Raw genomic sequence first — 118,528 nt, forward strand, 5'->3', positions numbered from 1 at the left:
GAGTGTTGTTGTTGTTAAAGCTCCAAAGATCAGCTGGTTCGGTGCTCGACACCTTCAGCCCACAAGGGGGCAGGGCTGTGTGCAATGGCTGCTGTCCAGACCCCCCCCCCAAGGCCTCCCTCCACTCCTTGCCTTTTATGGCTTGCTAGGTATGAGGCTTCCAAGACTCCCTTGCAGGGACAGAGCAGAAACACAAGAGTCTTGGCAGGGGGTCTGGCTGCTGCTGTTTGGGGAAGCCAGGCTGGTTCTCTGGCCCCCAGGTCTGCATCTGGGCTGGGCCCAGCAAGCAGAAGACCCCCCTTCCCCTCTTCATGGGATGTGATGGCGATGACAAGCAGGGTCTTGCAGCAATACGCCTCAGTGCCTCCCCAGCTCCTGCTCAGCACTTTAGTCAGCTTGGAATGAAAAATGCCTCACCGCAATATTTGGAGGTGCTTGGGGGGGGGTTAAGGAGGGGCGAGTCTCTTCTTTCGCACCTTCCTAAAGCCTTCACTTGCTTAGCTAAAGCAGTTTGGAGATGACTCCAAACCCTAAACCAGAGTATTGCTATGGCGTTGGCGGTGGAGTCAGTCTGGATGACACCCATGGTTCTCTTCCAAACCTATGGTCCTGTGAATATGAGACTAGAACCAATAAACAAGGAATCTTGCTAACCCAGCTCAACCAGTTCCTTGGTCAAGGTCCTCAGCATCTTCTTTTTTTAATAAAATATTTTTATTGTTTTACATGACAAATTTCAATTTAAACATCATTCACCTTCACATTTAGGATTCTCAGAATCCCTTGACTCCCCCCCCCCCACACACTTCTCTGGTTTCATTGTCAATACCTTTTCTCTCAGCTTATCCCCCCCCCCCCAATTTGTTATACTGTATTGGCCCAAATATAAGCCACACTCAAATATAAGCCGCACCTTTAAAATTCAGGGGGGGGGGGGAGAAAAGACAGTACCTGAATATAAGCCCTTAAAATACCCTTAAAATTCTGCAGGCACTCACACCCGTTCTGTTTTACCATAGGTCTGTTTTAGCAGCGCTATTGTAAAAGCCAATCTTTGTAAGGTTGTGAATTTAAGATGCACTTTAACTTTTCACAGTCGGAATTTTTGGGGAAAGTGAGGATTATATTCAGGCCAGTACAGTATCTATTATTAACTTTTTCCATTATATTTTGTCTTTTACAAGTATTACAAGGATCTTCCGGAGGCGGCGCGAAACGAGTAATGGCGGTCCTCTTTGCGCAACGAAGAGGGGCTCCGCAGAAAAGGGTCGTTCGCTACGGCAAAGCGACGACCCATTAAGTTAAACCACGAGCAGAGTGAGCTCGTGGCCGTGGGATCCGGCGGGCACCCAGAGCGACCCCCAAAACGAAGAAGGGACCCCGTAAGGGGCTCCGGAAGCGCGGAGGGGAAGCGGTGCTGTGGATTCATCGCTCTTTCTGCGGGAGTGAAGCCGCGCGGCTGTTACGGATGAGCGCCGACCTTTCTTCCTTTACATTGGATTACAAATTAACTACTCGTGAGTAAGATTTATCTGAGATTGGATTACAAATTTGTGAATTCGGCTGAAAGCGGGAGACGAGAAAAGGGAAGTCCGTCTCCCGGTGGTGCTTAGTGATCAAAGGCAAAGGAACTGACAAGCTGGAAGCAGTACAAAAGGGTTTTTAAATGAGAGACAGCATACGTCTGGAAAAGTTGGAAACTGAAGGGAAAGGCAAGTTATCTTTATTTTCCTGCTATTGTGTTTACTCTGTTTGGGGTTTTTCTCCTCCGCTAGACTTTTAAAAACTTTAAAGACTTGAAAACCCCTAGTCCCGGACTTGCAGTGGGCAAAAGGTTGTTTTGCGGATACACTTACAAAGCTGAAACAGATACTTAGAGGCATTACCGGTGGATACAATTAAGCAACTGTATTTTGCACCTTTTAAGAAACTATTGTGGCAAAATCGAGAGGGCTCTGCCAGAGGGAAAAGGTCTTCTCTAAAGACATTGGTTAATTTATTTAACTGTAGGAACTTTAATGGCGACTGAAACTTTGTTTCTTCTTTCATGAACTGAACAATACTCCCTCTAGTGGAGTTTGGGATCTACAATTTCCTGAGAACTGACTTTGTTTTGTCTCTCTGTGGTCTGGTTACTCACTCTGAGGCCTGTCTTTCCCATGGAACTTTTGACAGCTTGACCTTGAATCCAAAGACAGGTGTGGAATGAGTGTGGAATGAGTGGTAAACCAAAAACAAGAGCTGCGTCGAAAGCAGGGAAAGGCAAATTGGTACAAACAACTTTGGTTTCCCAGGCTCGCAGATCTTCAGTCCCTGCGGTTCTACAGGCTGTACCATCACCAACAACCCCAGCTGAAGAACCTGAACAATTAACAAGTGAAGATATGGCAGCTGGGGGATCTAACATTCTCCTAGAGGAAATGTTACAACAATTTGCAATTCTGAACAAAAAAGTGGATGACCAAACTGCAAAAATTGACTTAGCCACATCCTCAATTAACAAACTCTCTGAACAGGTGGCTAAGCATTCACAAGATATTGGAAATCTAAAGGACGTTGTATCTGAAAATCGGAAATTGGCCGAGGCTGCGAATGAAAAAGCAGAAGCAGCAACTAAAGAAGTGGAGGAATTGAAAGGAGAGGTAAGGCCGCTCCATAAACATATTACTGACCAGCAGGCCTATCTGTCTTTGGTGGAACTGCGAAACAGGGAAAATAATTTGAGATTACGCTCTATCCCAGAGATTGAGAAAGAGGACTTGATTGGCTTCTTAACAGCAGAATTTTCTAAATTCTGGGGTATAAACGAAGATACAGACTTTAAAATAACAACTGCATTCAGATTGGGAAGGGCTGCTGGGAAGGACAGACCTAGAGACTGTTTGATTATCTTAAGGACTAAGCAGGAGAGAGACAAGCTACTCGACCTACATTTTAATAAAGCACTTGAGATCCAGGACAGAAGAGCACAAATCTACAAGGATATTCCTAAACAATTACTGGATCTCAGATCTAACTACACTGACCTAGCTGGACTTTTGAGAGGTAACGGAATACCTTACAGGTGGGAGTTCCCACAAGGCCTCTCATTCAAATACAAAGGAAAGAAGACAAAAATCAAAACGAAAGAGGACAGCCAGAAGTTCCTACACGACCACGGAGAAGACTTGCAGAAAGGAGTGGCAGCTATTTGGCCACCACCAGAGTCTGGAAAAGAGTTACCACCCTCGGATTTGGACAAAAAAGAAGACGCCCAACAAGAGTAACAACAGATTGATACAGGATGTCTCTGCAGCTGTATAGTTGGAACATTAATGGCGCGAATTCCCCAGAAAAACGCAAAAGGATCTTCCATATTCTAAAGAAAGAGAATTTGGACATAATTTGCTTGCAAGAAACTCATGTGACCAGGTCACACAGGAAGGTGTTAATAAATAAAAGATTAGGCCAAGAATTTATCTCATCAGATAGAGTCAAGAAGAGAGGCGTGGTGATCTACGCCAAGGAGAATCTATCACCAAAATTTTTGTTTAAAGATGAACAAGGAAGAATCCTGGCTATTGAAATTTCGACTCAAGGAGAGAAAGTTTTGATATTAGGAATCTATGCACCAAATGAGGGGAAATCAGAATTTTATAAGAAGCTGCATGAGACACTACTGGACTATCTGGACTATTCCAACATCATTATGATGGGAGATATGAATGGGGTCGTCTCTACTTTTATGGATAAGTCACAGAATCAGAATCTGACTAAAGATGGAAGACTACCAAAAACTTTCTTTGAACTAACTGACAATATGGACCTAATTGATTTATGGAGGACGAGAAACCCCCTAGGTAAAGAAGGAACTTTCTTTTCTGAGGCCCACCTGTCATGGACAAGAATCGACCAAATCTGGGCAACTAGAGGGCTGGCACCTAAGACTACAAAAATAGAAATCTGCCCAAAGACTTGCTCCGACCATAACGCTTTGAAAATGGAAATGAGATTTACTACTGCCGACTCCTTCAGATGGAAAATGAATGACAACCTGTTAAGAGATCAAGAGATTGTAAAGAAGGCCCAGAAAACTTTAAAGGATTATTTTGAAATTAACTTGAATACCTCGGTGGAAAAAAGAATAATCTGGGACGCAAGCAAAGCTGTTATGAGAGGGTTTCTGATACAACAGAATACAATCAAGAAAAACTTTGGAATAGTAAAAAAGATAAGATATTGGAGAAGATAAGAGATGGAGAGAAAAAATTAAGAGTGAATCCAAAATCAAAAGAGACTTTAAGAGAAATCAAATTTCACCAGTCACAATATGCGAAATTGATTAACCAAGAAGTGGAATGGAAAATCAAACAAATGAAACAAAGATCTTTTGAATCTGCGAACAAATGTGGGAAACTGCTTGCTTGGCAGTTGAAAAAGAGACAAAAATTAAATTATGTCACCAACTTAGAAGTTGAAGGGAAAAACATTCAGAAACCGGGAGAAATTAGAAAGTGTTTCCAGAAATATTTTAAAAAACTGTACACACAAGAATCCGAGGAAGCAACTGAGATAGAACAATTCTTGAAAGACAACGGCCTACCAAAATTATCTCAAGAGAAGAGATCAATCTTGAATTGTAAAATAACACAACAGGAAATCGAGGATGCCATTCAGAATATGCAACTAGGCAAATCTCCAGGCCCTGATGGACTCACCTCCAAGTACTACAGGATGCTAAAAGACTACTTGATACAACCATTAATGGAGGTTTGCAACCAGATTATGGGGGGAGGGAGGGCACCAGATACGTGGAAAGAAGCATTCATCACACTGATACCTAAAGTGGAAACTGAAAAGACTCAACTTAAGAACTACCGCCCCATCTCACTCCTAAACGTGGATTACAAAATATTTGCGGATGTTTTGGCTAACAGATTTAAAAAAGTACTAAATGAAGTAATCCATAAGGACCAAGCAGGCTTTCTCCCAGGTAGACATTTGTTTGATAATACCAGGAATATTATCGACATTCTGGAACTTTTACAAACAAATATTAACACCAAAGCAGTGTTAATTTTTATTGATGCGGAGAAGGCCTTTGACAACATTTCTTGGAAATTTATGAAGAAAAACCTGGAAGGGATGGGAGTGGGAAGGGGGTTTGAGAATGGAATAGAGGCAATCTATTCAGAACAAAAAGCTAAGTTGATAGTGAACAATGTGGTGACAGAAGAACTTCATATTGAAAAAGGAACACGCCAGGGGTGCCCCCTATCCCCTCTGTTGTTTATTTCAGTCCTGGAGGTTTTGCTGAATATGATAAGGGAGGATCGGCAGGTACAAGGAATACGGGTCGGAGCGAAACAATATAAACTGAAAGCATTTGCAGATGACTTGGTTTTAACATTACAGGAGCCAGAACCTAGTACAAAAAGAGTTTTGGAATTGATTCAGAAATTTGGTCGGGTGGCGGGTTTTAAGCTGAACAAACAAAAAACTAAGGTGTTAGGGAAAAACTTGACGGTTACTGAAACAGAGGGGTTTCAGAAGGAAACAGAACTAAACATTGTTAAAAAAGTGAAATACCTGGGGGTCAATCTGTCTTCTAAGAATTTGAATCTATTTAAAGATAACTATGAAAAATGTTGGTCAGAAGTTAAAAAAGATCTAGAAATTTGGTCAAGATTGAAATTATCCTTGTTAGGCCGAATTGCAGCTATAAAAATGAACGTTTTGCCAAAAATGTTGTTTTTGTTTCAAGCCTTGCAGGTCGTGGACAGAGTGGAATGTTTTGGAAAGTGGCAGAGGGATATTTCTAGGTTTGTCTGGCAGGGCAAAAAGCCCCGAATAAAGTTCAAAATACTAACTGATGCAAAGGAGAGAGGGGGGTTTGCCCTGCCGGACTTAAGGTTATATTATGAAGCTGCGGCCTTCTGCTGGATGAAAGATTGGATCTTATTGGAAAACACTGATGTCCTAGATCTGGAAGGCTTTAACAATTCGTTAGGTTGGCATGCGTATTTGTGGTATGACAAGGGGAAAGCACATGGAATGTTCAAAAACCATATTGTCAGAAAAGCAATATATATGGTCTGGAAAAAATACAAAGACTTATTGGAAAGTAAAACTCCGAGGTGGATTTCACCAATAGAGGCCAAAGCTCGGAAAACATCCAATATGGAGGCACACTGGCCGAAATATTGGGAAATAATAGAAAACATTGGAGGTAATTGGAGGTTGCAGAGCTTTGAAAAATTAAAGGACAAGGTGCAAAATTGGCTACATTATGCCCAAATTAATGAGGTTTTTAAGCTAGACAAAAAAATAGGATTCCAGGTGGAAAAATCGAAACTTGAGACAGAGTTGTTAGAACCAAAGACCAAGGTATTATCGAGAATGTATAACTTGCTGCTTAAATGGAATACTCAAGATGAGACAGTTAAATCAGCCATGATAAAATGGGCTCAAGACATTGGTTACAACATTATGTCTGAGGACTGGGAAAGGTTATGGACCACCGGTATGAAATTTACGGCATGTAATGCCTTGAAAGAAAATATTATGAAAATGGTATACAGGTGGTACATGACCCCAGTCAAGCTCGCTAAGATATACCATTTGTCTGACAATAAATGTTGGAAATGCAAGGAGGCTGAAGGGACATTCTTTCACCTCTGGTGGACTTGTCCAAGATTGAAGGCCTTTTGGGAAATGATCTATAACGAGTTAAAAAAGGTGTTCAAGTACACCTTCCCCAAGAAACCAGAGGCCTTCCTTCTGGGCATTGTCGGCCAGAAGGTGTTAAAGAAGGATAGAACTTTTTTTATGTATGCTACAACAGCAGCAAGAATTCTTATCGCCAAGCATTGGAAGACCCAAGATTTGCCCACACTGGAGGATTGGCAGACGCAATTGATGAACTACATGGAACTGGCCGAGATGACTGCAAGGATCCGAGACTTGGGAGAAGAGGCAATGGAGGAGGACTGGAAAAAATTTAAAGACTATTTGCAAAAGTATTATAAGTTGTATGAAACATAAGACGTCGTATGATTTGGAACGTTAGCCCCAGCAACGAAATTTAATTATTTATGAAATTGATAACATTTGTGAAAGAATCAAAGTTTAAATGGGTAAAAATGACATCATGTTATATCTTTAGAGTAAATGGAGAATAAGAGATTTAAACTTAAATTGCAACTGAAAATATAAAGAAACACACGAAATAAGGGTATAATTTGCTGATGACTTTATTATCAAGAATGCATTATGCGGGAGATGTGGGGAAGTCCAATGGAAATTTGAAACAAGCTGTTGAAATGGATGTGATTTTCTGTTCTTTTTTCTTTTTTTCTTCTATTCTGCTTTTCCTTTTGTTCTTTCTGTAATTTGGAAAAAATGCAATAAAAATTATTATAAAAAAAAATATAATGTTCTCTTAAATAGACTATAAATTTTTCCCATTCCTTCCTAAACTACTTCTTATCCTGGTCTCTGATTTTCCCGGTCAATTTCGCCGTTTCAGCGTAGTCCATCACCTTCATCTACCATTCCTCTGGTTGGAACTTTATCTTCTTTCCATCTCTGGGCCAGTAGTATTCTCGCTGCTGTCATCGCATACATAAAAAGTCTTTTCTGCTCTCTCGGAATCTCTGTACCGAAAATACCTGTGTTTATATGAAAGTTGTTGTCTTGCCAAATGGAAGGTGGTTCTTTTAAAATGAGATTCAGAGGCAATACAAACACGAATGAGTGAGAAGATTTTAAAAATTTTATTCTAAACAGCAAGCATTATATCCATTACCAAGCAAGCACTTCTATCTGCCACTGGGAAGCCCTCAAGAAGTGGCAAAGTGACACCCCCAGGCAGTCTTCAGTTTTTGCACGACTCTCTGGCCATCAGTTTGTGCATGTAAAGGTAAAGGGACCCCTGACCATTAGGTCCAGTCATGACCGACTCTGGGGTTGCGGCGCTCATCTCGCTTTACTGGCCGAGGGAGCCAGCGCTTCTCCCAAAACTATGCCCAACATCATCCGATTTATAGATAGCTAACCTGTGTGGCTTGCCTGACTGCCTACAGATTATTCATGAGCCCCCTTTCCCAGTGCCTCACTTTCTCACCAATAGTCAGCATGGATTTCTGAAAAATAAGTCATGTCAGACTAACCTGATCTCGTTTTTTGACAGAATTACAAGCCTGGTAGATGAAGGGAACGCAGTGGATGTAGCCTACCTTGATTTCAGCAAGGCATTTGACAAGGTGCCCCATGATATTCTTGTAAAGAAGCTGGTAAAATGTGGTCTTGACTATGCTACCACTCAGTGGATTTGTAACTGGCTGACTGACCGAACCCAAAGGGTGCTCATCAATGGTTCCTCTTCATCCTGGAGAAGAGTGACTAGTGGGGTGCCACAGGGTTCTGTCTTGGGCCCGGTCTTATTCAACATCTTTATCAACGACTTGGATGATGGACTCAAGGGCATCCTGATCAAATTTGCAGATGACACCAAACTGGGAGGGGTGGCTAACACCCCAGAGGACAGGATCACACTTCAAAACGACCTTGACAGATTAGAGAACTGGGCAAAAACAAACAAGATGAATTTTAACAGGGAGAAATGTAAAGTATTGCACTTGGGCAAAAAAAAATGAGAGGCACAAATACAAGATGGGTGACACCTGGCTTGAGAGCAGTACATGTGAAAAGGATCTAGGAGTCTTGGTTGACCACAAACTTGACATGAGCCAACAGTGTGACGCGGCAGCTAAAAAAGCCAATGCAATTCTGGGCTGTATCAATAGGAGTATAGCATCTAGATCAAGGGAAGTAATAGTGCCACTGTATTCTGCTCTGGTCAGACCACACCTGGAGTACTGTGCCCAGTTCTGGGCACCACAATTCAAGAAGGACACTGACAAACTGGAACGTGTCCAGAAGAGGGCAACCAAAATGGTCAAAGGCCTGGAAACGATGCCTTATGAGGAACGGCTAAGGGAGCTGGGCATGTTTAGCCTGGAGAAGAGGAGGTTAAGTGGTGATATGATAGCCATGTTCAAATATATAAAAGGATGTCACATAGAGGAGGGAGAAAGGTTGTTTTCTGCTGCTCAGGAGAAGCGGACACGGAGCAATGGATCCAAACTACAAGAAAGAAGATTCCACCTAAACATTAGGAAGAACTTCCTGACAGTAAGAGCTGTTCGACAGTGGAATTTGCTGCCAAGGAGTGTGGTGGACTCTCCTACTTTGGAGGTCTTTAAGCAGAGGCTTGACAACCATATGTCAGGAGTGCTCTGATGGTGTTTCCTGCTTGGCAGGGGGTTGGACTCGATGGCCCTTGTGGTCTCTTCCAACTCTATGATTCTATGATTCTTCAAACAATGTCTAACACCAGATAAGGTGAGGGTACCCAGCGCTATCACTTCCTTCCAGCAGATTAGAACTCGGAAATTAAAGGCTGTTCTTCAGCCATCAAAGAGCTTAGAGAGGAGGAAAATGAAGGAACAGGGGGCAGGAAGAGGGCAAAACTCATCAAAATACAAATATCTTCTGGCTAGATTGCCCATATGTTCATATGTTGCAAGTTTGTATACGTCTTCAATCCAATCGTAAAAGGGAGCCGCCACATTTTTATTTTTCAAATTCATCAATACGTCTTTTTGCTTTAGTTAAGGGCACGGAGAGTCCATTCATATTGTCCTTTTGTAAGGTTCCATGTACTGGGTATATAATTCAAAAGGATATTCTGCTCTATAATTGTAAGCTTATTCCATACAGTTCTGTTGATAGTTTCAGTTACCTTCTGCCAAAAATCTTTCAGTATAGGACAAAGAAAAAACATATGTTTTAGAGAAGCATTATCCTTATTGCATCTCCAACAGTTAGATACCTTAGATAGCCCTTTTTAAAACAAATGTAATGGGGTCCAATATATTCTAAATATTATATTTTTGTTGCATGAGCCTCTCTTAGTTTGTAGCAGGCCCTGCAAGAGAACCACAGACCCTGTTTGGTAAAATACAAAATTTCCAATACTGTCTTGGTTTGACGCAGAGTGCAGAAAGCAAAATCAGCTAGATCTTTTAAGGACAGACAAATCTGGTGATCAAATTAGGAGTTTCTTAGCCCAGCAAAGTGCACATAAGAACGTCTTGAGAAGGAAAAAGGTGTGTTATGCTAATACATTTTGGAAAGATATTGGGCAAGCCATTATCAGGAAGAATGACAAATATTTATGGAGCCTTGTAGCACAGGGACTGAAGCAAACATGACGGATGGTAGAGGACCAAACCCCCACGGCCAAATGGGTTTCGCACTTCAGCAATATGTAGAACAGAAAGTCTGAAGAGGAAGAAGCAGCAGTCTATGGAACAATGAATAAGGCAGCCTATTTGGTTCTGTTGTAGAAGCAGAAATAAGAAGTCTTCCTGGACTTGTGGCCCCACATGAAATGTATATAATAAATGACACAACAGTCTTTTAAAAAAAGAAAGAAAATAAAACCATGACAATAAATCAAAATGTCTAAGGCAGCTTTCTGAGGGAAGGCGGGTAATGCCTTGTGGCATTCTGCCTGTTTCCTGTCCAGAGCCCTATAAGGACTGAGGGATGCTGATAATGTGTCAGGTTTTTTTCTTGCATGTTTCATTGCTTTCAAATTATTTTATTACTGTATTTCATTGTTAAAAAGCACTCTAAGATTATTGCTGAATTGCATTGCAATGTATATTATAGATCAATAAGTGAATTTTAAATGGTTCCAGGAGGCACCAGCTGGCCATCCCTGCAGGGGGGGTGTTAACAGGATGGCGTTGCTGCTGCTTGGGGAGGGCACTGGGACACCCCCAGAAGTGTCAGCAATACTTCTGCATCAGCTGGAGCCCAAGTAGTGCAAGACCCCAACAAGAGTTTGTGGGCTAATTCTCCCTTGATCAGTTCAAGAACAAGAAGAGGAGAGGGAAAAAGTCCCTCTCTGCCCAGTCAACTAAAACATATTTGGCTGCTGATTGTTGCCTGGCTTTGCCATGGAAACCTTCATAACAGGATATAAACTTTCAATCTGTTGCACACACACAGAATAAAACTTGCCAGCCGTTGGATACATGGAATATCCTAGGTTTTATGATGCTGTCTAACAATGGCTGGTGAGAACAGTGTTTTTGCTCCCCAGTGCAAAACAAAACAAAAGAAAAAATGCCTTCAATGATGCAAAAGTTCAACTAGCTTCTGCATCTACGATTTCTGGGGATTACAGAAGAACCCTTGAATCAAGGTTTATTTAGAAATCTGTTTTGGTTTTTTAAATGAAAAACTCATGAAGGTTTCCTTTCGTTTGGGACTTTTTAGTTTAGAGAAATGGTGAGTGGGAGGCGACATGATTTTTGCCTGGCATGGAGAAGGTGGACAGATAATTCCCCCCCCCCCCCGCATAACACTAGAACTCATGTATATCAAATGAAGCTGAAAATTGGAAGATTCAGGAGAGATAAATGAAGTTTTCTTCATGCCGTTAAGCTATGGGGCATGGCTCCCCCAGGAGGCAGTGATGGCCACCAACCTGGATGGCTTTTACAGTCTTCACAGAGGCCACCAATGGCTCCTTGCCACGATGGCTCTGCTCCGCCTCCAGTTGGGGGGCATTGATGCTTCTGAATGCGAGTTGCTGGAAACCACAGGAGGGAAGAGGGCTCTTGGGCTCTTGGGCTGCTTGCTGGTTTTCCACAATGGGGATCTGGTGGGAACAGGACGCTGGACTGGGTGGGCCACTGGCCTCATCCAGCAGGCTCTTCTCAGGTTCTTACGTTAACAGCAGATGTCAGCAGGGCTCAAACCTGGGATTTTGTGCTTGCAGAGCCTGCACTGACCTTCTGCTCTGCTTCTCTCCATCCCCAGGTCTTCCCCCCGCTAGGCGAAGGTCAACACACACCAAAGGGGGTTACTTGCTCTATGGAACAACAGCAAAGAGCGACCTGTACAGCTGGCCAAAGCCCAGAAACATGTCAACTCCAAACGGTAATTAAAAGCATTCCTCATTTCAGCTGATGACTTTTAAATGGTCAGTAAGAGACTGGCAAAGCACAGGGCAATCCTTGGCTAAGATAAACACGGAGAGTTTCTTTCCTTCCAGCATGAGGACAATTTCAGGCGTTCCAAAAAACCTCACCCAGGCCCTGGAGACAAAGGCTGGCTGGTCGCCTTTAAAGGCAAAATTTGGTAGGGCTCTTACAGGGCAGAATCCATGTGAGATGGAAACAAAGCTGACTCATCCCGAAATTGTTACAAGTAGGTTTTTTAATCCCATGATTTACAGCTAAAGAGTCAAGAATGCCTGTTGTTTATTCTGGCTAGACACACTTTCAAATGGGGTTCCACACACGTTAAAGTACGCTGGTGTTATGTGAAAGTAACACAACAGGTTCTATGCAAGCGCAATGCATTCCCTTTTAGCTCCATTGTTGTGGCTGGAGTGGCTTCAAAAGGGGGAGGAGGTTGCAGCAGAAGTGGACCCCTTTGGGCACCATAGAATCATAGAGTTGGAAGAGACCACAAGGGCCATCGAGTCCAACCCCCTGCCAAGCAGGAAACACCATCAGAGCACTCCTGACATATGGTTGTCAAGCCTCTGCTTAAAGACCTCCAAAGTAGGAGACTCCACCACACTCCTTGGCAGCAAATTCCACTGTCGAACAGCTCTTACTGTCAGGAAGTTCTTCCTAATGTTTAGGTGGAATCTTCTTTCTTGTCGTTTGGATCCATTGCTGTTTGTAGTTTGCATCAACCAGCTGTTGATGTGGCCGCCGCTCTCAGGTCATAAACAGTGCAAATGAAGCGGACACATGAAATCACTATTAAAATTGCCCTCTCTCTGAGATCAGGCAAAAATGAATGTAGAAGCCCAGTTGGTTAGTCTGGTGCTGATAACGCCAAGGTTGCAAGTTCAATCCCTGTCTGGACAGCTGCATATTCCTGCAATGTGGGGGGGTTGGACTGGATGATGCTCAGGGTCCCTTCCAACTTTGATTCTCCACTATAATTAGATTTTAACTAACTGCAGAGGAAGCAACCAAGATGACCAAGAGGCTGGACCCCAAGCCTTATGAGAAAGGGTTGAAAGAGCTGGCTATGTACAGCTTGGAAAAGAGGAGAGAGACTGACAGGTGATATGACACTTGATACTTTATCAGCTTGGTCATCCTCCTCTGCACACGTTCTAGCTTGTCAATATCCTCCTTAAATTGTGGCACCTAGAACTGGACACAGTGTTCCAGGTGTGATTTGGCCAAGGCAGAACGGAGTGGGAATATGACTTCCCTTGAGCTGGACACTAGACTTCTGCGGATGCAGCCTAGAATAACCTAACTTTTGTTGTTGTTGCTGTATCACACTGCAGACTCAAGTTAAGCTTGCAGCCTACTAAGATCCCTAGATTCTTTTCACATGTACTACTGACAAACCAGATGTACTGCATCTTATATTTATGCAGCTGGTTCTTCCTGCCTAAGTGTAGAACCCTACTGAAATTCATTTTGTTAATTTTGGCCCAGTTCTTTTCTGTAGTTTTCTTTTCATGTTGCCAGTATGGTTGCATGTGGGCTGGTACGGTAACCTTTCGCTGTAGGCTTCTTGGCTGGGCTGCTAATCTGCAGTGCCCATTTTCGCAAAACATGCTTTCAAAGCAGACAGTGCAGAGGGGAATTTTCATTCCAAGGACTGCAAACAGGCAGTTTGTAAAGAATTTTTTATTATTTGTTTCCTCATGAGAAGCACATAATACAGTACACTTTTACTAACAAGTAAAAAAAAAGTGCATATTGCATCCCCTACTGTGAATGTAGTCATACATACATACATACATACATACATACATACATACATACATTCTCACACACACAACACAGTGTACATAGGTGGGTTTGGTTTTTTTAAATAAAAAACAACAACCCTAGAATAAAAAAATGTACATTGTACCAGGAACATATTTGTCAGCTTGAATTATTTCACACATTGATAAGGCCAGTTCAGGTGGTGATGGGCTTTGCTCACAGTGGACAGTTGAGGTTTTGGGGGTGAGCTTAGCTCTTGGATGCAACTTAGGAAGTGTCATGGAGCAAGTGCCTTTCGATTAGTAATGGCCATTCTTTGCCCTTCAAAACATAAACCCCACTTTCATTTGCTCTGCTTTCCTTTACCACGTCTGGTGGTGGGTGTAGAGCACCAAGTGTGGGGTGCTAACTGGGCCTGTCAATATCTGGACCAGCCAAGATTTTACGAAGAAGCAGCTCCATCTATGGACTTCCAATTTATGCTTCAATGAGCCCATCAATGTACATTGGCAACACAAACGATAAGCTGACTTGGACTGCAAAACAGAAGAATAAACAAGAATCAAAATGGGGCCATCTCATTTAAAATGTTCAGGAAGAGCATAAGCTGGAGGAACTAAAAGGTCTCCATTTGTGCATTTCAGATTTTAGGCTGGGACATATGTTGGCAGGGAGCACAGGCTCAGGGAGATCCACCTGGTGGAGAGGACAAATTCCTTCCGTCTTTGAGATGCCTTGTGGAGTCCCTGCCTGCCTTCGGCGCTGCATAGATTAATCCAACAAGTGTGCAGTGTGTGTGGAAAGAGGGTCTTTGTATAAGAGCTTTTTCTTTTTAAAAACTCAAAACCACTGTTGACAATTTCTCAAGTAGCAAATGGGACGTCAACGAGCCATTCCAAATGACAAAAGTAACTTCAGGTATGTAAGCATGATGTCAAATAAAAGTATTATAGATGGAGCTCTATGGGCACCATGGACATCAGAGGCACCAAGACAAATAAGAGTAAGAACTTCACATAAATACACAGTATTTGTAAACTATCCACAAGGCACTCAATTTAAAAAGAAAGTATAAGAAGTACCACCAGCTACCATGCCATGCATCTAAATAAGCTAGCAACCTCTTGCGGATTTAAAAAATAATAATCTTTGAAATGGTATGCTATGGGCTAGATGCTTGCTATTGGCTTAAAGACCTTTGCAGGTGTTTCTTTTTTAAAAAGGACAATGTCAACCTGAGATATACTAAGCAAGGTTGTACCCCCAGTTGAACTTTTCCAGGGTAAAATCAAATATTGCAGTCTTCCATATGCAATAAAGAACTATTTCGGCCATGAACTAAATTCTTAACAATTAACTCCCTGGAAATAAGAGGATAAACAGGACAGGAGGAGGAGAACAGCAGCCCCTTTCATGAGTCAAAATAGAACTCTTCAGCAGGGCTGCTAAGGTTTGGTTCAAAAAGTGTATTGGTAAGCTGTGCTGTGCTCTTATTCTCCACTGGGCAGCCTTAAGGGCTTCCAAGAATGTATATTGCGGCAAGTTTTATGTTCTATATTGCAAATAAGCATTAGAATGACAGGGTGGTTCCCAGCACCTGCTGTTGCCAAAATGCATCATACATTAAAGGAGGGAGGAAGCTAAGAAACCAGAAAGGCAAACTACCACTGCTCCACCAGGAGCAACACCAGCTGCACAGGGAATGCACAGTTGCCCCAGCAACGACCGGCAAATCTGGTGGTTCTTGAGAACGGCTGTGGGCCCTGGTCTGTGGCTACATCACTGTGGAAAAATGGTTCAAAGGTGGCTCAGCAATTCATCCACATAAGTATGTGGCCGGTGAGCCAACCGGGGTCAGGGCACGGGTATGAGAGGTCAGTTGGTGTTCTGCTCTCCTTCTGCAGCTGCTGCCCTCTTGACTCACAGCTGATTTGGGCTGTAGAGAAATGGGGGTAGGCTGCTTTTGGGGGTTGGCGTTGGGACGTGAGTGAGGGGAGAAGAAAGAGGGTAGCAGTCGCCTTTTGATACCAGATGTCACACAGTACACTGGGTAGAAAAGCCAGGTGACAAAGCTGAATAATCCCATGGGTGGCGACTTCTGCAAGAAGCAAGTGTGGCAATGAAATGACTTTCAGCAGTGGACAAAAATGAAAAAGGAACACTAAACACAAAATGCATTTCATGCTACACACTACAAGAGTCTTGAACCCTGAAAAGGTCTTCTACAGTACTTTGACATGGTCGGCATAAAGTAGTGTTGCACAAATCAACACCCCAGCCCTAAAATTAATGAATCAACAGATTCACTCCGCATGGAACCTGCTGGCCACCCAGACGCAACCAGAAGCAAGGACCTCTGTATCGGGAGGAGACACACCCACGGGTTTTTGAGAATTGGGAGGACTGCTAATTAATATGTTGAGTACAGCTCATGAAAAGATTCTGAAATTCAAATTTGGCCTCCAAAGCAGTCCTGCGGCTTCCTCCCTGAAACACTGGTCAAAGGGCTCCAGAGGAACAGGTCCAACATGGTAAGGGTGAATGCTGGGCATCTGGCCTGTGCAAATCTGTTTTGTACCTGGATAGGAAAAGCCACATGGAACAATACTTATAATCAGAATACACACAAAACAGCTTTGTCTGTTCCAAGCTTATACTTCCAAGCAAAGAGCAAGGCTTCTGACTTACAGCATTTGCAGAGAAAGGGTTCTAACAGTTGGCACCTTGTCTGACTTGCCATTTGTGCCTGCTCAGTTTCCACCACAAAGCTTCACTCACACCAGAGGCTAGAGTACAGAAATTGGTGCTGACCATTTCGCTTGCAGGCTTGATTGACAAGGAGACCTGGAGAAGAATCTCTTTCTGAGGTGTCCCTAAGCCAGCAACAGAATCATAGAATTGTAGAGTTGGAAGGGACCCCAAGGGTCATCTAGTCCAACCCCCTGCAATGCAGAAATCTGTACCATGTCAACAGGCAAAGGAAGATGCCCCAATGACCTGAGTAGGAGATACCCACAATGCATGTGAAAGCTCTGCTGTGGACTTCAAAAGGTAAGAGCTGGCATGCTGGCTTCCACAACTGCCCCAAGGGCCGCAAGGAGTGACCCCACTGACTATCCTAAATATTTGCCAGCCCTAAAGAAATGTGGAGAGCAGCAAGCGGCAAGCCCTACTCTGGGTTCTCAGTAGCACTTGCTCATCAACTGGGACATGAGGCAATCCCCTCTTTGGCCCTGGACTGGCGATTGGGATGGACCATATTCTGTCTGGCCTGAGACCTGTGTTTAGGAAGAGTGAAATGCCAAGAGTCCTCCCCTCCCCTTGGCTTGAGAGCCTCTGTGTGAGGCCTCAGAAGTTCTCCAAGACCTGCACCAGACTCACCTCTGGCCTGTGACCACAACAGTGTGGGGAAGGCTCCAAGGGAGGGTTCCCAGGGGAAGGAAGGGTTCCTCTCCTCTGCTCTTGGCACTCCATCCCAGAAGGTTCCAACTAAGTCTGGAGAACCCTGGTGTGCGCACAGGGGAGGGTGCTCCAAGAACAATCCCTCCTGGACCTTTGAATTACAACGAATATTGCAGAGAGGACCCCCCCCCCACACACATCTGGTCTTATTGCACAAGTCCCCTCCCTTGTGGTGCTCAGAAATCAGCACAGCTCAGAAATCAAATCTTGAGCCCCAAGACACTCTGGACTCGGTCAGCAAGACCAGCAGCAACAGCAGACCAAGATTCAAGTAACCTTTGACCCCCTGTGTGACTGGTGAGACGCACCTCTGGGGAAAGTGTCAAGAAGAAGTCTATTTTCTTCAAACCCCCCGTGCCACCCAGGCAATAAAACAAAGGATGATGCTGCCCCAGTCCACAAACAGCTCTGGAGCTTGGCAGGGAGCACCATCTGTTCCTGAGGCAAAATGCAGCTTCCTTCTGACTGCTGCAAGTTGAGCAAAGCACACAGTTCATTTTTACAAAAATATTAAGACAAAAGCGAAAAAGACCCCGATTCCACAGAAACTCTCCCCAATTTCCAAACATAGGTCAACAGTAGAAAAACAAACAAACCACTGCCACCCAATCCTTTATTCCATGTGTGATCAGCAACCTTAGGACATCAGGGTTATGGGCCCTGTGGGCCCCAGATGTTGCTGGACTACAACCCTCTTCAGGGGTGGCAGCAGGAGCAGGGCAACATCTGGGGGGGGCAGGCTCCCCCTTCTTGTGCCACAATAGCTTTATGATAAGCTCCAAACTCAAAAGGTTGACAACTCAGAATTCAGCTACTGCTGTTTTTAACAGGGGCTCCAGGTTGCCGTCCCAAACAGCATTGATGGAATTGTCTTAGCAAAGCCACATGACAGCAGAAGGCAAGGAGCCACAGGATGATCATCCCACATCCCAGGAGAAACTCAACATTCCTTCAGCCTTCAGAGTAAAGTCAGACCAGAAAGACTGTCACTCGGGGCACATAAACTCAAAGTCGGCAGGAATGGGGATCTGTGCAGTGCTGTTAACAATGACTGAACTGTAACTCTTCAAAAGGAGAACCATCAATTTCGGAACAAGATTGATTTTTGTGTGTTTTTTAAAAGAAAAATCCCATGTATAAATACGTGAAGAATGGAGGTAGCATGTTTGGTGTTTCCCTCTTAGGCTCTTACCTCAAGTGCCTCTTTGAACTAGGAAATTGTGCTCAACTTGAGCCGCCAGGGAAACCTTGCAAGAAAGAGCTGTTGCTTCTTCAGCATGGGAGGGGAAGAGAATCTGCCCCTCTGCACCTCCCCCCCCCCTGAGGAAAGCAGAGGCCTAGGTCACACATGCCACCATCGCCTTCTGAGCCGGGAGGCTGCGAGCGCCTTTTCCACTGGGTTGCTAGCCCTGTCAAGTCTCCCCCTTTCCCCACACCACTTGTGGCCTCACACGGGTAGGGATGGGGGGAGGGCAGAGAACTTTATCATCTTTTTGCAAAATGATAAAACTGCATTTAGTAGAGACAACTATAAAAGGAACAAGTTCTTTTTAACAAAGGTCATAAATATGTGTCAACTCTCCCCCATCCACAGCCTGCCCTTCAGCTTTGCCAGAGCGGCTTCTGCCGGCGGCAAGGTGGCTTGCTCTCCAGTGGCCTTCAGGGCAGGCTGGCAGCGCACCACCGAAGACTCGCTCGACTTGGTCTCCCTGGAGTCCGTCAGGGCGGACAGGTCCGTCTCGCTCGCCAAGTCCTCTGAGGACAGGTTGAGGCTGCCCAGCTTGGCCAGGGAGTTGGAGCGCTTCAGCGGGGAGGAGACCGTCAGGCCGGCCAGCCGCAGCCTGGTCTCAATCTCCTGGGTCCGCTGCTTCACCAAGCCAGGCTTCCCTCGCACGCTGTGGATGCTGTCGCTGCTGGAGCTCCGCGTCAGGTTGGAGCTCCGGGACGACGACGGTGTGTAGCAGACGGTCTTGAGAAAGTCCTTTGTGAAGCTGCTTGTGTGGTCCACCGTCCGGCACAGGACAGGCGTGGAGGTCTTCTGAGACGCCCCGCCGACCAGGGGGCTTTTCTGCAGCTTCTCCGTGTCATTTTTCATACCTCTGGGTATGGGAAGAGGCTGCTGCTCCTGCTGGGCCACCTCCAGCTCCTGCGTTTCTTCCGGAATGCTGGCGTCCGCCGGGCCCCCAGGGCCCTCCCTCCCAGGAGCAGCTGCTTCAGGCGCTGGCAGGCTCTTGAGGCGCTCCAGCTCCTGCGTGTGCTTCCGGACCAAGCCCGCTTTCTGGAGCTGCAGGAGCGACTCCTGGTGCTGCATCAGGTAGCTATTGGTGGTCGGCTTCTCCAAATCCTTGCTGAAGAGCAAGTACTTCAGGTCCTTGGTTGGCCGGGCGTCCCTTTTTGGCGAGGAATCCTCTTTCATCCCATCGCTGAGGACGGGACTCCTCTCGCAGAGAGAGTTTCTCAGGCCAGCTGGAGCCCTAGGGCCATCTCTGGGCTTCTCGGAAGCACTGCAGGGCCAGCCGGCTGCAGGTTTGCTGGGATCAGCGCTCTGCAAGTCACTCCCCGCTAGTAGCGGAGGCAAGCGGATGCTTTTTGCAGTGTGGATTTCTTTTGGGGGAGACTCACAGAATGCCTGCTCCAAAAACGCGGGTGTCCTGTGCAGGAGGAACGGCGGCTGTGTGCAGACCGTGGAACTGCGGGAGGGGGAGGCCAGGTGCAGGGGCTCACATGGTTCCCCAAAAGTGTCGGCTGAGGCACCAGCACTGGCATACACGCAGTCGGCGCAAGACTTGTAGGAAGGCTTCACTTTGCTGAGGATCCCAAAGATGGCATCGTGCTGAAGGGGACAAAAGAGGCCAGGTTAAGAGGTGCCAGGCATGAAACAAAAATGGGAAAGCAGAACCTGCAATCCCTGCATTGCGGGGGGTTGAACTAGATGGCCCTTGGGGTTATTTCCACCTCTACCATTCCATAGACCTGGGCACATCATCATGGGAGGGGCACTTCCAGCTGCCCCACTCCTTGCCCTGGAAGCCTCCCAAGTTGATGCTGCAGGAGAGGGTCTGAGCCAGTGTAGTATAGCAATAGTAATAACAGTGGTTTGTGTGTCGGACTAGGACCTGGGAGAGTTCCAACCTCCGCTTGGCCATGAACTCACCAAGGGAGCCTGGGCTAGTCACAGCCTGTCACCTTGGCAAGGAGAGGGAAAACCATGAGCTCTGTGGAGAAAAAGGTGGGAGAGCAATGCAATAAATAAGGGTAATTGGAGGGGTGTTTCTGGGACCAAAGTAAAACTGTCAAGCTCCCTTGTTGTTTTTGCTCTTGCCAGGAGATGTAATGTGGTTAGTGCAACTGTGTTATATTTACAGTGCTTTTGTTATATTGTGCTTTTGTTATATTTCCTAATACATTGTTGTTCTATTATGCTATTATGAAATTGTTCTTGTGATGACTGGTTGTGAGATGTGTTCCTATTTTCTTGGTTGTAAGCCACTTTGAGCACAGAATAGTGGCACAGAAATAAAATTATGAATTGTGAATGAAGGTCTATCAGTGGCTGTTTAGCAGGTCTGCCAGCACATCAGGGCTAGAGCTTAGCCAATCAAGTATATGGGCTTTAATCAGTCCATCAAATCCACAGAAGTTCTAAGGGAAAAACACAAATGTTGGTTTTGGACTGCTTTAGAAGAAGCAGTCTTCCTCACCACTTTCCTGCACCAGACAAAAGTCTGTTATGATGCTACACATTGTCTGCACTTTTTATAAATACTTGTATTAAAGATAATTTTTAAAAGACTTTGCCCAACTGGTTAGGAAACGTGGGTAGCACTGTGGTCTAAACTACTGAGCCTCTTGGGCTTGCCAATCAGAAGGTCGATGGTTTAAATCCCTGCGATGGAGTGAGCTCCCATTGCTCTGTCCCAGCTCCTGCCAACCTAGCAGTTCAAAAGCACACCAGTGCAAGTAGATAAATAGGTACGGCTGCAGCGGAAAGGCATTTCAATGCGCTCTGGCTTCCGTCACAGTGTTCGTTGTGCCAGAAGCAGTTTAGTCATGCTGGCCACATGACCCAGAAAGCTGTCTGTGGACAAACGCCGGCTCCTTCAGCCTGAAAGCGAGATGAGCGCAGCACCCCATAGTCACCTTTGACTGGACTTAGGGGTCCTTTACCCTTTCCCTTTTACTTACTAGGTAACTGGAACCTTTTGTGTCCTAAGGCACTGGGTCTCTGAATTACCAGGTGCTTGGGAGGTGGGGGTGGAATCATAGAACTGTAGAGTTAGAAGGGACCACAAGGGTCTTCTAGTCCAACCCCCTACATTGCCAGAATCACACCTAAAGAATTCCTGACGGACTGCCATCCAACCTCTGCTTAAAAGCCTCCAACAAAGGAGGGTCCACCGCCTTCAGAGGGAGACCATTCCATTGTCCAATAGCTCTTACACTCAGAATGTTCTTCCTAATGTGTAGTCAGAATCAGAACAAGGGAGGGCTGTGGCTCACACTTCTTATGGCTACCTGGCTGGCTGCTCTCGGAAACAGACTAGGCTAGAGGCGGCCTGTGCCTCCTGCCACTTGGCTTGGCAGCCCAGTCTCCTGAAAGGGCACCGTGGAGCTGTCCTTGGGGACCCTGGCTGGATTCAGTGGGGCTGTTCTTCCGTTAAGGACAAAACTGGGTGGCAAGCCAGCCACTGAGAAAAGATCCCCCACTACATTTCCATCTAGGAGCCCAAAGTGCATGGACACACTTTGCCAGGAATGAGAGACCCTCGGCCTGTAAGCCACCAGGCTGCTTTCCTGAAGCCATGCCCACAACACATGATGTCAGGCATGGGGGCAGACCAAGTGAAGGGTATGGAAAGGGACTGAAGCCCCTGCCCATCAGTTGATATGCAGGGAGTTCAATTCTGCATGGGCCCCAAGGGCCAACTCTGGCAGGTGGGCAGGACAACCCACCTGTCAGTTATCCCCATATGTCACTATAACGGCTAATGATGGAATAATGCCAGCACACCTTCCTGGGAGGGCAAATGCAACTGAAGATGTAAACCACTTAGCAAAAATTAGAGGTGATATGGAAGTTAGGAGGGAATTATAAACACAATTTTCCCATGGTCTGAGGGCTTGGTTTAATGCATCCAACCCAGCTCAGAAGCAGGGGAAACCTTGGTGACACAGCACCACTACTGGGGGTCCTCTGGGGAGAGGATGACTCAGGAGAACCAGGTTCACAGCACAAGCTCCACCTCAGCAAGCAGCTATTTTTCAGTTCTGCCCTGATGGCAAAAATACAACAAATTCCCTACTGTCCCTCTCTGGTATTTAAGTGTGCTAGAAAGAGCTGCAGAAATTAAGAGAAACTTGCTCTTTTAAAAATAACAGATGACAATGGTCTAAGGGACCTCTTGACTGGCAGACGCCACTCACAGTGGTGGAGAAAACCAGTGTCAGAGCACCCAGCTTCCTCCCTGTGAGTCAGGATTTCCTCCTTCCCGCCAGACAAAGCCACAGAAGGCTTCCTCATTGAAGCAGCCATCACAGAAATAGCAGCCTTTGTCAGCATTGTGGGAGATTTCCTCAGCTGCTGGCCTCCTCCTGCACCTGGCTTGGGGAAGGAAAAAAGGGGTGAGCTTGAGGGGCCAGGCAGGATGCTTCTGACTGGGGAAGTCTTTAGCTGCTTGAGGGAAACAGTCACTCAAAGCGCATAGCTGAACTCCTCCCTCCAGAGGGAGAGATGGCCACCAACTTGGGTTGCTTTAAAAGAGGATTACAGTGGTACCTCAGGTTACAGACGCTTCAGGTTACAGACTCCGCTAACCCAGACATAGTACCTCGGGTTAAGAACTTTGCTTCAGGATGAGAACAGAAATCGCATGGCAGCAGCGGGAGGCCCCATTAGCTAAAGTGGTCTTTAGGTCAAGAACCGTTTCAGGTTAAGAACGGACCTCCAGAACGAATTAAGTTCTCAACCCGAGGTACCACTGCAAATACATTCATGGAGGAGAGGGATATCAATGGCTCCCAACCAGGACGGCTCTGCTCTGCTTCTGCATACCAGTCGCTGGAAGCCATGTCAGAGGAGACTGCTCTTGCGCTCAAATCCCGCTCTCTGGTTTCCCACAGGAATCTCGTTGGCCACTGTGAGGATGCTGGACTAGACAGGCCATTGGCCTGACCCATCGGGCTCTTTTTATGTTCTTCTATAGTTCTGTGTACCATTAATGTGCTGCTTTACCTGCTGCATTCTGAGTAAGGATGGATGCAAGTGACCTTCCTTCTCGTACCCTCCCACTCTGACAAGCTGTGATGTTTTCCATCCACAGGCTGCATCTTGGGAATATAGCATAACTGGTTTGTTTGAGGAAGAGGCTCAGTGCGTAAGCCAACCTGTGTCAGGTGAGCTGCAAAACTCTCAAGTGTCCCAGGGGTTGCTGGCTGCTGAGTTCATGAGACTTATTCGCCCGGATTGGTTCTGCTCAATTCCTAATATGTGGAGAACACAAAAGTAGGAAGGGGTGGTGAGCTCTGTTGCTCTAACCCTCACTTCAGAGGCGGCGTCAAAATAAGAAGGGAATAGGAATATGCAATCCTTTTCTCAACAGAGTGTCCAGATCAAGGGAAGTCTTAGTCTATTCTGCCTTATGTCAGACACCACCTGGAATATGGTGTCGTTTTGGAGGCCACAATTTAAATAAGCATATTGACAAGCTGAAATGTGGGCAGAGGAGGGTGACCAAGGTGATCAAGGGCCTGGAAACCAAGCCTGATGAGTAACGGTTGAAGGAGCTTGGGATGTTTAGCTTGGGAAATGGAGCAAGCTTGCTTTCTCCTGCTCTGGAAGGCAGGACCCAAACCAATAGATTCAAGTTACAAGAAAGGAGATTCCAACTAAACATAAGAAAGATCTTTCTGGTGGAAGGAGGCTTTTAGCAGTGGAACGGGCTCCCTCGGGAGGTGGTGGACTTTCCTTCACCAGAAGCATTTAAGCCGAAGTTGGATGGCTACCTGCCAGGAATTTCTTAGCTGTGACTCCTGCATTGCAGGGGGTGGACTAGATGACCCCTGGGTCCCTTCCAACTACACAACTCTATTATTCTCTTTTTAAGAAAAGAAAAGCATACTCCTACTGCTATTTCTCCGTGTGAACTTTCCCAGAGACAGCTTACATATTCTCTTCTGCTATATATTAATAGTTGGGCCTCATCCAACCCTCCCAGGCTGCCTGTGTCCCCTATGGAATGAAGGGCTACTTACACCCCAGAAAAGAAAGCACAGTTCAGGGAGGGATATTCCATCACATGATGCATTCCATCACATGATGCATCCCTGGGGGACAATATGAAGCATGGACTTGCATACTAAGGGAGAGGGTGAACAGCGACAAAGTATGACATGACCTCCTGAAGGACTCCAAACAAGAGCAACTACCATGATCTGCCTTTGGTCATACCAAGACATGCAACAATATCCGTGTGTGTGTGTGTGTCATACACACAACCAAACACTCTGATGTGCTCAGCTGAGCTCCACAGTTCAGTCCAACACACACCTCAAAATCCTCAGGGCAGCTCCTCTTGCTGTTGTTGTTGTTCAGGTTCTCACAGTTCCACCGGCTCTCCTCCTCCTGTGCAGATGAGTGACGCTTCCAGCGCTCAATGAGCTTCTCCTCTGCAGGGTCTCCTTCTTCCGGGACAGCAAGCCTGGGTACAGCTCCGGCCTTCAGGAGGCTGACCTCAGGATTCCCCTCCGCAGTTTTCTCCCCAGAGACCTCTGCTCTCTCCACGCTCTTCAGCTTTTCCACTGGAGGCTCATCAACAAGCCCCAAGAAGGGCAGCTCAGTTGCTGCCAAATCTGACTCCTCCTCCTCTTCCTCCTCCTCCTCCAGCAGAAAGTCCCTCTCCAGGTCCTCCAGCTGGAAAAGTGACTCTCTGTTCGCAGGCAAGGAGTCAGAAAGGCGCCTGAAGCAGTAGTGGAAGCCCACGGCCTCCTGGCTTGTGCGGGGGTCTGCACAGCTGGGCTGGCAAGGAGCATCCAGGTCAACATCCAGACTGTCAAGCAGATAGTCACTTGGCCCACCAGAGCTGCCCAAGTTCTGGGGGAGGCTGTCCTCAGGCTGTTGCTTCCATAGCTTGTTATGACGCTGTTTGCTATGGGGCAAGGCAGCCGGGTTGGGGGGGGGGAGAGAGAGAGAGAATAAATTAATCATGTGTTTCTCAAATTTCCTCACCAGGCCTCCTCTCTCTCAGCTGTCACCTGGGGGCAGCCATTCCATAGGACTGCCTCAGTGGAAGAGACAGCAAGCAGCAGGGCTCTGTCCATCAAACTTTGCTGAAATCTCCAACATCAGGCACCCCCTGCATTTGCAAGCTGGTCATTATAAGAACAACTGTTTAGGAATGGGTGCCTAAGTTTGATTTCCCTCCCTGTCCCTTTCCCCTTGTGTGTTATATGTTGTTCTTATTTCTTTCCTTTTTTGTTTTTGTTTGCAAGCCTGTGGGGCAGGGACTGTCTTTGTTTTAACAGATGGAAGCCTCTGGTAGCCGTTTTGGTGAGTACCAGTGCCCTAAATGAGAATGAATTAATGTATGAAGAAAACCTTGAGTCAGGCTCAGAGCAGACTGGCAGCCCATGAAGACTTCATCACCTGCCTTTTCTTTTCTCTTCTTTTAAAGTAATTTGTATGGCTGTTGTTGTTTTTTCCATTTTAGAGTTAAGTAAAGACAAAGGCAAGACAAGAAGAGGTGCACTGAGTCTGAGGCATATGAGCGCCGCCTCCTTCTGAATGTCTGGATCTGTCCTGAGCTCCACCATTTCAGACAGAAGAACAATGGGGTCGGTGGCAGCAGGGGGCCAATGCTTACCTTGCCCCCTCCACTTTCCCTCCCAAGCCCTAGCGCCCTACCTGGCATCCAGAATGCCCTCGTACTCCAGGAGCTGCCTCATGAAGCCAGCATTGGGTCTGGCGATGCTGCGCTTCTGCTTGACGTAGTTGTATGCTTTCTCCAGGGGCCAGCCAAATTCCTTCATGGCGTACGCGATGACGGTGGAGGCAGAGCGACTCACACCCATTTTGCAATGGACTAGACACTTGGAGCGGTTTTTCCTGTAGAGGGGAGGGAGGGAGGGAGATTGGCAGCTGGGGGAAACAACCATTCTTGGTTCTGCGGCACAAACTGGGACACTTGAAAGCTTTTGTGAATCAAGATTCCAAGCACCTCTTTGATTTGTCAACAAACAAGCATTTATTTAGGGCATGGGTAAAGTAGCTTTGGCTGCCTGGCAGCACAGCACAGGTGCTCATAATAGCAATGGCCACGAAGCCTCTGTGAGTGAGTAAGAGCTCTGAACTCATATCCCAGCCCACTTATGTACTGGTTGGGAGAGGGAGAGTGTTAAGGCAGATCCATCTCTCTCCAACTCAGCTCCACATCTGTATAGAAGGATAATGCAAACACACTCTGCAGGGCAAGTGTGAGAATGAATGAAGCAGAGGGTCGTAAGGCGCTATGCAGAACACAACAAATAGTCCCATCCACATCAGAGGCATGGCTGGTGGTGACGTGAGAGAGAGCCTTATCTGGGGCTGCTCCCATATTGAAGGATTCCCTCCCAAGAGGCTATATGGGCTCCCTCTTTCCATTGGCAGGCCGAGAGCTTCCTGCTCAAAAAGGCCTCTGAAAACTGAGGTGCAAACAATGCTGATCGCTGGGCAGCTGTCAAGGCAAACTGCAGTTCAACTGCTGGCTCTAAATGTGTTCTGATAACTTGGTTTTTAACTAGTTTGTTTTCCTTTGTATTTTATAATGATGTTTCTAAACGTTGTAAGCCACCTTGAATCCTAACTTAGGAGAAGGGCAGATTATAAATACAATAAATAAACAGTTAGCTTATACAATTTTTGCCAAGACAGCAACCCCAGTGATTTAGGGGACAGGCCAGCGGGTGGCGCTCTCTGGGCTGGTGCAGCCTGGTGGCTGAGGGACTCCCCAGGAAAACACTGGCTCTGCTGGGGGCAGCACAGGAGGAAGACTGCTGACCTGCCTCAGAAGGCTGTTGGAAGGATCACTGAGACCCTGTTTGCAAAGCTGCTTGAAGGCTCCTTTGTGCCATATGAACGCGAAGTATCATCAGTGAAAACAGTGAGCAAGGGAAGCTTTATTTTCACCAGCAGGACACCGGGGACATGGAGCTGCTGCCACCCTGCCTGTCTTGTAAACTTTGCTGGTGAAGCTGCCCTTCTGTTTGGAGGCAGAGCCCTGGGCTGCACGCACCACAGTGAGGCTCTCCCAGCATCCAGAAGAGGGCTTCCCTCATCGCTGCCAGAAGACGGCATGCGGGAAAAGTGTCCCTTCTGTGCATCAGCTTACTTGGCTTTGTTGATGAAATGGTAGGCCTCGTTCCAGTGGGCAAGGAGGTCGGTGGTCTCTTCATCATAGACCCTGATGTTGTGGTATGCAAACAAGCCAGGGAAAAAATTGTCAATCTCCCTTGTGACGTTTAAGATGTAGTCAACGCTGCAAACATAGGAACAGATCAAGACAATGTTTGTGCAAAACAGATGAAATGTCTCCTGCACTAGCACCACTTGGACTTACAATCCCACCTGCTCGAGATTACCCAAATGATGACCTCTTGGCCTTTCTATTGACTGCTGCCCATATGGAGATAGCCAGATGCTGGAAAACTGGAATTGGGCTGAACAGTGATTCTTGGTATGGTCATTAGCACTGGCTGAACAACTAACATGCCAAGTCAGAGCAGCAAAGGGCAAACACAAACTATTCCTTTTATATCATATGGCAGATGTTTATTGAATACTTAAATTGTTCAGACTGTGGCAGGAATCCACCCAACACTCACGCGAAAGTGTAGTGTGATCTTTCAGAGTAATCAAATGAAACTTTGTTACATAGCATGACAAAAGTCAATAATTTCATCAGGGCAAGTTATTTGTTGTTTACTGTTGTAACAACAGTTTTATAAGAGACTGTGGTTTTATCGTTATGGTGGGGGCAGGGAAAACAGCAGCATTTCTCCCTGTCACAAGGCCATTGCCTGGTTTGTAACAACAGAAATTCTGCACCAGGAAAACCTCAAGTTCTGCATCTCTCATGACATATGCAGACATCTGCCTGTTTTGCTTTACTTCACATAAGCTATTCTGCCATTTTACTTGTTTGCATAATGTACTCTATTATGGGCTAGGAAAAAGAGCTGTGCTGGGCACTGAAACTCTCCCTGGAGATCTAGAAGCCTCGCTTAGCCACCCTGTGAATCAGAGTTGGAATGGCTTCCAAGGGTCATCTAGGCCAACTGCCAAGAGAGGACAAGGCTCCTGGGACTGAAATCAGCAGCGCAGGATGAGGAATTTTAGCACGTGCAGTTTCTCCCGGCGCTGCCACACCACAACAGGAGAACCTGCACTTGATGAAATTCTCTCTCATAAACCACCTGTTAAAAATCAAACCGGCCAATATGCCACCTCTCCTTGACTTAGCCAAGGCCTCCTTTGTGCTGCCTTAAAATGCAGCAGAACTCAAAATGTTTTGATTAGAACCAATTGTGAAAGTTAGATGAAGACACAAAGATTAACCTGGTTGAGCCTCAGCGTTCATACCTTGGAGTATTAAGTTGCAATCCGAAGTTAGGGTGGAAACACCAGCATCAAATCTTGACAAGTCAGCATGAAATGCACAGCAGCTGGTTTTGGCACAGAGCCAACATGTCCTCCCTGCCCCCCCCCCCGGATGTTTCAAAAGAAGAGCCTCAGTGACCAGGGATTACCAGCTAACTGAGGAGCTGGAAAACATGGTACTCACCCAGAGCCCCGTAGCTCCTCCAGGTTGGAGGCATTCCACTCGGAACCCTGGAAGAACCACACTAGAGTCAAGACACACAACAAAAGCAGCACCACAGAGGCGTTCGTGGCAAAGGCTTTCAAATGACTGGGCTCACCTGCTTGTCAACCTACCAGGTACAGATGGTCAAAAATGAGAGAGGGCTTGTCCATCTGCCCCAGGATTAGCAGCATCTCATTGTCAATGAACTCTTTGAACTCCTTCAAGTTGCAGCTCATGTGCTTCTCCAGCTCATTCCGTATCTAGACGGGCGAGAGAGTAGCAGAGTGAGGAAGGTGGCTAATCCACCCGAACACGGACTGGCCATGAAGGGAGTCACTGCTCAGCGTGAAGGAAGCCCCGGGTCCAACCTCTGGCACCGCCTGTTAAGAGGATCAGGCACCATGAGTCAAGAAAGGCTCTTTCCCTTCCTGAGGCCTCAGGAGAGAATCTGGGCTAGATGGACAAGAGCAGCTTCTTATGTACCACATTTACTTATTTATTTAAAAACATTTATATACTGCTGTTCATAAAAAGCAGTTTACAACTATTGTACAAAAAACCATACCATAAAATTAAAATAAGAAATCAGCTGGCTATCATGGAAATAAGTATTCTTAATTGCCTGCATAGACCTGATGGAATAGAAAAGCGTCGGCTGAATCTCTAGTGTTCCCCACAGCTGGGCCAATGACACCAAAGACTCAGTTTCCTCTTGTTGTCAAAAGAGCCTCGCCAACTTGGGGAACGACCAGTGACGTTGCTCCTGCAGATGATCCCAGGGATCGTACTGGGGTGTCAGGGTTCAGGCACTCCCTGATGTACCCTGGACCTAAGCTGTTGTAGATGGGCAGTCAGTGCAGATGCTCAACTATGGTGTCATGGGTTGTCAGCCAGGACCCCCATCAGCAGTCTGGGGCCTGCACAGAGAGAGAAACTGTTCTCAGAGCTACTGGAGCAGAACACCCTTCAACTAGGGAGGTGGCACCTTACAGCTGATACCAAAGGGAGGGCCCCCCAAGGTCAAGATCCTGGGAAGCCCCTCAGCTGTGGGAACGGATCACCAACACAACTAGGTTAGAATGCCATGGGGGGGGGGAGTCACGGAGTCATCCTCAAGGTTCAAACTATCTAAACATAATTATCTGCAAGGGAGGGGGGAAGCACAAGGAGGTGTCTATGGCTCTCCACCTCCTCAGGTGGGTTGGACAGAGAGGCAGTGACTGGACCAAGGGCAGCCAGAGAACTCCATGGCTACATGGGGATTTGAACCCTGGTCTCTCCCAGGTCCTAGTCAGACATTCCTACCACTGCATCACACTGCAACAATAGTAGTAACAACAACAATATAGGGCCTCCGATTTTGTTTGCTAGGCAGCGAAGGAAGCAAGGCAGTCCCAGGACAGGCCACCGGAGGCTCTGCTTACTTCTTTAGAGGTTACGTTCTCCAGATCTTTGCTCATCATAATACTTCGGAGTTTGGCCTTGATGTGGCGTTCTGCCCGCTCCCTCTCAGTTGGTCTGGAAAGGCAAGAAAGGGAGATGGGAGTTTCCCAGCAAAGAAATCTGTGAGGCTGCGAACCACGGAGCCTGACTCCCAATGAAGAGCTGTTCCCTGGGAACCCAGGAACTTCTGCTTTCATTGCAAAAGCAATCAAGTTACTAGTGCTCATGTGAAAGAAAAGCTAAACTCAGGCTACAAAGTCAGTGTTTACTGAAGATTCAAGCAGACTGGATGCGAGGTGCTCTCAGTAGCTAAGCAGTGAAAATACCCTTTGGCCACCATCTTGTTCCTCCATAGAGAAGCATCCCAGTATTTCCCCAAATACACCCAAGTACCTATCAAAATCCTACATATACTATCCCCTTCTTGCTTTCCACGGTTCCATCCTGGGGGAAGGGAAAGAACACATAATTTCCCCCAGAATTGTAGAGCACCAAGCACAATTTATGCCCAGGATTGGTTTTCACATTTAACTCTGAGGAGGAGAGCCTACTGGATCAGGCGAATGGCCCACCTAGTCCCGCCTCCTCTTCTCACAGTGGCCAACTAGATGCCCATTATGGGAAACCTGCAAGCAGGACCTCAGCACAAGAGACCTCTCCCCTTCTGCGGTATTCTGACTGTGAAGGCAGAGCATAGCTCATGGGGCTAACGGTAACTGATACGCTCTCCCCGATGAATATAAGAACCCTTCTATTTGTGGGATTTCTCTAGTCAGAACACCTCAGACCAAAACCCAAAGGGGAGGACTCACGTGTCCACATATAGAGCTGGCGAGTCGGGGCGTGTGGACTCCAAGTCCTGCATGGCGTTCCACTCATTGATGCAGCTTTGCTCGGAGGCGATGCAGCTCTCGTAGTACGTGGCCCAGACGAGCGCCATCCCGCCAGGGAAGTAATTGTGCCTGCGGGCCACCTCACAAGCCTTGTGGAGGATCTGCAAGGCGGACCTGCAAGCATGGAAACCCAGAGAGAGAGAGAAATTGCCCAAGCGCCAAGGACACAGGAATGGGGGAAGGCAGAGGGACTGATAAAATAATCTGCAGAGGAACAAACATTAACAGCGACAAAGTTTCACTACGGTTGAGCTGTTGAATTTATAAATTATGAACATAAAAGAGCCTGCCAGATCAGACAAAAGGAGCCCAACTAGTCCAGCACGCTGTTCTCACAGTGGCCAGCCAGATTCCCATGGAAACCCACAAGCAGGAGCCAAGCACAGGAGGACTCTTTCTTCCTGCAGTTTCCAGCAACTAAGGTTCAGAAGCATCTACTGCCTCCAGCTGTGGAGGGCAGAGCATAGCAATCCTGGCTAACAGCCAATAATATCCTTAATATCCTCCATGAATTTGTCAAATCCTCTAATTACCTTCACATAAGTCTCAATGTAGTTTACAAGCATATGATAAACACAATTAGAATACCAAAAACGAAAAGAAACAAAAAAAAGATGGGTTTGAAATCAGAATCCATGCTAACTGGTTTTACCGAATTAAGATGCAAGATGAACAGTTTAAGGCATCTGAAGCAGAGTATTAGGTGATGCTTTCCCAGAAGTGGGATATTATTATGGAAGAAGTTTCACACTTTGAATTTTCTCCCATCCCATAAAGGTACAGGAGTTGTGCCATCCCTGTCACTGGCACAGGACGACAGAGGCCAAGTAGCAGGAACAGTGAGTTATTTGTTGATTACATTTCTCTCCTCTGTAGCACCATGGAACCCAAGGAGGCATTCGTGGGCATCATAGAATCATAGAGTTGGAAGAGACCACAAGGGCCATCGAGTCCAACCCCCTGCCAAGCAGGAAACACCATCAGAGCACTCCTGACATATGGTTGTCAAGCCTCTGCTTAAAGACCTCCAAAGTAGGAGACTCCACCACACTCCTTGGCAGCAAATTCCACTGTCAAACAGCTCTTACTGTCAGGAAGTTCTTCCTAATGTTTAGGTGGAATCTTCTTTCTTGTAGTTTGGATCCATTGCTCCGTGTCCGCTTCTCTGGAGCAGCAGAAAACAACCTTTCTCCCTCCTCTATATGACATCCTTTTATATATTTGAACATGGCTATCATATCACCCCTTAACCTCCTCTTCTCCAGGCTAAACATGCCCAGCTCCCTTAGCCATTCCTCATAAGGCATCGTTTCCAGGCCTTTGACCATTTTGGTTGCCCTCCTCTGGACACGTTCCAGTTTGTCAGTGGCCTTCTTGAACTGTGGTGCCCAGAACTGGACACAGTACTCCAGGTGAAGTCTGACCAGAGCAGAATACAGTGGCACTATTACTTCCCTTGATCTAGATGCTATACTCCTATTGATGCAGCCCAGAATTGCATTGGCTTTTTTAGCTGCCGCGTCACACTGTTGGCTCATGTCAAGTTTGTGGTCAACCAAGACTCCTAGATCCTTTTCACATGTACTGCTCTCAAGCCAGGTGTCACCCATCTTGTATTTGTGCCTATCATATTTTTTGCCCAAGTGCAATACTTTACATTTCTCCCCGTTAAAGTTCACCTTGTTTGTTTTGGCCCAGTTCTCTAATCTGTCAAGGTCGTTTTGAAGTGTGATCCTGTCCTCTGGGGTGTTAGCCACCCCTCCCAGTTTGGTGTCATCTGCAAATTTGATCAGGATGCCCTTGAGTCCATCATCCAAGTCGTTGATAAAGATGTTGAATAAGACCGGGCCCAAGACAGAACCCTGTGGCACCCCACTAGTCACTCTTCTCCAGGATGAAGAGGAACCATTGATGAGATCCCTGTGCAAGAACTACTGCTTCATGTGCCTTCGTCAGGTGGCAGGAAGGATGCTTCCCAGAAACACCATCCGCATGGCGGCAATGCCTGGCCCCACCCCCTGCTGTCTGCACTGGTGTGGTTGAAATTTCAGGAGGCCCTTCCCACCAGTCTTTCACCACAAAGAGCGGTTTCCACACCCCTGCATTTCAAGCAGGACCACCACATAGTTTGTGTCTATAAACTGGGCCTTGGTAACATGCAAAAGCGATTAAGTGCAGGGCAAGAAGGCAAGAACATAATCCCCTGGTGGCTGGGCCCATTCCTGCGCCAGCCCTTAATATTCTAAGGGGGAGGGTGCCCTCTCCAGGCCACCTCTGGGCACTCTTTTTCATGTTAGCAATACAGGCACAGGCCATGCTGAGCTGGACTGGAAGCACAAAAGAAAATAAGCCAATGTGCAAAAGTCGCCTGTGAGCACGTGGAAGCTTGTTAGGTGACAAAATAGCAGATGGCTAAAGATGGCTCTGTTCCACTTGGCCTCAGGCAAAACACTTGACTGGGTGTAGGATATTAGCATGTGGGGTCAAACAGCAAGTCGTTCACAGGACAGCTGCAGTTATCACTCAATAACCTGAAAGTGTGAAAACTGTTCTCAAGTCATCATAGATCACGGCCTCTGCTCTCCCATGGCAATTATACATTAGCAAGCAGCCAGGGACACATGCATGAGCAGAGGTGAAAAGAAGAGATCGGGGAGGCACAGAAGCTAGAAAGGTGCACCTTGCAGGCACCTTGCAAGGCAGAAGGTGCACCTTGCAGGCTGAAGGTGCTGGGTTCAATCTCTAGACTTTCCAGGAAGGGCTGTGGAAGACTCTTCTTTGCCTGAGACCCAGGAGAGCCACTGCCAGCCAGAAGAGGCAATGCTGGGCTATGCAGACCTGAGCAAGTGTGCTGCCTATGTTCTTCATCATTAGGGTTGGTATAACTTGAGATCCCTCCTCTGCCCTAGGCTGTATCCTACTAAGGCTTTGTAAAAGACTGAGTGAAGGAGAGGGTTAGAGGGAAAGGTGAAGCTGAGAAGTTCTATGAAAAGGCTTTAAGGATGGATTTCATTTCTTGGTGTTCTAAGAGAAGGGCGCAGAAGGTGGACCCAGACTGAGGGAAGATTTAGAATTAGGTGAAGAGGAAGAACAAAGCAGAGGAGAACTAGAAGAAGAAGTAGAGGAGGAAGAAGGAGAGGAAATAGAAAGGTTACAGAGCAACATCTAACTCAGAGTAGCACCTAAAACAATATGTCTTTAAAACTATGGAACTGGAATGTCAATGGAATGAATGATAAGAAAAAACGCAATGGAATTGAACGCATTCTAAAAAAGAAAAATTTAGATATTATATGTCTTCAAGAAACCCACGTGGCCAATAAACATAAGAAAGTCCTTATTAATAAAAGGTTAGGAAACGAGTTTATCTCTTCCGATAAAAAGAAAAAAAGAGGAGTAGTACTATACATTAAAAATAACATTGAAACACACCAACTATTTAAGGATGAGGAAGGGAGAATGATTGCAGTCCGTATTAAATGGCAAGGGGAAACGATGATAATAGTGGGAGTTTATGCACCAAATGGCAATAAAACAGAATTTTTCAGATCATTGGAAGAGAGATTATTTGATTATATAGACCAAAAAATCATAATAATGGGAGATATGAACGGGGTGGTCTCAACAGAAATAGATAGATTAAGGAAAACTAAGACAGAAGGAGGGAAACTACCTAAGACATTTTTTGAAATGGTGAAGAACTATAATTTGGTAGATATATGGAGATTGAGACACCCCCTGGAGAAACAATTTACTTTTTATTCAGGATCGAATCAATCACTGTCAAGATTAGATCAAATTTGGATATCAAACGAACTAACAGTAAGAACTACAAAAATTGAAATACAGGCCAAAATTATCTCAGACCATAACCCTATCATAATGGAGATGAAGGGGGTTGAAAGACGAACTTTCAGATGGAGACTTAATGATAACCTATGGGATGATCAAAAATTTGTGGAAAAGAGTCGGACGAAACTATTGGAGTACTTCTCAGATAACTTAGACAAAGGGGTTAAAATAAACGTGGTATGGGACGCGAGCAAGGCAGTTATGAGGGGCCTGTTCATTCAACAAAATGTATGGAAAAGAAATAATAAAGAAAAAAGAACTAAGGAGATTTTGAGACAGATTATGGATTGTGAACAAAAACTAATTAAAAAACCAAATAATGAAAGGATACTGCAGGAAATAAAATCTCTCCAAACCCAATTTGCAATGTTGATAAATAAGGAGGTTGAGTGGAACATCAAAAGATTAAGACAGAGAAATTTCGAATTTGCTAATAAGCCAGGAAAATGGCTTGCATGGCAAGTCAAAAAAAGAAAGGAACAAAACACAATAAATAAAATACAAATAAATGGAGAAGAGATAACTGAACCAAAAGGGATTAGAAAAGGATTTGTGGAGTTTTACGAGCAACTATACAGAAATAAGGATAGAAACAACAATAGGAAAATAGAGAGATATTTAAAAGAGAAAATGGTAAGGAAGATTTCGACAGAGCAAAGAGAAATGTTAAATGCCCCCATTTCCAGAGACGAAGTAGAGGAAGTGATAAAGGAACTGAAAAGAGGTAAAGCACCGGGCCCAGATGGGTTTACTGCGAGCTACTATAAAGAAATGAAAGATATATTGACGGTTCCGCTAGCTGAGGTGATGAATAAGACCCTAAAGGAAAAAGAGATCCCAAGTACCTGGAAGGAGGCATTTATTACAATAATCCCAAAACAAGATACTGACCTAACCCAAGTAAAAAACTATAGACCCATTTCCTTATTAAATACAGATTATAAGATCTTTGCGGGAATTCTAGCAAAAAGGTTCAAAAAGATACTAGTGAAGATAATGCATGAAGACCAAGCGGGGTTTCTACCGGGAAGGCAAATAAAAAACAACACAAGAGGCATAATCAATATAATAGAATATCTATCGGACAGAATTGATAAGCCAGCTAGTCTGATTTTTATTGACGCGGAGAAAGCCTTCGATAATGTCACCTGGGATTTCATGCTGAAGAATTTAGAAATTATGGAAGTGGGTCAAGAATTTTGGAATGGGATAAAAGCAATATATACCGAACAGAAAGCAAAGCTGATAATAAATAATGCTATAACAGAAGACATAAAAATATCTAAAGGGACAAGACAGGGTTGCCCGCTTTCTCCGCTGCTCTTTATAGTAGTGCTGGAGGTTCTGCTAAACGCAATAAGGCAAAACAAACAAATTAAGGGAATATCATTAGGTTTAAACGAATACAAAGTTAAAGCATACGCTGATGACGTGGTATTAATGGTAGAAGACCCTATAAATAGCATAAAGGGAATTCTGGAGGAGATGGAGGAATTCGGGAAATTAGCTGGATTCAAACTAAATAAGAATAAGACAAAGATGATCGTTAAAAACTTAGACCAAGATAAGATAGAATCATTACAGGAACAAACGGGAATTGAAGCAGTTAAAAAAGTTAAATATTTAGGACTCTGGCTTACTGAAAAAAATATTGACCTATACCAAAATAATTACATCCCGGTGTGGAATGAAATTAAGAAAAATCTGGAGATTTGGGCAAGAATGAAATTATCACTCTGGGGAAGAGTGTCCATGGTCAAGATGATGGTACTCCCCAAAATGCTTTTTCTATTCCAAACGATTCCGATAATAAAGGGCATAAAAAACTTTAAAGAATGGCAAAGGGTGATTTCTAAATTTGTCTGGGAAGGAAAGAAGCCCAGAATTAAGTTTAAGACATTAACAGATATTACTGAAAGAGGGGGCTTCGCCCTACCAGACATGAGACTGTACTACGAAGCGGCATGCCTATGCTGGATTAAAGAATGGATAAAGTTGGAGGATACAGAGCTATTGGATTTAGAAGGGTATAAGAACAAATTCGGATGGCATGCCTACTTGTGGAAAGATAAGATAAAAGTACATAAGGGATTTTGCAGCCATATCTTTAAGGGACCTCTGATAGAAGTTTGGAACAGATATAAGAACATACTAGAACCAAAAACCCCACACTGGTTATCACCAGTGGAGTTAATAAGTGTAAAGAAAGTCAATATGGGGAAAAAATGGGGTAGGTACGAAGAATTGGTATTGAAGGAAGGAGGGAAGTGGAAAATTAAACCATACGACCAGGTAAAAAGATATACATACGATTGGCTGAGTTACTATCAAATAAATGAAATATTTAAAAAAGAAGTGAAGGAGAGGGGCTATGATGAAAAGACATCGAAATTTCAGAAAGAGATAATAAATTGTGATCGGAAAAATCTGTCAAGTATGTATAAAATATTGTTAGAATGGAATATGAAAGATGAGAAAGTTAAAAAAGTGATGACTCAGTGGACAAAGGACCTCGGATATGATATTCAATTGGAAAAGTGGGAGAAATTGTGGAGAGTGAATATAAAATTTACAGCATGTGTACTGCTAAGGGAGAATATGTTAAAAATGTTATATAGGTGGTATATAACACCCGTTAAACTAGCCAAGATGTATAAAACAGATAACAAATGTTGGAAATGTAGACAAAAAGAAGGGACGTTCTATCACCAATGGTGGGAATGTGGGAAGATTAAAAGCTTTTGGGACGAAGTCTATAATGAAATCAAAAAGATTTTAAGCTATACATTTGTAAAGAAACCCGAAGCTTTTCTACTAGGTATGGTTGGAAAAGATATCAAAAGAAAGGATTGTAAAATCTTCCAATATGCGGTAACAGCAGCTAGAATGGTGATAGCGCAGAAGTGGAAGCAGGAAGAAAGCCCAACGTTAACAGAGTGGAGATTAAAATTGACGGAATATGCGGAGTTAGATAAATTAACAGGGAAAATTAGATATATGAAGGATCAAAAATTTATAGATGACTGGGGAAAATTTGCGGACTATCTGGAGAACAAATGTTTAGTAAACACAACACTAGCAGGATTTAAAGAGGCACTGTAAAACACTAAGAAGTATTGCTTATGGAAAACAATGTTTGAAAGATGGTACTAATGGCAGTACGAAAGACTGGAATGCGTTATTAAGAGATAAATACGAATGAATGTCAAGGACGTTGAAGGAAGTCCAAAAGAATGAGATGTATGAAACAAGGATTTAATGTATATACATGGAAAGATTAATAAAAAATTTTTAAAATGCAAAAAAAAAAAAAAAAAAAACTGTTCTCAAGTCATCATAGATCACGGCCTCTGCTCTCCCATGGCAATTATACATTAGCAAGCAGCCAGGGACACATGCATGAGCAGAGGTGAAAAGAAGAGATCGGGGAGGCACAGAAGCTAGAAAGGTGCACCTTGCAGGCACCTTGCAAGGCAGAAGGTGCACCTTGCAGGCTGAAGGTGCTGGGTTCAATCTCTAGACTTTCCAGGAAGGGCTGTGGAAGACTCTTCTTTGCCTGAGACCCAGGAGAGCCACTGCCAGCCAGAAGAGGCAATGCTGGGCTATGCAGACCTGAGCAAGTGTGCTGCCTATGTTCTTCATCATTAGGGTTGGTATAACTTGAGATCCCTCCTCTGCCCTAGGCTGTATCCTACTAAGGCTTTGTAAAAGACTGAGTGAAGGAGAGGGTTAGAGGGAAAGGTGAAGCTGAGAAGTTCTATGAAAAGGCTTTAAGGATGGATTTCATTTCTTGGTGTTCTACAACTGCAAAGCTTCTGCACAATTTATTTATTTTTTAAAAAAATGATATTTATTACTTTTTCAACATTTTCAACACAACACTACAAACAAAAAAGAAAAGAGAAAAAACAATACAAATACAATACAAAAACGCTACATGGACTAACAAAACAAAGCAAAAACCAACAAAAACAATTTTAAAACACCTCAAACATTTTCAATATCTTATATTTCATTCACTTATTTCCAGCGACCTCCTCACACCTCCCTTTTTGTATTCCACTTCTATTAATTGTTTCAGCAATTCCTTTCCATCTTACTCTGTTTTCTATCCTATAATTATCTTAACACATTCTTGCCTTATATTTCCTTTAATTTTCTATTAATCTATTTATACTTAATTCCTTATGACATTTCTACTAAAGCCATATAACTTCATTCCAACATTTTTCTAACATTCCTTAATTTTACAATATTTCTATAAATAGTCTTTAAACTTTTTCCAATCTTCTTCCACCGACTCTTCTCCCTGGTCTCGGATCTTGCCAGTCATTTCCGCCAATTCCATATAGTCCATCAACTTTGTCTGCCATTGTCCAACACTTCAGTGTTTTCAAGAAGTAGCCATTCTCTCAACCAGCAAAAAGCAGATGGTTCACAACGAAATTTAAAGGTCTGGCAGGGCAGGTCCACCTCCTTCTTTGGCATCCATCAATATCTTAAGTTTTACTCGAGGCTTCCTGCCCTGCCAAACAACTCTAAAAACATCCCTCTGCCACCTCCTGGAAAAAAAAAATCCATCCCATCCAAAGTTTGCAATGTTTGAAACAAAAGCGACATCCCCAGCAACACAGCAGCCCTCATCCCCACCACAGTAACTCGGCCCAACAGTAACAACTTCTGATTTGTCCATATTTCCAAATCCCCCTTCTCTTCAATCCAACATCCTTCACAATTATCCTTAAACAGATTCACATTTTTGGCGGTCATACTAACCCCCAAATACCTCTATTTCTCAATTGATGTTAGTCCTGTCGCCTCCTGAAACTCTGTCAAGCTTTCTTTTTCCAGTTCAGATAGGGCTCTGGTCCTCAAATTCATCTGTTCTTCTTTAAGTTCAATCATAACGAATGCCAGCTTATGTTCATCAGGTTGTCTTTGTATGGATGGGACTCTCCTCTCCAGTTGTATTGCTTTAGAATCAGCAGCAAGGGTTTTTTCCCTGACTTCATCTGCAGTTTGCCGTATCAGAGTAGATTCCTGTGTCAGTTTCTGGGTGGTTTCTGAATTGGTATTCACCTTTTGTCCCAAGTTATTTAAACTTTCTACGATTAAGTCAATTTCAATATTTGCAGCATCCATTTTCACATTTATCACGTCTGTTTTCTTGTGAAGTTGTTCCAGCGAATCGTTTATTTTCAATAATGCAGCCACTAAGGCCTCTTCTGTCGACATCCTGTCTGTTTTTTCCTTTCCGTTTGCCATAACACTTAAGAGATTCAAGGTCAATTCCAAAGTCTCACACTTTTCTATCTTGCAGCTAGAAATTCCCCTAGCCCAGCTCCTATAAAGTAACCAATTTCAAAAGCTTCCACTAGGGGAAAACAGTTTCTATTTGTATTGGTCAGTATGTCCTCTTTTAAACACAGTTTCAATAATCCAAAGTTAGTTTCAATTTTCAGTTACTTTCCTCCTTTTTTTGAAAACAACCGGAGACAGTAGAAACAATGTATTCTCTTGTTTAGCTACCTGTCAATGAACGTTCTAAACGCTGTCAATGGACGTTCCAAAAATCATCAATCCTGCTAGCAGCCCGTTTCCAGGGTCAGAGCGGCGGTATTTTAACTCTCTTAACTCTCTCCTACAGGCATATTCAGTCCACCACTCCCCCCCCCTCTTCTCCTGTCTCCAAAAAGGGGGGGGGTCTAGTTCTTTACCGATGGAAATTTAGTTTTTTACAAAAGGCTTTCCAATACTTTAGCTTGCAGCCTCCTTGCTTCAGTTTATCTACAAAAGGGGGAGGCGGACTTCCTGTATTGAACCTCCCCGTTTCGATGCCAGATTAAACGTTTAAAAATCCAATTCTTCCCAATTCAGCTCTACTCACGGGTAATTACTTTAGAGTCAAATTGTCCACAGGAAAAAGTCAGTGCTCTCCGACAACAGCTATGCGGCTTCGCTCCGTGGAAGAAGCAGACGATTTGAAGCACCGCACCACTCACCCCACATCGCTCCAGATCCCCAAAACCGGGTTTCCCCGCGAGTAGGGGAGGCGCAAAAGGTGCCCGCCGAATCCCACGTTCACAGGCTTCTCCCACCTGTGATTTTTACGGGTCTCCGCCTTCGCCGTGGTGGTACAGACCCAAATTCCCACGGGGCAAATTCCTCCCGATCAGAGGAATTCTGCCATTGCCAGAGGCACCAACACAGAAGTCCTGCACAATTTATATACCTTTTTCGTCATGCTGGGTACTCCCGTTCCTCACATTATTAGCCTTCCTAAATCATTTACCAGTCCAACTTCATGCCCTGGTTCAGCAAGACACCAAGAGCGTTGAGACTCTCCCATGGGACAGAAATTCAATTTCCCAGCCTGTCTTTAGAAACCTAAAATGTAAAGGTGGGTTTGCAGCTTAGCAGATTTGATGGACAAGGAAGAATGGCTCCAATTTATTCATCTCAACCATCTAGTTTCCCTCTGGTGCTTTTTCTAAAGAGAGAGGAGCTATGTTATATCATAATTTATGGTCAAGAGTTGGCCTAGCCTTCTAGGACCCCCCTCCCCCTCCACCAACTGCAGCAATTCAGTGATTGAGTTGTTCTGGGGGGTGGAAGGCAGGGATTGTTTGCCAGGCAGGGGCACTCTGGAGTGCAGGTGAAAGGCTACATTTTGTTGTCTAGAAAGGAATGAGAAGAGTCAACTGCTGAAGAAAAAGAAAAGTTACTCACCACATTGCTTGAACTGAAACAGGCTTGAATATATGCATCCTCCCTGCAGTGCTGACGCTGAACCCACTAGCAAGGAGACCAACAGAGAGAAGAAATCACTCTATGCTCCTGGGGCCATGCATAGCAAGCTATTGTCGCTGCGGTTATTACTATTATGAAGAAGAAATCATTCACACTCTTAGGGCTATGCATCACAAGTTGCTGTTAGTAACACTATTCATTCTTAAACTGCTTTAGAACCAAAGCTCTCATAGAGTTTATATCATGTTGTATTGCTAACTACAGAGCTGTATATTCAATAAGAAGTTGAGGGTTTGGTCGCGTACCAAAAAGACACACCCTTAACAGTAGCTAAAATATATCTATACAAAACACTCGGAGTTTAATGAAGTGGCCTTTCCCAGAAGACCTGCTCTGCCTAACATTGCCTTCGTTTTGCTAGCCGCCAAAATGCTCTTGTTTCTTACCCATCACCATCTAGATGGATCTTTGTGTCACTCCACAGACGCAGAACCATCCCGATGGTGCAGCTTTTGCTACCAAGAAAGAGAAATGACAATGTTTGACAGGCTTCAAACACATGTGGACCTCAACAAAACAATGGCCAGATTTCATGCATTTGTTAATTACATTTTTATTCTGTCGGGATGGCATATATGGTCCTCTCTCTTGACACAATGCCTCAATTTTATATTCCCTTGTGAAGCAGGTTAAGCGGAGAAAAGTGACTGGCTGTGGTGATCTTGATGGCAGACTAGGGGCTCTGGTTCAAGTCCAAAACTCCGGGCCTCTCACAATTCTTTAACATCTTCAAGATGCCTTTCAATTCCCACACAAACATCCCGGGCTGGTGTTCTAGAGAAGGACACCTTAGCAAACAGCCACAGATTTCTGGTGAGTGTTCTTGCTGTGGGTGGGAGTAGGTATCCAGAGTTTGCCCCTACACATGACACCTGAACATCTTTTATATTTTATTGTCAACTCAAGTGTCATTGACACCCTAAGCCTTTGCATTAAAATAAGACTATGTTTAAGTGTGTGGTTTCTACTGCAATTCTTTTGGATGATCGTGACCCCACAGAAAACAACAGGCTGGTGGCATTTTTCCCCCAAACCTGCACTCACCTCTCCTTGCTTGAAAAGTCTACTCCCAGCAGGATATTCTCCTCCGTGTCTTGGCGTCCGGTGCTATAGACAACCACCATGTACCTCACCCGGTCTGTCCAGACACTTTCCAGACGCACAGCCTAAAAACCAGCAAGACAGTTCTCAGTGACCACTTCCTTCACACCAGCCTCTGAGAGCCCATATTCTGTTCTATTAAAGTTACAGGTGTTCCTCTTCAAGTCAATGTCTCAGATTTTCACAAGCTCTGTATTGGCTTACCTAAGTATGTTTCTGAGGAGATAAAAGGGAGGGTGACTTAAATGGAATTGCACCCCACCAAGCGGTTGACACTTTTGCCCTGCTCTGTTAACGAAGTGAGGAAATGTTCTCTAAAGGAGCAGTGGAAGACCTGTGGTGGCCCCCCAACTGCTGCTGGACTACAACTCCCATCATTCCTAACCACTGGCCATACTGGCCTGGGGCTGATGGGAGCTCAGCAAGCTCTGGAGGGCTACACCTTCCCCACCCCTGCTCTGAAATAGGCTCCTTGGGGCCTTTTAGGAAGCAGCCCAAGAGACAGTAGGAAGCCAGTGCAGGTGCTCAAACCACAATTCAAGGCAGCACCCTTGGATTTCAATGGGAGAAACTGCACTCATCTTTGAGCTGGCTTGTGGCTCAAGCTGGATTACTGTGCCAGTAAAATGATTCCAAGGGCTGCTCTTCTTCAAATGCTGCCTTCACCATCCTGGATTTTAAGCACCATCTGTGGATGTGCCATACTCTCTCACAAGTCCTTTATCAAGCACCGCACAGAGATAGTGGTCCAGACACATGGGGGTTGCGGAATGAGCAAGGCCTCTTACCAATTTGATCCTGTCCTCACAGCGAAGGAGGTTGATCATCACCTGAAGATGTTGGGGCAAATCACCTGCAGATCCACAAGTAGATATGGATTAGCCTGATGCTTTGAACTGTGTGATATTCCACGTCAAGTCCACATGGTTCAAGAATGGTATGCATAAAACTACGTTGGTTTTGCTTCCCACTCCTTTAGACTTCCCCAGTCTGCCTCAGAGAGTTTAAGAGATGGCAGAACATAGCTTCGTTAGCTTCATATTAGATCCGCCCCTGCAAACCACTGCTCTGTTTAGCTTTGGTCAACTGTACACCACGTCAACTGCTCTGAGAAGCGGCTGCTCTCCAAGGGGCGTTGTTCCAGCCCAATGGCCTGAATCCTTTTCCATGGTGGATGCTTGCCCTGTTCCACCACTGAGTTGGTTTGTGTTGGACATCTGGGTACAACTCAACTTGTAGAAGAGTGGTTTGCATGGAGTAAAGACAGGAAAAGTGAGGGACCTCCACATTCCCAGACTATCCCTGTACCTTTAACCCAGAGGTTTCCAACCTTTTTGAGTCCACAGCTCCCTTTACCAACTACATTGTTTCGGTGGCACCCCTGTGGGGCTCAGGAGCCCAGTTATGTAACCCCTTCCTCCAGAGCTGGCAGCCTCTCACCCTTTTGGGAACACCCTCCTTTGTGGAGTATTCCCTCGGCCTCCTCTCCTCTCCTTGGGAGTCCCCTGGTCTCTGAGCTGCCCCCCCCCCCGCCCCAAAGAGAGGGGCCTCCTCCTCACACTGCCCCACAGGGGCCTGGGACCTGTCTGTCCACTCCCAACAGCAAGGGCTGGCGGACGGCCTGGCTAGACTCCCTGGCCCGCTTGCTGGCTTACTCAGAGGCCGCCTCAACTCCTGACCACCAGCACCCCCTGGCCAGCCCCAGAGGCACCATTTGCCCATGGAGCTTGTGGCTAGGGCTGGTGCAACCAACAGCTGTGCAGAGATGCAAGAGGGCATCAGAGGAGAGAGGGAAGGAAAGGGGGACGGAGACCCCTGACCATCATTCAAGGCACCCCAGGGTGCCATGGCAAACGGGTTGAAAACCACTGTTTTAACCTATTGGCTTACTTCTTTACCTCCTTGTTGTTTAACTTTAGACTGATAGGATGCATCCTGTTTTACACCTTCCTCCTGCTCCTGACACTTCTCTCTCAGACCTCAAGCTGAGGGGTCACCTTGGAACTATGAGAGCAAAGCAGCAAGCGTGATTGCCTTTGTCATTTCTAGAATAGCATGTTAGGTTAGAACTAGGAACTTTTCTATGCAAGTTATTTACTTCTTATAATAAACAACTTTTGTTATTTTCTTATTCTACAAGCGTATCTCAGTGTGTGATTACAACAGGTAAACTCTACTCTCTAACCACAATTCACTTGCTGCCACATGCTGCTCACTCTAGGTGGCTAAATGACCCAGCTGTTCCAATAGTTTGGCCTCAGGTCAATTGCTGGTTGGCCTAGTTTCCCTGCTTCCAAGTGAAACAAACAAGATATGTCACCCAGAATAGTCTCTGGACCCTTTGGCAGGCCCAAAGCATGATTACTCACACCATAATCTTCTAACTCAGACCTAAGATTTGCACCACGGTCCATTTTGCATTTTGCACTGAGAGTCAGAGAGGTCTTATAGTGTGTATGAGGAAGGCAAATGGATGCATGTAGCCAAGAATACAAGTCCCAGCTTAATGATTTGATGGTGCAAGCTCAGTAAGATACACTGTGGGATGGTAGCTGGGTCTGTGAAACTGCTGACAGCTGGAGAAATACAAGTCTCAGCTCCCAGCCACACAGGACCGACCATGTGGTGCCCTGTCCTACAGGCTGTTTGCCCCTAAACAGGACCCAGCTCTCCTTCCCTGGCTCCCAGAGAGAAACATTTTTAACATATCAGGCTACAGAAAACTACTGCCTTAAGTTAGTATCTCCCCCCCCCCTGTTTATTTTTCCTAGGTTATCATGCCCAAGTCATGAGGACTGCCCAAGAAAAAAACATTTTGCAGTGACAATGCTTACCAGCATGTTTGTGAAGGTGAGTAAGACTTCGTGGACCTTGAGGGCTGTTTCCTTGCTGGAGGAATAGTGCAGCACCTTTCACCATAAAAAAACTCTCACTCAAGCTGGAACACAAACAGATGCAGGAGATCAGGCTCGGGGAGGGGGGTGCAACAGGGAGGGCTATGAGGGTAAATAGCAAGTCTGGATTATCTCAGTAATGCTAGCAAGGGTGAAATCCATGCAACACACGTGTTCTCCACCTAAACTGGCCTGGGGGGGGGGGGAGTCCCAACACTCCAATCCCACCGGTTTGTAAAACACTGTCAGAATTGCAATGAAAATCATTTACAGACTTCACAATAAAGCCCCATTCCAATTCTTGTATTAGAAATATGGCATAATTATTTCATTTGTGCCCTGTTTGGGGATACTTGGGGAGAGAATAAACCAAGATGATTTCATTTTCCCAATTTCATTCTATAATATATGTAACAAGCTGAAGGTACATTTATTTCATATATTCATTTCTCAAGTCAAAGGCTACAAAGCAAGTAAATGACATACCAACAGTCAAGTAAACATTGGAAATATTTTAATCTGTTTTCCTCAAAAAAAGTTCCTCTCCCCTTGAGGAAAAAGTGAGTGTCATGCGCTTCCAGTGTTTCTGGAAATCTCAAGACAATTACCGTGACGAAAGGATTGTGCCTTGTGTTCTTCAAAACACTTGAGCCCTTGTTAGACCAGAGAGTCAGCAGCAAAGTCCCAGGCTTTAAATGGCTGGCTGTCATAATGGGCTGGTGATGCTTTGCTGCTGGCAGAGGAATTTAAAGGCAGCAGGGCTGCAGGTGCGGGCCTTCTATGTAACTTTCCAACTGGGTTTCATGTTTGGCTGCTGTTTTTGTAGAGGAGGATTGTTGTTGTTGTTTAGTCGTGTCCAACTCTTCGTGACCCCATGGACCAGAGCACGCCAGGCACTTCTGTCTTCCACTGCCTCCCGCAGTTTGGTCAGACTCATGTTTGTAGCTTCGAGAACACTGTCCAACCATCTCGTCCTCTGTCGTCCCCTTCTTCTTGTGCCCTCAATCTTTCCCAGCATCAGGATCTTTTCCAGGGAGTCTTCTCTTCTCATGAGGTGGCCAAAGTATTGGAGCCTCAGCATCACGATCGGTCCTTGCAGTAAGCACTCAGGGCTGATTTCCTTCAGAATGGATATGTTTGATCTTCTTGCAGTCCATGGGATTCTCAAGAGTCTCCTCCAGCACCATAATTCAAAAGCATCAATTCTTCGGCGATCAGCCTTCTTTATGGTCCAGTTCTCACTTCCATACATCACTACTGGGAAAACCATGGCTTTAACTACACAGACCTTTGTCAGCAAGGTGATGTCTCTGCTTTTTAAGATGCTGTCCAGGTTTGCCATCGCCTTTCTCCCAAGGAGCAGGCGTCTTTTAATTTCGTGTGACCCTCCAATTCAGTGACTCAACAAGACTTGGTTATAAAAATCCAGGTTGTGAGAACAGTTGTCTGTATGAACTTTTAATGTACAGTGGTACCTCAGGTTACATACGCTTCAGGTTACACACCACACTAACCCAGAAATAGTGCTTCAGGTTAAGCACTTTGCTTCAGGATAAGAACAGAAATCGTGCTCCGGCGGCGCGGAGGCAGCAGGAGGCCCCATTAGCTAAAGTGGTGCTTCAGGTTAAGAACAGTTTCAGATTAAGTACGGACCTCCAGAACGAATTAAGTACTTAACCTGAGGTACCACTGTATCTGTTTCTTAGCATGCAGTTTCAAGCTGCTCTTTAAAAACTTCAACTGCAGATGATTCTTTGGGATTTAGAGAGGAAGCTACCACCCCCTTTTCATGCCATCTTCCAATAGCACGTTTTGAAAAAAATTATGGGATGAAAGGGAAGAACAAAAATAAAGCTTGGACAACCCAAATTTTGTGACTGAGAGAAACTGGGACGCCGGCAAGGGCAGGCTGGTTCTGTTGTGCATTTCTCATTCATTTGGCTAGCCAAAACTGCACATGTGTGAGAGATTCTGCATTTTAAAAGGCTGGAAAAGAATGGTCCTATCTCAAGATCTCAAGACAAAAGGGAGGTCTGCCTAACCTAGACTGGCTTGCTGTGCTTAGTAGCAGCTCTCTAGTGCAGCCTTTCTCAAACACCTCCAGCTGCTTTGGGGAAGGTTCCTCTAATTCAGGATTTCCCAAACTTGGGCCTCCAACTGTTTTTGGACATCCCCAGCTAGCAAGACCAGAGATTATGGGAATTGTAGTTCAAAAACAGCTGGAGACCCAAGTTTAGGAAACCCTGTTCTAATGTGTTATTCTGACAAGGGTTTACCCAACTTTGAGATCTTTTAAGTTGGAAATGCCAGGAACTGAACCGGGGTCCTTCAAATATAGAGGGGACATTCAACTCCTTCCCACTTAAAAAAACAGATTTCTAATTGACTGGGAACTTCCCTAATGAAGCCTCAATGGAAACAGCTGGGATTTATGAGAAAAGAGGGCTTTTCAGCAAACACAACACTTGCAACACAATAAAAATAAAAATAAAATTAAGCACACAATCTTTTTTATTCCGGAAGAACTTAGGTTCCCCCCCCCAAAAAAAAAATTATAATTCATTCTTCAAGATCAGCCTCAGAAACTAGCAACCTCCCACCAATATGATCTCATTGACAGGCCAACAATGAAAAAAAAAATTGTGGAAAATAACTGGACAGCACATAAGGAGATATGTTGGTGCACAATGGCAGTTTTTTAAATAAAAAAAAGTCTGAAGTCAGAAAAGCCAAGCGATGAAGAGTGCTCTCTCCCATTAGCCACAAATCCCGACAGGCAATCTCTCCTAACATTTCCTGCCATTCTAAGCTCAGCAATACACAATTCCTGTTTATGATAAGGAGGAGAGAGAAATTGCCAACTGCCCGCAAACTCCAAGCAGCTTTATAAAGCATTGATGAGATCATTCTACAGCTAGGCCTAATGAAAGCGAAGTCCACAGACGATGCCTTGATTCTGCGGCCATGCGGTCACCACTGGACAGGACAAAGGCGCTCAAGATGTTTCAAAAAGCTTGTTGATAGCGAAAAATGTAAAATAAAATAGGCGTGCTTTCCGGATTTCAGCAGCTGCTTCACAAGCAAATGACATGGCATTTTCACTGCCACAGACATAAACATCATCAAAGTTGCCCTCAAATATGGCAATATCGGGCAATCCAGCAAATCTGTATTGCAATGACTGTTTTTAGGAGGAAATGAACATCTTTTCAAGGACCACACTAGCATCTGTGTTGAGCACCCATCCCAAACACACACACAAACCACATTCCGCTCACACTAGTTGCCTGCAAAGTATCTTCTCTGGCTGTTGCCCCAAGACAGCACAAGCAAAGATGAACCCCAAACCGACTTAAATCAGGCTTGCTTCTATACAGCTCCCTTAAAATGCAAGTGCTAGCAATTTTGCAAACAACACATACAAAGAAACCTTACATCTTTGCATTTTAGTTACCAAAACATCAGATCTGAAATAAACACAACAACACAGAAGATTTCACTTAAGGAGAAGAAACCTAAACAGAACCCAGAAACTTCAAGTAAGCAAAGCCATAGAGGGGAATGGGAGGGGCAACGCTCCATACGTACTATTTTGGACGGGGTTTCTTTGAGCAGCAGAAGCATTGCACTGGTCGAAAAGACAGGCAGAAGTCAGCGAAATCTGAAAGGTTCATAACCAGCATCCTCTCGCTACTCAATTTTATTATTTTTTTGGCAAGACAAAAGAGAAGAGGAGAAAACGGCCACTAACTGCTGAGTGAAGGAGAGAGGACTCTCCAAGTCTGTTGCTGCTACCCAGGAAGGGGTGGCTTCTACGGAGCCCTGTACTCCCCCCACCATATCCTGGCTCAGAAAGCACTTGCCCTAACATATCCTGATGAAAGAGGGCCTTTCAAAAGAAAGGGCAACGGAGGCGGGAGAAAACCAGCTGAAGCTCATCAAATCATTAAGCTCCTACAGGCTTTTCTTCTTTTCAGGCTCTGTAAAACAGCAGCAGCACCTCTTGTTTTCGGAAGAAATGTACAGTCCAACAGCTGGGCTCCAAAAGAACTCCAAATTCATTTGAACCTCAGTAGATTAAGAAGTGTCACTGACAGATGAGTAAGTAAAACTCTCCCCCCCCCCAACCCCAGTTCTGCACTGCATATAGAGTGAAACAGCCTCATTATGTTAAGATTTCACCTCGCATACTTCCTTGCTGGGCACCATTTCAGTAGCAAATAGGTGACCATAAGGCTGTTTTTAAACAAACAATTAGGCTTTTGTATGGAAAACAACAGCCTTGTTATTTCTTGTTGGGTCAATTTTATAGAATCATAGAATTGCAGAGTTGGAAGGGACCCCGAGGGTCATCTAGTCCGGTCCCCTGCAATGCAGGAATCTCAGCTAAAGCATCCATGACAGGTGGTCATTCAAGCCCTGCCTAAAAACCGCCAAGGAAGGAGAGTCAATTTAGAATTGTGCAGCTGGATAGGGTCTCAAAGGTCCAACCTCCTCCTGCTGATGCTGCAGGAGATCTGTTGCTATAGGATCCTGGAAAAGAGGTGACAATTCAGCCGCTGCTTAGAAATCTCTAACAAAGGAGGGCTCATCACCTTCCAACACAGTCTGCTCCACTGTCAAGCAGGATGTTGAACCTATAGTCTGACCCAGACCCTGTGATCATCACTGGAGGCCCTTCTCTGTGGGCCCCCTCCACAGGGGCTCTAGAGGGTGGCCACACAAGAGTGGGCCTTTTCACTGGTGCCTCCTTGCCTGTGGAAAAATGCTCTCCTCATCTTTAGGCGCAAGGCAGAAACAAAGTTTTTGGATTTTAATTATCTGTGGGCTCCTTTAGTGGGTGGGGTATTTTAACAATAAGAATGTACTTTTGATTTGTTCTATGTTTTGTTTTATGGTGGTTTTACTGATGGATGACTAGATTGCTATAACTTGCTTTGGGGTGCATTGGCAAAAAATAGGCGACTAATGTGTTTAAGAAATTAAATAAATAAGTTTAACCTAAATCAGGGATAGGCAAACTTGGCCCTCCAGATGTTTTGAGACTACAATTCCCATCACCCCTGACAACTGGTCCTGTTAGCTAGGGATGATGGGAGTTGTAGTCCCAAAAAAATCTGGAGGGCCGAGTTTGCCTATGCCTGACCTAAATCCTTTTTCTTGTTTTACCTTCTGGAGCAACAGAAAACCATTTTTATCCACCATCTTGGCAAGAGCCCTTCAACTCACAACTTGCACACATTTAACTCGTGTAATCACAGCTTTACACACTTGGCAGCCAGCCAGCTGAAAATTCACAAATTAAACACATGCAAGGCAAAGAGCTTAAATATGGTGGCAACTTACAGGACTGTGCCCATTAAGGCAGCCTAACTTGTAGAGAGGGGCTAAAGAACTGGACTTGTGCCTTGGTATTGTCAGAAATCCTGAAGCTGTCACTGGCTCTCTTTCTTAAAGTCTGTCCATTTTTCTAGAAACACCTTCCTTTCCACTTTCTTTGGAGAGAAGTTACCAGTCCAGGACACAATGAACTAGCTCCCAAATAGCTGGGAAGCAGGAAGCAAGGAAGGCCACATCTAATGGGAATTGCAAGAGGAAATTAAGATACCAGGATTGAATTACCAGAGCTCATATTTGGCTGTGACACCTTTAAGCTTGCCAAAGAAACTGCTGTGGGATCCCAAGCTTGCTGCTGATTTTGCATTGTCATTCAGAGAGATGCCATCCATTCAACAAAGATATGGTGAATCAACATATCCATTCTGCAGATTCCCAACACTTCTATTAAGAAAGGAAGGCATTTGCATTCCTGATGGTGTTTCTGCAGCATGCAGTCCAGTGCCAGAAGCAGTCTTCTGAGTCAAGAAACCCAAGAGGCGTTTCAGACAGGTGCTATAATCAACTACCTGAGAGAGAAAGTCAAGCTCATGCTTGTGCCATGGCTCAAGACCATATCACAACCTCAGCTCTGCTGGGCCTGCACTTTCCAAAGAGAAACCACAACCAGCTGCAATTTTGGAAGCAACAGGACTTACCGTATTTTTCGCCCTATAGGACGCACACTTTTCCCCCTCCAAAAATGATGTTCTATGCTGACGGGGTCTCACTCCTGTCAGCAGTCATGCTGCAGCATTATGCTCTAACTGCAGCTTTCAGATCAAGCCCAAGGGAGGCCCCTTTGGTCTGATCTAGCTGACCTAGTCTTATGCTGCTTAGCAAGCTCTAAAATTTGTTGCTTTTTGTGTAGTCTGACACAGTTCAAGAGTGTGAATTAAATGATCAACATTAAATGCTGGATTATACCAAAATGAGTATAGTTTTATTAAGAATTTGTCGTGTCAAAGGCAGGCTGCCCCACAGAGAATTCTCATCATAGCCTCTCTTAAAGGAAGCACAATTCCACCCATCAATTTGCCACTCGTTTACCCCTGACCAGCTGCTGTCAAATTTCTGTGGGAAGAACCAACAGCCTCTTGATGCCTCCTTGGGGATGTTTGAAACAAGGAGCAAAGACAGTTACAGGATGGAGCACACTGACACTTTGGCCAGGAGGGTGAGCGCCCTTTCTGGAGGTAACATATGATGAGGCCTCCGCTGCCTTTCAGATACAAGGGCAGGCGGCGAGCGAGAGCGGCTGGCAAGTTTCGCTCCAAATGCTTGCAGCACTCTGCCAACAAAAGTTATCTTCTGAGCAGGGTATTGTTTGAGCAAGAGGGCGTAGGCTGTGTTCACTACCCAAGAATTCCAAGCAGTGTTTTCAGAGACTGCAGGCCATTCACGGTGCCAGATGCAAAAGCTCTTTCAGGGCAAGGAAGGAGGAAATCAATCAGGGAGCCCACAAAGGCAGATTTCCCAGCAGGAACAAACTGCCAGCAATGCCAGTCAACTCTGCCATGGTGACACAGATTTGCTTCATCATGATTGCAATCTGCACATTTCTGTCAGCTGCAAGACACACACACCACAGGCGAGGGTTCCACACAAGGAGAAAAGCCACACTGTGCAGCGTCCCAGGCCCACCTTGGGGGGAGTCGAGCTTAATCTCTCATCTCCCATCATGCAGCAGGCTTAGATAGAAACACAAAGGACCCATTTTCAAGGATGGCCATTTGAATGCAAGCAAGCAGACAGGCTTAAGTAGCGTAGGCACAATCCACAAGGAATGTCTTCTGGTTATGCCTTGCTGAGGGCAAGTGGAACCGCCCCAGGAGAACAAGCACTCCAAAAACAGGGTGCACAACAGAACATGAATGTTAAGATCATGCTTAGCATTTGCAGTGCTTGATCAGTAGATATATCCTTTATAACACTGTCACTCAGTGAAGCAATAGGCTCTTCAGTTGAGAGTTTGGTGAATGAAGGATCAATTTCAAGTTCTGTAGCAGAATCTAGCATTTTGAATGTTAACTGTCCACTTGCTGATAGACAAGGTCTTCCCATTGACTGCTGTAATCAAGCTGTCGCAGGGGTAACTCATTGGTGTGGACAGCACAAACCAACCAGATCAGCTTATGACCAAGCTTGACCTCTACCCAACAGCTAGTGTTAACATTTGTAGTATCACCTCCAATGGCCTGCAATCAGTGCCCTTCTTCACAAAATCTACAAGATTATGAGTAATAACTTCAACTGGCTCCCCCCCCCCCCCGAATCTTTCTCTAGAGTAGTGGTAGAGTTATCTTCCACCTCGTTCACTGCACATGAAATAATACTGTTCTATGATGATGCTGGGGAACTGCTGATCTGAACTGTCTGTTTTTAGTGTAACTTTATTTGTATATTCATGGCTATCAAGAAGATGCAGTCCATCTCATCCTTCTGACATAGATAATCCAATTCCTAATCCAGGGCTTTCACAACTATTTCTTAGGCCCTCTTGACTTTATGTGATCCAACTACAAGCCTCTTGTCCTCTTCAGTAATCAAGCCAGCAGTGGCAGTTCTGGCATGCAGGCCAAGCCCTACCTGACGCTCTTTGATAATGTGTTACACTCTGACTTTTTATTAGAAGTGGAATGTGTACTTGGTTTCACTAATGTCCATTCATAACTTCCATAATTTACATCTTGGGCATCAGCTATTTGTTCTTCATTTTCATCAGCAGAGAAAATTTTTTCATTTGATGGTATTGAAGCATCCTGCTTACTTCTCTGCCCTACTTTGACAAACCTCTCTTCCAGTATCTAAGCCAGTGGCTATTACAACATCTTACAGTAACAAAACAGTATCAGTTAATGATGTTTTGTGCGAAAAAGTACTATATTTTACCTGTGCAGAGGAGATCACCAATTATTTATTTAGAATATAATTATTACTACTACTAAAGGTAAAGGGACCCCTGGCCATTAGGTCCAGTTGCAAACGACTCTGGGGTTGCAGGACTCATCTCGCTTTACTGGCCGAGGGAGCTGGCATACAGTTTCCGGGTCATGTGGCCAGCATGACTAAGCCGCTTCTGGCGAACCAGAGCAGCACATGGAAATGCCGTTTACCTTCCCGCCGGAGCGGTACCTATTTATCTACTTGTACTACTACTGCTTCTATTTATTAAATTTATATACCACCCTATACCTGCAGTTCTCAGAGCGGTTCACAGGATAAAATCATAATATGAAAACACAAAATACATAATCAAAATAAAAACAAGAACAACCCAGTAACGCCCCAACACATTTTAAAAGGGCACTGAATGCCAATCAACCAAAGGCTTGGTTAAAGAGGAACATCTGGTACCTAAAGGTGTATAATGAAAGTGTCAGGCGAACCTCCCTGGGGAGAGCAGAGCATTCCACACATGGGGAGCCACTGCAGAAAGGGCCCATTCTGGTACTGCCACCCTCCAGACCTCTTACGGAGGAGGCACACAAAGAAGGGCCTTATGCTGCACTTTACAGTCTCAAAGGGCTCTCAAAGCGGTTTACAAAACACGCTTGCAATTTTAAAAATCACATTCATTCAAGAGGAACTGAAATGACATGATGTGTCCCTATCGCAACAGGGTTATTCTGGTGGCATATCCTGCCCTCCTCCTTGGTGTTGCCCCTTTGGCCTTTGCCCACTAGGCAACAAAGGCCAACAATGGCCTCTGAGGCAAAGGGGTGAGTCGGAGCAGTTGGAACTCACTTGGTCCAAGACAGCGACATGTTTTCACTAGATGGAGGCAAGTCACTACTCCATCAAACATTCAGGAAGACGGATTTAGCTCTAATGAGTCTTATAAGAGAAAGTCTCTGGGAAGTTCAAGTAATCTGGGCACAACAGTGTATCCAGAGAAAGGCTAGGCGATCTTCCCATGCAGAGATTGGGGGAAAGTATGTGCAAACCCCGCCTCTCACTACCTGGTTTCCTATCCCTGAGGCTATCTGATGCCATCCACTGCCCCCCACACCATCAGGGCCAGCCACATTTAGGCAGCTCAGCGCTACAGCTGAGAAAAAGAGGAGGAGGAGCCACAATATAGCCTTCAAGACTACCACACAAGCACCAAACAAATACGTGCTAGCATTCCAGGCAAACAACTGCCTCCATTTCAAAGCTGAATCTAGGAAGCTGAACACATTATGGAAAATGTGGGTTGCATAGTGTGGAGTCCATGACTCGGGTCACAGTTATAGGTCAGTCACATTTACAGGGCTTTGAGTGAATGTGCTTAAAGTAGTGAATGGAGGCTTTAGCAGCCTGCCCGGGGGGGGGGGGCTACGCCTGAAGACAATAGCCATGCTGTGCCACCCCACGGACTGTGATCCCTTGTTGTCTTGCAGCTGAAGTCAGCAAGGAGAAGTGGAGGCAGAAGCTGCTGACTCTATCAGATACTTAAAAACAGGATGCTGAATCACATCCTGTCAAGGCTGCAGTATCCTGACTGTAGCGTGCTCTGAGCAAGGAGGAGGCAATCTGGTTAGCCTGACAGCGGTTGGGAACTGGCTGCCATGTGGGCGTGGCCTGGGAAACCAGCCCAAGGCCTGTGTTCTGTGCAATGCTGGGGGGCAGGGGAACCCGGAATGGAAGGGGTGGAATCTCCTGCTCTGCAAGGGTAAATTAGCAATGAGGCCTGGATCAGGCAACCCCACCCTGTAGCCTGGAACGCTCCAGTTCATGCTACAGCATATGGCCCAGTCTAATTTTCCATTTGTTTGCAATGCAATAATACACTTACAAATGTTTCTCCAGTGATTTTAAGTGTGTAGAATTCTGTTTATTCAAGCAAGCCTGTGCCACAAGTGTGCAGCTACCCAATGATTCAGTCTGAACCCCTTAGTCCCAGAACCTGTGTGCCATGTGAGCATCACCCAGCAAGCAAGGCGGAGAGCTTAAAAGCTCCTTGACCACCAGGAAACCCTAGCAGACCTAGCATGAAAAGAGCTTTTAAGCTCTCTGCCTTGCTTGGAGGGCAAGGCGCTGGCTCTGGAAGGCTTAGGATGTTTGCGCAAGATCTTGCGGAAACTCATATGGCCCTGTGAGATCTTGCAAGAGCATCCCAGAACAGGTGTGCTGAGTGGGCCTTGCCCAGCAAGCAAGGTGGGGAGCTTAAAAGCTTTTTCCATGCTGGGCAACCCCAAGTGGACTTAGTGCAAAAACAACTTCTAGGCTCTCCACCTTGCTTGGATTTTATTTGTGCAATTTCAACCAGCCTGCCTCCAACAGTGTGTTGTTGAAAGATGCGAACATATTGTATTTAGCTTGACACTGTTCAGCTGTTGTCATATTCTGTTCCTCATACCTTGAATCCCTAATGCCATCTACCAGTGGACAAAACAACCAACCAATGCTTTTCTCTGGTTCTTTGGCTAAAAAATGCAGATAAGATTTGCAACTAGCAAAAAGGTGGTTTTGCCCTTCACCATTCTTAGTTTCCTTATGTTTCAGTTCTAACGTGTATTTAGTGCAGTGGTCCTCAGGCCTGATCCTGCCAGGCCATTTTGGGGTAACCGCATTCACCTTTCTTGGGCTTATCAGCGTAGCAAAGTTCATGGAAGAATCTTCCTTTGCGTTAAATATAGAAATGCTAAGAAATAATAATATGTCAAGTGATTAACAGGTGGCCAGCACCACTCACCTGTCCAAGTGACCTGTGGAGGGTGGATCACTTCTGGATCTTGCCTTCCAGCAGGATCTTTTCCCACCTCTGGCTTACCAATTGCGAGTTTGGCAATAAGAGATGTATTGGGATGCTGGCTATGTGAATAGGTAATGTGGAAGGTGATGAAAAACCTGATGTATATGAAATATAGAAGTGACCACACTCCCCACGAAGGATTAAAGTTAGCCATTTGGGAGTACTTATAGATCCATTACTGTCACCACAGCAGGCACAACGGTAAGGGTGCCTTCTACCAAGTACAGCTGGTGTCTATATCTGGGTGGAGATATTCTGGCTTCAGTGATCTGTACTCTCATAAGCCCAGGTTGCATTGTAGCAATGTGTTATATGCTGGGCTGACTTTGGAGACAGTTCAAAAACCATGGCTAGTGTAGAATTCTGCAGACAGATTATCAACAGACACCAGATGATTCAAACATACAGTACCAATTCTGGGCCAGCTATGCTAGCTGTCAATTCATCTCCAGGCCCTAACATGGCTCAGGACAGCAGTCCCTCATGCACTGCTTTGTCAGGGACCTCAAAACCATCAGATGCCCTTACTTACTTATTGCATTTATACCCCACTTTTCCTCCAAGGAACTCAAGGTGACTTACATACTTCTCCCCATTTTATCCTCATAGCAGCTATGTGAGGTAGGTTAGGCTAAGAGTGAGTAACTGGCCAAGATCACCCAGCAAACTTCAAGGCTCTCCAGGGGGGTGGACTAGATGAGCCTTGGTGTCCCTTCCATCTCTACAATTCTTTGATTCTTCCAAGAGAAAGTGAATGGGCCTTTTTAGTGGCAGCCCCTTATTTGTGGAATGCTCTCCCCAGGGAAGCTTGCTGGGCACAAACACAGACATCTTTCAGCACAAAGTGAAGACATTCCTATTTTCCTATTCTCCCAGGAACTAGAGTGATAATACTGCCATGGTCTTCGCAGCTATTTTAACTAGGAGGTTTGGTGATCCCCTTGTGTTGTGAGAAGGAAAGGGTATCTTTGCTACAAACTAGTCCTTTTTAGTATTGCTATCATTGGTTCCAATTCTTGCTACACAAGCAGCATTTCTTCTTTAATGTATGAGTTGCTTTGAGACTTATCATAAAAAGAAAGTTATAAATAAATAAATAATAGACTCTAGAAAGAAAATTGTATGCACCATGAATTTCATCCATGTTTGACGAAAGACTATTTGGCTCCCATCAGCCCCAGCTAGCATGGCCAATGGCCAAGGATGATGGGAGTTGTAGTTCAGCAACATCTAGGTTCCCCCCATACCTGATTTAATCTTGGCAAAGATTGAAAACTGCATGGTTATATCTTGTGAGCATGGTTTACTTTAAATACAAACACACCAAATTAAGACTGAAACCCAAATTATTCTGCTCTCTCCTGGACAGAGCTTTCCTGTCTTAAAGATTATATTTGCAACTGCAGGTGTTGCTCTGTTCCAATTGCTCTCTTGACTTCTGCAGCGGAAAGGGCCTGCCTTTCAAGCCAACTAGAACGACCCTATCTTTCCTGCAGCAGCCTTCTGATGGGCGTAAAAGCTAGACAAAACTATATCACAGAGAAAACAAGGGCCTGAGAGTTATCTCAGAAGAAGCAGACTGAGAGTGCCCCCCAATGGACTCACAGCGCAACACAGCAACTCTAAGCTTTAAGAACATAACAAGAGCCTGTTGGCTCAGGTCAGTGTTCCATTCAGGTCAGCATCCTGTTCTCACAGTGGCCACCCAGGTGCCTCTTCCAGGAAGCGCACAAGCAGGGTTCTGGCACAAGAGCCCTCTCCCTCGGTGCAAGGCCATCATGGCTAGTAGCCATAGACAGTCCTCTCCTCCACCAACCTGCCCAATTCCCCTTTAAAGCCATCCAAGTTGGTGGCCATCGCTGTCTCATGTAGGAATGAGTGCCACAGTTTAGCTATGTGATACATAAAGAAGCACTTCATACAAGAAAGAGGATTCCACCTAAACATTAGGAAGAACTTCCTGGCAGTAAGAACTGTTTGACAGTGGAATTTGCTGCCAAGGAGTGTGGTGGAGTCTCCTACTTTGGAGGTCTTTAAGCAGAGGCTTGACAACCATATGTCAGGAGTGCTCTGATGGTGTTTCCTGCTTGGCAGGGGGTTGGACTCGATGGCCCTTGTGGTCTCTTCCAACTCTAGGATTCTATGATTTTATGTGTCCTGCAGCTTCCAACACTCAGCTTCATTTGGTGTCCATGAGTTATAATGTTATGAGAGAGGGAGAATAACTTTCCAGTCCACTTCCTCCATGCCATGCATCGTTTTATAAACTTCTATCGTGTCACTTACTTGTCTTTACCCTAAACTAATAAGTTTCAAGCAAATTGTCCTTTAAGTTCTCTCTGTTCAAGAGACACAGAGTCCTCCACCTATCTGACAGCGTCTCCAATAATGGTGGTGAACAACAAACCAGGATGCAAAATTTCGAGTCACCTGAATGCCAACAGGGACCAGTAATTATTGAATTCTGCCAGTGAAGGTTGGCTGCTCCTATGCTTAATTAGCAGCATTTGTTGCTGTTTGGCAGTACAGCACAAGGACTGCCAGCCATCTTCCCTGAATAAAGGTGCAGCTGGTTGGCTGTCTTGTCTCGGAAGTGGAGCCAGGAGGCAATTGCTGCCCAGCAGAGGAGGAGTCATTCAAGGCAGCAACCTAACTGGGATCCTGTAGTTTGAAATGGGGACCTCATGTGGCTGGAACCTGAGCCCAGGGAACTCACTTTGTAAGCTATGTGTACTCATTTATTAGCAGCCATTCTTCCACCTGACTGCCTCAGAAGGAGATGGAAGGCTCACTCTGTTGTCTCAGTTATGACCAAATGCCATTCAATACGGCATCTACAAGTGGTCATTCTACAAGGTCATTAGGAAACTGGAAAGTTTTGGAACTGAAATTTCTTTGTTTTCCTGTTCCACACCCTGAAAACTGTATTGATAGATTAATATAGATAGACACAGTCGTACCTTGGAAGTCAAACAGAATCTGTTCCAGAAGTCTGTTCAACTTCCAAAACGTTTGGAAACCAAAGCACAGCTTCTGATTGGCTTCAGGAAGCTCCTGTAGCCAGTCGGAAGCTGCGGAAGCCCAATCAGACATTCAGCTTCCAAAAATAGTTCGCAAACTGGAACAGTCACTTCCGGGTGTGCGGTGTTCAGAAGCCAAAACATTCAAAAATTAAGGTGTTCAGAAACCAAGGTACGACTGTACATACACACAAACGTACACCATTCAATCATATTCCCAGGGTCATATATGCAAAGAAGAAAGCAATTAAAATGTAAATACTGGCTAAGAACCGCAAGCCTGGTTTGCACATCACTTTAAAGCTATGGTTTATAATAAACATGTTGAACATGTGCTTCACCCCTTTCCCACTCCTTCAGCATGCCAGGAAGAAAGAAACCAAATACTGGCTTTGCATCAAATGCAAATCAGGGCTCATTATTTGTTTCCCCCAAACAAACCTTGCCTTACTGCTCATGGTTCCTTTCAGGTGGAAACAAACCACAACCGCTGGTTTACACATCACACAAAGCCAGTCTTTGGTTTGTTTCTTCCCTGACATGCTGAAGGAAGAAAGGAGGGGAGCTTAAAGCACAACTTATTTTAAACTATGGATTAAAGTGTCATGTGAACTGTACCACAAAAACATAAAAGCAGCAAAAGACAGGCAACAGGACTAAAATTATATCCAAAAATCTGGGGGAAATGAAGAGGTCTTTGCTTGGCACTCAAAGGATCAGCAAAGGGAACCTCTCTGCAGAATGGTCTAAACACCTGAGGCACCAGTACCAGGAAGCCAATCACTTTACCTCAGAGGCTGTCAACTGAAGACACTAATGGAATCAGGTGGCCCTTCAAGTATGCCCGTCCCAAGGCAGGAAGAGCTTTAAAGGTAAATTCTGCGCTAGATAAGCTAACATTCTGTACACCCAGCACTGAATCATGGCAGGCTTGCAGCAGGTAGACCGAGAGATCTGCTCCTCTGCTGCCAAACAGCTGCATTTCCATGCTGGCCGCAGATAAGGCCCTTCCTACATGGCCAACATAAAAAGAAAGTGAACTAGTGTAGGAGACAGGGAGCACTCCATACAAATTCTATCAGCCCATTGGGCTTCTAACCTGCATTTTTTTTAAAAAAAAATTTAAATTTTTATTTTTTTGGAGGCTGAAAGGTAGTAACCACCAAGGTATGTTTTTCCTAAATGCCCTGTGTCACATTTAATATTGGGCCTCACTTGTATCCAAGGTTCACATGGAAGAAATGGCAGTAATAGACCAATGAACATGGGGTGGGTAAGAGGGACCCAGCCAGCAGCAATTTCCATCCACCTGGAAATTGGAACATTCTCCCCAGTCCTTCACACAGAATCAAGACCTTATATGGGATCACATAAACCAGCGAGGGGGGCAGGGGATGCCAGAAACAACTTTTGGAGCAAGGGTTTAAATAGCTCCTGCTTACCTCAGGTTCAGTTTGCGGTCGTCATCACTGCCAACCTCCAACTGAAGGGGAAAGAGCAAGAAGCATTAAGCATTAAAGGCTCAAAATAATATGATTCAAAAGGTTTTTGTGCAAGTTTTAAAAATAGCTTCAATAAAATAATAGCATGCATACATTTATTGCCTTATCATCACATGCTTTCTCCAAGGAGCTTAAGAGGGGCATATTTTCCCATTTCCCCTTCCCCATTTCCCCCCAACAACCCTGAGAGGAAGGTTAGGGAGACAGAGAAGCCAGGACACCCAAGCAAACTTCAGACTGAAGTGCCGAGTTCACAACCTCAGCACAACATCACACTGGCTTTGTCGCTTCATTTAATAATATTAAAAGGGAAATAATATCTTACAGGTTTCAGGGGACAAGGACTAGATCGTTGCCTCTCTTTTAGGGCTGAAAGCTAATGGTGTAAAGTTAATGGTTATTGTATTTGTAAAAAACCCCCAATAAAAATGTATTGGTTTCCCCCCAAAAAAGCTTTAATCACCAGATTAACCTAATGAAGATAACAGGAAAAAGAGAGAGAGGCTAACAGACTGAGGTTGAATCTTAACAAGACAGAAGTACAGTGGTACTTTGGGTTACATACGCTTCAGACTACAGACGCTTCAGGTTACAGACTCGGCTAAGCCAGAAATAGCGTCTTGGGTTAAGAACTTTGCTTCAGGATGAGAACAGAAATTGCGCGGCAACAGCGGGAGGCCCCATTAGCTAAAGTGGTACCTCAGGTTAAGAACAGTTTCAGGTTAAGGGACCTCCAGAATGAATTAAGTTCTTAACCCGAGGTACCACTGTGCTGTTTTGGGGGGACAGGGGGCAGACAGGTGTGGAGGACTCCCTGGTCCTGAATGGGGTAACTGTGCCCCTAAAGGACCATGTGCACAGCCTGGGAGTCATTCTGGACTCACAGCTGACCATGGAGGCGCAGGTCAATTCTGTGTCCAGGGCAGCTGTCTACCAACTCCACCTGGTACGGAGGCTGAGACCCTACCTGCCCACGGACTGTCTCACCAGAGTGGTGCATGCTCTAGTAATCTCTCACTTTGACTACTGCAATACACTCTATGTGGGACTACCTTTGAAGGTGACCCAGAAACAACAACTAATCCAGAATGCGGCAGCTAGACTGGTGACTAGGAGTGGCCGCCAAGACCATATAACACTGGTCCTGAAAGATATACATTGGCTCCCAATATGTTTCCGAGCACAATTCAAAGTGTTGGTGCTGACCTTTAAAGCCCTAAACGGCCTCGGCCCAGTATACCTGAAGGAGCGTCTCCACCCACCCCCATCGTTCTGCCTGGACACTGAGGTCCAGCTCCAAGGGCCTTCTGGCAGTTCCCTCACTGCAAGAAGTGAGGTTACAGGTTACAAGAAGTGAGGTTACAGGGAACCAGGCAAAGGGCCTTCTCGGTGGTGGCACCTGCCTGTGGAACACCCTCCCATCAGATGTCAAGAAAATAAACAACTATCTAACTTTTAGAAGACATCTGAAGGCAGCCCTGTTTAGGGAAGTTTTTAATGTTTGATGTTTTGTTGTGTTTTTAATATTCAGTTGGGAGCCGCCCAGTGACTGGGGAAATCCAGCCAGATGGGCGGGGTATAATAAATAAATAAATAAATACTACTACTACTACTACTACTATGATGGTGTCTTACTGGAATAGGGACTGAAAAGGAAACAAATATAGATGGCCTTTCCTAAGTGGCAGCCTGTGTTTTGATTTCATAGGTTTCCTAACCCTAGCTGGTTCCAAGGAATGGTCTTAAGGCACAGGAGGCTGCTAGTTGCTGACGTTAACAGGACTGGGGCTGGTCAGAGCCTGCAAACCACATAATAATACATGAATGTATTATTAGGGTTGTATTATTGAATGTATTATTAAGGAAATATTCATTTAATATTTCAAAAAGGCACCTATATGGAGGTTTGGTTATATGCACTTTAAAATTTTACAGATGAACCAATTAAGAGCTTTAGAAAGCAGCTACCGGTATATATCATTTCATTCCAGTTATGTTTTTATCCTCCTCTGATCAAAGCAAGCTGTCTAAAAAAATACACGTTGTCTTTTGGAATCTAATCACTAGGCTGCTCTAAATAAAATCCAATCACTAGGATACTTTGAACGACAGATGAGAGGCAAGAGGTGCTCCCGAGCGGTGCTCCCCCCCCCCCCCGCCAGCATCTTCCACAATAGGCAACCTAAAGATAGCAGAGAAGAAACATGAATGAGATGCAACAAACCCAACACACCACTCACAAGCACAGAAATTTAATCCCAATAACTTCAGTCAGGATTATTCCCAATATGCTACTGTGTAAATGGGATCACAATGAGTTCGTGTTTTTCTCTCGGCAAAACTGCCAAATGTAGGGCATTTAAAACTGAAGCTCTGTACACTGGTGGAAACATTTTAAATGCTCACACGAAGCATGGACTCCTATGCACACTCACCCTGAAAGTAAGGCCCATTGAACACAGTGGGAGTTACTTCTGAGGAAACATGCACAGATTGCACTGATGAAAACCACAGATCAAGCTCATCAACAAGCAGGCAAGTCTTTTCCTTGTTGAAGGTAGACTAGCACCAAAGCTAACCATGGAATGCAACCATACAAACTTTTTTGGGCATGAAGAACATTTCAACTATTCAGGAGCCACCTGGAGACGGGGGCGGGGGGGGGGGGGAGATCAACCAGATCCTGGATGTGGCAAATGAGTTTTCTAACCTGAAAGCTTGGATCTGAGAATATCCCACAACCCACACAATATAGTGGCAGGTGGCAGATCAGGTGAATAGAATAGTGTGTAGAATATGGTGGGTGCTTTTTGGGTCTCAGGATGGTGGACTTGGAGAACCAGGTGAGATGAGGCTCTTCTCTCGTCTATCCCACACACTCCACATCGCCTCCCAGGGGCCAAATTTCGGTTCTGAGCTGCTCAAGGCATCCCTTGGCTGGCCAGTTAACTACAGTAGCGCCTTGCATGGGCTAAGCCTCACAAGTAGAAAATGAGCTCTCTCGGCTAGAAAGTTCTCTCCCCATTTCGGGCTTGGTTTTCTCCTTCCAGGCAAGTTTTAAGGGTGTTTAGAAACAAAAACATTTCACAACGTCACAGTAAATATGACATCACCCGGCTTCGTTTATGAAGCGCCACGATCCATCCCACCACTTCATCGACTTCTCCAAGGGCTGCAATGCATTACGAGCCGATCGCCCAGGCCCCGCGGAGGCGCCTCGTGGCCGCGGGAAGAAGGGGCGGCTGCCCCGAATGGTTTCCCAGCGGGTCTCCTGGAGGAGGAGGAGGGGGCCTGGGGGCCGGAGCCAGGCGGGCGGGCGGGCGGGCGCGGGGAGGCCGGGCCGGGAGGCGGGCCACGCTGCGCGGAGGGGCGGCTGCTCGGGGCCTCGCGGCTCCTGCCCAGGCGGCCGGGGCCGGGCGCTGCGGAGAGGCCGAGCCCCGGCGGCGGCGGCGGCGGGTGAGGCCCGCGGGTCTGGCGCCGCCGGCCGAAGGAGGAGCCCCTCACCTCGCTGGTGCTGGCCGAGGAGGAGGCGGCGCTGGGGGTGGGCGAGCGCTGCAGGGTCACCAGCGCCATGGCGGCGGCGGCGGCGGAGCCTCCTCCTTCTTCTTCTTGGTCCTCCCGCTCCTCCCGCGGCGGCGGCTTCCCGGGCGAGGCCTCCTCCTCCTCCTCCTCCTCTGGCGGGCGGAGCAGCGCAGGCGGCGCCCGGGATCCGCGAGGCGGAGAGAAGGACTGACGCTCAGGAGGGGGAAGAGATGCCGCAGGGCTTTTGTTTGAGATTTGCTTGGGAATACGTTTTGTTTCTCTTTCAATGCGAAGTCGTGAAAAGATTTTTATTTTTATTACGTATATGGGAAGTTGTGAGAGGATTCCGCCCCGCCCCCGAGAATATGCGAGAGGGTTTTTGTTTTATTTTTGTCCTTTTTTAATAGGAAAGGGATTTGTTTGTTTATACCCCACCTTTCCCCCTGACAGTTTACAGATAAAAATAAGAACAGTTAAACAGCTATAGACATATATTTTACTTTATGGGGATATATGAAAGGATTTCATTTTTATTTTTTGCTTCACTGGGATAGCTGAAAGTATTTTTATTTCATGGGAACGTGAAAGGAATTTTATTTCTAATTTTTATGGGAATAGGTGAAAAGATTTTAATGTTATTTTTATTGAATTTTTTATTGAAGTAAGAAAAATTAGAAAAGCATACATCACAGGAACTAATATATAATAATAATAAACCCACCAAAAGTTACCCCAACAATAAAAATCCCCACCTCAACCACTTGTTTCTTTTTTAAAAAATATCCTTTAAGGCTAGGAAGAATGCACCAGATTACAATCATAGGATTGCAGAATTGTGGAATTGGAAGGGACCCCAATGGTCCAAGCCCCTGCGATGCAGGAATCTCAGCTAGAGCATCCCTGACAGGTGGCCCTCCAACCTCTGCTTCAAGACCTTCAAGGCAGGAGAGTCCACAGCCTCCCAAAGGAGAGCGTTCCACTGTTGAACAGCTCTTACTGTCAGAAAGTTCTTCCTGATGTTTAGTCAAAATCTCCTTTCTTGTAAATTGAATCCATTGGTTTGAGTCATACCCTCCAAAGCAGGAGAAAACAAGCTTGTTCCCTCTTCCATGTGGCAGGATATTTGAAGATGGCCATCGTTCAGCCCGGACACTGAGATCCAGCACCGACGGCCTTCTGGCGGTTCCCTCATTGCGAGAAGTGAGGCTACAGGGAACCAGACAGAGGGCCTTCTTGGTAGTGGCACCCGCCCTGTGGAACACCCTCCCACCAGATGTCAAAGAGATAAACAACTACCTGACATTCAGAAGACATCTTAAGGCAGCCCTGTTCAGGGAAGTTTTTAATATGTAACGCTGTACTGTTTTTAACACTTGATTGGGAGCCTCCCAGAGTGGCTGGGGAAACTCAGCCAGATGGGCAGGGTATAAATAATAAATTGTTGTTGTTGTTGTTGTTATCATATCTCCTCTTTGTCTCCTCTTTTCCAGGTAACATTAACTTGGTGTGTCAATATAATTTGTTCACATTCTACATAAAGAGTGCACTGAAAGCTCAGTAGAATACTACTGTTAGCTCCCTTTAACCAGCTTGATTACCCAGAGAAGGTTAAAGTGCAGTACAGTAATTGGCCTCAAGACCCTGCCCACAATGAGTTTGTAGTTGCACAGATTGTGCACATTGTACAGAATGCCACAGCAAGACCGTCCGTGCCAAGAGGGCTGGGCATCTACAGCTGCATGCACACCACACCAAAGGCAGATACAAAGGAGCTGCTGGGCTGTGAAAGTGTGATGGGCCTGCAATGCTAAAAGCAAGAGACAGGCAAGTAATAGAGTAATTAATGTAATCGGCTTTGCTGAGTCTCCATAAAGTCCTTAGCCACTGAGGTCCTCAGGTGACCGACTTTCCTCCCTCATCCCAAAGGAGATAACTGATGGCAGAGACTCACCTGCGGGATTCACCTCTAAGGGCTGTAGCGATTGCAGCTAGTTGGGTTGAGGAGTTTATATATTCATTTAGTATTTTTTAAAATCTACTAGCTAGGATATTTGCAAACAATTTGTAATCATTATTTAACAAGGAGATAGGCCTATAGTTTTTAATCTGCAGCAAATCTGCATCTTGTTTTGCAATTACTGTTATATAGGCCTGTTTCCATGTTTCTGGGATTTCTCCTGTGTTCAATATTTCATTCATAACATCTTTCAATGGGTTCGCTAATTGTTCATTTAATTTCTTGTAATATTTTGCTGTAAAGCCATCCGGACCTGGAGACTTGTCATTTTTAGAGCTTTTTAATGCCTCAAGTAATTCTTTCATTGTTATCTGGGAGTTAAGAATGTTCCTTTGTTCTTCTTTTAAATATGGCATATTGCTACTTCTGATGTACTCTTCTATCTTAAATGTTTTTTCTTTCCCTTGTCTATACAGCTCAGAAAAATATTTAACAAATCCTTCTCTTATTTCCTTCAGCTTGTCTGTAATTCTGCCATTTATGTTAATTTTATTTATGGAGTTCCTTTGTTCACTTTTTTTCAACTGCCAGGCTAACAGCTTCCCTGGTTTATTTGCGTGCTCAAAGTATTTTTGTTTTTCTCTTTTTATTTTCCCGCTAATTTCCTCATTTATAATCATTGAATATTGTGTTTGTAATGTTTTGATCACCTGTTTTACTGCCTCTTTATTTGCCTTGTTTGGCAGCTGTTTCTCCTTTTTCATAATTTCCTCTAATATTTCTTTTTTCTTTTTCTCTCTCAATTTCCATTTAAATGAGTTTTGTTGTATAAAGAGTCCTCTCATTACAGCCTTGCTTGCGTCCCAGACCGTCTGTAACTTTGCTTCCCCTTGACTGTTTACCGTATTTTTCGCTCTATAACACGCACCAGACCATAACACGCACATAGTTTTTAGAGGAGGAAAACAAGACAAAAAATATTCTAAATGAAACAGTGGATGTATGATTTTTGTGGTTCATGCTGTGGCCACAGACATGTGATCTGACAGTGAGTTTGGAGTAGCCCAATGCAAAAATCCTGAGGATCCATGTGGATCCATGCTTTGTAACCACGGAGGAGGGAAGGAAGGGGAACCATGGATCCTCTGCTCACGACTGCAGCAGATCCCCCCCCCCCCGCCACCCGCAGGCATTTGCTCCATAACACGCACAGACATTTCCCCTTACTTTCTAGGACGGGTCGGCAACCCACGGCTCCGGAGCCGCATGTGGCTCTTTTACATCTTTGCCGCGGCTCCGGGACGGATACTAGCGAGGGGAGGAGGCGAATTGTGCGCCCCGACACTCCCCACTGTGGCAGGTGCTGTACTGGCTGTGACGTCGCATGGGGGCAGTGCGTGCGTCCCAACGTCACTTTCCCGCCCGCCCGCTACATTGTAAGGGGCATGTACGCTGGTCACTATTTTGAAGGGGAGTGAAGAACACACACACAAAAACGGTAACTTGTTAATTTAACGTTTATTTCTATGAGGAGGAGTAATTCTGAGGGGTCAAACAAAGAAATAATAAAAAGTGACAAAAAAGTTATTTTTATAATGACGAGTTTTGCAGCTCCCAGTTGTTTTTTTCTTCGGAAATGGGTCCAAGTGGCTCTTTTTGTCTTAAAGGTTGCAGACTCCTGTTCTAGGAGGAAAAAAGTGAGTGTTATGGTGCAAAAAATACGGTATTTCAAAATAATCTGTCAAGATCTTCTTTTTCAACAATTTTTTGATCATCTAATAAATCATCATTTAATCTCCATCTAAAAGAGATTTGGCTTTCTTTTTGTAGTTCCATAGTCAGGGAATTATGGTCTGGAATGGTTCTGGGATTGATTTCAATTTTTTTGACTCTTGTTTCCAGTTCTTTGGAAATCCATACAGAATCTATTCTCGAGCTGCTATCATGTCTGTTACTACTGCTTTGGAACTTGCTCCTGTCACTATAGACGATGGCACCTGCTTCCCCTTCAGCTGACAGCCAGCTCTTCCCTCTTCCCACTTCCTGAATGCAGGTCATGGAACCTTGTCAAGGCCTGACACAGAGTTCCAGTTTGAAACAGGGAGTTCTCTCGAGAAAATGCCAACTCTTCAGCTTTGGCAGCACAGAAGGTTAAACTCCACCTCATTCTCCCCCATGTTCATTCTACAGGGAACTTTGACCCCTCTTTCCAAGCTCCTGAAATACATAAGGTTTGTGACTAGTCACCTTGCAAGTCGTTCTCAGGATCCAGTCTGGAGACTGACTGACTGCCTGCCTACAACTTGGGGCCATGGTTGGGTGAAAAAGCATTTCTGGAAAGTGTATTTTGTCAGCAAGAGGGTAACATTTATTTTATTTCTTTTGACTTGCTAAAAACAAATGTGCCTGCCTGGTGGTTGTGTGTGCTTGCAGAAAACATTGCTTTCTTTCATTGTTTCTGAATTCTGCCCTTTGAGGGGATTGGCTTGAAAGCAGTAGGAATTGGCAAAGAACTGGCTTGAAAGGAACAGAAAAACAGGTTGGGCTTTCCGTATTCCGTTATCTCCTGGGCTGCTGCTGTTTTGCAAATTGGTGAAATGTGGCTTCTGACATGTTAAGTTTTCAGAATTGCAGCTTCCATTGTGAATAATTTTAGAAGTCCCTGCTTCTGAGTCTTTGCAGTTGTCAAGCAAGACATGATGGTGTATGGCAAGTTAGTTTCCTCTAAACTCTTGGAAGACAGAGGACATCTTAGAATCCTAGAGTTGGAAGAGACCACAATGGCCATCGAGTACAACCCCCTGCCAAGCAGGAAACATTATCTGGTTGATAATGCCAGCATAACCTCAGCATTTCAGTGATTAAAATGAGGAAACACTTGAAATACCCATAGTTTCACCCAAGGTCAGTCCAAGACATTTTGGCACCTGAGTCAAACCACAAAATGGCACCTCCCCGCTGCCAGGGAAAAGGGTACATGAAGATCTGCACTGGAAACGGGAGGGGGCATTCAAATCAACCTCACCCAATGGTTGAACTGGGAATCAAGGTCTGGGTTGAACTGGGAATCAAGGTCTGGGAATCAAGGTCTGGAGCTATGAATCATGCAGGGCAGCAGCAGAGCCCAGGAGATGCCAGAGGGCAGCCCTCCACCATTTCCTCCCTGGGGGTGGGAGGCCAGCAGCACCTCCTATTCACCCTGGGAGTTGTAAAGCAGGCGGTGGATCTGACCTCCAAGGAGCAGCAGCGGCAGGCAGTGCATACCCTGGAGGCAGGAACTGCTACCCCTGTGGATCCTGCATCCCTAGGCTGTCTCCTCATATTGCTTCATTCCAAACAAAACTGCCTGGACACCCATCCCCTACATCACACATTAAAGAAGGCTGTTATTTGCTGCATGCTGTGCTCATGTGCTCTGCACTAAAGAGGTTCTCTGTTAACTTTAAAAAACAAACAAACCCACAAAGGTGAATGCAGGAAGCTGCCTTATTCCAAGTCAGACCATTAGTTCACCTAACTCAGTATTGTCTACACTGACTGGCAGCAGCTTCCCATGGGTGCACATTCCACTGTGTGTGTGCTTTTAGTTAAAGATCTACTAGAAAATCCATACTTGTTTCTCAGTGTGTTGTCAGCAGTTCAAAATACACCTTGGCAGCTGTGGGGGCGGGGGCTGGGCAGCCTGTGTTCTGGGCGGATGCCTTACAGTTCATGTGCATTAATTTACATGTGAGCCTTCCTCCCCAGCCTGGTGCCCTGTATAAATCATAAGAGCCTGCTGGATCAGGCCAGTGACCCATTGAGCCCAGCATCCTGTTCCCACAGTGCTGAAGCAGTTGCCTACTGGAAGCCCACCAGCAAGATCCTTCAGGTGAGGAAGCAGAGCAGCCCTCTCCTCCTCCACAAATTCTCAGTCCTCTTTTAAAGCCATCTCAGTTGGTGGCCATCCCTGTGGGAAGGTGCTCCACAGTTTAGCTCTGTGCTGCATGAAGAAATCCTTGTTAGACATCTCCTGAATTCATCTTCACTGGATGTCCACATGTTCTAGTGTTATGGGGGGGTCTATATCTACTGTCTTTATGCTCCGCATGATTTTAAACACTATTTATCAGGTTTCCTCTTACTCATCCTTACTCACAGTCCCCAAAGCTGCACCTTTCCTCATAGGGGAAAAGGCTTCATTTGACCATTCCCTGGGACACTCCCTGGCTGGTTTGTTTGTTTGCAGCAGTCCGCTATAAACTACCGTCCAGTCTATCTTTCAAAAGAGAGCAACACATTTTCTGTTTCTATCAAACTCCAGCATTACCAAGAATATTCACGTTTGATGGTTGGTGGAGGATAAGGCTGCTCTGCTCTGCCCCCGTGGTTGGAGGGAGGCAGCAGTCTTCCTGAATCCCAGTTGCTGGCAAGTGCAGGAGGGGAGAGGGGTCCTGGGCTTGGCTCCTGCCTGCTGGCGTCCCCTGGGGGCATCTGCTTGGCCCCTGTGAGGACAGGAGCCTGGACCAGGTGGGCCAATGGCCTGATCCAGCAGCCTCTTCTCCTGTTCTTATGGAAGAAAGCAGATTCTTTTTTTTAAAGCTAGCACAGTTCCCCCCCCCAAAAAAAAACACCCCTCACATTTTGTTATTCTGGCAATAAGCTTTTCTGCCACTTGCAGGGTTTCTTTCTGCTGTCTTTCTCTGAAAGAAACGGCTGTGCTGACAGAAGAGCCATTCAAGACTCTGCCACAAAGGAAGCCAAGTTCTCTGGCCAGTGGGTGCAGTGTTTTGAGAACTGGGAAGCAGCGCTTTCATGCCAGCATTCCTGTGCACAGAGGGATCTATTGTTAGCCCTAAGCAGAGGGAGCGCCATCTGGAGGGTGTGCCAGGCTCTCCCGGCTGGAGTGTGGCACACTGACCTAGAAACTCACCAACCGGCATGCTTTTGTGCCTTCCAATCCTAGGGGTGCCATATTTCAAAAAGGAAGAACCAGGACACCCCAAAAGTTGTTGCGCTTTTTGGTAAATCTACCAAAAAATAAAATAAAATTGGGATTAAGGAGTTTTCCTGGGATGGGGGATGGTGTGTGTGCTTTGTCTTGTTGGTGTAGTAGTGGCAGCACTTGCCCTTCTTCTGATAGGAAATGCTCTATAGTGGGGGACAAAAAAATGGGGAGGTCAAGGAGGGGCAAGGAAGTGAGAAAAGTCCTTATTTTAATCTGAGGAATGTTGGAGGGGATGCAAATAGAGTTACCAAGCCTAGGTATGGCCACCCAGGAATGACTTCTGCTATGTTTGTTTTAATGCCAGGTGCACAAAGCTGTAGCCATTTTCTTCCCCCAGGAGAGAATTTAAGCCCCCCCCCCACCATGCGTGTTGCTGTGATTGGAGCTGGCATCACTGGACTGTCCACAGCCCTCTGCATCCGTGACCGATACCACGCAGCAGACCAGCCCCTGGAAATAGAGATCTATGCCGACCAGTTTACGCCTCACACCACCAGCGACGGGGCAGCGGGTCTTTGGCAGCCATATCTCTACGACAAGGGAAACACTCAAGAAACGTAAGACCCCTTTCACTCTACAGGACGGTGGAGTCAGGGTTGGCACTTGGCGGTGGTAGAAAATGTCACGGGACATAACAGACAACTTAGAGGGGCATTTGACAAAACATTATCCTCAGTTGGTTGGTTTTGGTTAGTTGAATTTGTTCTGTGACAACCTGCGAGAAGTGAGCTTACAGGGAACCAGGCAGAGGGCCTTCTCGGGAGTGGCGCCTGCCCTGTGGAACGTCCTCCCAGCAGATGTCAAGGCAATAAGCAACTATTTTACTTTTAAAAGATAACTGAAGACGGCCCTGTTTAGGGATGTTTTTAATGTCTGATGCTGTATTGTTTTTAATATTCGGTTGGAAGCCGCGTAGAGTGGCTGGGGAAACCCAGCCAGATAGGCGGGGTATAAATATTATTATTATTATTATTATTATTATTATTATTATTATTATTATTATATCTAAACATATTTGGCCTTTAGCTTTAAAATCTATAAATTACTTCCTGTGGCCTTCCAGACTGCTGTTTCTACACCTTACTTAATATAGTGCTCTCTGATTGCTTTACATGTTTTCTGTACACCATCAGTGACAGGTGTACAAGTTTTGTTAAGCCAAGTTTTGTTAAGCAGGTTGTGTCTGCCATTACATTTTTTTTTTGTCTGAGAAAAATTCCATAAAAATTAATTTATTTATAAAAACAAACAAACATAAGACTAAAAGCTTTGGATTCCCTGATAATTTCATCTCTATATGTTCTCATCTGAGTAGCTCATCCTTACACTGAGCTCATCCTTACACTGAGTATGGAATTTCATCTCTATATGTTCTCATCTGAGTAGCTCATCCTTACACTGAGCCTTGTTGGTTCAGTCTCCCTGCTCTGCCTGTGTGGCTCTTCAGTGAGGTCTAAACTGCAGAGAGGCAAATCTGAACTAAATATTCAGAAAAACTTCCCAAGGATAAGAGCAGTGGAGAGGTTGGTGAGGCCTTCTTTCTGTGAAGGCCTAGACAGGCAGGCAGCAGAAGTATGCTTCAAGCTGAAGGCAGTCAGCCATTTTGAAGGGAGTTGGAAGTGTTTCAGTGGGTCATTGTTTCCCATGGATGACACATAAGCAGAGCTGGGTTGGGTCAGTGCCTGGATAGGTGGAGGCCTGGAACCCACACATACACCCCTTTGGCATCCCAGATGGAAGAAAGGCAGGAGAAAAAAGGGAAGAAAATGAAGGGAAGGAGCCTGGCCCCTTCCCAGATCCATGTGTTTCCCTTCCTTTCCCAGTGCATCTGTGAGAAGCAGACAGGAAGCCATTTTGGATTAACCATGGCTATGTCAACGTTGTCCAAAAACAAAGAACTGTGGCTAATCAAACTGTTTTATGAATTTGGTTGAAGCACATGGTACTGTAGCTAAGGTTAACCACAGTTTAGAGTCTGAATGGGATGCTAAACTGTGGGTAGTTGAAATCAAAAGCAAATACTTCCCAACTCCTCCTTGCAGACATACTGGAGAAGGGGAGGAGAGGGGAAGCATGCCAGCCTCGGTGGGGGTGGGTTGGGCTAATTCCTGGCACAATAAACAATCCACCATTACAGGAAAGGCATTGTATTGGCATATTTGTCTTGGGAGAGGCATTGCATCGGGAGACTCATCCATTCTGTTTTCTGGTAGACCATCAAGTTGCAGGAAAATTTACAGTACAATCCTAGAGTGTGTAATTGTCTGACTGTATTATTTAATATGACAGACTCTGGAATAAAGAGACTTTTGATTATCTTCTTCAACACATTAATTCACCAGAAGCTGAGGAGATGGGGTTGTTTCTGCTCTCTGGATACAATCTCTTTACACAGCCAGTTCCGGTAAGTAACTGATGTTAAATAAGAGCAATTATTTCAAAGGATGTTTGGTCTTCCTTGTAGAAGGAGTTCTGGAGTATTGCATAGACAGATGATAATGGGAGATTGCTTTCAATGGCCTATTTGTATGACACTCAATATGGCTATTTTTGCATCACTGCAAAGCAGAGGGGGAAACCCACAACCAATAGGTGTAGGAACATGAGGCCAAATGCATCTCAGGTGCATCTACGGTATCTTTGTTAGTGGAATCTATTCTAATTTCTTGAATGACTTGCTCAAGAAGTGGTGCATGAATCACAGTTAAATGACGCCATTTGGTACAAATTATCAATTTTCACAGAGAACAAGGTGACTGGACCAGAGCATCTTAGATATGTGGACTCATCCCTCAGTTGCCTTATAACTGGCACAATACTTTCTCCTCTGCAGGACCCATCATGGAAGAATATCGTTTTGGGATTTAGGACCTTGTCACAGAAAGAGCTTGAGCTCTTCCCTGGCTACAGGTATTGATCAATTCTCTCTTCCCTTTAGGTTTTGGGTGTTTGCGCTCGAAAGGGTGCATTGGCACTTGAGGAAGGTGGATGGGATGGATGGAGTCCACCAAGAGAGAGTTGCTTTCCAGCCTCTCTCAACAACGCCCTCTCCATTTTATGCGATTTCACATGTCTGCATGTAGCCCGGGAACAAAAGCCCCGCATAAGTGAAGGGACCCCTGTATTTCAGATGGTAGCCCATTTCTATGTCCTTACCTTTCATTTCCCTGGTTTCAGCTATGGTTGGTTCAACACAGCTCTGATGCTGGAGGGCAAACGATATCTACCCTGGCTTACAAAGAGGTGTGTATGATATTTGCTTTCTTCTCTCTGTTCTGACAATATCCATACTGACCATGAGAAGGTGCCTTGTCAGAGTTTGACCATTGGTCTGCCAAGCTCGGTATTATTTCTACACTGACTGGCTCTTCGGTTCCCTCCCAGCCCCACCTGGAGATGCCCTTGGGAACGGAACATGGAACCTTCCACAGGCATAGCAGGTGCTCTGCAAGTGCCCTTTCTCCGGAAGAGGCTGCCAGCCAGCCATGGTTCCTGTCAAGATACTCCATTCCATTCCATTTCTCCTACTCCGACTGGCTTTCCAGGGTTCCTCTTGCCCTAATAGTCACCCAGCATCCAGTGCCAACAGTCAGCCAGCATGCGGAGACCTCACTGGGCTCTTTCTAGGGATGTCACCAGAACTGGAGAAGTGTCCGAATGTTAGCCAACAGTCACAGTGGCTCTCCCCTGTTGTTTACAAGGCAACATTTGTCTTACAGGTTAAAGCTGCAGAGCGTCAAGTTCTTTCATCGGAAAATTGAGTCCTTCCAGGAGGTTAGTTGGGAATTTAAATGTATTCTGGGAGGGGCATTGATAAAGGCATTTCCCTTCTCCACCAGCTGTGGACAGGATTAGATAGAGGGGGAGGGGAGGGGGGAGTCTATCGTTAGGCTTTAAATATGGCTGCATTTTGAGCAGAACTGGAGCAAGGAATTTTGGGGAAGGAGAAAGCTTTGAGGTCTGAGGTTTTTCACAGTCCAGTGGTATACAAAATTTCAATAAATAAATTCTGAATTCTTGCAAGATTGTAAAAATCATAATAATAACCCACCCATATATATGTTTACATGAACTGTATTTAATTTTTTGAATAACACAATATAAAAACAAATTAGTTATGATTCTTGCATTGCACAGCACAGGTTTGGATTAGAATTAGATGACCCTTTGGTTCCCTCCCAGCTCTGCCGTTCTATGCTTCTCTGAATTAACGTGGCCCAGTTGCTTCCCTTTACTCAGATTAGCCATAACCCTGGAAGGTGGGTCCAGCCTTAAAACCTTTCTACCAGTCTGGAGTAGGTTCCCCCTAGCATCTCCAGTGGACATTCCAATCCTCTCCTGGAGTTTTCTTAAATACGCTTGGATAGAAATATGTCAGTTGCTGGTAAAAAGCCATTCTGGAACTTTGGCATCTTTGACAAAGGTTTACAAAAGACAAAGTTGAAATTCTTCAATATTGCCAAGGGACAATGTGTCATCTACAACACAGGATCAAATATGATAGGATATTCCAGACTAGGAGTCCCAAACTTTTTTTTTAGCCCTCGGGGCATATTTGGAAATTTTGGAAACTGTTGGTAGCACAACCAAAAACCTTTTTACAAAAGAAAAACCAGCAATGTTCAGACGTGACCCCCCCCCCCGACAGGTGAAGCACCTGTGCTCCCCACTCAACACCTCCTTTAAATTATAAACATTGGAAGGGTAGGGGGCATTGGGAGGTGCCAAGGGTTATATCTGAGGGTTCCTTGGAGTCCTTCGGAACCGCGTTGGGAAACCACTTTGAGACACTAGACCAGCCTTGGGTCCCAGCTATTGTTGGACTACAACTCCTTCCATCAGCCTCAGCCGGCATGGCCCAGTAGTCAGGGATGATGGGAATTGTAGTCCAACAATACACACCACACATTATGATGCCACTTTAAACAGACACGGCTTTCCCCAAAGAATTATGGGACCTGTGGTTTGTTAAGGGCACTGAGACGTGTGAAGAGGCCCCTCTTCCTCTCCCGGAGCTATATGGATGCTTTAGCTGAAATTCCTGCATTGCAGGGGGTTGGACTAGATGACCCTAGGGGTCCCTTCCAACTCTACAATTCTAAGATTCTATGACTCCCAGAGCGAAATAACAATCAATCCCTCTTCACAGGGAATCCTATAGCTCTGGAGGTTTCATAACAACTCTCAGCATCCTTAACACACTACAGTTCCTAGAGTTCCTTGGGTGAAGCCTTGATTATTTAAAGTGACAACCTAGTGCTTTAAATGCTTGGTGTGACTGTAAGCCCAGACATCCCTGTGGCGATCACACAGGGTCCCTGGACGTTTCACCGTCTATTGATCCCTGTGCCACCACTTTATTTCTCGCTGCCACCACCCAGGTGGTACAATACTGAGTCCCGTCAGGGTTACATTGGAACATAAACTTCTGTTTATTTATTGCAGTTTAACAAGTGTGTGGTTTCATAAACGGCATCGGTCCATTACAATCATGGGGTGCCTATCCAGACCTATAACTTCCGCTACCTGCTCTCACTCACTAAACCACCTCTCAGATATTTACTTGTCTTCCTAGCTCCTAACTGTTCCTGACTCAGCTTATTTCACTACACTAACTCAACCTACCCCCAGACTCTATCCCAATTCACTCCTACTCCAACCACCCAACTCCCAACGAACTCCTCCCTTTGCCCCTCCCAGAGCTGGTTTTATAGTTCCTCTGACTCTGCCCCCGGAGTTCTGATTGGGCAACCTGTTTAACTATTTCACCTCCAGCACTCTCATATGTTAACGTCACAATCCCCAACCAGCTGCCCTCTCTCTAGATATTTCTGGAGTATGGCTCCAATAATTCCTGCCCTGCTTTAGGCAGATATGGTGGACTTTCCAAACCATTTTTGGCTAAGCAGGACAGAAAACCAGGGTGGGCAACCTCTGGCCTTCCATATGTTTTTGGATTCCAGTTCCCATTTGCCTTCAGAGACAATAACACCACAAATCTGTCTTTTGCTTAGTTGATGGCTGAAGGCGTGGACATCATAATCAACTGCACAGGGGTTCGTGCTGGGGAGCTACAACCTGACCCTGAGTTATGCCCGGGCCGGGGGCAAGTCATCAAGGTAAGGCCGGCTTTCTAGGATTCTTTTGGCTACCTTGCAAGAAGGGAAGAAGCTGCCTGTGTCTGAAGAAGCACATATTTACCTGCAGTCCTGGTGGGGCTATGATGGGGTTGATGGGTCAGCAAATCTGTGACAATGCTCAAGCTGAGGATCCAGACCAGAGTCAGGAGTTTTATACGGCAAGATGGGGCTTGATTTGAATAATAATAAAAAAGATGGGGCTTGATTTGTTCCTCAGGTCACCTGATTCCTGCTGGGGTGAATGCAGCAATACAGCCTTGCTGTTGCCTCTGCTTGTTTTGGCTCTCTAGGTTGAGGCCCCCTGGGTGAAGCATTTCATCATCACCCATGATGTTGAGACAGAGATCTATAACACACCTTACATCATACCTGGGTAAGGAAAACATAACTGACTATGGCAGAATGTTGTCTTCCCCAATTGGATGCCTTCCAGATGTTTGCTCCTCCAGCTCCCACCAGGCCCTGACAGTGCTGCAAAACATCTGGAGGACTCCTTGTTGGGGAAGCCCAGTGGCATTTGTGTTGCTCAGGGTTGGGGAATCCCAAGCCCAGGGTCTGGGGGAGCCTCCCAGGCCTCTTTGGTGCTTAGGGCCCTTCTTGGCCTGCACCCTCACTTCACACCATCCGCTGGCACCCACCTCAAGCGCTTTAACCTGCTTGGATGTGTCCTTCCACTGGGGCAATGCCGCTTGCTTGCCTGGAGGGAGGGAGGGAGGGAGGGGCATGTGAGGTGCCGGGTGCAGAGATTTCTGACTTTTGTGCAACTGGAATGTAGCCTAATGTACAAAGATATGTGTCGCATCTCGCCCACTTTTGCCTTTGTGGGGATGGACAGATCTGTCCTTCTGAGTCCTCTCAGTTTCTAATTTTTCCAGCCTTGGATTAAGTTGTCCACATTTCTGCAGCAATGTCTGATTTTTTATTTATTTTTTTTAATTCTCACAAAAATTCTTCAGCTTTTTATGTGCAAATTTCTCCTAATTAACACTTTTTTCATTAGGGATAGAAGGAGCTGTCCATTTCAGTTCTCTCTCTTTCTGGTTTTGCTAATCATAAGTTCAGTTCACATTTTGCAATTTTAAAAAACCCTTCATGGAAATTATTCAGCATTTTACATGTATATTTCTGCTAACAAACACATTTTTATCTGTAGTTTTGAGTCATGTAGACGTTTTTGCAAACTCTTTCCCCTCATATGGTGGATTTTTGCATGTTATTTTCACAATATATTCATTTCTATGCACGCTGTCACCTAATAAGCGCATTTCTGCAAGCATTTGCTGGAGAACTGCATTGCAAGATTCAGTTAGTGCAAATTTTGAAGGATGACTGTGCTTTGGTTCTCATATTGTTTCAGAAAGTGCAGATTTGATACATTCAAGTTTAAATGCAAACAGAATTGAAATTCTCCCTCATCCCCAGCCTCCAATCACTACTGGAATGTGGCCCCTATGAGGGTGATTGGCCTTGGGCTGAAACATTTCCACCCCCTGTGCTTTATGTGATTTCTTAACTCTTGTTCACTTGGCCATTTCAGGATCTGTTGCCCATCCCAACCCACAACACACAGAGGTAACAGGTAGGACAGTAATCATGGGTCACATCCACACCATGCATTTAAAGTGCATGGCTTCCCCTAAAGAATCATGAACTGTAGTTGCCCCCCCCCCCCCGAAGCTACAACCCCCATACAAAGGACAGTTCCCAGGATTCCTTGGAAGAGACCATGTACTTTAAATGGTGTGGATGTGGCCTAAATGATCACCTCCTTGGGGCCTCTGGCCATCCTGGAGCCCTGGGACGTTCGGGTGTGATGGACACAAGCATTGCTCGGGAGACCCAGAGCGTCACTTCTCCCGCAGGCAAAAGGAGCAGAAGCAGGATGCTGACACCAAATGCCATAGACTGCCATTGTGGCTTGGCAGTAGCCAGCCTGGCACACTTGTGTGACCTGGGCATGGCCCCCCACCCTTGCTTGACACCATTTCTTCCAACCTGGGTTAGGGCCAATTCCACACACACACACACGCTGCTGCCACTTCCCTTTCTGTTTCTGCTGTAGGAGCAACGCAGTGACATTGGGAGGAATATTTCAGCTGGGAAACTGGAGTCAAGAGAACAGCCCCCAGGACCACCAGCGCATTTGGCAAGGGTGCTGTGAGCTGCTTCCTAGCCTCCAGGTACAGTGACCAGCGTGGGTCAGTGCTGCTGCGGGGACTGAGCAGGCCGTCCCGCGCTCCAAGCCTTCCCGGCACACATGGGGGAACTCCGGGCGCAGCACAACCTGCTTTGAGTTTCCCTTGGGTTAAAGGAGTTCCTTTATTTATTTTTTGAAATTATTTTTATTTGATTGTACAAATTCATTCACACAAGTAATATTATTACAGACATTAAAATTTACACAAAATTCTTCCGAATCTCAAGTCTTCCCTCGTCACCTCCATGGGTTCTTTAAATAACTTTTTAAACTGCATATTACAAGTCCATCTAATTTACCATTCTCCATTGTATCCAAAATCTTGTATCATTGCAAGAGTTATTTAAAGCCTGCCAAAGAGTTCAAGTGTTTACAGTGGTCTTTCAAGTACAATATATATTTATCCCATTCTTTGTTGAAGTTTTGATCTTCCTTGTGAGGAATGTGTGTGGTTGCTCACAAAGATAAAAGCCAGGACTCTGACCTGTCTTTTACAGGTTTTATTGAGTGCAAATTATGCAGAGTGCAGAAGTCCAAAATCCATGTCTGCCTCAATCACTAGCAGATTCCAGAAGTGGTTTCTTCCAGTTTGCCACCCAGCACAAAAGCCCAGGAAAACCCCCTCTCCGCCTCTTTTCCTTACGTTTATTCCCCTGGCGAAAACAACTCATTGGGAGCCGCGTCGTGGCTCATCTCAGGCTGAGTGAGCCTTTGCAAACCCCCCCCCCCTTCTTTCTTCATCCCTTTCTCCTGAGGCCTCACCTTCCCCAGACCCTCAACAAAGGGGGGTGCAGCTGCTCAACAAAGGGGGAGGCTCTCTGGACGTTCCTGCCTCTCTCCCCTCCCTTGATGGCAGCCCCTGACACTCCTGAGTTCTGATTTCCCCTGGCTAATCTTGCCCTCTCTGCGTAGTCCAATAATTTCATCTGCCAGTCCGCCCTAGTAGATATCTTGTTGTCTTTCGAACTCTGGGTAAGAAGCATCTTTGCTGCTGTTGTAGCATACATAAAGTCTTTTCAGTTTCTTCAGTATCTCTGCACCTACAATTCCTAACAAAAAGGTTTCTGTTTTTTTAACAAAAGTTATTTTAAACATTTTTTTAAAATTCATTTTATATCATTTCTCAGAATTCCTTTGCAATTCCACTACATATGATAAAGGTGCCTTCCTTTTCCTTACATTTCCAACAAATATTTGAACTTGTCCTAAACATTTTTGCTAATTTACTTGGGGTTAAATATCAGCAATACATCATTTTCATATAATTTTCTGTTAAAGTATAACACATAAATTTCAAATCCTCTCTCCATAGTTTTTCCCAGTGCTTTTTTGTGGGGGGATACGAGAGTATGCATACCCCTTAACATTTTGTGAATTTTTGTACTTTTGTCCATTTACTGTATTTATTTTTCCTGATTTGAACTATAAAATGGTGATTTCTTGAGTCAAAATGAGAGTACCCCTAAACATTATTTTAAAGAAGAAAGCACTGGTTTTTCCCATTCTGCAAACTGTATATTATACCCAAAGTCTCTTGCTCTGGGTTAAAAGAGTTCCTGGTGGCTTAAAGAGTTTGTACCGTGTTTGCACAGACAAGTAATGTATAAATGGAGACCAGTGGCAGGACATGCCTATCTGGTGGCAGACCTATTTTAAAACATTTGTATACAGCAACCACAAAGAATAAAACAATGAAATTGTTAGTAAAAACAGTTATTACTGTTATTAAAAAAATTAAAACCAACAATAAGCCAAAAAGCAAATTAAAGCACATGTCAACATTCTCATAGCTCAGTCTCACTGTGTGTTTAAGGGTCTCTTGGCTTATTTCCACCTCTAGAATAGATCACATGGAGTCTGCAGAGGGGGGCTTTTCACATTTAGGGTTCTGTCACTGAAATTGCCTGGATGAAGGGTGGTATATAAATTTAATAAATAATATTTATTATTATTATTATTATTATTATTATTATTATTATTATTATTATTATTATTATTTGTCCATCCCTAGGCATTAAAGCATCATATTGGAGCTCTCAGGGGGATGAGCGGTTATGTGAACCATAGAATAGAATCATAGAATAGAATCATAGAATCATAGAGTTGGAAGAGACCACAAGGGCCATCGAGTCCAACCCCCTGCCAAGCAGGAAACACCATCAGAGCACTCCTGACATATGGTTGTCAAGCCTCTGCTTAAAGACCTCCAAAGAAGGAGACTCCACCACACTCCTTGGCAGCAAATTCCACTGTCCAACAGCTCTTACTGTCAGGAAGTTCTTCCTAATGTTTAGGTGGAATCTTCTTTCTTGTAGTTTGAACCCTGTTAGGATGCTGGAAGCAAAGCTCTATGAGGAAGAGAAGCAGAATTTGTTGCTATCTCTCTCCCTCCCCCCCCCCCCCCCGCGCCTTTTTTTCTTTTTTGGCTGGGTTGCTATATTCATCATGATTCTGGCAGGCAGAAATTCAGCCAGTGGGGAAGAGTTCCTTTCAATATTGCTGTTGGAGTGTTTGCAGTTACTGATAGCTTCCATTTGATAATTGTAGTGCTTTGAAGTCATTTCTGCACCAGGTAAAGTAATTTTTAGCTCCCCCCCATTCCCCCCACCTGTCCTTTATTTTGTCTGCCCCGTCCTGTACTTTCCCCAACCCAAGGTGGCATCCCTAGATCTCAGACAGGGCTGTGCCCATCCCTGTGGCCCAGGAATGGGGGACCCGCAGGGGACCTCCAGATGTTGCTGAACTACAACTCCCATCACCCTTGACCAGTGATGGCCGAACCTGGCCCTCCAGCTGTTTTGGGACTACAACTCCCATCATCCCTAGCTAACAGGACCAGTGGTCAGGGATGATGGGAATTGTAGTCCCAAAACAGCTGGAGGGCCAAGTTTGGCCATCACTGCCCTTGATGGCAGGCTGGCTGGTGCTGATAGGGAGGGACCACACCTGCTGCAGCTTCCTATCCTTGAGCTGGAGATGCAACACCCCAGTCTTCTACCACTGTGTTAGGGCTCTTACACAGGAAGATTCAGTATAGGCACTGGCAAAGTGGATTGCTGTCCCTACTTCCCATGTTTTCTTACAATTGCCTGCTCTGAATAACCATGCATGTTGCTGCTTCCAGAAAGCCAAAATCATCCACGAATGGAGTGGTCATCGTCCCGTACGGCCAAGAGTCCGATTAGAACACCAGGCTGTTCGCCATGGGATGTTACAATCAGAGGTGAGTAACTTTCCGTATGCATGGTGTGAATTGATTTGTGGAACAGGATCAGCCCTTGCATGGTATCTCACACATGCTGCGGCTTAGGACTCTCATATATCCTTGGGGGGGGGGTGTTACTCTAAGGCTGCAGTCCTGTGTACGAGTAAGCTAGCCCTACTGAAATTTAGTGAAGCAAAATGCAATTCTCTTGCAATGTGTTTGATGTGTGGATGGTGCCTTAATCGACCCTGACATTCAGTTGCTGTAGGAAGTAATGTTTTCCTTCCTGCTGTTTTCCTTGGTGAAGTAGCTCTCTTCTTGCCTGTTCCTTCTCTCTCAGGTGATCCACAACTATGGCCATGGCGGTTTTGGGCTCACCATCCACTGGGGTTGTGCCATGGAGGTAGCCCATTTGTTTGGGAAGATTCTAGAAGAGAAGAGGTTGGCCAAGCCACCCCATGCCAACCTCTGAGCACGTGGCAGCAGTTCAGGCCACTGCGCTGACTTTTACTTGCAGGATGGATCTGCCTTTGCAGGACTAAGGAGCCTAGTTTTTAACTGTTTTCATAGATTGTTTTGCTTTGTTTTTCTTGTATTGCTTTGTTCTTCTTGTAAACGTCTTGGAGTCCCGTCCCCCCTACAATCTATTGGTGTATAAAATATATGAAATAAAGAAATAATACTCTTAAAGAGTATTCAGGGAAGCAAGCTGAAGGTATGATCCTGTCTACCTATTAAGACAAGTTCTGCCAAAATAAAGGCAGCATCCCTCAAGCTTTTACTATGCTGGCATTGGATGCTTGTTAGACTGTTGCACATCCTGAAAGATACTTTATGGCTATGCTGGAGAGCCTATGGTCACAAGCGCACCTTCCTTCATATGTGGTGGCAGTGTGAAATATTAACAGCTTATTCATGGACCTTTCTGCAATAAGAAACCAGTCTCTAACCCCAGACCTGGTATTAGCTCTCCTGGCCATTGACAGTGACTTAAATCCCACCCTTGTTCATAAGGAGCTGCTAAGACTGTTCTTTGCAATATCATAGAATTGTGGAGTTGGAAGAGACCACGAGGGTCATCTAGTCTGACCCCCTGCTGTGCAGGAATCTTTTTGCCCAACGTGGGGCTCGAACACACAACCCTGAGATTAAGAGTTCACACTCTTATCAACTGAGCTATCTTGCTGGCAATAGCCAGACTCAACATTGCCAAACATTGGAAATGCGCAGCAGGTCTCTCTAGGGATGGGTGGTTTGAGAGGGTACAGGACATTGCCTTGTCTGAGCATTTAACCCACCATAAGAGGGTTCTAAGAGGGTTACAAAACAAGGCCATTTTGATGTTGTATGGCAGTGGTTCCCAAACTGGGCAGTACCACCCCCTGGGGGTCAGTGGGATTACCAGAGAGGCATTAAGAGGCAAGGGGGCAGTAGCTGGGCACTGGCAGTGTAAATAACTACCAGACTTTGAAAAGCTGGTGTCACTGGTTCATGTTACTGGATTTTGTCAAATTAATTGAACTAAATAGTTACAACTAGATTTTGAATAAACGTGCAGTTGTTACCATTTGGGTCTGCTGGCACCAGAGCCCCACATCTCATCCCTTGAACCCTGAGGAGACACTTCTGCCACTGGACTCTAATGACTGGATTCTAGACTCCTCAGAGGCTCAGGAAAGACCTGAGGAGCTTTCTCCAAAGATACTCTGGCAGCTTGAAGCCCTGTGGCCAAGACAAAGCCAATGGTTGCAGGAAAAGGCACCACCCTGATAACTGGAAGACACAGTAACCAGAGAGCAGGGCCTTAGTCGCTGTGGTCACCTAGCCCAGACTATAAAACTTCAATGCACTCCTGAGACAACCTGCTTTGCCTTCCTTAGCTGCAGAATAACTCAGGGCTCATCCAGACTTACCCTTGCCCCAACACTTCCCCCCAAGGAAACCTGATATTTACCGCTGAATTGGAGCAAACATCAATTAGGCTTTCTCTGGATTGATGTTTGGTCCAATTTATTGCTAAAGAGCAGGTTTTCTGGAGGGAAGCAGCAAGGCAAGGGCCAAACAATGAGGACTGCTTGGATCCCTGCTTTCTAGACACAGGACAAGCCCATGTCTGGATAAGCCCCTAAACGTAGTCCTCCTGAAGCAGCACCTTGTTGTGCCTAAACTTGGCTGCCAGGTTGTTCCATCATCTCATGAGGCTACTCTCTACATCAGGCCAGGGCTACCTGCTTAACCTTGGAGTTAAAAATGGAACCTGACAGGGCTTCCCCTAGACCTCAGCTCTTGGCCAACTCTGCTCCCTGAGGGCATTTTAACTAGAGATGCTGAGAATTAACCTGGGGAGTTAACCAAAAAGCACATGGCCTGTGGAGAAGGAAATTTCTGGTCATTGTTGAGAGGGATGGGGAAAAGACGAACAGCTAGTAAATGAGAGGAAGGGCTACACCACCAGTTCTTGGGTGGTTTGTGGTTCAAGTCCATCCATGCTGGGTGACATAAATAGGCTTTTTGAGAATGGTGTGTCCTGAAAACCTAGGGAGGAGAGGTGGCCCACATTTTGGGCACAGAGTAGCCACAAAAGCTCCCATAAAGCTCACTATTGTAGAAACTATTCATTTATTCAACGTAAAATATCCAGTGTGGAATCAAATCATCTGATTTTGCATCATTAACAGAGAAACAAAAATTGAGTACAACAAGCGCAGTTTTACAGAAGTCTTATTTTCAACATGAATGCACACCTAGTTTAGAAACTGTACATAACGCAGTAGAGACATTCAGGTGTTCTCCCCCCACCCCAATTCCAGCAAGCATTGAGCAATACACAAAGACCATTCATCACAGAGTATGGAAAGAATCACTTTTCCTCCACAATAGCTTTGCACATCAACAAACTGGACAACCAACGGAACTCTGAACACACAATTAAGTTCAGTTCCAAGTGATATTTTTACATTGGTGATTTTTTTATATTTTAATGGTTTCCAGGAGTTTGTAGGCCTAAGGCATCAATGCCAGATTTTATATAGAGAATCAGTTTTCCAGAAAAGACAACAACACAGATTTCCATAAGAGTCAAGAGCTTTTACTAAATTAAATCTTGGTTTCTGTTACCGAAGCGAAATCTTATGGATTCAAACAGAACAACCCCCACGTTGATCGCCATCTCTGTTAAACAAAATTTGTGACAGTATACTTTTCCATAGGACTGAATAAAGCAGAAGCATACCTAATTCAAAGAAGGTTGGTTTTGTCATACAGATATTTTGAATTCAGCAGCCACCATGATATCATATGTCCTGCCTGAGGCAGGCAGTTAAAGGGCCATACACTGGCTCTAGCCTACGAAGCTTTTAATGTGTGTTGGGGGGGACAGGACTCTCTCCCAAATGAGAAGCCCCAGATCAAAAGGCCTCTGGGACCAGATGAGGCTCAAGAACTTCAGGTTGGCTGCAGCAGGGAAAGGGAAAGCTGCACAATGTATTTCCACCCTACAAGTCCTCTTGGACTTAAAAAAAACCCCATTAGTAGGATTAGAACCACCCACACAGAAACAGGCACAGCACAGTTGCACAAATGCAGACCATCTTCATGGATTCTGCCTCTTGAAGTCCATCTGATCATAGAATTGTAGAGTTGGAAGGGACCCTGATGTCAGTGGATGTTCCTTGCGATCCTTAACAGCCCTTTTCACATGCAAATAAGCACCTACAAATTCACATGGGATACACTTATCAATGGCTATGGATGACAACTAAATGGCACCACCTTGTCTGGAGGCAATTTACCTCTGCAACATCAGAGGGAGGGGAAACAGCAGGGAGAGCAGTTGCCTTCATGTCCTGCTTCCTAGCAGTTATGGGCTGCCCACTGACAGAGGCAGGATGCTGGGCTGAATGGACATTTGCCCAATTCAGCAGGGCTCTTATTTGTACCTGCTTCTCCTTATAGGGTAGTTTTATTCAATGTGTTTCCAGCCCTGTTCATTTTGGGAGTTTTCTAAATCTTGGAGTATGAAATGAATTGGGCCGAGGAACCCATTTCCTGGAGAGCAAGGACTCCTACTTTTTTCATTGTTCAAAATTCCAAGATGAGGGATTAAGCATAGAGGCCAAACTCCATCCCCATCGTGCATGGGCTCCTTGACTTTCCTTGGATCACTCTGACTGACCAGACAACTGCAGAAACAGGCCCAGCAAAGTGTTACAGGGGCTGGGACGCAACGGAGAGAGCCACAGCATGTATTTCTGAATGCATACACACCTGGAATCACAATAGCAGGTTCTCACTGGCTTTACTGACAGGGAAATGAACTCCAAGAAAATGAAATTCTGCTTCCTGTTCTGATGGGTGAACAGAAAGATCTGTGTAGACCAGCGTTCCTTTGTTCCACAGGGGCCAGCCAGGTGCCTCTGGGAAGCCCACAAACTTGCCTTGAAGCCAACAGCCTCTCCACTGCGCTTGTTCACCCCAGCTAATTGTTTTGGGTGGCATAGACTGTTCCTGAAACTGGAGGTTCTATGAGGTCATCAGGACAAATAGCCTCTTCCATGAATTTGCCAGAAGCCATATAACCCATAAATCAACAAAGTCTTTAAATTAAGGAATGAATTTCCTTTGTCTGTGCTGAATCTGCTGCCCCCCAGTTTCTCTGGATGATCCTGAGTTTAAATATTATGAGAGAAACTTTTCGCTATTGAATTTATCCACGCCACCCATAATCTCATAGAACTCTCTCCTGTCCTCCCCTCAAGTTGCCATGTTTCTAAACGAAAAAGCCTCAGATGCTTAAATGTTCCTCTTAGGAACATCCTTTCAGTCCTTCAGCTGCCCCTTTCTGCGCTGCCATGAGGACTGCTTGCGCACAACAGCCCAAATGCATGGCCCTGTTTGAAGACTTCACCTCTAGGGCAAGCAAAGTGGTGGGTTTCTTTGTTTCTTTGTGGTTAGTAGAAGAACTCTCAGAGCAGCATTTGCTGAAGTTCCCAGCTGCTCTTTAAGACTCAGAACCTCTCTGGCAAAGAGGCTCTCAAAGGCTGATGGTCGTTCGTGGATGTTGATGGGAGTGCAAGGCAAGTGATTAATTCACAAGTGCATGAGACTGATGGAGGGCTGCACTGGGATCTGGGGCACAGATCTGCAAGCCCACTTCCTGGCATTGAGGGCATTTGTGCAGAGCCAAATCCTGTCCATCGATCTGCCTGCTTGGCATGGAGCACTTGGCGTCAAGAAACTAAGCTTGTTTGTCATCAACCACACGAAGGGGCAGACAGTTTGGCAAAGGCTCCCATTTCTCTTCCTCCCTGGCTGCATCACATTCCTCCCCCGAAACTCTCTCCCGCACGTTCACTCTCCAGATTTAATACCTCTCCTTGCACAAGTGGACAGTGATGGGTGCGAGTGAAAAAAGGCGCCCAGGACACAGGTGGAGCGTTCTTGCTTTTGGACACACACGGCAGTGACAAGACATTCTGCTTCTCGGGTGCCAGAGCTGGAGGGGCGGAAACTCCTTGGACGACCTTGTGGCTGGGCCAGCGCGTCGCGTCATCACCCCTGAGACCCAGAGTTTGAGTGTGGGACTCCGCGCCCAAACATCTCCTGCCCCCATTCCCTGTGGGTGGACTCCTGCAGGCCACGGCCTTTGGTTTCGATGGGCAGCAAGCAAGAAGCAAGAGCAGCCAGGATGCAGCAGCCGCTGTAGACTATCAGCGTCAAATAGACAGAGGACTCCAGCATCACCTAGAAGGGGGGGGGGGAGTCAGCAAAGGCAGACACAGAAGGGCCTCTGAGTCAACTCTCAGGGTCAGAGAGCTCTGCACATACGAGTTGCTTGGGTTCACCCTTAAGGGTTGGAGTAGATGAGCTGAATGTTAAAGAGCATAACTAGAGGCTTCTGGTTCGGGCCAAGGGCCCATCTGGCCGAGCAACATCTTCTCGCAGGGGCCACCCAAATGCCTGTGGGCATGGATTAATTGGGGGGGGGCAGGCTTTATGTTAGGGGGGCAGAACTGAGTTATCTGTGATGCAATTGGTCAGTTAGTTAAGTATTCTTATTTATTTACTTGATGGGGGGCAGCTGCACATAGTAGCACAGGTTCCCCTTTAGCACACAGGGGACCTGGAATTCTTAGGAATAAGGTTCAGGATGCAGAAACAGGCCTAGCAAATGCAGAATTTAACGTCCAAACTCTATGCCTCTGTGTAGCAACAACCCAGCTCTCTCTCCCCTCCAAAATCCTCATCCCAGGACCCTAACTAGCAACCCCAGGACATTCTGAAATACCCACCTTGATCAAGGAATGAATTTAACACACTGTTACCTGAGCGATAAATGGTGTGATGAGTGCGCCGACTCTGGCTACCCCGCTACAGGTCCCGAGACCCAGAGCACGAGTGGCCGTGGGGTAAACCTAAGGAGAAATTCATACGTGCATTGGCACACGGGGACATCTTGCGCTGAGATTCCTGCACTGCAAGGGGTTGGACTAGATGACCCGTGGGGTCTCTTCCAACTCTATGAATCTATGATTCTACATGCCTCACTTCTCTGGATCTCTGAATAGTCACCAGAAAGGTGATAAGGGGCAGTGGAGGGAAAGGATGCCTCTGGTCATATGCAGAAAGCAGCCCCCAAGCAATGGGCCAACACATACTGCCCTCAAGCATTTGAGATTTGGGGGCAGGGATTCCTCCAGGTCAAAAGCAGACGTTCAAGGCTGGTGCTAATGGCTGAGAAGGGTGTGCAGGTTCCATATGCTAATAAAAACACAACAGGAGATCCTGGGATCACCACACACACACACACATTCCATGTTCCACTGGGCAAGTGGGAAAGGTGGAGGCGGCTGCCAACTGAGGAGGTACTTACTGGATCTCATGAATCATAGGATTGTAGAATTGTAGAGTTGGAAGTGACCCCAAGGGTCATCTAGTCCAACCCCCTGCAATGCAGGAATCACAGCTCAAGAATCCCTGACAGATGGTCTCCCAACCTCTCCTTCAAAACCTCCACGGAAGGAGAGTCCACCACCTCCTGAGGTGTCCAACAGCCCTTACTATCAGAAAGTCTTTCCTAATGTTTACTCAGAATCTGTAGTGCATTCTGGGCCCCCCACAACCCTAAAATTACATGGAACTGCAAGAGATTGTTGTGAAAGAGACAACACAACGACCGCAGCAAGCCCTCTGGAGGCAGCAGCACAAGCCTATCTTTCCCATGTGCTCCATGGAAACGGAGAGATCCCAGAGACCCTACAGGGGCTTGGCTTCACAGTCTCTGCCTTGCTCTTCCATGCCAACCACGATGCTTCTGCCCCACTCCACCAGGACCTCCTTGCTACTGATGCTCCTTTGCTCAGGCTGGCCCCAAATCCTGGTCCCGGGCAAGCCCCCTCCTCACAGAATATGTGGCTTCTCGTTTTCTTACCTCAGGGGTGTAAACGTAGGCGGCTTGAAATCCTCCCGAAATAAAAGCCCTTGCAATGAACAATAACACAGTGAGAACTTTCCTGTAAGGACAGAAGGACAGAGTTTTTGTTTTGAGAAGATGCTGGTACAATTTGACCGGACGCACTCATTGTACTGCTGTATCATAAGAACATGATGTTATGCGTTTGTTGGGGTTCAGATTCCCCTAAATTCCATTCCCCATAATTCCAGTTCCCGCCCCCCAGCTACGCCACTGCATCTAGGTGCAGGTTGTATGTCAGCGTAAATAAAACCCTATATCATGAAGACACTGCAGTCTCTGCTGTGCCTCATTGTCCCAAAAGGGAACACAGCCCCTGGTAAGCATGCCTCCAACCCTGAGATCCTGCACCATTTGTGCAGGTGGGGGTGGTGTGTAACAATAACAGCCTTCTGCTGGATCAGGCCTAAGGGGCCTCGTCCAGTCCTGCACCCTGTTCTCACAGTGGCCAGCCAGGTGCCCCAACGGGAAACCCACAAGCGAGACCCAAGCACAGGAGGACTCTCCCCTCCAGCAACTGGGATTCAGACGCATTTCTGACTGTGGAGGCAGAGCTTAGTCACCCAGGCTAAGGACCATCCTTAGTCTTTCCTGTGGTCTCCTGGAAGACCAAAAATGGGGAGTGGAGGGCAGAAGCATCACTAAAGCTACCATTTAAATTCTTTGTACTGGTCTGCAACCTTCCCTTTACCACGAATAATGCTCTTTCTGTATCCCCCATGTGGAACCTCTGAAATACTTTGCTCCAGGTTTGCCTGAAAGTTCAGAATTTGCAGGTGTGCAGACCACCTGCTCCTCACACCAGTATGGAGAACCTCCACACAGTTAGGTAAAAGCATTTGTAGCACAACTTTGAGCATGTCCCAGCCCCCCCCCAAGTGCTTTGCAGTGCCTTCCTTGTGGGTGTGGGGCATTTGCAGGGTTGGATGGGTTCCCCCCACCAGCCGGTCTGGATCACTTTGCTCACCTTCCAACGCAGAGAAAGAGTAGGAGGCTGCAAAATGCAAAGACAAAGAAGCAGAGGGCCATTGTCTTCTTACGCCCAATCCGATCAATAACCCATAAGGTCACTAGAACACCTGGAGGAGGAGGGGGGGAGGAGGAGGATGTTACTGATTGAAGCAGGCTTGTGAGTAGCTCTCTGCTCGTGCGTGGCTCATTGCCACAGCCTTCATGTCAAGCAGGCAGAGCAGCAGTTATGGAAGCTGTTAGGCCATAAATGACTAACATAAGCTCTTCTGGGGTAATGGGCTTGTGGATTTCTTTGTTCTGGCTAGCAACTTTTCTGAACTTATTTTCAAAGCCTTCCCTGCCTCTCTGGCTGCTGTGCAGTGCCCAATTCAGATGGGTCATGGAGGCAATTCTGAGGTCGGGGTTAGTGTGTGCTCTGAACATCCATAGGACTAGTGCACAGGCATGAAATCTAGTGGGTCACTTGCTTGCTTGCTTGTTTCTTTCTTTCTTTAAAAAACTGGTGTTTCTCGGGCACATGTTCAAGGCAGTTTACAGCAACAGAGAGAGAAAGAGAATTGCTGAGACTTTAACCATAAGAACGAGATACAAATCCAGAAACAAAGGAATCTGTCTTATATTGAGTCAGATCATTAGTCCAACTTGCTGAGCATGGCCGACACCAGCAGTTCCCTAAGTGGGTGATACTGCCCACCCCCTGGGGGCGAGGGTGGGATTTCCTAGGGGAGCAGAAGGAGGCAGGGGTGCTGGTATGACTTGGAATAGCTGGTGTCACTGGATCACATTCATCAGTTTTGTTGAATTAATTAAGCTACATAGTTTTAATTAGATTCTGAACGAATGTGCAAGTTTTCCCACTCGGCTAATCGGAGCCTTTAATTTCCCAGCAGTCTACCTGGGAACTCGGAGAGAGTGGTCCACAGCAGGTCGATGTAGTCCTTTTCAGTCAGGTATTCACATGCCAGGCTGCACTTGGCCTTCACTGCTTTTCTCTTGCTGGATACTTAGATGAAGCAAGAGGAGGAGGAGGAGGGTGAATATGTGATAATTTAAGAAATCGTTCCAACACACACACCCCCACGCGCGCATGCATCCTTGCACCTTTGGGCCTGGCGTGCCCCTGCTGCAATTTTAAGTTGCGAGGTGAACCACCGAGTTGTGAGTGTCACCTGCGAGATCCCCTCTCCCTATGTATGCCCACTTGACCACTTGGATCAAAGGAGCTGGAACTGTGACAGCGTTTGCAAGAAAATGGTATTTTAGTCTGGCAGCAGCCGCCCTCTGGAACTCCCTGCCTGTTGTACTCACAGCTGCAGAGGTCTCCTGCTTGAAAGAGCTCCGTGGTTAGTAAAACTAAGCCGTAATAAGAAAAGGCATTGGAGAACCTGGAGTGAAGAGAAGCAGAGAGAGCGTTGCAGGCAGGCAGGTGGATTGAAAAGGAACATGGCATGGCCCTGAATCTGGGGTGGGGAGGGGCTGCAGGCTCAGGATCCAAGGGGGGAAAGGGGATTGTGCATGTGTGCACACAGTGCAGCCAGGTTCAAGCTCACGGTCGGCTGGGGGGCCAGGGGCAACCTTGGTCCACATCGTAGTTCGCAGTTAGCTTGCCACAGTACAAATCTAGTGTCATAAATTCAGTCAATAGTCCTCTGAGCATAAGAAGATAAGCAGAGTCTGCTGGATCAGGCCAATCGCCCATTTAGTCCGGCATCCTCTTCTTGCAGCGGTCAGCCAGTTTCCTGAGGGAAAGCAGGGAGCAGAACAGGAACACAAGAGTCCTCCGCCCTCCCGGGGCTTCAAGCAAAGCTGCCTGCAGAGGCTTTGGAGGCAGAGCAGAGCCATTGCGGCTCAGAGCCACTGATGCCTCCTCCGTGAATCTGTCCCATTCCCTTTGCCTCTTGTTTAACGCATTGACCGTGTCGAAGAAGGAACCTGCAGGCCAGCATTTAGCAAACAGCATCTGCTAAATTCCCTTTTCCTTGGGCTGCACTTTTAATGTTTTTGACCAAAAAAAGAGAGGGGTCCTGATCAATTTTAACACAAGCACTTACAAAATTAGCTTTCAAGGGCTCTCCTATTTTTCTCTTTCACACTAAAGGGAAACACTTTTGTTGCAGTGGGGCTGTTGCTCAGTTAAAGAAATATGAATTTAACTGCACAAGTTTTAATCAGCAGAATAAGTGGGGTGCACTAATTTACACCTCTGGCTATTTAAGCATTTGCATTAATCAATTAATTGACTAGAGCATATGTGATGGATGAACTAGGATGTCTTTAATCAGGTACAGCCTCGTCTCTTGCACTTTTAAAGAGTGCATTCCCCCTTTTGCATGTGAGTTTCCCCCCACCTCGGCTGCCCCAGCCTCTCATTGCATCAGGGATGTTGGCAAAAGGAGCCAGGCATTGCAGTGCCCCCACGTCAGGTGGCCAGGTGGTGGTACTGCATTGGTCAGATCCAGCAGGGATTGTGGAGCTTGAGAAGCCAATTGAGATACCACCTGACTCTATAAAGCTGCCAGATCTGTGCCCCGAGGGCGCAAACCAAGCCACAGGGCCACCTGACTAATGTGCCAACTTGCCCTCAGGCCACCAGATCCCATGATGAAAGGGGGTTATATACAGTAGGTCTAATAAATAAAATAAATAAATCTCAGAGAGGCAGGCTGACCCTGAATCTTCTCTATCTTCCTCTTACCATATAAACCAAAGCAGGAGTGTGGTCCATCTAAACTGGGGGGTGAAGAGGTCCCTCATCTTCCCTCTGTCTTCCTGTTTGGAAACAAACATATACATAGATATAGGGAAGCTGGGTGCTGTCTGAAAACATCGGCCAAAGGGGGGGGGGGCACCATGGATTTCTTAGGAGTTTGCCTGGCATTCCTCATTCATCTGATGAGTCCCTGTGGCAGCTTCCCCGCTGTCAGAAATTAGCAGCGCCACATTCACACCATACATTTAAAACACTATGATACCACTTTAAATCAATGTTGCTTTGCCCAAGGAATCCTTGATTCCCCTCTCAGAGCTGCAATTCCCAGAGTGGTTTAACAACCAGACCCTCTTCTCAGGGAATTCTGGCAATTGTGGCTCTGGGAGGGGAAGGGGGGGGGGCTTCTACAACTCTCAGCACCTGTAACAAACTACAGTTCCCATAATTCTTTGCAGGAAGCCATAACTGTTTGGTAGCATAGCACTTTATGTGCAGGCCGTGGATAAGGCCCAGTTGAGTACCTGAGATGGGGCCTTTTCAGAGGTGGCACCCATAATATGCCTGCCTCCCCTCCCCTGCTTACAGCAAATACACTTTTATTTTAGCTAGTTTTCATATGTTATTTTAATATTTTTTACTGATGTTGTACATATTATTTATTGTAAGACATCTCAGATATTTTAATGAAGTGAGATACAAATCTTGCAGACAAATGAAGAAAATAAATAATCCCAGGTCTGGGCCAAGTGATCCATGCACACTTTTGTTGAAGCTCGCTGGATTTTGGGGTGGTTGTTTCATAGAACCCTAGAATGGCAGAGTTGGAAGGCTCCCAAAGGTCATCTAGTCCCACCCCAGGGGTGCCGGTCTGCCTGCACTCACCTGCCTGGAGATGATCAGTTTCCCCAGAGGCATTGGAGCGCCATTCTCAGTCGCTATCCGCTTCAAAGTGGCAAAGGCTTTCTCCTGATTCCCAGATAGCACATCGTATCGTGCACTTTCTGGTAACCACTGTAAAGGTATGATAAATTTATTTTATTCATTTCATAAAAATTATATACTGATTGATTGCAAAAAATACACCTCAAAATGGTTTACAAAAAAAGAACAAAACATGAAATTATCAGTTCATTTTTTAAAAAAAAAACCACTATCTAAAACATTTTAAAAAACCCCAACAAGCTGAAAGCCTGATTAAAACACTTGTCAACAGTGTATATATCTGGATAGTCTTGCCCCGCCCAAAAAATGTTTTTGGCAGGTGCCGAAAAGAGAACAGTGAAAGCGTCTGCCTGATGTCAAGTGTGTGTGCTGCCACACTAAAATATTGATTTCTTACAATCACTTTCTGTCCAAAGGCAGGAGACCAACCAAATGGACAGGACTAATCTGAAGCCGTGTCCCCCCCTCCCTCCCCAAGACTTTGGGAAGCCAGAAGGAATACCTACGAAACACAAGATGGCAAAGAGCAGAAGGGGGGCCGCCGATAGGATGAGCAGCCAGCGCCAACCCAGGGTGGGCATCACGAACACCGCCAGGAGAACCTCAAAGACGGTCCCAATGGCCCAGAAGACCTGCCCGTGTGGAAGGATGGAAGCGGGTTTGGAGATGTCAGCCCCATCGCAACAGGTGAATAACAATAAATCTCTGTTCTTGGCCCTTGCCTGAAGAGCAGGCATTTGGAATACTTAGTAAGCTTTCAGCTTTCAGTGGCACTGTCATAAGACCTCAAAGAGAATATCTTGATATTTATAAATAAAGCATAACCTTTTAAAAAATGTTACTACCCCAACACCAATATTATTAATTTTTATTTTTTCCAGGGAATGTGAACAAAATAACCCACATTTGCAGGTATGCTTAATTTTAACTTTCATTCAGTTTTGCAGTTTTTCTTTTCTTACCCCCCACCCCAATCTCTGCTGAGAGATTCCAAGGGTCTTTGCACTTGACTGAGGAGCATTGCATTTCAAGAGGGGCGCACACAGCTTGTCTATCTGTTAGCTTCACCCTTCTCCCCACAAAAAACCTTTGCTAAAACACAACCCAAGCCTCATGCAAAAAGGGCATTTCCTCTCTGCAGTGCCATCATGCCCCTCTAACCCTGGCAACCCCCCTCCCAACAATAATATTGACATTTGCCAACTAACACACAGCTGGGAGGGGACCCCCCCCCCCGCCACTTTAAGACCTGCACTGTCAGGGAGAGGACTCACTATCCCATTTTCTTCTTTGATGGCACCTCTTTCAGTACCTCTCACTTAATGGATCCAAAATGGTTTCCAGAGAGTGGTAGGGGGTGTTTTATCTCATTGTTGATGGCCTCTCAGCTGATGGATGCCGGCTAACAGATTGAGGTTGAATCCTGACAAGACAGAAGTACTGTTTTGGGGCAACAGGAGGTGGGCAGGTGTGGAGGACTCCCTGGTCCTGAATGGGGTAACTGTGCCCCTGAAGGACCAGGTGCGCAGCCTGGGAGTCATTTTGGACTCACAGCTGTCCATGGAGGCACAGGTCCATTTTGTGTCCAAGGCAGCTGTCTACCAACTCCACCTGGTATGCAGGATGAGACCCTCCCTGCCTGCAGACTGTCTCGCCAGAGTGGTGCATGCTCTGGTTATCTCCCGCTTGGACTACTGCCATGCGCTCTACGTGGGGCTACCTTTGAAGGTGACCCGGAAACAACAACTAATCCAGAATGCGGCAGCTAGACTGGTGACTGGGAGACCACATAACACTAGTCTTGAAAGACCTACATTGGCTCCCAATACATTTCCGAGCACAATTCAAAGTGTTGGGGCTGACCTTTAAAGCCCTAAACAGCCTCTGTCCAGTATACCTGAAGGAGCGTCTCCACCTCCATCGTTCTACCGGACACTGAGGTCCAGCACTGAGGGCCTTTTGGCGGTTCCCTCAATGCGAGAAGCTAAGTTACAGGGAACGAGGCAGAGGGCCTTCTCGGTAGTGGCACCCTCCCTGTGGAATGCCCTCCCACCAGATGTCAAAGAGAAAAATGCAGTGGTACCTCGGGTTACATACGCTTCAGGTTACATACGCTTCAGGTTACAGACTCCGCTAACCCAGAAATAGTGCTTCAGGTTAAGAGCTTTGCTTCAGGATGAGAACAGAAATCGTGCTCCGGCAGCACAGCGGCAGCAGGAGACCCCATTAGTTAAAGTGGTGCTTCAGGTTAAGAACAGTTTCAGGTTAAGAACGGACCTCCGGAACAAATTAAGTCCTTAACCCGAGGTACCACTATAACTACCAAACTTTTAGAAGACATCTGAAGGCAGCCCTGTTTTGGGAAGCTTTTAATGTTTAATACGTTATTGTATTTTAGTGTTTTGTTGGAAGCCGCCCAGAGTGGCTGGGGAAACCCAGCCAGATGGGCAGGGTATAAATAATAAATTATTTTTATTATTATTCCCTGGTGGCCCGCTGGAATGCGGAGTTAAGCAGGGCTATCGACTGTCTGGATCCAAAGCGCCCTCTCCGATTGCATGGAGCCCAGACAGCCCCATGGTTTGCACCGGAGCTGAGGGCGAGGAAACAATCGCTGAGATGGCTAAAGCACCAGTGGCAGAAAACTCATTCTGAATCTGACCAGACACGGGTTTCAGCTCAACTTTGAGCCTACCAAGTGACGATAGCGACGGCAAAGAGAACCTTCTTCACTGCCTCTATTGCATCTGCAGAAAACAGCAGCAGGTGGTTCGCAATCTAACAGAACCACCTGCGCCATGTGGAACACCCTCCCGTCAGATGTCAAAGAGAAAAACAACTCCCAGACTTTTAGAAGACATTTGAAGGCAGCCCTGTTCAAGGAAGTTTTTAATGTTTGATGTTTTATTGTGTTTTTAATATTCTGTTGGAAACCACCCAGAGTGGCTGGGGAGACCCAGCCAGGTGGGTGGGGTATTATTATTATTATTATTATTACTACTACTACTACTAGCCAATCTCATGAGGATGCTGGCTAGACTTATGTTCTAGGCCTTGCTAAATCTATTGATCAAACCCCACATTTACTAATTTCATAAAGTATGGGACACCCAGGAAGCATTGCCCCCTGAAGCTCCATAACACTTTGTTATTGTGTGCTATTTAAATGTATTTCTTGTTTAAACAAATAAATAGATTTTTTAAAAATCATATTGAAAATATCCCTGACAGTTCACTGTGCTCACTGCGACCGATGGGGCTAGAGGCTAAAACATCTGGAAAGCCCCAGTTGTGGGAAGGCTGAAAGCATGAACCACAGCAGCAACGGGTTGAGGGCCAGCTGCCGCCTTCCCCCACCCCAGGAAAGGCTTTGAAGGAAGGAGCTCCCACTGATCTCCTGATCACATCTGAACCTTCGCTTGGGATGCTCTCTGTCCTGGGATGGCCTTGCATTTTGGAGCAGAATGGTAACCCCTTTCCTGCCAAAAGCCTCGCGCCTCTTTGTTTTTCCACCTACCTCAATTAACAAAATGCATTTTGCTCTAGATTTCATTGGGAGGAATTCTGCATACAGCGTCACCCTGGAGAGAAAGGAAAGAGAGGAGGCAAAGTCACAAGGAACACACAGAGGGGGTGTGCGTTTGGAAATCTGATGGCCTGATGAACTGACACGGGAAGAACTTAATACAACTTTATTTCCCCTGGCCAAACAACTGATATACCTACACACCACAACCACACAAAATATTATAAATATAAATTATCTATTTTGGGGAGGCAGATGACTTCTAAATGTGATATAAAAATGTCTTCAGTAAACATAATATGCAAAGGAAAAATATATCACAAAAATCCTCAGAAAAAGGAACATATCCCAGTAGCAGAGCTAACATGTTTGAATCAAATGGCATTAATAAGATTCCCTTGCTAAGGATCGCTTGGCAGACTTGGGCAAACTCAGTGCTTGGCAGCTGATATAGTGGAGTCCAGGGTCCAAAACTGGTGGTTTCCCCATGGATTTGTGGTTTGGAAATTCATCACTCTGTAATGGTTCTGAGAGCTTTGGTTTGATTTTGTTCTGGCTCTTGAGAAAACTTGAGGGGTGGGGGCTGGCTTTATTTTCAAGTGGATGCTGGTGCCGATGAAGGAAGCCCATTAGCCACTGATTAAAGACCTGCTCAGGTTGCTTTGAAACAGCCCCCCTGTGGGGCAGAGGATCCATGTTCACGGGTCCAATGAATGGGGAGAAGGAAGGAAAGCCAAGTGCTTCTCCTGACCAGAGCAAAGCAAGCCTGGGGTCATTCCAGGGGCACAACTCTTGGGGATGCCTCATCCTCCCAGTTCAGGAGCTCATGCCTTATTCAGGACTGGTCTCTCCTGCCCTGCCAATTATTTCTGCCATTTTCATCTCTGAATTCTGCCCTTGTCTGGGCCACGTTTGCCTTCCCAGAGGCACCTGGATCCACACTGCTAAATGTAAGCAGCTGAAAAGGTTGGGCTTCCCAAACGGAAGTGCTTTGCAGTTTAGCTGAGCTCCTTTAGATATTTGAAGATGGTCATAATGCTTTGGGGTGGGGAAGATGGAAGGCAATTACTAAATGCAAAAGAAGTTTGGGACGTACTCAGCTTTTCAACTGAAGAAAAAGAAGAAGAGTGTGGATTTGATATCCCGCTTGATCACTCCCCTTCAGGAGTCTCAAAGCGGCTAACATTCTCCTTTCCCTTCCTCCCCCACAACAAACACTCTGTGAGGTGAGTGGGGCTGAGAGACTTCACAGAAGTGTGACTGGCCCAAGGTCACCCAGCAGCTGCATGTGGAGGAGCGGAGACGCGAACCTGGTTCACCAGATTACGAGTCCACTGCTCTTAACCACTACACCTCACTGGCTCTAAAGCACTAAAACCACCAGGAAGGGAGGGGCAAGGAATGGGAATATTGACTTACGACTGAGGGACTCCTCCGATGCCAAAGCCCACCAGCCCCCTCAGCACCAGGATCCAGCTGTAAACGGGTGCAAAACCGCTAAGAATACCATAGTATAAGGTCCAGAGCACACTGATCTTTAACCCCTGCATTGGATTAAGAAATACAAAATTGAAAGAAGACCACTGCCATACTCTCTGACAAGCTTCTTCCTGACTTCAAAAGCAATTCTCCTTCTCTTACAGGGCCAACCATAAAGTCTGTGTTGTCAATCTCAAGACTGGATTACTGCAACACGCTCTAGCTGGGGCTGCCCTTGGGCTGGTTTAGAAGCTCCAGCTGGCGCAGAATACGCCTATCAGATGGCACATAACATGTGACCCCGTTCTTGAAGTGTCTGCACTGGCTGCCCATCTACTACTAAACCGGGTTCATGCCCTTGTGTTTCTCTATAAAACCCTGAACAACTTTGGGGCATTGTTGGTTGTTCCCCGACTTGGTGAGACTCATTTGACAACAATGAGAAACTGAGCATTTAGTGTCATTGGCCCAGGCCTGTGGAACATCCTGCCACTAGAAATTCATCAGGCACCTTCCGTTTCAACATGCTGGGGGGGGGGGAATATATTCCTCCAGGCCTGTGCCAGCGATTAAGAATGCATCTTGCCACAATAGTTAGCTGATTTCTGATTTAAACATTTTTTAAAAATGGTTTTTATTGTATGGTTTTATGTACAACTGTTCTAAACTGCTCTCTTTTCTTTCTTTTTTTAAAATAGTCATATATAGCTATAATTATAAATAAATAAATAAATAAATATCCACTATATCTTACACCAAGGAAAATGAATCTGTGGCCCTCCAGATATTATTGGACACCAATTCCCAGCAGCCCCTGCCAGTATGACCTACAGTGAGGGATGATGGGAGTTGTAGTCCCATGATCATCTGGTGGCCCCAGGTTCCCTGCTGTAATTCAAAAGAAAAGCAGAAAGGTAATTACAACCCAAGAATGTGGAAGGGAGGAGTGAACTGAATATAAACCGAGTCAGACTTGGAAAGATTAGTCCCGAGTAGCGGCAGAGAGGTACACCACCCGGTTTGAAGCCCCACTGCCTAACCACAGAGGGCCTTCGTGGCACACAGTTTGGTGGCCTGGCAAATACTTCAGGGGAAGGCTGGAGACTTACTGTTTTTCTGCCATACTGGTCTGAAATGTTTCCCCAGAGTGTGGAACTGAACATCATTCCCATAAACACCACCTGCATCAAGTGAAAGAAAGGATATTTGTTATTCGCAGGCTGAACTGGGAGTGTTCTGAGAGAACCATCTAGAAAAGAAAGCGAAGAAGAAGAAGAAGAAGAAGAAAATATTCTTAGCCCAAGTTTGGCAAGATCTCAGAACTAGAATTTGGCACACAAACATCTGAATTTTGAGCCACAACTTGACAAAATGTCCAATTTTTGGATGATCCCACAGGGTATGGGAGATCTGTTATAATGGCTGACAGAGAGCATCTTAGAGGCTGACAGTAAAACGGCAATATTGTGAGGAGTGAGAGACAGATATATCCATCATAAATTCCTCATATCAATCTTTCCGTTTTTAGGGGAGAGGGGTGCGGGAAATCTGACCTCAGAGCTTTGGCCTGCTAACGTTTGGCCTGGTAACATTGGGGCTAGATGGGGAGGGTTATGTACAGATTTTTGTTATAATCACCTGCTAACTGCATGGTGGAATCAGTCATACAGCCCAATGAGTGTCTTTTACCTGTCACATCTGGTTTGCCAGCTGTGGCCATTTCAGGACAGAGAGAGCCTTCCCAGAGTGATCCACACACCCTTGGACTACAGCAATGCACTCTGTGTGGGGCTGCCCACTGAGCTGGTTCAGAAGCTGCCCCTGGCTCTTGGCGTCTCTCCTGGGTGGCTCTTTGGGGGGAAATGAACCACCAACCCTGAAGGGATGGTCCTGGCTGCTGAACCTGCTTCAAGGCACTTAAACGGAGGTGGAATGGGGATTCTTTAGCTGTGATTCCTGCCTTGGACTCAGGGGCAAAGGAAGGCGCTGTGGCACCCGGGGCGGGCATCACTACGGAGGGCGCATGTGCGATGGCTGCACGTGCCGCCGCAAGCCCCCACAGGGTGACTTCTTGCCACCCCCGCAGTCATGGAACCCGGGGCTTACCGCCCCCCCAACCACCCCGTTGCGACCACTGCTTGGACTTGATGACCCTTCCAGCTCTACAACCCTAGGACTTTGTGGACTTCCAAAGCACCGCGAGGCTCCTCCTGTTTATGAAGATCTGCCTGTGAGGCTCTCTCTGTCTTCTTTAGTTGAGGCCAGGAGGAGGGAGAGGCTTTCCACCGGGGGGCCCCCAACTTTGGAACCCCCTGTGCATTGAGATTACAGCTGGTGCCTGCTCTGAGAACCTTTTGACACCAGCTGAAGGCCCCGTTATTTGCCAGCCTTTGGGTGAATGGTTTGGGTCATGTTTGAGGTTTCTTTTAGTTGGCTGGTTGTAATCAACTGCTTTGTTTTTCATATCTGAATGGTGAGGTATCTAGTTTTGTTTTAATTTGTAACACACCAAGTAATGGAATCTGCTATGAAAAGTGAGTAAAAGAATTTTTCTTTTAATGACACCATTGTGGTCATGTCCACACCATATATTTAAAACACTTTTTAAGACGCATGGCTTTCTCCAAAGAATCCTGGGGACTGTAGTTCGCCCCTCATGAAGCTGCCATTCCCAGCACCATTATCATTGTTCCTATGATGAGATGCATTATCCACCCTTCACTGGAAGGTCTCAGGCCAGGTTACAGAAATATAAAATAAAGCATTAAAACAAATTACTATCACAACTAGAGTAGGTCCTAAAATATATCGATATCTCAATGGTCAAAGAGCCAGGGTGACAAACTACAATTCCCATGATGCTTTGTGGGAAGCAGTGTGCGTTAAATGTGGTGTGGATGTGACTTGTGTTCAGGAAGCATCAGCACAACCCTACACTGGAATATGGTGGACAATAGAGCTACCAATCATGTCCAACTCCTTGTAGATTTATCTCCAGAGAGATTAAAGCTAAGGGAGTTTGCCTCGTGGCAAAAACAGTGTGTATCCTCAACAGGCACCTTTAACCAAGCCCCAGATTCCTGCAATTCAAGGGTAGTGAAAAGGTTGCCCAAAGGAAGAATAACCTCCACCAATAAGCAATGCTAGAGTTTAGAGCTGAAATTTGGTGAACGTGAAGCAAGCCACAGTGCGAGGGACTGTAACACGCAGGTGTCTTTGTGGGAGAAATAGATTCCTTCAACACTCTTGGGCGTTCCACAAACTGGTGAGCTTGCTGGACAGAAAGGGTTTTTTGACTCTTTGAACAACCCACAGTTAACGAGTGGAAAACCTTACAGAATACAAGAGCTGTCTGGTGTTTTCCTACCGAGGTTAGCAATGCAACCTGCCAGGTGGGTAATCGCCACTCACAGTGAAGCTGGGGTGCAAGGATGCTCAGAATCATCATTTCCATGGCATCAGCCATCTAGAAGGGCAAGAAGGAAGAAGGCATTAGTTAGAGCACCAGCTGCTCTGACAGTTCACCAGATTTCCCTTCACCTTCATATGTGTATATATAATTGATTTGTTAGCAACAAAAACAAAGTGCAAACACAGCACAAGGAAAGCAAATAAAGAACCAACCATGTACATCATAAAGCCTCACAGCCTGGAGAAAGACACAGCAAAGACACAGCACAGCCCAAAGCGATAATAAAGTGTTAACTCATAAAAAGATCCCCTTTGCAAATAATAAAAACATGTAAAAATAAAAGTATTCTCCACCTGTAAGTTCCATCATTATTGAGAATAAAGGTTCTGTATAGTCTTAAATGAGCCAGGCAACTGCATGTACTGGTGACTTTGAGCAACTGTGTCCCTCAACAGTTGCCTAAAATCAAGCCATATATCCCAAAGCCAGTCTCTTCTGGCTCAATGCCTCCCATCATCCAGGCCAGGGAAACTGAGGAAAATTAAGGTGGGAAATAGTTGCCGTTTGTGGGCCAACCATTCCCTGTCCCTGGCCTCCCTTGGCTTTGCTATTTCTAGCAACCTCTACTTGCCCATGCTAAGCCTGTCAGGATGGAGAGTTTCCACTGGAACCTGCCAAATCCGATGGCTTCCACCGCATCTTCCACCATAAACGTATCTAGAACAACAAAACAATATAATAGTACAATGTAACAATAACTAAAAAAAATAGCAATACCCACTAAAAGACAAAAGGGGGGTCCTTGGGCCAGCAACCCCAATCCACTTGAAAGAGACCAGTGTTAAAATGAAGTTATGAAAGGCTATGAAAAGTTTTGGGGTATTTAATTTTTTTCACAATGCATATTAACATTTTGCTCCTTCCTCAGGAGTGAGGGCAGATGTCCACACAACTCACCATCAGTTGGGTTTGCAAACTCCTTTGGCACCATCCCTCCATCTTCCAGCTCCACAGCTTCTAACTGCGTCTGGACACCCTCAATTTGGACTTCATGCTCTCCTGAAATTACATCTTCATCTGACCGTGAACTTTCCCCTGTGCGACGGAACTTGACAACCCTAGTGGTGTGGGAACCATAATGAATACATGGCATGGATGTACAGAAGAAACAGGTGTGCAGGTACAGGTAAATGCTTTCCCTCAAGGGTGAGGAACCTGTGGCCCTTTGGATGTTGTTAAACTAGAGCTCCCAACACCCTTAGCCATTGGCCATGCTGGCTGCTGAGGCTGCTGGGAATCAGAGCCCAACTTCTGGGGGCCCTGCTTAACACCTAGATCATCTTATTCTCTTTGGAAATCACAGCAATGTTTCTTGTGGGCTTGCATTTCAGGCTTGAAGTGAATGTTTCCACCTGTGCCTAGTTTTATATTAATCTCCCATCCAAAAGGGATCTCATGCTCAGCCTTGTGAGTTGTAGCTAGTGCACAGCAATTTTCCTGGACAACAAACATGCACAGCAATTTTCCTTGAAGGTGAAGGACACCTGACAACCTGACAGAATCCAAATTCTGTTTGTTTCTGCAAAAGAGAATGACACCTAATAGGTTGCAATAAGTACCCATAGCTAGGGATGGAAGGAACTGTCAATTTTCCTTCTCTCAGTTTCTCATTTTTCCAATCTTAAATCTAGTTCTTCACATTTCTGCAGAAATTTGCAAAAAATAATAGTTGTAATCCACATGAAAATTCTTCAGCATTTTAGTGCAGTTTTTTCCAAATAAACACAATTTTGTAGGCAGTTTTGACCAACATATACATTTTACAAGCATTTTCTCCTAATATAATGCACTCTTGTATTTGCACAAATATATTTGTTTTTATGTACACTTTTCCCCAGTACATGCGTTTATGTAAACCTTGTCTGGTCAGAGAACTGCATTGCAAAATTGGGATAAGTTTGCATTTCAAAGGATGGTCCCAGTTTGCATGGTGTTTCAGAAAGTGAATTGCATAGATTCGGCTGAACTGAATTTCTCCTGCATGCCTATCCATGATAGGTTACCTTTACCCAGCCCACCTTTATCCTATGCCCACATACCTGGGAGCAAGTCCCACGGAACTCAGTGGGACTTACTTTTGAGTAGACACGTATAGAATGCAACCCACAAGCAAAAGAGGCAAAATCACATTAGATATACTGTACACACGTCAGCAAACACAATGGATGATACTTCATTTTTTAAAATTGACATTTTGAGATAGGAAGCAAGAAAACAGCATCTTTTCTACCCAAAGTGATTGCTTTGCTTTGCTTCATCATAAAACTGGCCCTGGAAAAAATTCTCATTGTTCACTAGCTAGAGCTGGGTGCTGAGGCCCTTGCAACTGTTTCCTAGGGCTAAAATTAAATGCAAGCAATTTGAGGCACTAATGTCTTGACAATATGAAAATATCAAACCCCTCTTCCTCACCCCCCAATTTAGTTCCATTTGCAAACTTTATCAAAAAATGAAAGACATCAGGATAGTTCTGAAATTTTCACTGGTGGTTCTGATGAGAGGCTACATTTTTTATTATTATTTTATAATGGACTGGTGCTGTTTTTCCAGGAAAAGCCCATCGAAAGTTGCTTACAAGTTGTTCTAGATTTGGAAGGTCATGGTAACAGATTTGGTTGGCATACATATCTATGGTATGAAAAGATAAAAGTACATAAATAATTTTTAACACATTTGGTAAGAAAATCAATTTATGGTGTATGGGAGAAATATAAAAAAATTGTTAGTCCAGAAAACACCATGGTGGCTTTCCCCACTAAAAGTGATACTACTGAAAAAGTTGGATGTGAAAAATAAATGGTAACTTATAAAGAACTGTTAACAGAGGTAGAGAACCAACTGAAACTAAAGAATTTTGAAGATATAAGAGAGTTTTTAACAGATTGGTTACAATACCATCAATTAAATGATGTATTTAAAAAGGATAAAAGAAATGGATTCAGTAATGAAATCTCAAGGTTTGAAAAGGAATTGTTGGAAAATAAAGTAAAAACACTGTCTAAAATGTAAAAGATGCTGTTAGAATGGTATACTAAAGATGAAGAGGTTAACTTGGTAATGATACAATGGGCAAGAGATTTTGAAGGGATGGGGTTTGGGAAACCCATTCCTTCATTCATTCATGAAGGAATGGGTTTCCCAAACCCAAAACTGACTGTGCAGGCATTTTTAAACTGCACCAAAATCCCCATTTCTCCTTAGCTAAAATGCATAAACTTTAGCCGTTGAGCAAAAGCAAAACAAGAACACAGCTCTCTCCCTTATCAGTTTGACGGCAAGACTGGCCTTGACTTTACCAGTAGAACAGACACAGACATATCTTATGTTCTGACCACAAATGACGGGGAGACCCAAGTCTGGGACTAACGCCAGAGCATGTTCTCGAAAGTAGTGACCTCTTGCTCCAAGATAGGAGTAGGAACAGGAATATCCTTTTATGGTCAGAAGTACAGGAAGGAAGATCCTTTTATGGTTGAGAGTACCAGAGCAGGAACATAAGTGATGTCAACCTGTGTGCGTACGCCAACGTGGTTGGGCTCCTAGGGGAGGAGTGAGAGGGTGCCTGGAGGATATATAAACTGCATGAAACCTATCATTTCTTTGGACTTGCTGTGGACTAATCACGCAAGTGCCTTCTGCTATCCAGAGAGCAGAATAAACTCTTTCTTTGAACCAACTCGGTGTCATTTTGACTTCCTTCCTCCTGTCCCGGAGCAACGCAGACCCAGTCAGTGAACTCCAATGAGGCTACAATTTTGGATACAATATTCAACTCTCCTCTTGGGAGAAGCTATGGAGAGAGGACTTAAAATTTACAGCATGTAGAACACTGAAAGAAAATTATATGAAGATGATGTATAGATGGTATTTGACTCCCAGTAAGTTAACAAAAATGTATAAGACTAGTTCAAATACGTGCTGGGAATGTAAAGAAAAAGAGGTCATCTTTATCATATGTGGTGGACCTGTAAGGTGATAAAAGCATATTGGGAAATGATATACAATGAGTTTTTAAATAACCTTTGTTAAAAAACCAAAACCCTTTTTATTAAGAATTTTAGGTGCAGAGATACCAAGGGACTTCAAAAGACTGCTCATGTATGCGATGACGGCAGCCCAGATACTCTTAGCCCAAAGATGGAAGAAAGGCAAAACACCTACAAGAGAAGAGTGGACAACAAAATTGATGGACTAAATGGCTAAAATGACTGGAAAAGTCAGGAACCAGGATGTTAATTTTTTTAACAAGGACTGGGAATTTTTTTAAATTTTACTTGAGAGAACACTGTAAGCAGCTAAAACCATTAGTAGGACTGAAATTACACTTGCAATGTGAAAAGAACCATGGATATAAATAGAGTTTTAAGGATAAAAAGAGGACGATATGATATGCAGTGGAAAATGGTTATTAGCGGACTCCACTTTTGATGCTATTTTATTATAAAGGTTAAAAAAAACGCAAAGCTGCTTACAACAATGGGAAGACATATATAATGAATTAAAGAAGATATTTAGACATACGTTCTTGAAAAAGCCAGATACATTCTTGTTGGCAATGGTAGGAGAAGACATTACTAAGAATGACCAGAAATTGTTCTTATATGCAACAACAGCAGCGAAGTTGTTGTTAGCCCAGGTTTGGAAACAACAGCAATTACCAACAGTAGAAGAATGGTGACAGAAGGTAATGGAATATGTAGAAATAGCTAGATTAACGGGGAAAATTTGACAACAGAGCAGTGAAACATTTAAAAAAGAATGGGAAAAATTTATGTCATACAAAGGTGAAATAGTGAAACCAGTAGAACCTCATAATGTGAAATACAAAGAAAATTTCTGGATAAAAATAATAATAAAAAGTAAAATGTATAATATGATTAATGTAACCAATGGTAGCTATAAATGAATACAGACAGACAATAAGAATTGTATATACAGGAGGATTTATTTGGCTATAGACACTCTATGGACAAATACGAAAGAAGATCACTAATATACAAAAAGGATGAAGACAATGCAAAAAATTTAGATGTGATATAAAAAGCCAGAAGAAGGAAGGAAAGAAGGAAGTCGGCCCTTAGGAGCAAATATAAATGTAAAATGTAATACAAAATGTGTATGTGGAAATGTAAATGAAAATCAATAATGAATATTATTGGGGTAGGAAAACTACAAGTCTTTAAAAATAAATAATTAATAAAGCAAGCTAGAACCAAGAATAAAAACTGATTCAAATAAATAAAAACAGACTCAGAATTCCCAGGACATTGTAATATTCCAGCCTCCATGCAGGAAGCTGAGCAAAAAGGTTATACAGGGAAGGCAAATAAAAAAGGATGAGGCTTTAAGTCCGTCCAAAGATGCCTGAAGTGCTGCTGCCCCCACAGCACTGGGGGGAGGAAGGCAGGTCCAAAGGTGTGGAGCCACCACATAAAAGACTCTATCTCTCTGTCTCTCATGGTTGCCAGCACACAACTAAAATTGAGAATTACCCCTGCAAAGAAATACAACACTGTATCAATATTACTCAGAGTGCAATGGGGGGAGAGGCATGAAGGCACGTCTCCACCCCCATCATTCTGCCCAGACGCTGAGGTCCAGCGCCAAGGGCCTTCTGGCGGCTCCCTCATTGCGAGAAGCAAAGCTACAGGGAACCAGGCAGAGGGCCTTCTCGGTAGTGGCGCCTGCCCTGTGGAAAGCCCTCCCAGCAGATGTCAAGACAATAAGCAACTATTCTACTTTTAAAAGACAACTGAAGGCGGCCCTGTTTAGGGACGTTTTTAATGTCTGATGCTGTATTGTTTTTAATATTTGGTTGGAAGCCGCACAGAGTGGCTGGGGAAACCCAGCCAGACGGGTGGGGTATAAATAATATATGATGATGATGATGATGATGATGATGATGATGACTCAATGGCAAGGCACATGTTTTGCATGCAGAAGATCCCAGGTTCAATCCCTGACATCCCCTGCCCTGAAACCCTGGAGAGCAGCTGGCAGTCAGTGTTGACAGTACTGCCCTAGATGGACCAAAGGTCTGACTCAGTAGAAGGCAGCTTCCTGTGTTCCTAATTAGTAGTGTTGCTTTGGAAGAGTGAATGTCCTTGGTCAACATATCCAGAAACTGGAGAGGATGGTAGTGCATTCCTTCTACTATTGGTTGTCACCCTTTGCCCATTCATATTTTATCCACAAGTTCTTCATAAGCATTGTAGTCCATGATGCAAGAAGCTGGCTAACTGATCTTTGTTTTTAGCAACACCATGTCTTTGTGGCTTCTGCCAATGCAGCTAAGTGGGGAACTATGGCTCCCAGGATTTGGAGGGGTAGTCATTTGCTTTAAATGCAAGGTGTGGATCTGCTCTTCAGCCCCACTGAATTCATTGAACAGGACTTATTTATGAGTAGACATGGTTCAGATTGCACAGTTACTGATCTTTGCCTTGAAGTGGGGGAGGGAGGTCTTGATTCCTGAAATGTTTCACAGCCGTGCTCTTGTGTGCACTACAGAACCGCATGCCCACGAAATGGAGCTAATTATACCAACGCCTGAAAGATACTTAAAAGAAGTCTTCACTGACTGCCAAGGAAGAAATCTTATTTGCTCTCACGAGCTGTGCCTGGACTGCAAAAAAGAATAATCTTCCCTCCCCCCACAAAAACAGAGCCAGACAGTCACAGAGAAGCAGAAGGCAGTGAAACCTTAACCCCTGCATTTGTGTGGGTGTCACTGTTGGCTGCACATATCCACGGAGTGAGCACCCTCCCCCCCCCCGTGCGGCAATGCAAAGCCCCTCTTCTCCAAGCCTCAGAATGTCCAACACCAGACCTGGTAGACCCCAGGACAAAGCTCTGTCTTAAGAGGAGGGAAGATCCCCTCCCCACTCCAGAAGGAGGCATCATGTTAGAAGGAAAAGCCGGTGGGGAGGTGTCTAGAATGAATATATTTAGCACCCCTAGTTGCAAAAGCATCGGCTGGGTTGGATGGTTCCTTCTGAAATCTTTAAAATGCTCACCTGGTTTTGATTTAAAAGGTGTGACAGTCATTCATAAAGCGAGGCTCTTGCGTAGGCAAGCAAGGAAAATTGCTGGCTTCCCTGAGACCTTGAGGCCAATGGCCCCCTTTGGAAAGAGAAACCTCGCTGCAGGGAGGGGGCTGGGGGGCTTGCGATTCTCCTGGAGGTCCTGGGTTATTCTTCCAGCCCCTCCCTCTTCCCAGCAGAGCTCTAGCCCTTCTCCCTCCCCGGGTTACTCACGGCAGCTGTCTTAGCTGGAATAAATCTTCCTCCATTGCGAAGGTAGGGCTGGAGAACCCTCGCTCATTTCTCTGGTGGGAGGAAGGAGAGGCGCGAGGATTTCAGGAGGTCTCCGTGCTGGACAGCTCCCGTTTCTGCAAGCCGAGCTGAGCTGGGGAGACCCGGGAGAAGGCCGAAGAGGGGCGGAGGGGAGGAGGAGGAGGAGGAGAAAGGGGAGGAGAGGAAAAAGAGGAGGAGGAGGAGGAGGAGGAGGGAAACGAGGAGGAAATACAAAGAGCAGAGAGCTGCAGGAGCAGCCAACTCCCTCTGTCTGACCACAGGAATCGGCCAATTCCCTTCCCATTTATCTTTATCCCTAAGCTCCAAGGTGCGATACCAGTTTTTGCTAGGAGACTGGTAAGAACATCAGAAGAGGCAGCTGCTGGATCAGGCCAATGGCCCATCTAGCCCCTCATCCTGTTCTCACACTGGCCAACCAAACGCCCTCTTGTGGCTTCCAGCAATTGGTATTCAGACGCGTTGCTGCCTTTGAAGGTGGTGGCGGAGCATAGCCCTTGTGCCTGGTAGCTATGGAGGGCCTTCTCCTTCACGAATTTGTCTGGTCACCTTAAAGCCACCCAGGCTGGTGGCCACCACTGCCTCCTGTGGACGTGGGTCCCATAGTTTAACTATGTGTTGTGTGAAGAAGGACTTTCTTTTATCTTCCAAGGTTCAGCTTCACTGCATGTCTGAGTTCTCGTGTGATGAGAGAGGGAGAACATGGGAAGACTCTTGGACCCTCGGACTCTGTCTACACTGACCAGCACCAGGGCTTCAGGGCTTCAGGGAGAAGCCTTTCCCAGCCCTGACAATGCCAGGAATTGAATGTGGAACTTCTGCATGCAAAGCAAGTGTTCTACCTCTGAGCTATGGTAAGAGTCCAGTCCTTGTTGCTCCAGGGCTGGTTTAACTGGGAACCCTCAGCTTGCTCAATACTGTCTACACTGACTGGTCGCAGAACTCCAAGGTTTGAGGCAGGACTCCTTCCCAGCCCTACCTGGAGGGGCCGTCTGGGACTGGGACTTTTCCATGTGGAAAGCGGCTGCTCTGTCACTGTGCTCAGGCTCAGAGAAGTGGGGGGAAATGCTGATGAAGAAGAAATCAGAGTTTTCTCTTTGGGGCTCAGGTCCACTTCGTTTCATGAAGTTATATCCAGTGAAGTTATACCCTTCTGTCTTTGCAAGCTTCTGCCACCATAAATGTGTCAAGTCTTTCTAAAAGTACCATAAAAAGGTAAAATAAAAAGTGCCCCACCCATGAGATAGGCTTGCTGTGACAGTCCAGAGATGAGCAGAGAGGTTGTGGAAGGAGACTTTGTGAGGTGCATGAAAGTCCAATACTTGGGCATCTTTAAAAAGGGTCAGGTAGGAAGTGGCATGGAAGGTCCCTGCCTAAGATCATGAAGAGCTGCTGTCAGTCAAAGTAGACAATACTGGGTGAGATGGACATATAGCATGACCTGGTATCTGAGGCAGCGGCCTATGTTACCCCTTTCCATTGACAAAAAATAGGATCAGAATACCAGGCACCTTACAAGGTGGCTAGTTGATCCCTTCCATGAGGCTGCAGAGTAGAGAGAGGGAAGGGAAACAGGGATGTTCTGTTGAGATACCAATTGCCTTTGGCTGTGCCTCAATTAATACACAGCAGCAACCATCCCATCAGACTATCTGAACAGTTTCCATCCCAGCTGGTTATTATAACAACCTGTAACTTGGCCCTGAGTTTACTTTTGTTTTTATCTCCTCCCTCCCCATCCCTTTTTCCCTTTGCTCTGAGACAGTCTTCTCCTGTTTATATTGATAAGCAAACCAATCTAGGAGCAGTGGCGAAGCCGCATGCTCCGCTATGGGGGGGCGGAGAGCAGGCAGGGGCATGGCGCGCATCCTGGGAGCGTGGCACACGTTCTGGGGGCATGGCACCTGGTGTGCAGGGGTGCACGGCACGTGTCTGGGGGGGGCGTCATGATGGCACCCTACCAGAATAGTGGTGCCGGGGGCGGTCTGCTCCCTACGCACCCCCGTTCCTCCACCAGTGTCTAGGAATCTTTTTAGCTGCTAAAATGTTAAGATAACGTAAGTATTGCTGGGATAATGCAAACATGCCAGATCCTGTCCATTCCAAATCCCCTCAGAAATTGTGGGGAACAAAAGATGATTTCCAGGGTGGTGGGGAGTTCATCTGTTTCTAGTGGTAAAGCTACCTTAGGTTAAAAATCCTGGGTGCTGGAATGAAAATAGGTGTAAAAGCCAGCAGAGAGTGAAACAGAAGCCAACAGAAGGAAGCAGCAGGAACCTTGTATATAAAAGAAATACACAACACATAGCACTTTATGGGGTGTTTTGAGAGGGCAAGAGCTGCTAGTGACTAGCCCTTGAATGACATGCATTTTCTCCAGCCCTCTGAGAACTAATTACTGGTTTGACCTTGATGGCTCTTTCAAAACAGCTTTCTGGTATTTGTGGTGTTATGGCTGAACTTCACTAGCTTTGTGGAAGAGTGTCTGCTGAACAGGTGTTTGAGAGCTTATGAGCAGCTGGATGGGGGGGCAGGGTGTGGGACAGAACCCACCGAGGCAGTGGGAGTGCATCCTGGGCCCCTTTAGAAAGGCATGCACATTGCTGCAGTTGTGAAGCACACAATTATCATTTGTCTTCTCCCCCTCCACACTTCACAGCTGCTTCTACATTCCTGATACGTTAGAGCAAACAAAGACAGTTTTTGAATGCTGATAAAAAAGGAAATAGTTTGAGCGTGTGGTGTGTGTGCATGAGCAGGAGGAATTGGAGGTGCACAAGAAAGGTCTGTGTTAGTGAGTCTGTTATGGCTGTTACATAGTTGTTGGCACCTGTCTGTCTCGGACTTCACTCCAGGGGTGAAGTCAAACCACTGTGTCAGCCGCACTCAAGTGACCTCCCTGGGGCGCAAGCCTGAGCAGTGTGGATGGAGGGCTTGGGCTGCCCAGATGACCAGATTCCCCCCCCCTTGCTGATGTGGTCCAATTCCAAAGAAGGGCAGTGCCAACTAATGCTCCAACTACCGCACAATTACACTCATTTCACACGCTAGCAAGGTTATGCTTAAAATTCTACAAGGCAGGCTTAAGCAGTATGTGGACCGAGAACTCCCAGAAGTGCAAGCTGGATTTCGAAGGGGCAGAGGAACCAGAGACCAAATTGCAAACATGCGCTGGATTATGGAAAAGCTAGAGAGTTCCAGAAAGACATCTACTTCTGCTTCATTGACTATGCAAAAGCCTTTGACTGTGTCGACCACAGCAAACTATGGCAAGTTCTTAAAGAAATGGGAGTGCCTGATCATCTCATCTGTCTCCTGAGAAATCTCTATGTGGGACAAGAAGCTACAGTTAGAACTGGATATGGAACAACTGATTGGTTCAAAATTGGGAAAGGAGTATGACAAGGCTGTATATTGTCTCCCTGCTTATTTAACTTATATGCAGAATTCATCATGTGAAAGGCTGGGCTGGATGAATCCCAAGCCAGAATAAAGATTGCTGGAAGAAATATCAACAACCTCAGATATGCAGATGACACAACCTTGATGGCAGAAAGTGAGGAGGAATTAAAGAACCTTTTAATGAGGGTGAAAGAGGATATGGTTTGAAGCTCAACATCAAAAAAACAAAGATTATGGCCACAGGTCCCATCACCTCCTGGCAAATAGAAGGGGAAGAAATGGAGGCAGTGAGAGATTTTACTTTCTTGGGCTCCATGATCACTGCAGATGGTGACAGCAGTCACAAAATTAAAAGATGCCTGCTTCTTGGGAGAAAAGCAATGACAAACCTAGACAGCATCTTAAAAAGCAGAGACATCACCTTGCCAACAAAGGTCCGTATAGTTAAAGCTATGGTTTTCCCAGTAGTGATGTATGGAAGTGAGAGCTGGACCATAAAGAAGGCTGATCGCCGAAGAATTGATGCTTTTGAATTATGGTGCTGGAGGAGACTCTTGAGAGTCCCATGGACTGCAAGAAGATCAAACCTATCCATTCTGAAGGAAATCAGCCCTGAGTGCTCACTGGGAGGACAGATCCTGAAGCTGAGGCTCCAATACTTTGGCCACCTCATGAGAAGAGAAGACTCCCTGGAAAAGACCCTGATGTTGGGAAAGATGGGGGGCACAAGGAGAAGGGGACGATGGAGGACAAGATGGTTGGATAGTGTTCTCAAAGCTACCAGCATGAGTTTGACTAACTGCGGGAGGCAGTGGAAGACAGGAGTGCCTGGCGTGCTCTGGTCCAGGGGGACACGAAGAGGCGGAAACGAGTAAACAGCAACAACCACCTTTCTACCAAGGCACATGAAGCGGTTTATGTAGGAAGCCCCCAGCCCCCTATTGTCTAGGAATCAGCAGCTGCTCTTAATTAAGGGTTATTGTCAGCTCTGATGTTAAGTATCAGCTCTACTCTACTGTTTAATATAGTTAATTGTATTCGTTGCTTGATTTTATTTATTGCCTTCCTCCTGCCAATGTGGTTTACAATTTTTAAAAATTGAGTCAAGCAGATGGTGCAGCACGTTCTTGAGTTTACTTCAGGCCACAGCTTTCTCGCTTGTGCCATCCCAATGGTTCCCTCTTTGTTGCATTCTTCTTGTTTTAAATTGAATTTTACTACGCCTTTGCCCAATAAGACGACAGGCCATTTAAAGTCTACAACACTTAACAAATATTATGCATGTGGCTTGTTATTCATAAGGAGCATTGCCGGGGTTTATTTGACATCAAAAAATCTGAATTTATATAAGGACAACTATGAAAAATGTTGGTCAGAAATCAAAAAAGATCTAGAAATATGGTCAAATCTGAAATTGTCGATGTTAGGCCGAATTGCAGTTATCAAGATGAATGTATTGCCTAGAATGCTATTTTTGTTCCAAACTTTGCAGATCCTTGACAAGATGGACTGTCTCAAGAGGTGGCAGAAAGACATTGCGAAATTTGTCTGGCAGGGCAAAAAGCCCAGAATAAAATTTAAAGTACTTACAGATGCAAAAGAAAGAGGGGGATTTGCCCTGCCGGACTTAAAATTGTACTATGAAGCAGCAGCTTTTTGCTGGTTGAAAGAGTGGATGCTCCTCGAGAATACAGATATCTTGGACTTGGAAGGTTTTAATAATATGTTTGGTTGGCATGCATATTTATGGTATGACAAAATCAAAGTGCATAGGGCCTTTAAAAATCACATTGTTAGAAAAGCGTTGTTTAATGTTTGGATAAGATACAAAGATCTGCTGGAAAACAAAACCCCTAGATGGTTGTCACCCTTGGAGGCTAAGGCACTGAAGAAACTCAATACTGAAGAAAGTATTGGGAGATTTTGGAACAGGATGGAGACAAATTGAAATTGCAGAGTCATGAGAAATTGAAACCTACAGTACGAGATTGGCTCCATTATTATCAAATAATGGAGGTTTTCAAACAAGACAAGAAAATTGGCTTCCAGGTGGAGAAATCAAAATTGGAGACTGAATTGTTAGAACCCAATACTAAGAACCTGTCAAGAATGTATAATTTGCTGCTGAAATGGAATACACAAGATGAAACAGTTAAATCGGCTATGATTAAATGGGCACAGGATATTGGTCATGACATTATGTCTGCTGACTGGGAATGGTTGTGGAACACCGGTATTAAATTTACGGCATGTAATGCCTTAAAGGAAAATATTATGAAAATGGTTTACAGGTGGTACATGACTCCAGTCAAGCTTGCAAAAATCTACCATTTGCCTGATAATAAATGTTGGAAATGTAAAGAAACTGAAGGTACTTTCTATCACCTTTGGTGGACATGCCCGAAGATTAAGGCTTTCTGGGAAATGATATATAATGAAATGAAAAAGGTACTTAAATGTACTTTCTCTAAGAAACCAGAGGCTTTTCTCTTGGGCATTGTCGGCCAATTGGTGTCAAAGAAAGATAGAACTTTTTTTATGTATGCTACAACAGCAGCAAGAATACTCATCGCAAAGTATTGGAAGACACAAGATCTACCCACCCTGGAAGAATGGCAGATGAAAGTGATGGACTACATGACATTGGCCGAGATGACTGGCAGAATCCGTGATCAGGGAAAAGAGACGGCAGAAGAGGAATGGAAGAAATTTAAAATTTATCTTAAGGACCACTATAAACTTGATGAATGTTAGAATGTCGAGATTTCCAGAAAGAAAGGGTTACAGTGATATAAGATTAGATTAAAGAAAAGATTAAACTGACAGAGATTGGAAAGAAACATTTAGAAGTTGTTAAAAAACTATGGACATTGGGATGCAGAAAGGGGAGGTATGGGGAAGTCCGAGAAGAGAGGGTTATGAAAAATTGTTATGAAACTATACGTGTTTGTATGTCTTTTTATGTGTGTGTGTTTGTCTTAAAAAAAAACTTTGTAAAACCAATAAAAATCTTATATATATAAAAAAAATTCATAAGGAGCATTGCCTATTTACTGCCCGATTCTACTCAAAAGCAAGACCCTTTTGAATTCACTAGGACCTTACTCCCAAGTAAAATGTATTTTCTGTTTTTTTCTGTTTTGTTTAAAGTGCTTTGCCTTTTTCTCTCTCTTTCTCCTTGGGCGCATTTAAACTAACACAGGCAAATCGGGAACGCTTTTTGCTTTCCTCTTTTCCCCTCGGGAATATATGGAGAACAATAAAAATCAAGGTTGAAGGACAGGGCCGGATTTAGGTTTGATGAGGCCCTCAGCTACTGACGGTAATGGGGCCCTTTATATGTCCAGCTGTCCTTTGTCAACAACAAATTGTTGCTGTTTTTTGTGTTGAAAATATGCTATATGGTAATTTATGGACGTAATGGGTATCTAAAGCCATTTGCACGTAACAAAATATGTATTTTATCAAAGTAATTGTTGAACTGAAATACAATTA

The 118,528-nt window shown here is 45.4% G+C and overlaps 3 protein-coding genes across 6 annotated transcripts; 1 reads left to right on the plus strand and 2 right to left on the minus strand.

Moving 5' to 3' along the window:
* Positions 1-13,709: 13,709 nt before the first annotated feature.
* On the minus strand, positions 13,710-65,342 carry SSH1 (slingshot protein phosphatase 1). 3 transcript variants are annotated; one of them, XM_082196069.1, is made up of 15 exons: positions 65,243-65,342; positions 61,679-61,719; positions 46,041-46,144; positions 43,995-44,059; positions 43,150-43,271; positions 42,492-42,560; positions 42,025-42,090; positions 31,363-31,557; positions 30,532-30,625; positions 29,239-29,367; positions 29,087-29,133; positions 27,635-27,781; positions 26,170-26,370; positions 24,817-25,414; positions 13,710-20,103 (listed from the first exon to the last, which is right to left on the minus strand). In XM_082196069.1, exons 1-15 carry the CDS (start codon positions 65,309-65,311, stop codon positions 18,844-18,846), a joined length of 3,207 nt encoding a protein of 1,068 aa, XP_082052195.1. In that variant the 5' UTR covers positions 65,312-65,342; the 3' UTR covers positions 13,710-18,843. The 3 variants fall into 3 exon arrangements, with proteins under 3 accessions (XP_082052195.1, XP_082052196.1, XP_082052197.1); XM_082196070.1 differs by lacking the exons at positions 61,679-61,719; positions 65,243-65,342 and adding an exon at positions 49,689-50,190; XM_082196071.1 differs by lacking the exons at positions 46,041-46,144; positions 61,679-61,719; positions 65,243-65,342 and adding an exon at positions 45,105-45,214.
* Positions 65,343-68,991: 3,649 nt separating this feature from the next.
* On the plus strand, positions 68,992-84,441 carry DAO (D-amino acid oxidase). 2 transcript variants are annotated; one of them, XM_082196128.1, is made up of 12 exons: positions 68,992-69,578; positions 70,965-71,088; positions 72,542-72,761; positions 74,547-74,608; positions 75,038-75,114; positions 75,382-75,447; positions 75,924-75,978; positions 78,219-78,323; positions 78,635-78,717; positions 80,407-80,524; positions 83,666-83,764; positions 84,087-84,441. In XM_082196128.1, exons 3-12 carry the CDS (start codon positions 72,671-72,673, stop codon positions 84,216-84,218), a joined length of 888 nt encoding a protein of 295 aa, XP_082052254.1. In that variant the 5' UTR covers positions 68,992-69,578; positions 70,965-71,088; positions 72,542-72,670; the 3' UTR covers positions 84,219-84,441. The 2 variants fall into 2 exon arrangements, with proteins under 2 accessions (XP_082052254.1, XP_082052253.1); XM_082196127.1 differs by having other exon boundaries at positions 68,995-69,578; positions 74,494-74,608.
* Positions 84,442-86,348: 1,907 nt separating this feature from the next.
* SVOP (SV2 related protein) lies at positions 86,349-111,773 on the minus strand. The gene is made up of 16 exons (XM_082196098.1): positions 111,575-111,773; positions 105,216-105,376; positions 104,890-104,975; positions 104,214-104,312; positions 101,956-102,027; positions 100,787-100,911; positions 99,359-99,422; positions 96,348-96,473; positions 95,782-95,910; positions 94,885-94,958; positions 93,498-93,574; positions 93,085-93,192; positions 92,185-92,296; positions 91,176-91,257; positions 90,070-90,159; positions 86,349-89,488 (listed from the first exon to the last, which is right to left on the minus strand). The coding sequence occupies exons 1-16, from the start codon at positions 111,607-111,609 to the stop codon at positions 89,297-89,299; spliced, it is 1,632 nt and encodes a 543-aa protein (XP_082052224.1). The 5' UTR covers positions 111,610-111,773; the 3' UTR covers positions 86,349-89,296.
* Between the last annotated feature and the right edge of the window lie 6,755 nt (positions 111,774-118,528).

The sequence above is a fragment of the Podarcis vaucheri genome (genome assembly GCF_965113315.1).
Source record: "Podarcis vaucheri genome assembly, chromosome: 13".
Taxonomy (NCBI): domain Eukaryota; kingdom Metazoa; phylum Chordata; class Lepidosauria; order Squamata; family Lacertidae; genus Podarcis; species Podarcis vaucheri.

Excerpts from the sequence above, each read along its gene's own strand:
- SSH1 (XM_082196069.1), bottom strand. The coding sequence starts at position 65,311 with ATGGCGCTGGTGACCCTGCAGCGCTCGCCCACCCCCAGCGCCGCCTCC. Across the intron at positions 30,626-31,362 it reads CCAGCTCTATATGTGGACAC|ACCAACTGAGAGGGAGCGGG; the intron begins GTGAGTCCTCCC and ends TTGCCTTTCCAG. Across the intron at positions 29,134-29,238 it reads TTTTTGACCATCTGTACCTG|GGTTCCGAGTGGAATGCCTC; the intron begins GTAGGTTGACAA and ends TGGTTCTTCCAG.
- SVOP (XM_082196098.1), bottom strand. The coding sequence starts at position 111,609 with ATGGAGGAAGATTTATTCCAGCTAAGACAGCTGCC. Across the intron at positions 95,911-96,347 it reads TCTTTGCCATCTTGTGTTTC|TGGTTACCAGAAAGTGCACG; the intron begins GTAGGTATTCCT and ends ATACCTTTACAG. Across the intron at positions 94,959-95,781 it reads AACTGATCATCTCCAGGCAG|GAAGACAGAGGGAAGATGAG; the intron begins GTGAGTGCAGGC and ends GTTTCCAAACAG.
- DAO (XM_082196127.1), top strand. The coding sequence starts at position 72,568 with ATGCGTGTTGCTGTGATTGGAGCTGGCATCACTGGACTGTCCACAGCC. Across the intron at positions 72,762-74,493 it reads AAGGGAAACACTCAAGAAAC|ACTCTGGAATAAAGAGACTT; the intron begins GTAAGACCCCTT and ends TTAATATGACAG. Across the intron at positions 78,718-80,406 it reads ACACCTTACATCATACCTGG|GAGCAACGCAGTGACATTGG; the intron begins GTAAGGAAAACA and ends TTTCTGCTGTAG.